Genomic DNA, 144,179 nt, shown 5'->3' on the forward strand with positions numbered 1-144,179 from the left:
GGAAAGGAAAAGGGATACAAATTAAAAGTTAATTATGAAGATGATTAAAATGTAATAATATAAAAAATTCATCTTGCTCCTTCATAATTGACACAAAATTACATAAATTTAGGATATATAATCACAATCAAACTAATTTTATAAACTTAAAAAATAAATTGCTTAAAATTGATGCTTAGGTGCCATTGTGTTGACAGCTATCTGCTAAATCTACAGAGAATGCTAATTTGATAGAAATGACTTGCATTTAAAAGTCAGTTTGGAATTTAGGTTAATTGGCATCCACTTAGCTTGTGAAGTCTACCTTGTTAAATATAAATTTTTTTAAAAAAATTAATGCCAATAGATGTGAGAAAAGCATTTGACATAAGGCAGCTATTAACTATATAAAACCAAAATTAATAAAGTCTAGAAGTTGGTAAAAATGCAAACTCCTTTGCTTGCCCTTGAATTTGCAAATCAATCATTTTTCAAAAGGAATGTGGGCACAGAAACCTGCGAAGCAGCATATGTTACACATCAGAAAATTCAGAGGAAATGGAAGGGCGACAATAACAGAAATAATGAACTAAATGATGAGAAAAGGCCAGATACCTTTTAAAAAGGCATGTCTCTGTTTTTAATTTACAAAAAAACACTTCAATTTATTGTTGTTTAAGATCTTTGAGGATATTTTTATCTGTCATACAACATTCATTTATTAACATTATTCACATTATGTAATACATTCATGGATACATGGATATATATAGAATATACATGGATATATTCTTATCCAAAGATGCTATTAAGGAAAGACTTTACTATTAATGTTTATAATAACACGCTTTATGTATTTATGTTCTTGGTCTTTCATTTGTCATTCAACATACTTATTCAAAGTCTCATGTTTGAAACTCTGTAGCTTTTACTGTGGATGTATCTCTTCTAAATCAAATACCTGCATAACTAGGAATTAGAAGGCTTAAAATGTTCTAGTTAACTTGACACTTTCTCATGAACAAATGAGACCAACTTTAGTAGGTATAAATCAGGAGAGATGACCAGGAAGTAAGGATAGAAAGAACGCTGGGAGGCGGAGTTCAAGTGATAAAGGACAGTAAAATATTGAGTGTAGAGGAAGTGCAGGAGCCCTGCAAGTTTTAAAATTTATTTTGGTGTTACATTAGGGCCACAAGGTTGGGACAGTTTCAAGAATCTGAAAAATGAGCAGATTTGAAATGAGTATGCTGCAGCACTAGCCCCAGTGGTGCTCTCAATGTAGTAGCAGACATGTGCTCACCCCTGTCTTATTACAGCACTGTCAAGCTTCATTCTATCTAGACATATATCCTGGCTCTGGAGATTGCTCTGTTTGACTTTGGCTACCTTAAGTAAATTGGCCTCAGTTTTCTCACATTGAAAGTGGGGATAATGATGGTACCTATTTTATAGAGGTTTTGTAAGAATGAAATGTAAGCACTTGTCTAAGAATAGCACCTCACATTTGTTAGGAATTACTGTCATATGTGTATGTTATGGCTTGGATATTAGTTTGGATGTTCCCCAAAGGCTCATGTGTTAGAGGCTTGGTTCACAAAGTCTTGTGATAATGGTTAATGGATTAATGTTAATAATTACTGGGATAAGGATGGAAAGAATCGAAGCATGGGGTCTGAAGGTGGTGCCTTTGGAATGTGATGAAATAGCATTATGTTGTTAGGGTGCTGCTTTCATGACCAAATTATGGTGGCTTTATGAGGAGAGACCGTGAATAGGCATAGATGATGACTGTGCATCCTGGCTCTCTGCTCCCTGATTCACCATGTTATACTTCCTTTGGCTAGGCTCTGCCTGCCTCACCAGTCAGACCAGCAGGGTTTGCCTGCACTTGGACTGTGAACCTGAAAAACTGTAAACCATAGTAGCTTGTCTTAGGTATTTAGCTGTAGTAAAGAAAAGCTGACTAATACAATACCTATTTACCTCCCAAGTCGAGTCTCAGTTCATTCAGTAAAAGAAACGAATGACATCATCTATATCAAAAGAAGAGCATTTGTCCACTTTTATAAGATTTATTATCCATTTGTTCACAACACATTCATTCAATAAATGTTCTTTTTTTAAACTTTTATTTAATAAATATGAATTTCCAATGTACAACTTTTGGATTATAGTGGCTTTTTCCCCCATAACCACCCTCCCACCTGCAACCATCCCATTTCCCACTCCCTCTACCATCCCATTCTTCATTAAGATTCATTTTAAATTATCTTTATATACAGAAGATCAATTTAGTATATACTAAGTAAAGATTTCAATAGTTTGCACCCACACAGAAACACAAAGGATGAAGTACTATGTGAGTACTAGTTATACCGTTAATTCACATAGTACAACACATTAAGGACAGAGATCCTACATGGGGAGTAAGTGCACAGTGACTCCTGTTGTTGATTTAACAATTGACACTTTTACTTATGATGTCAATAATCACCTGAGGCTCTTGTCATGAGCTGCCAAGGCTATGGAAGCCTCTTGAGTTCGCCAACTCTGATCTTATTTAGACAAGGTCATAGTCAAAGTGGAAGTTCTCTCCTCCCTTCAGAGAAAGGTACCTCCTTCTTTGATGGCCTGTTCTTTCTACTGGGATCTCACACAGAGATCTTTCATTTAGTGTGGTTTTTTTTTTTTTTTTTTTTTTTTTTTTTTTTTTTTTTTTTTTTTTTTTGCCAGAGTGTCTTGGCTTTCCATGCCTGAAATACTTTCATGGGCTTTTTAGCCAGATGCAAATGCCTTAAGGGCTGATTCTGAAGCCAGAGTGCTGTTTAGGACATCTGCCATTCTATGAATCTGCTGTGTATCCTGCTTCCCAGGTTGGATCGTTCTCTCCTTTATAATTCTATCAGTTAGTATTAGCAGACACTAGTGTTGTTTATGTGATCCCTTTGACTCTTAGACCTATCAGTATGATCAATTGTGAACTGAAACTGATCACTTGATCTAGTGAGATGGCATTGGTACATGACCCCTTGCTGGGATTGAATTGGAGTCCCCTGGCACGTTTCTAACTCTACTGTTTGGGGAAAGTCCGATTGAGCATGTTCCGAACTGCACATCTCCTCCCTCTTTTTTATTCCCACTCTTATATTTAACAGGGATCACTTTTCAGTTAAAATTTCAACACCTAAGAAAATTGTGTGTTAATTAAAGAGTTCAACCAATGGTATTAAGTAGAACAAAAAAAAATACTAAAGGGAATAAAGTATTAAGTTGTTCCTTGACAGTCTGGACAAGGGCTGATCAAGTCATTGTATCTTATAGTGTCCATTTCACTTCAACAGGTTTCCTTTTAGGTGCACAGTTAATTGTCGCCGATCAGGGAGAACATATGATATTTGTCCCTTTGAGACTGGCTTATTTCACTCAGCATGATGTTTTACAGATTCCTCCAAATAAGTGTTCTTTTGATCTCAGTATTTTTCAGGAATGGTGCTTGAGGTTCAAAGGCAAAGATAAGCCAGCCAGACAGGGCAGCTTCCCTGATGGTATCCTTAGAAGGACAGACCAGTCCATCAGCAGTCGTCGATTATGAGCAGATGAAGTCCTAAGACAGAAGTTGAGGAGAAACCCAAATTAAGCCCAAGTTATCTGGGATATTGCTTTGTTCTATGTGTATCTCTGTATGTGACCTTCACAATAACTGTGAAGGAGATACCATTATTATTCTTATTTTACATATGAGAAACTGAGGCTGAATACCTTGTTTAGATAACTTTCCCAGAGTCACATACTTTGCAAATGGTGGCTCCAGGGTCCAAATTCAGATGGAGTAACTCCAGAGCACATTTTCTTAACCACTTCTGATAAATAAAGCAATTGAAGAGGAGAATCACCTGGAGTCGTTGATGGGTCAGATCCGAGGCATGACAAATACAAGGAGCTGCAGGTCATGGAGGCAGAGAAGAGAGCGTAGCACAGTGATGAAGAAGTGAGACTTTGTCCCTTTTTAGCTCTGCACTGGGTAAATTACTTAATTTCTTTGGTGGGGGTGGTAGAGTCTCAGTATCTCATGTGTGAAATGGAGATAATAATAGGAATGTTGGGAGGATTACATGGGTAGTTCAAAAATTTTGTAAAAAAAATGGAATAAAAGTTATCTTTGCTTTTGTGCAAATAATTTTTGGCAATCATGTATAGTTTGCTTTTTCATAGTATGTATTTTCCCATCAGCTTCGTAAAGTGCTATCGTAAATTAGAGAATGCTGCTAAGATTCTAGCATCACAGAGTAACTACGTTTTCAATGAATCTTGGTATTGTGCTTACATTATTATCATTTTGAATGGGTCATTGAAATGTGAGTTTTCAGTTCAGGGGAAAGATCTTCCCGGGGCATTATCTTGGTCTGTGTAGGCTGCTAACAGAATGCTATAGACTACATAGTATGTAAGCAACAGACATTTATTCCTCAGTTTTGGAATCTGGGGACTCAGAGACCAAGCTGCTGGCTGATTGGTATCTGAAAAGGAGTCCATCCTGGTGCAGTTTTTCCATATCTCTTTCTGTAGGCTCACATGAGAGAAGTGGTAAGAGGTCTCTCTAGGGTCTATTCTAGAGGGTATTATTTCAATCACCAACCAAAGCCTCATTTCCTAAAGTCATCATCTTGGGAGTTAAGATTTCAATATATGAATTTGGTGGTGGGGGATCATGCACAGTTCATTGCAGGTAGAGATAACATTTGAGGTCATGGGAGCAAAGACAGTCATCTGGGCTGATCAAGGGAAAATGAGAACAGAATTCTGAGTCTGATTTCAGTTTGAAAGCGTTCACACACAGACACACACACACATTAAATAGGAATTTTGAAATATAAATTAGGCACAGAGAAATGTAATCAGAATTCAGAATATGTCAGAAAGCTTCCAAGATTTAAAAAGAAAAAAATATACACCTACAATGGATTGTGCATAACATTGGAATGAGAGGTTTCACATCATTAACTTGGCAAGGTGAGGTGAAGGTGTCAACTTAAGGTACTGTGGGAAAATCAATCAAAGTTATAATTCTATAATCATCAAAATGTTAGTCAAATGTGATAAAGGAATTATTAAATGTGCAGTGAACCTCCATGTAACTTTTCATAGGGTGAAAATTACATTGAGGAGCTTCTTTATAAAAGGATAGAAATCAACAAATAGAGATGTATGGGGAAAGAAATGCAACAGGAGATGCGAAGGCCCAACATAATTCAATCAATCAAAACATGTCTGTAGGAGAAGAAAGATGGGAAAAATTTACAAGAAAGGAAATACAGGTGCAATGGTGGACATTTCTATTTATTTGTTTATATGTATTTTATTTTATTAAGAAGGAAATTTTATTGAAGAAGGAAAAGTAGGGATGGGAATTTGGCACCACAGTTAAGATGTCACTTGGAATGCCTGCATCCCATACAGAGTGCTTGGGTTTGAGATCCTGCTCCACTTCTGATTCAAGCTTCCTGCTAATGCACACACCCTGGGAAGCAGAAGGTGATGGCCCAAGTACTTGGGTTCTTGCTTTGCCACAAGGCAGAGTGGGATTGAATTCCAGGCTCTTGGCTTCAGCCTGGCCTAGCACTGGTTGTTGTGGGAATTTGGGGAGTGAATCAGCAAGACTGAATATTTCTATGTGTGTGCATCTCTCTCTGTCCCTCTGCCTTTCAAATAATTGTTTCAAAAAAAGAAAACATACAAGTGGATGAACAAATGCAGAATAAACTTTTAATAAAATTTCACACTCATTTTTTGCTAAAAATTTAATTTATGAAACAAGTCTCATCACATTGGAGGTTGGAGCTTTAACAAGAATTTTGGAACTTACAGTCAGCACAACATTTCCTAGTCACAATGTGATAAAATAAAATGAACAGCAAAATGCTAAGCAATTTAACTATCCATGGAAGTAAAAAACATTTTCCTTTAAGCAGTTCTTAAATGAAAGGGAAAAATTCAAGCTGAATATATGGTCACTGAGAAAAAAATCAGGATGCATGGGGCCTGCGCCATGGCGCACTGGGCTGATCCTCCGCCTGAGGCACTGGCATCCCATATGGGTGCCAGTTCCGGTTCCAGCTGCTCCTCTTCCGGTCCGGTTCTCTGCTGATGGTGTGGGAAAGCAGTGGAGGATGGCCTGGGTTCTTGGGCCCATGCACCGGCATGGGAGACCAGGAAGAGGCACCTGGTTCCTGGCTTTGGATCTGCGTACTCTGGCCGTTGCGGCCATCTGGGGAGTGAACCAGCGAAGGGAAGACTTTTCTCTGTCTTTCTCATTTACTGTAACCCTACCTATAAGATAAAGAATAAAATAAAAAAAAATCACAATGCACTCAGTGCCTGTAACAACCTAAGGCACATAGCCAAAGGACAAACTCATTGAAACATATATACCATAAATAGATCAATTAAGAACATAAACTGATAAGGGCCAACGTTATTGTATAGTGGGTTAAGATGCCTCATGGGATACCTACATCCCAAATAAGAGTGCCAATGGAAGTCCCAGCTACACTGCACTTCTGATCCAGCTTCCTGCTGATGCACTGGGAGCCAGAGGATAATGGACCAAGTAGTTGGATTCCTGCCACTACTTGGGAGATCTTGATGGAGTTCCATGCTTCCAGCCCTGCTGTTGTGGGCAATTAGTGGGTAAACAAGCAGATGGAAGTAGAAGAACTCAGTCACTCTCACTCTACCTACCTACCTACCTACCTATCATCTATCTGTCTGTCTCTTTGTCACTCTGCCTTTCAAATAAATAAATAAATAAATAAATCTTTAGAAAACATAAGTTAATAAAGACCTGAGTCAAAAAATTAGAAAAAAATAAATGATTCAAATGCAAGAATAAAGGAAGAGAAAGTAAGGCATAAATAGATAAATCAGATATAAGTAAATCAGAAAACAGAAAGCTGGTAGAACAAAAAGTTAAACTATTTTTGAAAAAAATATGCAACATCCACTAACCTAATTAAGGAATAAACAGATGGAGGTGGGGTAGGGGTGGGGAGTAAGTAGAAAAAGTGCTAGTCAACCAAATTGCATTTTTTATGTAGAAATAACCATCAAATCATCACATCTTCAGACTTTTCGGAAAACACTCATTTACAAATATGTGAAAACCTTATTAAAATGGATACATGTCTCAGGAATTATAAACAGAATATCGCCATAGTCAATTTCGCTACAAAATAACAAAACTTGTTGCCATGATGTGAATATCCCATCTAAAACTCCTGTTAAGATTTATTTGCCATTGCGATGGAGTTAAGGATTGGGGTCTTTGTAGGGGATTGGGTCAGGAGGGCTCAAGGAGCATGAATGGGAGAATGCAGTTATTGTAGGAGTGGGTGTGTCATCTCAGAAGGGGGTGAGTTTGGCTTGATTTTTTCTGTCACAAGCTCCTTTGACTTTCCAAAAGCATGTATCACATTGATTGACTTCTCCAGAACCAGGAACCAAATCAGTTACCCAGTCTGTGGTTCTCTGTCATAGTAGTAGAAAATGGACTAAGACATTGTCCAGAGGTTGAATGGTTTCACTTCTAATTCTACCAAAACTTTTAAGGACGGATAATTCCAGTGTTACTTGTGGCCCAGAAAATAAGACAAGAAGTTAAAGCTTCCAAAACTTAAAAGACCATCCTATTAATTCATCTAAGAAAAAATATGAGTATCTCTCTGTATATGTTCAAAAAGAATTTGACAAATTTCAACAATTATTGATTTCAAAAACAGTCAAGCTTTTCTTAATATGATGAATGATATGTCCACCTTATTATTAAAATCCAGCCTGACGTTGGGTGGGAAACTTCATACAAATTAACTCTAAAATCAAGAAACGCCAACTACTAGCATCAGTATGAATACTCAATTTTTACTGGTGTATTAACTCTGGGCTGTTTGAAACTACTATTAGAATAAAGCTGTATGATTAGGCTTAGTAAGTTACAAGAATTATGTATTAGAATAAATCAGTAGTTCATATATGTATAATTTGCATTTAATTAAATGTTATAATAAAAAGTAGACCTATCTATAATTGTCAGCAAAATATAAAATTATTAGGAATATAGTAAATAAATTCCTAGGGCACTCACAAGAGACTTTGAAAACGAGAAGATAATCTAAATGACTTTCCTTGGTAATTGCAATATTGTAAACATATATTAGATCTCCACAAGTTTGTGAAGTTAATGTGATTCCAGTAAAGTATTGTAAAGCCTCTTTTGAAGCTATGAAGTTGATTCAAAGTTTTAGAATTTCAAGGGATCACAGAAAAGGAAAGAAATAGTGGAAGGCAGAGGTGATTCTTGCAGGTATTAAAACATAACCCAAGTACTAATAATGAAAACAAGCCGCAGCTCACTAGGCTAATCCTCCACCTTGCGGTGCTGGCACACCGGGTTCTAGTCCCGGTCGGGGCGCTGGATTCTGTCCCGGTTGCCCCTCTTCCAGGCCAGCTCTCTGCTGTGGCCCGGGAGCGCCGTGGAGTATTGGCCCAAGTGCTTGGGCCCTGCACCCCATGGGAGACCAGGAGAAGCACCTGGCTCCTGCCTGCCGCGGCGGCCATTGGAGGGTGAACCAACGGCAAAGGAAGACCTTTCTCTCTGTCTCTCTCTCTCTCACTGTCCACTCTGTCAAAAAAAGATAATAATGAAAACAGTGTGGTAATGATACCTGGATAGATATATTAATAAAACAGAAAGCCCAGAAACAATCCTGGCACATCTGGATCAATTACGTATAAAATACAGAGAGTATCTCAAATCACTATGGCTGAGAACTTGACTATTAAGATTAAAAAAAAATTCTAGGTTTAAATAAAAAACAACCAAAAAGCCTACCAGTGAAACAAGGCAACAAAGACAAACTAAAAAAATATTGCAGCTCATATCCAGACAAAATTCAGCAGTTCTCCCTACTACGTCATAAGCTCCTTGAAATTGAGAAAGGGCCGGCACCGCAGCTCACTAGGCTAATCCTCCGCCTGCGGCGCTGGCACCCAGGGTTCTAGTCCCGGTTAGGGTGCCGGTTCTGTCCCGGTTGCTCCTCTTCCAGTCCAGCTCTCTTCTGTGATCCGGGAAGGCAGTGGAGGATGGCCAATGTGCTTGGGCCCTGCACCCGCATGGGAGACCAGGAGGAAGCACCTGGCTCCTGACTTCGGATTAGCACAGCGCACTGGCTGTAGCAGCCATTTAGGGGTTGAACCAATGGAAGGAAGACCTTTCTTTCTGTCTCGCTATCTCACTGTCTAACTCTGCCTATCAATAACAACAAAGAAAAGAAATTGTGAAAGAAAAGATGAAAAATCCAATAGAAAATGGGATATAGTATATGGAGAGATAGTTTAAGGAAAAAAAATGTCAGCTACTTAGCATGATTCATAACAAGGGGAATGTGAATAAATAAGATATTCCTATTTTCAAATATAAAATTGGCAAAAGTGAAAAAGGTAAATAGTGTGTTTTGCTGGGAAGGCCATAGGATCAGATATGCCATATGTTTCTGATAGGAGTACAAGTTCTTCCAAGCCCAGTGGAGGGCAACTTGGCAATTTTCATCAGTAGTAAAACAAAATACATTTCACATATGTGAAATTACACATGTAAAGCAATGTTTGCAGATAGCAAAAGATTGGAAATGACCTAACAGTCATGCATAGTGAGAAGGTAAAATAAATTACATTTTATTCTGTATAGCAGAATACAATTGCAAATAATAATATGTGCGTTTTCTATAGACTGCTCCGGAACTGTGGATATGATGTGAAGGGCCAGGGAACAGAATAATATATGTGATATTCTGTGTTCCGATGAGTGGCAGGGAAGGAGGAAAAAATAATAGTATATTTGAATTCTCTCATTGATCTGAAAGAAATGCTGAAAGGACCCCCCCCCCAAAAAAAAAAAAAAACAATTAAAATTACAGTCTGAGAGCAGGGACAGCAAGGTAGGTTCTACTCGGATATTAAATAGGGTTAGAAGGAGACAGCCACTTAAATGTGTTAAAGATGTATTACTCATTCCAAAATGATAAAAGAAAGCAAATATTGTAATGTATGTGTGATTCATTTTCCAATCATGATAGCGAGTGCCTGAGACAAGGTGATGAGGGACATTCAGTGATTCTGAGTGGTAGGGAAACACTCAGAGACAAAATCTTTCCAGCCAATTACATGGGCTTAGAGTGGACTTAAAATTTCTTAGGAAAAATCTACCAGGAAAAGAGCATGGCACGCGTAAGCCTGCACTTCAGTCCTTTAGAAGGAATCAAAGGTACATGGAGACTTTCCAGGGCTCGGAGACCGGATGGTTTCCCAGTCTGTCTGCCTGTGCACCCGGGGGATTACAGACCCGTCAGTCTCTCTGAGATGAACCAAGTAGAAAGTCCACCTGGCTTTGGAGATGGCAGTCTTTTGAGTGCACTGTTGGCTCTTGTGGGATGAATATCAGAAGTTAGCTTCTTATTTATATCCCAGCTATTATAGTGGGGCATAAGTGTACCAGATTATGTCTGCAAAATTCATAAAATGAATCCCTCTTTGCTGGGAAATATGCTACATTCATTTCCCAGGGGTATTATAGATTTAAGGCTGAACAAACTTTTTTTTAAAGGATTTATGTACTATTTTTTTTGAAAAGTAAAGAGACATAGAGGGACACACACACACACACACACACAATTTTCCATCTTCTGATTCACTCCCCGTAAGTCTTCAGTAGCTAAGGCTAGGCCAGGTCAAAGGCAGGAGCCAGGAACTCCACCAGGAACCCAAGAACTTGGGCTATCATTTCAGGCACATTAGCAGGAAGCTGGATTGGAAGTGCGCAGTATCCAGACCTGAACCGGGCACTCTGATATGGAATGTCAGTGCCCCACTGCCAGCTTAACCCATTCCCTCACAGCACCTGCCACAAGCTGAACAGTTTGGATTTCCCCACCAGATCCCCTTAGTGATGACTGGCGAGAATTTGACACATGATAGAGTCAGCCTCTTCCCCTTCTTTGATTCCATACCTGGTGTCTCCCCAAATCCTTCCCACCCCAGCTGCTTTCTGAAAGCTTTCTCTCCCTCTTCTCACCTTTGCGCAGGCCTGCTGTCACCACCCTACTTCAGAGCTGCCATCGGTCCCCTCCAGACCCTCGGCTACCTTTGTTCATCTAGATTCATTACTTCATGGTGCACGGCTTTTTTCAGGTTGACTCATCCTCCAGTCTGAGGACACTGTCACGGGCAACCTAAGGGAGAATGACAAAGTCACCAGACTTCAGATTTTTCCAGACATCCAGTGACCTACTGAGGCTCTTTCTGAATTCTCCTCCAGGACACAATTTTCCTCCCTGATTTGACTGCTAAATAGTGCAAATAATACCTCATAAATTAGGAGTCCATTACTCCAAAATGGGTTATAATCCAGGTAGGGAATTCAAGTTGAGCTACAATTCCCTTTGTACTCTCATATAGAATTTTTTACTAAACAAATTAGCAGTGTTATCAAGAATGCCTGGGTAATTTCCAGGCTATTTAAGAGTACAAATTGTTTTCAAGCATTGGTAGGCAGTGTAGAAGAATCTATTTACATTCAAATTATTTGCTAATTACAAATCATTATTAGCTATTAACTAAGAAAAACCACTTAAAGGCAACAACCAGGCAACATTTTGTTAGACTGGTTCTAATTATGGGGACTGGAAAATAATAAAACTGAGGTTAAAAATAGTTCATAGTCCATATTTTATTTCATCAATTCACATACACCTCTCCTCATTTCCACTAAGCCAAACGCTTGTGGTTTTATTGGATCTGCAAAATATCTCAGTCCAAAATGAGGCATATAAGAGGAAGCTGATAATTGTTGGAGTTGAAGAAATCAGATCTCTCAAGGTTATTCCCCCACCAGTCTCTCTTGCTGGAGTTTTTTAAAGCCTATAATCAAGGAGGGGGAACAACACAATCTCAGAAAAGACAGCTGCAGGGGAAGCAGGGATAAGCATTTGTTTTCACTTTGAAAGCATAAACCCACTGCCAACAGGTTTTGGGCTCCTGGACAAATCTTTCCAGAATTACACAATGATTTCAGAACAAGAAGAGAAATGATGGCCAAAATCAGCTTTGATTTAGCACATGGTTCTTCAAGTCTGGACAGACAAAAGACAAAAGTCAAAATAGATATCCCATCATCTACAATAGAGGCCAATTTAATGAAGGAAGGAAAAGAGCTTTGGACGAGTCCTATGATTTTATAAGGGAGAAGGATTAGCCCAACTGATTTCAGTGGAGTATAGCAGAATCTCAAGATCTATGTTATAAAAAACGGGCAGGAACAAGAGTAAAATTTTAGTTTTGACACACAATTTCCCATGTGACATTGATCATGATTATCTCAGATAATTGCTGAAAAATTATGGGAGCCAAGGCTTTACATAAGTGGTTCACTTAGGTGAGATTATTACTAGTGGATGTTACTTAACACACAGACCAGGCATTTCAAGCTCATTGGTAGTACAGTCTGTTTAAATGGTGTCAGAAACAATGACAAGATGCATCATCTAAAAAGAACACAATATGGGCTCAATAAACTCATATTGCATAAAAACTGTGAGCCCAAAGACAGCATTTGCACTTATGTAATTATTTAAACTTGGGTAGAATAAGTAGGATGGATGAAAGAAGGCCACACAAGCAGATATGTTAATAGTTTCCAGTGTTTCCTTTTTCATGTAGAGTATTGAGTCCATGGGTCTTTAACATACTAAAACAAAGAAGCCACCAAATAGCACCATATATGGAGTAAGCAAAAACCTATCATAAGTGAAGAACTGTGGTCCATCTAATTGTGTTTATGTTTGAATCTCTAAAATATGTTAAGGAGAGCATTGTTACTCTTATCAACCAGTTCTCAACTGAGCTCAGTAAAGTCATTGGTGGCTGTGGGCTGTCCAGAGCAGTTGAATTTCTTGAGCTCTTGAATTCGTCTCTGGTAGATCCCAAGCTTCACTGTGTTCTCCACGTAGACTGGAAGGTGAAACAAGTGCACAAATGCATGGCTTTCACAGCAGTGTAATGGACAGGATCCCACCTAAGAACTGTGCTATTTTGCATCTGACAGCATCACATCTTGCTTGTTCTTCACTCTGACAATAAAACACCTTGTGACTTTAGTTAATTTAGTCAAGAAAAGCACCTAAATGAAGTAATGCATTAAAGAACTTGTTCATTTTAGCAAAATTAACACTTATGATCAAATAAAAAAAAAACTATTTCAGGGGCTGGTGCTGTGGTGTAGCGGGTTAAGCTGTCACCTGCCGTGACTACATCTCACATGGGCTCAAGTTTGAGTCCTAGCTGCTCTGCTTCCAATCCAGCTCCCTGTTAATGCACCTGAGAAAGCAGCAGAAGATGACCCAAGTACTTGGGTCCCTTAACCTACATGGGAGATCAAGATGAAGCTCTTGGCTTCTAGCTTTGGCCTGGCTGGGCCCTGACCATTGTGGTCATTTGGAGAGTGAACCAGCAGATGGATGATCTCTCTCTCTCTGTGCCTCTCTCTCTCAGATGAGATCGGGCGCGTTCAGGGTGGTATGGCTGTAGACAGCCTCTCTCTCTATATATATATATATTACTCTACCTTTCAAATACCTAAATAAATCTTTGTAAAAAAAAATAGACAAATTTCAGAGGGTTGAGTTGACAGAATAGGTAGGTGTTGTGTTATTTAGCCTATTAGTGATTGTTGACCAAATACTAACAACATGCATTCATGTGCTTCTATTACACATTTCATTTTTTAAAGGATAAGAAGAAAGAGAAGGGTGTTCTCTATTACCTAACAGGATTTCCACAACTAGGTGAATGAATTCCCGGGCTTTTTGCTGCCAGGTTCAGGCACGATAATCAAAGGTTGCAGGTACTTCTTTTTCTCTCCTTTTGATGCAGATGGCTGGCATAAAAAACATGCCCCTCCAAATAATTGGGAATCTTGCCCAGACCAAGAAGTGAAATTATTTTTATCAAGCATTTATGAAATATTCTTGTGCACATTCAAAAACATTCCTTTACATTAACCTTCATAATATCATTCAATTTGTGAATATAATGCTAATCTCATTTCAGTAGGTGCCTGGGATGATGAGGGAAAATTCTTAGCACATTTCTATACTGCAATTTTGTGAAACAGGCACTACTGAAAGCTAGGAAAAATATCAAATGAAAAACAGCCACACATACCCATCCTGGTTTCTGTGCCATCACCAAGTAGAGGAGACACACTGTATGACCCTTGACCCACACTTGAGCTGGAATTGAGAGTTGGTTCTGCCAAGTGTAGCACCTGGTTGGCTGAAGATTTAGCAATGTTTTGCCAAAGGTTTTCACAAGGAAGAAGGAAGACTGCTGATGCTATTTCGTTCTTGGATCTCTGTAACGCACAAGTTCCTGAAAGGCTCTGAGAAACCCTACATAAAGAAACCTGGGTTTTGTTTAACCCAGAATGCTTCTAATCACATTTGAAATGGAATTCTAATTTTGAGCAATGCCTATCCAGTTCCCCTGGAGCTACTTTTCATTGGAATGACTCCTGGAAAATGCTTACTTACGCATAGATGAGTTATATGCCTTAATAATGACACTAAGAAAATGTTAGAGGAAATACCCAATATGGCAGCGAAGAGAGGGGTAAACGACCTCTCAGATACCAAGGGTTTCCGGTACTAATGATGAAAGAACCAGCTAGTAAAATCAGTCTAGAAACAACACACACAATTGTTTCAAAACTTCAGAATTGGCATTTGTATACATTTGGATGATAATGCTATAAAACTATAGGAAATGCAAAACCTATGGACGTATTTGTAGCAGACTTTTACAAATATGAAATACTGTTGTTTCTTTTTTCAAAGTTTGCCCAAGAATACCTTTGGAGAGTGATTCAGAGAGAGACACCTGCCTTCTTTCTTAAAACCTTTCCATACACATCATGCATAAGTAGTGGCATTGCTGTTGTGTACTCCACCCTGACCACACACTGTGCCAAGGGCCACCTGGCCCACTGCTCCTGAACCCAAGCCCATATATGTGTCTTGAAGTCAGGTGCTGGACACCATCAGGTATTAGTCTCCCATGGTCTTCCAGCCTCCCTCTTTTCACCCAAAGTTTTCTTGCCCTGCTATTAGGATTTCAAATCACTGCTTACTAAAATTGGGTCACTGAGGGCCCGGTGCTGTGGCACAGCGGGTTAACGCCCTGGCCTGAGGTGCTGGCATCCCATATGGGCACCAGTTCTAGTCCTGGCTGCTCCACTTGCGATCCAGCTCTCTGCTGTGGCCTGGGAAGGCAGTGGAAGATGGCCCAAGCCCTTGGGTTCCTGCACCCGCGTGGGAGACCCAGAGGAAGCTCCTGGCTCCTGGCTCCTGGCTTCAGATGGGCATAGCTCCAGCAATTGCAGCCATCTGGGGAGTGAACATCGGATGGAAGACCTCTCTCTCTCTCTCTCTCTGCCTCTCCTCTCTCTGTGTAACTCCGACTTTCAAATAAAATAAATAAATCTTTAAAAACAAATTGGGTCACTGAATTGAGGGAATGGTGCAGCCAGCCCTACATGGTCCCCGATCACCAGACTCATGAAGTGAATTGTTTCCTCTGTTGATTACATCTTGGTGTTCAGTCTTGCCTTGGGGGGTTTCATTTTCAAGAACATCAGGCCTGCAGCAAATCTAAGCACCAGCTGCATGGAGCCCTCAGAATGGCTGACTTTTCCATCATCATATTTCTCTAAAGATCATGGCATCTTGGACCAACAAAAGGAAGGCCATGTGCACTGCCCACCAACTGGGCACTTGGGCACACCCTGAACATGCACCTGTCAACTCCAACTTCAATCCATAAGAACCTTCACTCGCAGGCCCTCAGAAAGCCAGGGAATTAAGCCACAGCTACCTGATTCCCAGTTCTGCACTTAGTGAGAAACACTTCCTTTTTCTACCTCCCAGGATCAGTTTTGGGGGTGTTCTATATCACTCTTATCTTGCTGACATTACAGTCTTCTGGCCCCAAGAGCCCTCAGTAAGAGAATATCAGGGGACTGTTGTTCGGAAGGTTAGAATTTGTCTCCGAATGCCAGAAGCACCAAGGAGAATGTCAAGACCTTACTTTCCCACTGTCTCTGTAGATCTGCATATTTGTATAAGCCACTGAGCAGAACGCAAACAATGTGTAAATGGTTAGCATATTTCTGAAGTAGCTATTTCTCTCTAAAACAAAGACTCAATGTCAAGGCTCCTCTTGGAATTCAGAGAGAAAAAGAAAACCAAACTGATGGAAAATGTGTCTTGTTATATAAATAAATATTTATCATGATGAATGCATGTTTATGAATCACAAAGCAATATGCCCAATAACAATTGCTTATTTAATCTTTTGTCAAAGATTTATTTTCCTAAAGTATGGTATGCAGGAAGGGGAGAAAGAGAGTGCCAAAGAGCATTTGCCTTTTAATACTTTACAGTAATCACTTTCCGTGAGAAAAGCATTCAAATTCTGAGTCACAGAGGAAGAACTGAGAAGATTGCCCTTCCTGGAAGCAAAGCTTTGATGTGTTTAATAACAAAGGGTCTGTGTCTGCCATGGAACTGAAAATGATATGAGTGTCTACTGCAAAGAATTGCAATGTCTATTACAAGGAGTAACTTCTCCACAAGCTTTCTGACATTGGAACTTCTTTATCGTGAATCACATAAATATACTATTTTTATGTATAATGAAATATGTCTGTGCTTTCACAAAATATAACTTAATCATAAAAATAGCTATAACCTAACATCTTAAAAAACTTAGAATGGGCAACAGTAACACTGAATGAAAATCAGGTGAGCATATGTAAACAGACTCACAAATGAATGTAGTTTACCCCTCAACTCCTGCAGTTCTCATAACTTTACAAAGCAAGCATTCAACATTCAATTCAATTTCCAGTTGTCAAAGGCTATTTCATTCGCTTAACTGTTTGAGTATACTCATCAAAAATTGCATTGGGAAGCTTTCTTCCTTGCAACATGTTGATTTGATGAGATAATAGAGTGAGTTGGCTACATTGCATCAGCATGTCAGTGGTCAACCAAGCATTTATTCTGAGTTCTGATATTTTTCCTCTGTCCACTGAGGTCCAAAGGTGGCAATGATATCTTGGAGTCCCTTATGACTCCGGTGGTCCTTCAAACATGATGATGTTTACAACAGCAGGAAACCAAAAGCTATGGATAGCATCAGTCTGAGTAAATGGTAATAGAAGTACCCAGTCAACTGTGTCCTTTCTGAGATATCTGGTCTACTTCAGGTTGCAGCTAACCTCACAAGGATATCTGGACACGTTCCCTGATATATTCTTCATCCATACAATATCTGGGAACGTTACTCTCAAAGCCTAGATCAGAAATGGGGGTAGTTACTAACTGTGCTTGTACCTTCCTTCTATCACCATAATGGGGATGTTGTCTTGCTGCTGAAACATGAAATTCTTGCAAAGTAGCTACTCATTGTTTAGTGGTTAAGAGTACACCTTCCTGAATACTGAAGTTCAAGTGCATGACTTTTTTGCATAAATCATGTTTGAACTCTGGAAAAGTAATTTTTCCTCCATAAGCCTATGTGTATTTGCATGAAACATGGACAAAAGTATTGTCCATGTCAGCATGGTGGTGGAGCAGGTTAGGCCACTTAGTGCCACTTAGTGCCACACCAGCATTCCATAGGAGTACAGGTTTGAGTCCCAGCTGATCACTTCTGATCTAGCTCCTTGCTGAAACACCTGGGAAAAATGCAGAAGATGGTGCAAGTACTTGGGCTCCTGCTACCCATGTGAGAGAACTGGATGGGCTTACAAGCTCCTGGATTAGGGCTTGCAGCCCCAACTCTTGCAGCCATATGGGAAGTGAAACAACAGAAAGAGTATTACTTGAGCTCTCTGTCTCTGCCTGTCTCTTTGTAACTCTGCCTTTCGAATAAATAAATAAATCTTCAAAAATGTGTTATGATATACTTTATATATGTATGTTATAATACATTAAAACATATTATCCAACTTATGAGCACTGAAAATAGAATGCATTCTGAGTATTGAACACATGCTGGCATGTAGGTGATAATTTGAAAAAAATAATTATACCCATGATCTGAACTGAATTCTGAAGAAATGTGGCAATTATTGCATCAGCTGAAATGGACTGATGCTATATCCTCACGGTGAGCTGGGTCTTTTTGTATACCACTAATAAAACCATAAGATTTTAAAACAAAGGAGGCTACCCAAAAAATTTGAAACAGTTGTCTATCCAAGGATCATAAATATTTCATCAATCTTATTTATAGGCAGTAATAGGAATTATTGACTATTTATTAATTACATGCATAAATCAGACATTACATAATTTTCATGTGTTGATCTTTAGATGGTCATATAAATGCCATTTTTATTCTTAAAATTTTCACTGATCCTGACAAAAATAAAATGAAAATTAGGAATTAAGACCAAGATTTGTGCTTTAATCACATGGAAATACAAAACCATAAACACCTCTCCAAGAAACAAAGCCATTCTTTTCGTGTGGCTTTCTTTGATTTCACATGGACACAAATGGCACATAAGTTATATATATTTTTCATCACTTATCATTTTGCTCATGACAATTATCCATAATTTACTCTTTAATGTTTAAATGGAAATTTAAAAGAAATATTCATTTCAGTTTTTATTCATCTTGACCTTGGTTGATTTATGTTGCATAACTGCTAGCTAGCAAAGAAATCACTAGTTTATGACAATATACATGAGTCAACAAAAATAATTAAAACCACAGTGAAAGCTTAATTCCTTCTGATTCTGTGAACATGTCAGCAGTAGAAGTCTTGGTTTCCTTTTGTTGGCTCTGTAGCTGAGTTTCGACTGCACAGTGGGGTCATCTCCAATGACTGCGATGCCAAGAAGTTGCAGGACTCTGCTCTCAGAAAGCCAGGATATTTTCCACGGAATTTTGTCTAGTTCTAGAAATCAAACCTTGCACATGAGTTCTGACTCCCATGGAATTGCATGACTTCTTAACTGAGCCCTCTATTTCCCCTTTGGAAGCCTGAAGAATACTTCATAATGAAGAGAAGAGACAGCTTGAAAAATCTTCTCTTTCACTTTGGTCTTCCATGCATGTGCCCATCGTCTGTGCCTCTGGCTCATGGCCTGCTTTCTGGATACTGGACAGAGAGGACGCCAGGACTGTAGAGAATGGACCCAAGACACTATGGATACACAAACCGTGTCTAAAGCAAGTTTGAGGAGATCCTTAGAGAACTGTGAGACCCTCTAAGGTTCTTACCAGGGAAAGGCACCCCAACCCTTAACTCCCTAATTCTTTCTTGCTCAATCCATGGAAAAAAGATTCAATCAGACAAGTTGCTGAGTTTAAGGTCAAATTGAAATTCTTTTCCCACCTCTTTTCATTTTTTCCTGAGCCAAGCATTTCATTGGCTCTAATGCAAAAGCATAGAAGTTTATCCTTATTTGCCCTAGGAATGCTGTTATTTTCATCTTAAATAACCATTTTCTGTGCTTGCAGATTTTAACCCACTAAGTGAGATTTCCCTGGGTTTTCTCTCTTCTGATTAGTCTCAATTTGTACCATTTTAATTTATTTTTAAATTTTTTAATATAAAAAGAACAGATTTTATGCTTCCCATAGGTAGTTTCAAGTTGATAACCATACTTTCCTTATTCCTCTGCTCCCCCACCCCCTCCCTCCCTCCACTCTTTTCATCAGTTTTTGCAAAGGCATACTTTTAATCCACTCTGTATTCACAAACATAATTTTGTACAAATCATAATATTCAATAAGTAAAAAGTAGGAAGACCACAGTTTCATAGGAGGATAAACAAGGGCTAAAAACAGTAATCAAATCATAAGATGTCTGTTTCACTCCTACACGTTTATTTCTATTCTGTATTAACTACCACATATCTGAGAAAACATACAATATTTTTCTTTTGGAAACCGATGTATTTCACTAAGCATAATGGTTTCCAGTTGCACATATTTTGTTGCAAAAGACAGAAGTTCATTCTTTTATGGCTGAGGAATATTCCATAATGTATACATACCACATTTTCTTTATCCAGTCTTCAGCTTATGGACAGCTGGGTTGATTCCATATCTTAGCTATTTTGAATTGAGCTGTAGTAAACATGGGGGTACAGATAACTCTTCAATATGATGATTTTATTTTGTATGGATAAATTCCAAAGAGTAGGGTGGCTGGGTCATATAGTAGATCTATTTTTAGATTACTGAAGAATCCCATACTGTATTCCATAATGGTTGTACTAATTCACATTCTCATCAAGAGTGAATTAGATACCTTTTACCCCACATCCTCATCAACATTTATTGTTTTTTGATTTGTGGATTATAGCAAGTCTAACTGGGGTGAGGTGAAACCCCATTTTTTTTTTATTTCTCTGATAGTTAGTGATCCTGAGCATATTTTCATACGTCTGATGGCCATTTGAATTTCATCCTTTAAAAAATACCTGTTCATGTTATTTGCCCATTTGTTAGCACTCTTGTTTTGTTGTGGAGTTTCTTGATAGTGCTTGATCCTGGATATTAATTCTGCATCAGTTGCATAGTTTGCAAATATTTTCTCCCATTCTGTTGGCTGCCTTGTCATCTTGTTCAGTGTTTCCTCTGCAGTGCAGAAGCTTTGTAGAATGCTATAATCTCATTTGCCTATTTTTGCTTTGATTGCCTGTGCTTCTATGGTCTTTTTCAAGAAGTCTTTGGCTATGCTAATGTCTTGCAGAGTTTCCCTGATGATTTTCTTTAGTAATTTGATGGTATCTAGTTGAAGATTTAAATTCTTGATCCACTTTTAGTTGATTTTGGTATTAGGTGTAAGGTAGGTGTATGTCTGTGTGAATAGATCCATTTCCCCAGCTCCATTTTTTGAAGAGACTCCTTTCCCCAGGGATTAATTTTAGCTTCTTTATCAATGATTAGTTGATTATAATGCATGGATGAATTTCTGGGGTTTCCATCTGTTCCATTTGTCCACATGTCTATTTTAGTGCCAATGCTAGGCTCTTTTAATTAGAACTGTTGTGTAGTATGCCTTGAAATCTGGTATTGTGATGCCTCCAGATTTATTTTTGTTGTTCAAGATTGCTTTAGCTATTTGAGGTCTCTTGTGTTTCCATACAAATTTTAGCATCACTTTTTTCTAGACCTGAGAAGAATGTCATTGGTAATTTGTTTGGGATTGCATTGAATCTATAAGTTCTTTTCAGAGGCATAAACATTTTGATGTTAATCTATCTTCTAATCTATGAGCATAGATAACTTCTCCAGTTTTTGTGTCTTCTTCTATTTCTTTCTTTTAATGCTTGCAGTTTTCATTGTAGAGATCTTCCACATCCTTGGTTAAATTTATTCTAAGGTATTAAATTCTTTTTGTAGCTATTGTGAATGAGACTTATCTTACAAATTCTACTGTAGCCAAGACTTTGTCTGTGTATACAATGGCTATTAATTTTTGTGTGTTGATTTTATGTCCTACAAATATACTAAACTCTCTTTTGAATTCCAATGGGCTCTATAGTGGAGTCTTTTGGTTCCCCTACATACAGAATAATGTCAGCTGCAAACAGGGATAATTTGACTTCCTTCTTTTTTATTATATTTTATATTTTATAAATAAAATATAAATATATTTATGATATTTTGCTATATTTTAATTATTTATACACTCCTGCAATTTTGGATTTGGTTTGTTTTTGTTTTTCTAGGATCTTGAGATGCATTTATAGATCATTATTTGCTGCCTTTCAAATTTCTTGATAGAGGCACTAATTATCATAAACTTCCCTCTTAATACTGCTTTTGCAGTATCCCATAAGTTTTGATATGTTGTGTTGTCATATTCATTTGCTTCCTGGAATTTTTTGATTTCCCGTTTGATTTTTTTCTATGACTCACTGTTCATTCTGGAGCATTGTTGTTCAATCTCTACGTGTTTGCATATTTTCCAGACTTCCTTAAGTTGTTATTTTCCAGTTTCATTCTACTGTGGTCAGAAAAGATACATGGTATAGTTTCAATTTTTTGAGTTTGCTGAGACTTGCTTTATGGCCTAACATTTGGTCTACCCTAGAGAATATTTCATGCTCTGATCAAATGAATGTGAATTATGCAACCGTAGTATGAAATGTTCTCTAGATACCAATTAGGTTCATTTGGTACCTAGTATAGATTCATTATGTTTTTTTGTTGATTTTCTGTTTAGTTGATCTGTGCATTGATGAAAATCGGGTGTTGAAGTCCTCCATAATTATTGTTGTATTGGAGTCCATATCTCCCTTTAGATCCATTAACATTTGTTTTAAATAGCCAGTCCCCATGTCATTGCATATTTAAAATAATCACATCTTCCTGTTGAATTGATCATTAATCATTACATAAAGCCCTTTTTTGTCTCTTTTAACAATTCTTGTATTAAAGTCTATCTTGTCTGATATTAGAATGGCTATACCTGCTCCTTTTTGATTAATGTTAGCTTGGAATATCTTTTTCCATCCTTTCACTTTCAGTCTGTATGTATCTTTGCCAATGAGGTGTGTTTCTTGTAGGTACGAAATAGATGGATTTTGTTTTTTTAATCAATTCAGCCACCCTGTATCTTTTAACTGGAGAATTTAGACCATTTACAATCCAAGTTATTATTGATAAGTAATGGCTTAATCCTACAATTTTTCCATAAATATCCCTATTTTTTGCTTTGGATTTTCTTTGTAATTTTACTAGGATATTTTCTGTCTTCACATTCTTTATTAAGACTATCAGTCTCTGTTTCTGTGTGTAGCATATCAGTAGGAATCATTTGTAAGGCTGGACAAATGGTGACAACTTCTTTCAATTTAGGTTTGTTTTGAAAGGTCTTTAATTCACCGTCTTTGTAAAAGAGAGCTTTGCTGAGTACATTATTCTGGGTTGATTTTTTTTCTTTTAGGACTTGGACTATGTCTATCCATTCGCTCTTAGACTGTAGATTTTCTAATGAGACAGCATCTGTTAGTCTAATTGACAGTCCTCTAAAGGCAATCTGACATTTCTTTCGTGTACATTTCATAACCTTTTCTTTATGTTTTACTGCTGAAAGTTCGACTATAATGTGTCATGGTGAAGGTCTTTCTGATCATACCTATTATGATCATGTGCTTCCTGTACTAGGATGTCCCTTTTTTCTCCAAATTAGGGAGGTTTTCTGCTATTATTTCACTGAAAAGGCCTTCTACTTCAATCTCTGTTTCCATGGCTTCAGGAACTCCTAATTCACATATGTTTTGTCATTGATAGTATCCCATAAATCTCAAAGATTATTTCAGTTTTTCTGATTTTTTCTTCTTTTTTTGCCCAACAAATATTTCCAAGGATTTGTCTTCTAGATCAGACAGTCTCCCGTTTTCCTCACCAAGTCTGTTGTTGAGGCTTTCCACTGTATTTTCTATTTGACATATACTTAATTCTTCATTTCTAATATTTCAGTTTGATTTCTCTTCAGTATCTCTATCTCTCAGCAAAATTTTTCATTCACATCATGTATGCATTTGTTATCTCATTAATTTGTTTCTCTGAGGTTCTGAGTAATCTTATGAACATTCTTTTGAATTGACTTTTAGGCATTTCATCATTTCATCAATCTATTCATCTTCACATTCTTTTTTTTTTTTTTTTTTTTTTTTTTTTTTTTTTTTTTTTTTTTTTTTTTTTGGCAGACAGTAAGAGAGAGAGACAGAGAGAAAGGTCTTCCTTTTCTGTTGGTTCACCCCCCAAATGGCCACGACAGCCAGTACGCTGTGCTAATCTGAAGTCAGGAGCCAGGTGCTTCCTCCTGGTCTCCCATGCAGGTGTAGGGCCCAAGCACTTGGGCCATCCTCCACTGCCTTCCCCGGCCACAGCATAGAGCTGGACTGGAAGAGGAGCAACTGGGACAGAATCCGGCGCCCCAACCAGGACTAGAACCCAGGGTGCCGACGCCGCAGGTGGAGGATTAGACTAGTGAGCCGCAGCGCCAGCCCATCTTCATATTCTAATATCACAGTGTTGTTGTATTCCTTTGGGGGAGTCATATTGTATTCCTTGTTCTTGTTTCTTGTATTACTGCATTTTTTTTTGGCATTTGTGAAAATGCTCGCTGTTTTTCTCCTCTGATGAGTTTTATCTTTGAATGATGCCTCTGTAGCTTATTGGAGTATCTGCTCCTTCAGCAGATAGCCAGACATGTGCTCTTGGTTGGGCCAGGGAGCTCTAGTTAGTGCTCAAGGGTGGAGTGAGAGTTCAGTATGGCACCCAATTTGGGCATGTAGATATCCTCTATTGTCAGCGGGAAGAAGGTATAACCATGTCTGTGGCATAATAACAACCTTATCTCCTCTCTTCCTAGCTGATGAATGCCTGGGGTTATCCCCCAGTGTCTCTGCTTCCCCACACAAATGCATGAACTGCACAAATATCTCTGCAGTCCTCAGTGTGAGCACAGAGCCCTTTGCAATGACCCACCCCAGGCAATCAGGGATCTCTGAACCTCTGAGGCCAGACACAGTGATTGCGTAGAGACCCAGCTATACCCTACACCCTATCTTGCAGTCACAGAATTCCCACATTCATAGTGTGCAAGGCTTTCACAGTCCCAGAGTGCAGGGGATCCACTCTTAGACCCATGGGACTGCCCCATCGATGGAGACAGCAGAGGTGTTCCCAGAGCCAGTTGCCTGTGAGCGCTCTACCTTGGCAATTTGAGTACCCAAGTTTGTGACAGGATGAGGGAGATGGCAGTACTTCACAATCCTAAGTGGGTGTGCAGCCCCTGCCATCCTTCCCTCCAGGCTGGACTCAAAATCAGTAGGGAACATGGATTTATTCCTCTAAGAACGTCCACTTGCTGTGCAGCCTCTACTGTCATGGAGATTACACTTTCTCCCTACTGGTCACCAGGTGCCCTTGTAGGGGGATGCAGACAAAAAATGTGCTTTTCTTTATGGGATTAGGTGGGTACCCTGCCCCCTGCTAATGTTCCAGGCCGAACTCAAGGTCAGTGTGGTCTGCAAAAATTCTCCTTGAGGCAATATCACCAGCGGCATGGGTGCTGCAGTCTGCTCTCACCTTGCTCTCAGAATCTGGTGTCAACTCTGACCCTCAGCTGTGGGAGTCATGGGTGCCACTCCTGCTAGCTGCTGCATGGTTGTGCTGTTGATGCAGCTTCATGGTGTCTCTCTCCTTTGTGTAGAATTTCCATTCAAACTTCTCTCTACCCCTCCTGTGGGAATGCATACCCTCTGCTTTTCTTCCACTATCTTCCCTTGGTCAGAATCAGCACATCTTTTGTCTAATCAGCCATCTTGGAATCACCATTTTAAACAAGAAATACAAACCAGTGTATTCAATTTTGCTTTACCCCCACACAGCTAATTATCATACTCTTCTTGTAAAGTTTCTTTCCAATATTGCCCCAGTTTTCTCTTTTTAGCCTAAGTCCTATCAACCTTGTAAAGACAGTCCCAATTTTTTAACCTTTTGTTTCCTTTGAATCTTTGTTCCTACAAATTAACTAACACTGAAAAAATGTCACCAATGACTTCCATCTTAACAATACTCAACAGTAATAGGTTTAAAATCTAAAACGATGTTGTGGGAGGTGTTGTGGTGCAGTGGGTTAAGTTGCTGCTTGGGATGCCTGCATCCCATATCAGAGTGCTTGGGTTTGAGTCCCTGCTCTACCACCAATTCCAGCTTCCTGCTAATGTGACCCTGGGAGGCAGTAGGTGATGCTTCAAGTACTTAAGTTCCTACCAAACATGTGGGAGATCTGTGCTCTGGGCTTCAGCCTGGTCCGATCTTGACTTTGGGGGTATCTGGGGCGTAAACCAGTAGATGGATGATCAATTATCTTCTTCTGTCTCTCTGTCTCTGTCTGTCTGCCTGCATTTCTATCTCATTATCTCTCTGTCTTTTCAAATAAGAACAAATAAATAAATTTAAAAATTAAAAGAAGCTGAGAAATAGTTTGAGCAGATACTCCACCAAGAAAATAATATGGATGGCAGAAGCAGGACTCACACATATCAGATCACTGTGCTGTCCCCTCAAAAATTCTTGTTGACCTTCCTATCACTCTCTCAATAAAATCCCAAGTGTGTCTCAGGCCACGACTCCACCTGCTCTGGCCTACAATTTCCTGAATCTGCTGCCATTCACCCCTTCTTTCACTTGCTCCAGCCACCCTGACATCCTTTCCTTTTCAAACCAATCAGTGCCTTCCTACCCCAGGTCCTTTGCACTTCCTAACCCGGTAGTGTACAACTCAGTTACTTTCCTTCTTGGCAAGATTTCTCTGTCTCCTTCTTCAGATTCATGTTCAAAAGGAAGTCTTCTCCGGCCTTCTGTGTAGAATACACACCCAGTCTCTTCGTATTCCCTTTCATGGAATGATTTGCTTTTCATAGCATCCACTTGACGTTATCTTGTACACGATTTGTCTTCTCCATCTTCCTTAAGAGCATGTAACTTCAAAGGTGACAGAGGCTTTACATTTTTCCTTGCTGCATCGCTGTTATGTTAGACAGTGTCCCACAGATATCAGACCCTCAGTAAACTCACACGTATCCATGTCTCCTTTTATTTACCAGTTGCTATAAAAATTATCCCTTGCTTCAGTCATCAGTAAGTAAATTAATAGAATAAACCACATGAAATTCTGAATTTGTCAATATTTGATTATTTTGGAACTACAAAATAGAAACTGCTTACGGTGCCAATGAACATAACCATAAACACATGTGAACTTGCCAGTGAAACATTGATTAGGATAACAAAAGCATTGATAGGAGAGGCCAAACATCCTGATCAGGGTATTATTACACACAAGTAAAATGTGGTGCTGCCACTCTAACACTTCCGACTTTCCATGACCGTGTGTGAGCCAGTGAAGAGTGACAGGATGCCTGCTTCCTGAATGATAAGAAGAAATGAACGGATTTCACACTGATGGCCTGGTAATCCAGTACTGGCAACCACAACACTGAAGACGAATCCTTGTTTTTCAGAAATTCATGTTCTCTCTTGTAGTCTTATTTGAGTATTATCTGTGCAATCTGTAAGTGAAGTCAAACCAGAGACATGCATGCAAATCGTGGGGGCATTCACTGACAGATATTAGCCTTTCTCTGCTAAGCCAGGAAAATGATTTTTTTTTCTTCTTTCATCCCAGTGCAACAGCTATTATTAAATTTAAGAAGCATCAAAAACTAATACTACTTCTTTCTATTTCTAACCACTAAAACATAATCCCATGACTTTTGCACATTACACTTAATTGCAAATAGTTATCAACAGCATAAGTCTTACATTAGTATGCTAGCTTCAATGAGATCTATTTGCATTTGCAACCTTTAATACTGCAGAAGGTTTAATACTGAATAAGATTTACATTTCAATATTTTCATCTACTTCTATCTTTTTAAGATTTTTTTATCCAGGGTTTTCTCAACAACTTTGTAAATATAACAAATCTCCTTGTGCCCAAAGCCCATCTGATTTGAGACTTGCTGGAGCTGGTATCTATGTTGTAGGGGCACCAACCGAGTGTGAACTAGAGATTTTTTTACTTATGGTTGCCCACTGACTTCAGTAACTTTTAAGCATATACATTCTTTTTTAGTTCACTTTATATCTTAATATTTATGGTTTTGAAAAAATAAGGCACTGATTAGATGTACCATTATGATAATTCAGTTTACACACATTGTCATCAAATGTTGCTGTGTCAGTTGACAGAACACATATCCCTCCTATAGGAGGTCATACAAACCTCCTGATTACTATTTAGATACTGGATGAATAAAAACTTATTAACAGGTGGGTGGGTATTTCTTGCAGTACTTAAAATGCTGTTTGCGCCAACTGTAACTCACAGCAGAGTTCTTGGTTCAGTTCTCCTCCTGAATATAGCTTCCTACTTAATGTGCAACTGATTCTGACTCAACTTTTTCCACCATCCCAACTGCTTCTTGTAAAAAGCCAAAAATGAAGAAACTCAGCTCACAGCTTCTTACAAGATCCTAAGTGTGGTGATTCTTCCACTTTCCAGAAGGACCACGACATTGATAAGTCACATAGAAGGGGAATCAGAGAAGACAGGAATAATAGCATATCCACGGGTGTGCCACACAATTCTGCAGATATGGGGAAAATAAAACACTGATTACACACATTTGTCAGATCAAAAATTAAACCCCTTGCTTTAAATTTGGAAGGATTTCAGCTTAAAAGTTGTCCAAATATTAAGGAAAACCTATTAGAATACTAATTAGCAATAAAACATGTTGTTTTGAAATAAGGTTATCCTATGCTTCTTCACTTTTGGAATGAAGATATATATATATGTGTGTGTGTGTGCGTGTGTGTGTGTGTCTATATATATATACACACACAGCACAGACATCTTCTATATAGAGGCAATCTTTATAAATAGGTAAGGAAACTAGAATAGTGAAAACAGATCAAGGGGACTTCCTCTCCAGGTCTCCTGGGGCTGAACCTACCACCTTCAGAGAGTCAAGTGATACCGTAGGTGAGGAAAACAGCATGATGTAACTGCTGTATTTTCAGGTTAGGCAAACAAAAGTGGGATCCAGCCCATGGTGTGAGCCTGAGCCAGACACCTTTGCCTTACTACGTGACAATGTTAGGGAATTTCCATGACTGTCCTGGAATGTGCCCTGTGACTATGTGGCTTCCTAATTAGACACGTTACCTCGCGTGACCCACTCTTCCTTCTAATCATGTAATTCTAATAGGACCATAAAAAGAAGACAAAGAAAAGAAAGAAAGGTGAGTGATTAGTGGCTTTGGCAGTGTTTTGCCATTCTCTTTTGCCGTGTTGGGAGGCAAAGACTGGCAGCTGCCTGAAGGATTTCAGGAGCTGTATCACTCTTGTGCTCTAGAACGTCCATAATTAGCACAGTGTATTTGTGGAAAGGCCTGTGACGAATAATAAACAGGGTGATTGACACCTCACACTGACACTTAAGTCTGTTAATTCCTTTAGGCATTGGCTACCCCATGTCTGAAGTTTTTTATTACCTCAGTTTCCCTGTGTGATTTGACATTGAAGGGATAAATATAAAAACCGAGAGATGCCCCAGGGGCTTGTTGTTGTACTTGTTTATGTTGCTGATATGTGCTTGTTTCACGTTAAGGTTTGTCTTAAAGCAGGGATTTCCTAGATAGGGCAGTCAAAGAAGGCTCAGAAAACTCACAAACTCTGGGGCTGGTGCTGTCGCAAAGCAGGTGCAGCCACTGCCTGCAGTACCAGCCTCCTTTATGGGCACCAGTTCCAGTCCCATCTGCTCCAATTCTGATCCTACTAATGTGTCTGGGAAGGCAGCAGAAGATGGTCCAAGTCCTTGGGTCCCTGCCACACATATGGGAGACACAGAAGAAGCTCCTGGCTCCTGGCATTGGCCTGGCCCAGCCTCGTTTGTTATGACCATCTGAGAACAGAACCAGCAGGCAGAAGATCTCTTTATCTTTCTCTCCCTCTCTCTCCCCGCCCCCCTTTCTCTCTCCCTCCCTGTGTGTGTGTAACTGCCTTTCAGATACATAAAAAAATCTTTTAAAAATCACAAAATGGCTGTGATTTTACAGTGTTCCTGTGTCTTATAGGCAGTGATATGCACTCACATGGAGTTTCACTTATGGTTGGAATCCCAGGAATTTATTCAAGATTTTGTTTTAAAATTTTTATCTTTTTTTTTTTCAATGTAGTCCAGTAGATGAAATTCTAGAAAACATTATTTTAAGTTAATTATTGATTCTTAAATAATATTATGCATTTTTAACTATTTTATCAAATATAGACTGAAATTTCATACAGAGAAATTAACAAAACTTTTTAAAATAAGAGTTCACAAGACTTCCTATTTGAACTCCTTATTTGAAACATTCTATCAAATTTTCAGAACAGAGCCAAGTTGTACTAAATCATTAAAAAAATTCTTCTGTAAAGCCCCAGGTAATTTTATCTAATCAATTTGCCTCAAGGATGCACTGATAATGAAAAACCTGCTATCTGAGATTGATTTTATATAAAAGAACATTATAATAGAAGAGCTTTAGCATAATAATAAAGTTTTCAATCATTTAAACAAATATAATTTATTACCAAAGCTCTGCTGTATATTTTAGACAAAGTTTAGGATTTACCTTGCTGTATTTTGGCATACTTCAGTTACTAGGGTATACATCCTCATATTAGATAAAGGCCAAATGGTGGTGAGCCACTTGAAAACCTGGTGATTGTACTATGCTTTGGAGTTAGGAAATCTGCCTTCACTCATGTAGATCATTGTTTCCCAAATTACTTCACATAACATTAGTCTAAAGCACGCTTTCTCCATTGTGTAGCACTACGGACATCTTGGGCTTACGGTGCTTTGCTATAGGGACCTGTCTCATGTCAGGGGAAGACAATCACACCTATTCATTGTCAATGAGCAAAATGTCTCCAATCATTGCCAAATATCTCTAAGGGGCAAGGTTTGTTCCCAGGAGAGAATCTAATTTCCAATATTCATTCACCTGAGTGACTTTATGATTAAATTAATGTGATAAGAATACAATGATTAACTCCATTTAATATTTATTTATTTACTTGAAAGTCATAGTTACAGACACACACACACATACAGAGAGAGGGAGAACAGAGACACAGTGAAAGGTCTTTCATCTGTTGGTTCACACCTCAAATGGCTGCAACACCCAAAGCTGGGCCTACCCAAAGCCCGGAAACAGAAGCTCCTGGGTCTCCCACATGGGTGCAAGGGCACAAGTACTATAGTCATCTTCCACTACTTTCTCAGGTGCATTTGCAGGGAGCTGGATGGGAAGTAGAGTAGCTGGGACTTGAACTGTTGCCCATATGTGATGCCAGTGTCACAGACAGTGGCTTTACCTGCTATACCACAATGCTGGCCCCCTTTGCTCACTTCCGAACAGGATTTTTTGTTGTTGTTGAATTACTTGAGCTACTTAGATGTTCTGGATATTAATCCTTTATCAGACACACAAGTTGTGAATATTCTCTCCCATTCTGTCAGCTGTCTTCACATTTTATATTAATTTTTGCTGAGCAGAAGCCTGTTAATTTTATATAATCCCATTTGCCTATTTTTGCTTTTATAAACTGTGCTTCTGCAATCTTAAAAGTCTAAACGTTCCTTTCCCATGCCAGTGTCTTCAAGGGATTCCCCTGTTTTCCTCTAGTAGTTTCACTGATGCAGGTCTTGCATTTATGAGTTGATTTTGTATAGGGTGTGAGGTAGGGGGTCTGGTTTCAAACTTCTACGTGTGGAAACCCAATTTTCCTAAAACCTGTCACAGTGCTCACTGTGGGAGTAGCCAGCTCAGGATACTGCCAGCCCTGAACACTGGGCATCAACCATGCTATCAAGATGGGATCCCCCATTCCCTGTTCCATTCACAGGAGAGATCGGCTTCATCTGTCCAGCTTAAACTCATCCCATATTCTCAATGACCAGCTAAATTGCTCAGGGCATCCTTTTGGCTCACCCATCTGAGTGTACACACTTGATTTGTGTCCACTCAGTTAGAGGCCTAGCACTTCAGTGCTATAGATGAGAGAAGAAAATCTTTGGGTTAGGACAAGCCAAAGAACAGGTGAGCAGATGTGAAGCCCATGACTACCTCATGATTTTTGTTATGATATAAAAAAGCACCTGTGTAGAGACTCAACAAATAGAAGATGACGGAACCTGAGAATTCCAGAATAAGAGGTGCAGAGTGCCAACACAACGACTTAAAGCCAGATGTACCAGTTGACATTTTTAGTTATGCAATCATATTTTTACTGTTTCTCCCATTTTATGCTTTAGTTTCTGTCAACTGCAATAGAAATTCTTAGTAATAGACCTGAAATGGAAATAGTAATATGTGTCATATCATGCGATAAGTCAGCCATCACAGAAGAAACAAGACATTTGATTTAAAATCGTTTTGTAAGACTTAAATCACTATGGATTAATAATACAGCTTCTAACTGATATCTTTCTTAGCTAGGGCATTTTGAAACACAAATTCTGAAGTAGAATAAAAAATGTGTGGTGATATGATTAGATGTGATCAGTATGGTAACTCAAAAGGAATGCTACAGTTGATGAACTCACCGCCAGATGTGAAGAAGTACCTGGAGACCATGGCATGGATGTAGCTGCACTCTATCCACCTCCCCCGCCAAAAAAATAATAGTTAAGATGAACAAAAGACATAGTATGTAACACACTATAATGGTATTTAAGAAAATCACCCAAAATACCAAGAAAAATGAGTTGAATTATTTTTACAAAACAGATGAATGATTCTGTTATTTATTATATAGAAATTGAAATCAAGGAAATTATAAAAGTCAGTTCATAGATTTTTGCAGTTTCCCCATAAATAGAATTTTATTAGAATTGTTTCTCTTTTGATTCCAGAACTGAGATCTATTTAATGCTAGAGACACACTTCTTTATTATTCCTGCAGCTGATCATTATTCTAATTGGGAGAGCTTTCATTCTTCGAAGTCCAGATAAGTTCACAGTGTTGGACAACAAAGGCTACTTCTTCAAAGCTGTCACTTTCTAAAAGCTGCCTGTGGTATCACTGGTGGGATCCCAGAGTAAGATACTAACTCTTTCCTTAGAGGAGCTATAAAATAATAGCTGATTCTGAAAGATTTCAATTGTATATTTATAGTCTTAAAGAGTAGATTTTGCTCATAAGGGAAAAAGAAATGGGATGAGGACCTAGTGATAGAACCACTTTCTGATGGAGCTTGAAGACAAAGATGGTTCTAGATGGACAGTATTCTCAGAGACGTCAACAGCAACAACCTGCTGGCTCTGTAGTCCATCCTGCTGTGGAAAAGGTATGTCTCAACTACTTTTCACACATATGCTTTTAATGTCCCTTGTAAAAGCTTTTCCATACCTTTTCCTTTATTTTTTTTTCTCAACCTAACTTCCCTGCTTTCTCATAGCTTCTTTTACCTCATAACTTTGGCAAAGCCCTTCACCATCATTCCAGGCTGACTTCTACAACATTTAGTTTAGCTCCTGCTACTAAATGACTCATCCCTTTGAGTTTCTCAGTTGTGGTTCTCAAGAGAATCTCACTTGTTCAGCTCACTTTGTTGAGCCGGGCCATATCATAGTTCCTTATCTTTTTCTGGATTGGATTCCGTTGAGTCCGGTGTCCCATTTCTTGGCCCAGGTTTGGATGGATAAGAACATGAACATCTGTGCAGTTAAGATTTTTGTGCTGAGTTGGTCTGGTAAGGAATGTATCCACAGTGAACAAGGCAGGTGACAAGTCTGATACACTTAACGTTTGCTAATCAGTAGAGCAAACTGCCTACATACCATCCATGGGTTTTCAAAGCTGACACTTTCATCTATTGCATGCTTTGTAAATATACTGACGCCTACAAATAGAATGTTAACTCCCATCCATTGCCTCCAGAGAGAATGTCAAAAGCTCACATCAAACACTGCTTGGTGGTTTTGGATCAAGACCTTTGGTCCGAAGCTCAGTTGCCTGGCTATGAAAGTTGGCTTTAATATTTAACATCTGGACAAACATCTTAATCTCTTTATTTCTCAAGCGCCTTATCTATAAAGCAGGTATGTTCCTTATCTACTTTATAAAATTTTGGGGGAGAATTAGCTGAATCTCTAAAGTACTTAGAAGTTGGCTATTAATTTGAATAGTAGTGGTAAAATATACTCAATTTTTAAAAAACCCTTTCAGCAGTCTATAAATTACACAACTGAAAACCAGCAAACAACTGACACATAGTTGTAGGGAACACCTAGGTCTGTAACAACAGCAAGTTTTCATTAAGGGGAAAAATTGGAAGAAACCTCACTTCTCCATATCTGAAGTTATGTATTAGTGTTAGTCATCTGTCATGGTCCTGGACATATGTTTCAATTTCTAGAATAACCTTGACATATGTGGTTATCATGGTTGATCCCATAGGCCATTTGTTTTTGAGTGGTAAGATGTTTAACAAGATAAGGTATTACTACTCTAGTGAAGAGATTCCTGGTAATTGCTAACCTCCAGGAGACACATGCTATGACTTTATTAGCTGCAATGTATAACAGGAAATACCAGTATTTCATTTTGGATCAAAGCCACTGAGAGAACCTAAGTAATTTTAATTACTCCAGAATTTATACGTGCTTAAACTCTATTCTTCATAAAATTCATAGTTTATTTAAAGTCATTCTGTTTACTTAAATGTTCACCTCAAGTCTTCTTAAAGTTATAAAGACTGTCACCTAAGTGACCTCAACAAAAAGAAAGCTTGTTTTGAAAATGCATGTGGTCCAAATCTGGAACAAGAATGTTGGCAGGAATTGAAGCAGCTGCAAGAGCCAGCTGTTGTATGTGTGTTTCTCAGAGTAAATGAGACTCTGTTTTAATGTCTTCTTTTTTTCTGACCTTTGAGTTATTAGCCTCAGTTTGCCATATTCTCTAACTTAAAGCCTCATCATTGCCTTATGACCTCTCTCTCTATGCCTCTATTTAAGAGACACATCAATGACTTGGTTTTCTCTGTATTTATCAATTAAAATACCAGAGACATTTAACTATATTGTCCTAGCTTACCACAAGGCAGTTTCTGTTCGGCCAATAGGTAGACCACCCTCGGTCAATACCCGGTGCTACCTAGTCATTTGCAGAGGGAGAGGACTAGATTACAGTGTGTTATTCCAGAGTGTTTCTTCCTCAGGGGCTGTGGGCAGAGACATTTCACTTATGAGGTTACCTGTATAAAAAAGTGTTTTGAATAACCTGTTATTCATGCTGCATAATATCCTTAGAGGAAAGCAAACCTTAATCCTCAGGCTATGGTACTAACTAGCAGATTTGAAGAGCAAAAATGAAAAGTTCATATTCAGGAGTTTCAACTTGATAGCTTGAAATTATCAGGTGGGAGAATTCCTCCAAGGCAAATCAACAAACACTAAAAACCAGGATTTCCCACTTTTGCATTCCTCATCCACCCTGAACTCTACAGCTGTTTTGTCAACACATACGTTCTTCTTATCCAGTGCTCAGGTTATCCAGGCCTGAGTCCCTGGAGGGAGAGCATTTGTCACTTCCATTAGAACCTCAACAACTAGTAGTGGCTTCAAGCTGAGATTGAGATTATTGAAGAGAGTCATGAAAGATGACCAACCCAACATGACAAGGCAAGACTTTTGGAGAATCTGAGACATGCTTTCATCCAAAAGGCAAAATGGCACAGAGCAAGTAATTAGTCTCGAAAGATTACAGAATATAAGGGGCTGTGCTGATGTTGCTACTTACATTTTGTTACCTAAAACAGTATTCTTTACTAAGTTAACTCATTCTTTACAGCTTTTCCTTTATAGCTACCTTGTAGGTAAGGGTATATAAGAATATACAAACTCATTTCCTTCTCTAAATATTAATTTTCCAAAATAAAAATGACACTGTTTATATTTTTAATTCAGCTATTAATTATAAATTAATTAATTAATTATAAATAGGCAACTAAATCTTAAAATTACTCACACATTGCTCATTGCCTCAAATATTCCAAACTTAGATTGTGTGTGTGTGTGTATAAGGGTAGTGTTGTCCCACTAAACAGGAAACATAACGTTGCTCAATAATTATAGCTTATTCATGTCTGTACATTTTCCCTGTTTCTTTGCCCCAAATGATGTGATTATCCATAACTGCTGTTCATGTTATGGTTTAAATAATAGAGAAGTAATCCTGCTTATAAATGTTCTACTGATATGAATACAATCATCAGAGGGCCCACCTGACCATGGAAATTATGCCTACTATGCAAATGATACAGCACTTTGGCATCTTTTATGTGTCCCAATTGATACTAAATATTGCTAAGATTCATAGAAGTACTAAAGGCTTACATGTGATACAACCATTTGATTTCACCTACCTTACATTTTCATGAAGCAATGGAAGTACACATAAAAAACAGTTGGGGTTGTCATATGTTAGCCCACTTTCTCTGAATGAATCAGCAGATGAAAGATCTCTCTCTGTAATTCTGCCTTTCAAATAAATAAAATTAAAAACTTAAAAAACATTATTTCTTTAGGTTTCAGTATTGTCAGATGAAAACAAAGATACAGAAAATGTAATTCTGTTCTGCAGATTTGGCCTCAAATGTACCCAAGCAAGACTTGGGTTTCTTTGCTCCACTGTATGTCTCAGTGAATCCAAGCAGAGAAACAAAGACATTTCCAGTGAATTAACGACATTATGTAATTATCCAATACCAACCCTACCCTGTTGATTATCAAAGCTCTTCTGGGGCCAGCATCGTGGCATAGCAGTTTAAGCTGCCAACTGCAATGCTAGCATCCCATAAGGGTGCTGTTTGGAGTTCTAGCTGCTCCACTTCTGATTTAATGGTCTGCTAATGTGTCTTGGAAAGCAGCAGAAGAGGGTCAAGTGCTTGGGCCTCTGCACTCACATGGGGGACCTGGATGAAGCTCCTGGCTCCTGGCTCTGGTTTGAACATTCCCCAGCCACTGCAGCCATTTTGGAGTGAAGCAGTGAATTGAAGATCAAAATATCTCTCTCTCTCTCTCTCTCTCTCTCTGTGTGTGTGTGTGTGTGTGTGTGTGCGCGTAAAACAAATCTTTAAAAAAACTGTTTTATAGAGAAATTGATGAAGATATATTCCATGCTTGTGGATAAAAATTCAGTCACATTAAATAGTTTAAGGAGCAGAAAATTAAAACTGACCTACTCAATTCATATTGAAAATATAGTCAAGGTGACCTTTTCACTCGGTGCTGAATTAACTTCAATATGACTCTTTTCATGCCCATCTAGGAGTGAGGAGCCACCTCCTGCAGAGGTTGAGACTTACATGAGGTCTCCCTCCCTTGCTAAGATCCTTGCTCAAGAGAAAGGTCATGAAAGCTGCATACTGATCACATTCGGAACCTTTTCGCCCAAGCCCCAGTGGAAGCCTGGATTAATGAGACTGATAAATGCTGATTTACCCTTTAGGACAGTTAGAGAAAAACTCCCCATGGTGATCATTCAAGGCCAATAGGACAGGTCATCACGAAGCAGCAGCTCTCTTAACTGACTATTGTTCCAAATACCTTTGAATCACAATGGGTAACCTCACTGTGCAAACCTTCCTTTCTTTCCATTTCTTGGGTGAGAATGGGATACAAACAGAGGTCAAGATTTCTGGAATGAGGTGATACTACAATATTATCTTTATCAAAATTACTACTAATAAAGTATTTTTTCCATACCCTGTGATGATTTTATATTCAAATGATGCATGTATGTTACACTAATACCTCTGATGTTTTATTTTAATTTTCAACTTACAGTGAAAATGGCAATTGGCTATAAAATGTTCAAAACATCTGGAGAAAACATTCCTTTTTGACAGAAATCCAGACAGTTGGTAGATGTATGTTGTTTGTTCATAATGAGAAAGATAATATTTAACATATATTCATTGGATTAAGGAATCTAAAATGTCTTAATGATATTTTCATTATTTATATGAATTATCATAGTGACATAAAAGGATATGTTTGAGCTTTGATGAACCTGCATTTTCTACTCACATACATTTTCTTGCAACCACAGCATAATTTTCTACATGTGTTTCTGTTTTGTGCTTTGGGGCCTTGGTCATCTGTGATACAGCCTGTGGTAGGTTGAATAATGATTCCCAAAGATGTCTACATCCTAATCCCCAGAATCTGTTACTGTGTTGCCTTACATGGAAAAAGGGATCTTTGAATTTGTGATTAAATGAAGGATTTTAAAAGGGAAAGATTACTGTGGATTATCTGGATGGGCCCAGTATAATCACAAAATATATTGTTAAGTTAGAAAGGGGAGCAGAGGGCTCACTTGGTTAATCCTCTGCCTGTGGTGCGGGAATCCCATATGGGCGCTGGGTTGCAGTCCCGGTTGCTCCTCTTCTAGTCCAGCTTCTGCTGTGGCCTGGGAGGGCAGTGGAGGATGGCCCAAGTGCTTGGGCCCCTGCACCTGCATGGGAGACCGGAAGGAGGCAACTGGCTCCTGGCTTCAGATCGGCATAGCTCTAGCCGTAGCGGCCATTTGGGAGATAATCTAATGGAAGGAAGACCTTTCTCTCTGTCTCTCTCTCTCACTGTCTAACTCTGCCTGTCAAATAAATTAAAAAAAAAAAAAAGAAAGAAAGAAAGGGAAGCAGAAGAATCAGGAAGACAGAAGAGATGTGACAACAGATGAAGTTAGAGTGATGTAAATACTGGTTTTCAAGGTGATGTCCAGGAATGTGGGCAGCTTTTGGGAGCTGGAAAAGGCAAGGCTTTGCAGAGCCCTCAAAGGGAAGGCAGCCCTGTCCATACCTTGACTTTATACACATTTTAGATGTAGGAATTTCAGAACTGTGAGTTTGCTTTGTTCTAATTCACTAAATTGGTAGTAATTGGTTACAAAGACAATAGGTAATTAACACATGCTCTAATAATTTTATTATTATGCCACTGTAAGGAATCTTGTGAAAAATAAACACCCACTACCTAATTCGCTGACCATTTTTAAATGATTATTGTTAGAAAAAGAGTGCAGATTGGTGCCTCCTAACACAGGGCACCAAAATATAAGGAAGAAGAACACAGAAAAGAGAAAGGAGACAGAACACAAATGCATAGCCAGACCAAATTTATTCAGAGAAAATAAACTCACAGAGGTTGATCAATTGCAGCCATGCTAACAGACCAAACATGTGGCAGAAGCCCAGACCCCAGCCTGCTGGGCCCTTTTATGTCTTAAGTGGGCTAGGGATGAGGATGGGGGGCAGTAGGCTGAGATGAACTTCTTCATACTGGTTCTTCAGGTTTGGCTCAATGGCTTCCAAACCTGGGGAAGAATGAGGGGAGGGGTGGAGGAAGGGAAACAGTACAGGATGTGAGATTCAACTGATCTCTTGAAAGAAGGCAGGGATGGCCGGTGCCGCGGCTCGTTAGGCTAAACCTCCGCCTGCAGCACTGGCACCCCAGGTTCTAGTCCCAGTTGGGGCCTTGGATTCTGTCCTGGTTGCTCCTCTTCCAGTCCAACTCTCTGCTGTGGCCTGGGAGTACAGTGGAGGATGGCCCAAGTCCTTGGGCCCTGAACCTGCATGGGAGACCAGGAGGAAGCACTGGCCTTCTGGCTTTGGATCGGCACAGCGCACCAGCCATAGCAGCCATTTGGGGGGTGAACCAACAGAAAAGGAAGACCTTTCTCTCTCTCTCTCTCTCTCACTATCTAACTCTGCCTGTCCAAAAAAGAAAAAAAAAAAAAAAACAGAAGAAAAAAAGAAAGAAGGCAGGGGTAGCAAGAACCTAAAATGACTGAGGCTTATGTCCTTGTTCCATCAATTATCAAGGAATATTAGTTGGCCCACTGGTCACTTTCCAAAGAATTCAACCACCCTTGCATTTATTTGATGTAGAATACTCCCAAAGCTAGTTGGGGAAGTTGCTATAGAACCCCAAACCTGGGTCCACCCACCTGATGTTCAGAAAGCCACTTGCTGACACTGGGATGATAGGAGAAAGGAGGTATTTATTTCAAAGCACAGAGCAAAGATATGGGAAGCTGACACTTAATTCTGAGGCTCCCGAAGGAGTTCGGGGTGAAGGTTCTTAACAATTGATATTGGGAGTGAGAGGTGTGTAATCCTCACATATCCTGGTCCCCGCTTGGTCAGTGATGCTCATGATCTTCCTTTGATTAGTTCCTCAGGGAAGTGGCCTCATAAATCTTTAGATGAGGACCGTGTAAGGCTGATGATGAGGGACCATGTAGGGCCAGCTGCACCACTCCCTCAACTCAGTGAGTTCATTGTAGTCAATGGTTGACTTGCAATCACAAAAACAGGACAAAGGCACTTTGAGCTGAGGGAGGGAGGGTGGGAGATGATAGGAGGCTAGTATTGCGAGAATGTATGTGGCCAGGGGGAGGAGCTGAGCTTTAACAGCTCCAGCTGCACTTCTGATTGACAAGTACCGTTATACAGCTCCCTGCAAACCATGCATAGCAAGGGTCACTGATTGACATCTCCGGGCAATGGGAGTTTGACTGTCAGTGCATACCTGCCATGGGACAGTGGTGGCTGGCCCATAAGACAGCCTTGTCCATAAGACATCCTGACCCATAGGACAACCTGGCCCAGCCCACGTGACAAGCCCTCTTTTGCGTACCAAATAAGCTCCTCCCTTTCCTGTGTACAACCGAAGTCTCCCTTTCTGTAGACCATCGCCTAAACACCAACAAGCCTTGACCCTTTATGAGTAGCAGAAACCACAAGTTCCACAATCTTATGAACATGGAACCCGTGCTAGCTGGAAATATCCAACATGGCTGCTGGATGTGCCCCCCATTTCTACCTCTCCATAACTTTTAGAATGAAATTACCATGTGGGAGCACTCGCCACAATGATATGGCTGATACCATGACACATCTGGTATTTCCTAAAAATAATTTTTTTTTTCACAGATAAACTCAAGAACCTGCAATTAGCCTGACCAGGAGCCCCGCAGCAGCCTACAGTGCTAGGACCAGATAAGATGCATTTAAGACACTCCATTTCACACTTACGGAGGAACCGTGACTGAAATATCAAATTATTGATACATTATTGGGGTTCAAAAATTAGCACTTCTACACACTGAGAGGTCTTCAACCCTGCCTCAGAATCCAGGTTCCTCTGATCTTGTTTCTGCTCAAGTGCAGGCGGGAATCCTTCTGGAATTCCTTTCTCCGACTGAAGACAACTTCTTCCAAAAGGAAAACAATTGTCTTAGGAATCTCATCAGACAGACAGGAAAGATGAACCACCAGAGAAAGGGGCGGGGGGGAGGGGGCTAAACGTCTCCATGCCCAGGACAGCCTCCTAGGACAAATGTTCCATCTATTTTAAAAGCAGTTCTGAAAGTGCACCTAAGAGATGTTGTCTACTATAAGACATCTTCGTTTCACCCCTTCCGTGGCATGCTATCACCATGCTCTTGGATATTCGAATCTCTTCTCTGTCCAAGTCTCTATTTCTCTCTGTAGCTCAAAAAGTTATTTAAGCTTTCATCATCTGTCCCTCTGGAGAGACTCATACACTCCACATGACTTCATGCTGTGATTTTCTCCTATGCACACTAATATAGTTTATACCTTTTCTCCTATTAATCTATCTATTGTTAATTAATTTAAATGCACCTTCCGGAAGCAAAGGCATGCCTTTCCTTTCATTGCCTAAATCTATTTACACTCTCAATCTATTGCATGTTAACTGTCTTAAAGACATTTCTAAATTTTTTTTTTTTTTTTTTTTTTTTTGGACAGGCAGAATTAGACTGAGAGAGAGAGACAGAGAGAAAGGTCTTCCTTCTGTTAGTTCACCCCCCTTAAATGGCCACTATGGCCAGCGCTGGGCTGATCTGAAGCCAGGAGCCAGGTAGTTTCCTCCTGGTCTCCCATGGGGTGCAGGGCCCAAGCACTTGGGCCATCCTCTACTGCCTTCCCGGGCCACAGCAGAGAGCTGGACTGGAAGAGGGGCAACCGGGACAGAATCCGGCGCCCCGACCAGGACTAGAACCCCGTGTGCCTGTGCTGCCTGTGCTGCAGGCGGAGGATTAGCCTAGTGAGCCGCAATGCCGGCCGACATTTCTAAGATGTTAAAATGTACTGATATCTAACGCTCTCAGCAAGGATCCAGCAAGCAGGGGCCATGTTGACCACAGTGCTGCTGAGCTGCGCCCTGCTGCGGGCACTGCCCTCTGCGCGGGGGGCCCAGGTGGGCCTGCCCCCGCTGGAGGGCATCAGAAGGCCTGACCAGGCCCTGTTCTCCCAGCTCCCAGGCCCTGCTGAAGACGACGAATGCAGAACCGGCAGAAGAGGCTCTGTTGCAGGAGGCCGAGGCACTGGCATTGATGGGATTGAATTGGAATCCCCTGGCTAGACCGCGAGCTTCGCTCCCCGCGCCGCTGCGTGAGGCTGCAGGAGTCCTGTCTGGGCCAGCAGGTTCCGTGCTGCGACCGGTGTGCCACGTGCTACTGCCGCTTCTTCTGCACCTTCTGCTACTAATGTAAACTGGGCTCTACCGCGAACCCCTGCATCCGCACCCAGCTGGCCGGCAAGGACATGGGGCTGGGCTGGGGGTAGGTAAGGCCAATAAAGAACGGGACCAACCACAAAAAAAAAATGTACTGATATCTTAGATTCAGTTAAGTGTGGTACCCAGATAAATTATTGACAATTCATAAAACAGCATTCAAATGAGAAAAGCTGTTGAAATGTTTTATTTTGAGATAGCCTACAAAGATCTTCTAACCCTTGTGTATTTTAGGAAGTAGAGCAAGTAAATTTACATTTAAAAAGAGGTGACTCTTTAAGTCCACAAAATTGAGTAACATTTATAATCTGTAATGGGGGCAAACAAAATTATCTATCAAAAAAAAGATGGTTGCATTTTTTTAACTTTTACTTAATAAATATAAATTTCCAAAGTACAGCTTTTGGATTACAGTGGCTCCACCCCCCCATAGCTTCCCTCCCACCTGCAACCATCCCATGTCCCGCTCCCTCTCCAATCCCATTCACATCAAGATTCATTTTCAATTATCTTTATATACAGAAGATCAACTTAGTGTATACTAAGTAAAGATTTCAACAGTTTGCACAAACACAGAAACACAAAGTGTAAAGTACTGTTTGAGTACTAGTTATACCATTAATTCACATTGTACAACACATTAAGGGCAGAGATCCTACATGGGGGGTAAGTGCACAGTGACTCCTGTTGTTGAATTAACAAATTGACCCTCTTGTTTATAGCCTCAGTAATCTCCCTAAGCTCTTGTCATGTTATTAAGCTTAGAACACTTCAAATACCAATTTTAAGCATCAGTTATAAGCACTCAGAAATGTTGCCACTCTTATTATTCCTTAATATAAAAAAGAAGTTTTGGTGTTTTTTTATCAGGAGACATAACACTAAGTCCTTGAATTTATTTAGGAAAAATCCTAATCTCAGACTATACCTGTGCATTGAGAAGTTAATAAGAATAGTATCAAAGACAAAAGCAAATATAAATCACTCAAGATGAACCTTGAAGCTAAGTTTAATCTTTTGATGAGGATTGGGGTAGGCATAAAGCATGTTTTCTAGTGGTATTAGATTTTCATCACTATAACAAACAGAGAAACTACTTAAGAAAAATCAGACTTTATTTTGACTCATAGTTTGGGTGTTCACAGTACTAGATGGAGTGGATCCACTGGTCTGGCATTTGATGAGGGCAGTGAGTAGCAGAAAACATGCTGAGAAAGGATCGAGTGTTGATGCACGGAACAGAGACAGAGAGCAGCTGGGACCCACCCAGCTTGTGAAACTAACCCTCTCATGAGAACTACTTCTGAGGGCATACCTCCAATGACCTAACGGCCTCTCTCACTGGGCCTGTCTCCTAGACATCACAGTTGGATCATGACTCCATCCTTAAGCCATTAACCATTAACATTATACTTTGGGGACCAAGCCTTCAACACATGGTGCTTTGGGGGATACCCAAACAAACATCCAAACTATAGAATTTCTATACCATAAAATCTTTCATTAAGGAAGTAAATTCCTGCTAAAACTTGGAATCACTACTTGGAAAAATTTAGTATGAGAAACTTCTAGAAAGAAAACTGGTTTATAGTCACAGAGTGCTTGATTTCATTCCATTTCTTCCCTCAGGGTGACCTGATCAAATTCACACTTTGACAATTTTACAATCCCTACCTTCAGAACCACAACTAGAGTCCTAATTACCTATACAGTTTAAACAATTATGATGCCTATTTGTATTTTAAAAAATCAAGATATATATATATATATAGATAGATAGATAAAAAACTGGTTAGTTAGGAAATTTGTATTCATATGTTCTCAGATTAAAAGAGAATATATGGAACAGGTCCAAAGATGGCGGAATAGGAAGGGAGCACACTGATAGTCTGGGGAGAGATAGTTTAATAAAAGTGGAGATACTGCAGGTTCAAGGAAGAGTAGGGGAGGAAACAGCAGAAGAAACTCTTCCGGAACGCGTGACTCACAGCGGACCTGCGTGGACAGCGTGGGAGCCCACAGTTTGGGACATCAGCGGCAGACTCAACACACCAGCGCTGGAACGCGAGGTGAGCCGAACCTCAATAGCCCGAGACACCGGCAGGCAAGTGGAGAGAGGAGACTAGAGGGAACGACCCCCCCGGGGGGGGGAAGTTCACAAGGCTAACTGGAAGAGAGAGAGAGAGAGACAAAAAAAAAAAAAAAAAAAGGGTGACTAGTACGGACACGGGTTTCTCTCTCTCCGCTCACCTCTCAAGGGCGAGCAAGACAAAGAGCAGGCGCCATCTTGGACATACGTCATAAGCAGAGCGACCTCAGGTCTGCACCGGCCCTGAGCCTAGCAGAAAAACCTGACTCTGGGCGGGGCGAATTAACAGGAGATTAGGAGCTAGTAAATTTGTGGTGCTACTGAACTGAGACTGTGAAAAAAGAGACGGTGGGGGAGAGAACTCACGGAATTCACGTGAGCACTCTCCAGAGACGCTACAATTCCGTAACTTTGGCAACCCAGTGGGAGGCTGAAGGAGAATTTGAGCCCACTCTGAGGGCCGAACAGATTCCCTGTGGGGATCTTGGGAAAGAGCTTCCAATCTCTGGCTCCTGCGGGTATATCATTTGCCTGCTAACTACCTCCAACTTCATTCAGCTGTGCGGAATTACTTCCCTTTTGAATCAAAAAAAAAAAAAAAAAAAAAGAGAGAGAGAGAGATTTACCACCCCTAACCTGGGAGTGTCACCTTTGGCACACCAAACAGAGCTCTCAAGCCACACCCATCTCAAGCCCTAAGGCTCCATCAAAAACAGATAGTCCACTTAATCTAGAGTCATAGTATAACAAGAAAAAGCACCACAGTGAAGAAACCAAATATCTCCAATATGCCAAATAACAAACGCAAAAACCGAGGTAATAAAAACAAGGAAGTCACCATGACGCCCTCAAATGAAAAAGACACCCCAATTCAAGATTATGAAGATGATGACATAGAAGAAATGCAAGAAGCAGATCTCAAAAAATTGATAAGAACATTAAGAAGTTCTCAAAAACAAATTCTGGAACTACACAAATCCTTAATGGACAAGATAGAAAATCTCTCTCGTGAAAATGAAATATTAAGGAGGAATCAAAATGAAACGAAACAACTAGTACAACAGGAAACTGTGATAGTGACTGAAGTGAAGAATTCAATAGATCAAATGAAAAACACAATAGAGAGCCTTACAAACAGAATGGGTGAAGCAGAAGAGAGAATATCGGACTTAGAAGACAGAGAACAGGAAAGGATACAGTCAGACCAAAGAAAAGAAGAGGAAATTAGAAATCTGAAACATATTGTCGGGAATCTTCAGGATACTATTAAAAAACCCAACATTCGGGTTCTAGGAGTTCCTGAAGGCATGGAGAGGGAGAAAGGATTAGAAGGCCTTTTTAGTGAGATATTAGCAGAAAATTTCCCAGGTTTGGAGAAGGACAGAGAAATCCTAGTACAGGAAGCCCACAGAACCCCTAATAAACACGACCAAAAGAGATCCTCACCACGACACGTTGTAATTAAACTCTCCACAGTGAAACATAAAGAAAAGATCCTAAAATGTGCAAGAGAGAAACGTCAGATTACTCTCAGAGGATCTCCAATCAGACTCACAGCTGACTTCTCATCAGAAACTCTAAAAGCTAGGAGGGAATGGCGAGATATAGCCCAGGTACTAAGAGAGAACAACTGCCAGCCCAGAATATTATATCCTGCAAAGCTATCATTTGTGAATGAAGGTGAAATAAAGACTTTTCATTGCAAACAGAAATTGAAAGAATTTGTTGCCACTCGTCCAGCCCTGCAAAAGATGCTTAAAGATGTGTTACACACAGAAACACAGAAACACGGTCATCAATATGAAAGAAGGTAAAGGAAGGAAACCAAGGAAGGAAACCTCACAGCAAAAGATCACAGGGAATTCAAAGCATATATTAGAACTTATCTTTGGCAAATGGCAGGGCAAAGTTACCACTTATCATTAGTCACTTTGAACGTGAATGGCCTGAACTGTCCAGTTAAAAGACACCAATTGGCTGATTGGGTTAAGGAACAAAACCCATCTATATGCTGCTTACAAGAAACACATCTTTCCAACAAAGATCCATACAGACTGAAAGTGAAAGGCTGGAAAAAGATATACCATGCCAACAGAAATGAAAAAAGAGCGGGTGTAGCCATCTTAATATCGGACAACATAAACTTTACCACAAAAACTGTTAAGAGAGACAAAGAGGGACACTATATCATGATTAAGGGATCAATTCAACAGGAAGATATAACAATTATCAATGTATATGCACCTAACTACAGGGCACCAGTTTATCTAAAAGATTTATTAACGGACTTAAAGGGAGACTTAGACCCCAATACAGTAGTACTGGGGGACTTCAATACTCCACTCTCAGAAATAGACAGATCATCCGGTCAGAAGATCAACAAGGATACAGTAGATTTAAACGACACCATAGCCCAAATGGATCTAACAGATATATACAGAACTTTCAATCCTACAGCTAAAGATTTTACATTCTTCTCAGCAGTACATGGAAGCTTCTCTAGGATTGACCACATACTAGGCCATAAAGCAAGTCTGAGCAAATTCAAAAGAATTAGAATCATACCATGCAGCTTCTCAGACCATAAAGGAATGAAGTTGGAAATTAGTAACTCAGGAATCCCTAGAGCATACGCAAACACATGGAGATTGAACAACATGCTCCTGAATGAACAATGGGTCATAGAAGAAATCAAAAGAGAAATCAAAAACTTTCTGGAAGTAAATGAGGATAACAGCACAACATACCAAAACTTATGGGACACAGCAAAAGCAGTGTTAAGAGGAAAGTTTATATCAATAGGTGCCTACATCAAGAAATTGGAAAGACACCAAATAGATGAGCTTTCAATTCACCTCAAGGATCTAGAAAACCTACAGCAAATCAGACCCAAATCTAGTAGGAGAAGAGAAATCATTAAAATCAGAGAAGAAATCAACAGGATTGAATCAAGAAAAACATTACAAAAAATCAGCCAAACGAAGAGCTGGTTTTTTGAAAAAATAAACAAAATTGACACCCCATTGGCCCAACTAACTAAAAAAAGAAGAGAAAAGACCCAAATCAATAAAATCAGAGATGAAAAAGGAAATGTAACAACAGACACCACAGAAATAAAAAGAATCATCAGAAATTACTACAAGGACTTGTATGCCAGCAAACAGGGAAACCTATCAGAAATGGATAGATTCCTGGACACATGCAACCTGCCTAAATTGAACCAGGAAGACATAGAAAACCTAAACAGAGCCATAACTGAGACAGAAATTGAAACAGTAATAAAGGCCCTCCCAACAAAGAAAAGCCCAGGACCAGATGGATTCACTGCTGAATTCTACCAGACGTTTAAAGAAGAACTAACTCCAATTCTTCTCAAACTATTCAGAACAATCGAAGAAGAGGGAGTCCTCCCAAATTCTTTCTATGAAGCCAGCATCACCTTAATTCCTAAGCCAGAGAAAGATGCAGCACTGAAAGAGAATTACAGACCAATATCCCTGATGAACATAGATGCAAAAATCCTCAATAAAATTCTGGCCAATAGAATGCAACAACACATCAGAAAGATCATCCACCCAGACCAAGTGGGATTTATCCCTGGTATGCAGGGATGGTTTAATGTGCGCAAGACAATCAATGTGATACACCACATTAACAGACTGCAGAAGAAAAACCATATGATTATCTCAATAGATGCCGAGAAAGCATTTGATAAAATACAACACCCGTTCATGATGAAAACTCTAAGCAAACTGGGTTTGGAAGGAACATTCCTCAATACAATCAAAGCAATCTATGAAAAACCCACAGCCAACATCCTATTGAATGGGGAAAAGTTGGAAGCATTTCCACTGAAATCTGGAACCAGACAGGGATGCCCACTCTCACCACTGCTATTCAATATAGTTCTGGAAGTTCTAGCCAGAGCTATTAGGCAAGAAAAAGTAATTAAAGGGATACAAATTGGGAAGGAAGAACTCAAACTATCCCTCTTTGCAGATGACATGATTCTGTATTTAGGGGACCCAAAGAACTCTACTAAGAGACTATTGGAACTCATAGAAGAGTTTGGCAAAGTAGCAGGGTATAAAATCAATGCACAAAAATCAACAGCCTTTGTATACACAGACAATGCCATGGCTGAGGAAGAACTTCTAAGATCAATCCCATTCACAATAGCTACAAAAACAATCAAATACCTTGGAATAAACTTAACCAAAGACGTTAAAGATCTCTACGATGAAAATTACAAAACCTTAAAGAAAGAAATAGAAGAGGATACCAAGAAATGGAAAAATCTTCCATGCTCATGGATTGGAAGAATCAATATCATCAAAATGTCCATTCTCCCAAAAGCAATTTACAGATTCAATGCAATACCAATCAAGATACCGAAGACCTTCTTCTCAGATCTGGAAAAAATGGTGCTGAAATTTATATGGAGGCACAAGAGACCTCGAATAGCTAAAGCAATCTTGTACAACAAAAACAAAGCCGGAGGCATCACAATACCAGATTTCAGGACATACTACAGGGCAGTTGTAATTAAAACAGCATGGTACTGGTACAGAAACAGATGGATAGACCAATGGAACAGAATTGAAACACCAGAAATCAACCCAAACATCTACAGCCAACTTATATTTGATCAAGGATCTAAAACTAATTCCTGGAGCAAGGACAGTCTATTCAATAAATGGTGCTGGGAAAATTGGATTTCTACGTGCAGAAGCATGAAGCAAGACCCCTACCTTACACCTTACACAAAAATCCACTCAACATGGATTAAAGACCTAAATCTACGACCTGACACCATCAAGTTACTAGAGAACATTGGAGAAACCCTTCAAGATATTGGCACAGGCAAAGAATTTCTGGAAAAGACCCGGGAGGCACAGGCAGTCAAAGCCAAAATCAACTATTGGGATTGCATCAAATTGAGAAGTTTCTGTGCTGCAAAAGAAACAGTCAGGAGAGTGAAGAGACAACCGACAGAATGGGAAAAAATATTTGCAAACTATGCAACAGATAAAGGGTTAATAACCAGAATCTACAAAGAGATCAAGAAACTCCACAAAAACAAAACCAACAACCCACTTAAGAGATGGGCCAAGGACCTCAATAGACATGTTTCAAAAGAGGAAATCCAAATGGCCAACAGGCACATGAAAAAATGTTCAAGGTCATTAGCAATCAGGGAAATGCAAATCAAAACCACAATGAGGTTTCACCTCACCCCGGTTAGAATGGCTCACATGCAGAAATCTACCAACAACAGATGCTGGCGAGGATGTGGGGAAAAAGGGACACTAACCCACTGTTGGTGGGAATGCAAGCTGGTCAAGCCACTATGGAAGTCAGTCTGGAGATTCCTCAGAAACCTGAAGATAACCCTACCGTTCGACCCAGCCATCCCACTCCTTGGAATTTACCCAAAGGAATTTAAATTGGCAAACAAAAAAGCGGTCTGCACCCTAATGTTTATTGCAGCTCAATTCACAATAGCTAAGACCTGGAACCAACCTAAATGCCCATCAACGATAGACTGGATAAAGAAATTATGGGATATGTACTCTTTAGAATACTATACCGCAGTAAGAAACAACGAAACCCAGTCATTTGCAACAAAATGGAGGAATCTGGAACACATCATGCTGAGTGAAATAAGCCAGTCCCAAAGGGACAAATACCATATGTTCTCCCTGATCGGTGACGACTGACTGAACACCAAGAGGGAAACCTGTTGGAGTGAGGTGGACACTATGGGAAATGGTGGCTTGATCAGCATAGCCCTGACTGTTAATGAACAACTTAATACATTATCCCTCTTAGTAGTTTTTTTTATCTGTTCTACTTAATATGACTGGTTTAGATCTGTAATTGATGCACAGTTATTCTTAAGTGTTGAAAATTAACTGAAATGTGATCCCTGTTGAACATGGTGGTGGGAATGGGAGAGGGAAGAGATGTATAATTTGGGACATGCTCAGGCTGACTTGCCCCAAGTGGTGGAGTTGGAAGCATACCAGGGGATTCCAATTCAATCCCATCGAGGTGGCATGTACCAATGCCATCTCACTGTTCCAGGTGATCAGTTTCAGTTCACAGTTGGTCATGGTGAAGGGACTGGGAGTCAAAGGGAGCACATAGACAAGTCTAGTACCTGCTAACGCTAACCGATGGAGTAAATAAAGGGGAGAGTGATCCAACATGGGAAGTGAGATACTCAGCAGACTCATAGAATGGCAGATGTCCTAAATAGCACTCTGGCCTCAGAATCAGCCCTAAAGGCATTCGGAGCTGGCTGAAAAGCTCATGAGAGTATTTCAGGCATGGAAAGCCAAGACACTCTGGCAAAAGATCTCTGCGAGTGAGATCCCAGTGGAAAGAACAGGTCATCAAAGAAGGAGGTACCTTTCTCTGAAGGGAGGAGAGAACCTCCACTTTGACTATGACCTTGTCTAAACAAGATAAGAGTCGGAGAACTCAGAGGGCTTCCATAGCCTTGGAAACTCATGACTGGAGCATAGGGAGATTACTGATGCCATAGACAGGAGTGTCAATTGGTAAAGTCAACAACAGGAGTCACTGTGCACTTACTCCTCATGTAGGATCTCTATCCTTAATGTGCTGTACATTGAGATTTAATGCTATAACGAGTACTCAAACAATATATTTCACTTTGTGTTTCTATGGGGGTGCAAACTGTTGAAATCCTTACTTAATGCATACTAAACTGATCCTCTGTAAAAAAAAAAAAAAAAAAAAAAGAAATTATCAATTCCCAACTTGACTCTCACTGGGATTAAACTTGACAATAGGTCTGCTCTGATTTCATCATCATTTAAAAAAATCATCTATTATTTTTCACTTTATGTTTCTGTGTGGGAGCAAACTGTTGAAATCCATACTTAATGTATACTAAGCTGATCTTCTGTATATTAAGATAATCGAAAATGAATCATGATGTGAATGGAAGGGGAGAGGGAGTGGGAAAGGGGAGGGTTGTGGGTGGGAGGGACGGTATGGGGGGGAAGCCATTGTAATCCATAAGTCGTACTTTGGAAAATTATATGCATTAAATAAAAGTTTAAAAAAAAAAAAAAAAAAAAAAAAAAAAAGAGAATATATGATATATAGAGATAGACATTTAATCTGATGATTAAAATGCCTGCATCCCACATTGAAAAGCTGGATTGGATTCCTATTCCCAGATCCTAAATCCACTTTCCTGTTAATGCAGATCCCATAAGACAGCAGTCATGCTCAAGTAACTGGGTTCCTGCCACCAATGTGGGAGACCTGAACTGAGTTTCCAGCTGCTGGCTTTGGCCTGGTCCATACTCAACCGTTGCAGGCATTTGTGAGTGAACCAGTGAATGGGGGCTCTCTCTGTTATGTAACTGTCTCTAACTCTCAAATTAAAGATAATATATATATATAATATATAAAAGTAGAAATAAGATGAAGAAGGTCATACAATTTGACAGTTTGCCTTTTCCAGCTGATCCATACATCAATTATCTAATGATATTGATTTATTCCTGAAAATCTTACTATATTGTCAAAATCTATTCCATGCAAAAATATGATGCATTTAATTCCAATCCAGTTTTACAGACGGAAAAAAACACATCACTTTCAGTAGTATATATAAAAACAACAATTTCAAAGAAACTGAATATATTTTGTATTTAAATTATGACGCAATGAAAGCTGAATTTTCTCACCAGAAGAGGAAGAGAAGGAAGGGGAGTTCTTGTGGTAACTGTTGGTTGCTAAGGGAGGGTGTGAAGGTGTTACTATCAAAAATGTTACATCTCTACATCATTTTCTTCACTAGGTTTTCAACCCTTGGATTCAAATGCCATCTTTCACTCTAACTATTCTTAGAAATAAAGTTATTGCATGGAGAATCATTTTGAAGGCAAGTAAAGTTTGCAAATGAGAGCACTTCAAAACATGAGTTAGTGGCCCAGCTACACAAGAACCAGATAGGCAATGGTTGTCTCTTGATTCAGCCTTTTGAGCAAAGCAACACTAACTAAACATTACAGTTGGAGTTTGTATTAACATACAGCATATTTCAAGTTCATTTCATAAAATATTATCCGTCCAGAACCTGTTGTGCCAAGTGAATTTTGTCTGGGAAGCATTTTTTATTACACTATTTTATTAAAGATTGTATGTATTAAAGGTGTTTCATTAAAATTTTTTTTATTTGAAAATCAGAAGAAAGGTGGGAGGGAGAGACAGAGAGAGGTATCTCATCCACTGCTTCACTGCACAAATGTTAGCAACAGCTGCAGCTGGGCCGGGTTGAAACCAGGAGCTGAGAACTCAATCCAAGTCTCCTACATGGGTGGCAGGGTCCAAGCTCTTGAATTACCTCCTGCTTCTTGGGGCAGGCATCATCAGAAAGCTGAAATTGGGAACAACGCTGACACAAGTGAGGCACTCTAATGTGGGGTGCATACTTCCCAACTGGAGTCTTGACCTCTCATCCAAACACCCTTCCTGCATACATGATAGCTTGCCATATGCAATGAAATCATTGCTGCCATCAGGCTAATTAACATATCCATTTTCTCACACAGTTACCATTTTTTGTGATTGTGCTAAGATGACCAGAAATCTATTCTATGACTTAGAAAATTTCCAGTATATAGCTGAGTGTTATTAATGATAATTTTTATGCTTTGCATTAGATTCCTAGATTTCTTTAGCCTGCATAACTGAAGGTTTGTGTGCTTTGTTAAACATCTTCCATGTCTGATACTTTTATATTGAAATGTTCCTTCTTATGGTATATTTATTTTATAATGATTTTGGATAAATTCCTTATTAGTAAAGAAAAGGAGACAGAATTGTCTGAAAAGTGGTATAGCTATTCAAACGCTTTTAGGAATAAAATTTAAGTTAGTCTTTGTTTGAGCTAAGCATATAGGGAATCTTTGCTACAGATATTCTGAAGTACATATCATGGTCTTCTCCCACAACAGTAATCCAGTTTAGACTCAGGTGGGAATTGTATATTGAAGTAGTACAGGCTTAAAATGAGGAGATATTGATATTGATTGGTGGTAGCAAAGGAGAGTGTTTCTGAAGAATTTCAAAGAAAAAATTTAACAAATTAATCAGTTAAGTTAGTCAAATCCTCAAAACAGTAGTTGTAAGACTTTATTAATTTGTTTAAAATTATTTATGTATCCATTTATTTTATTTGACAAGCAAAGACACATACACCGAGAGAGAGAAATGGAGAGAGACAGAGAGAGACAGAAGTCTCTTCTATTGGTTTAATCCTGCAAAGCCTGTGCAGTAGCTAGGTCTAGGTCAGGCTGAAGCTAGGAGCCACAAACCCAATCCATGTCACCCACGTGAGTGTGAGGGACCCAACTACTGGAGACTCGGGGGAGATATTAGCAGAAAGCTGAAATAAGAGGCAGCCATTTAATGTGTGATGCAGGCATCTCAGTTTGCTTCTTCACTGTTACACCAAGCTCCCATCCCATAGGACATTCATTTTTAGAGGTGGAGCTGGATAAATCAAATCTCAGTTTCATTATTTAAATAGTTCTTAAATCTCTGAACTTGCTAAGTGTCTTGAAGTCTAGGACTAAGTATTATTCCATTGTTATGTTCTCTGAAGTAGCTGTATAGCACCTCACTCGCTCAAGCTATTTGCATTTCCTGTTTGGGAATTCCATCACTGACAGAACCTGATGGATAGCATTGTTCATGTGAACATAATAGACAGGTCCTGACGCTGACCAAGCATTTGGCTTAGTATAAGGTGGTGTCGCTCAGGGTTGGTATGTGGGTGATAAGAAGTACATTTCATTTTACCACATTGTGTTTTATGAAAGTCAGTAGATGTGGGATTAATTAAGTATTTGCAAAACAGTTAGACCTACCTGTAGATATATACATAATGTTTTAAATTTAAATATTTAGAATTACATAGTTATGGAATTAAATGACCCACAAATGTATAACAGTTTTTTTGGTTTAACATGTTAATATATATTAAAATGAATTTAGCACATTAATGGATGATTTCAAATGGTTAATGAGTAGATTTTTAAAAGAAGAACCTACTGAATTGTATATGAAGATTTCACAACTCAAAGAAGCTCTTCACTCCAGGGCACCCAGAGGCAAAATTGTAAAAGAGGGAAGGTTTGCATTTAGCATTTCTATCTTTATTACCTTTTACTTTTAGGAATAAATCCATTACCTAAGCAACAAGGTAACCCTGATGCACATACCCAGCCTTTTCTTCTTACTCTTTCTGTGTCTTCCATGTGATCCAGTACTTTCCTGTCCCGACAGTCCAGATTTCAAGTAATTGCTCTGTCTTTCTGAGTTCTCACCACTCTTTTCTGTTTGAAGGGGGCTGTCCATGGACAAGTATTGAGTGACTTTCCCTCTCTACCAGCCATTCAAAGAGCTGGTGCAAAAGGTTGTACCACTTCTGTTTGTCCTAGAGGTTCAGAAGTCACCTGCAATACATATACCATCTTAGCTTCACAGACAAGATTTGAATGCAAAAATGAAAAATTTTCATCTTGTGGTTGTAGCAGAATAGCTTGATGCATTTCTACACAAGTGGAGTGGAGACTACAACCAAAATGCCATAGGAAGTGACACTATTCTAAGTAATTCGCCTGTTGCTATTGTGTCCTATAAAACTGAGATCCCACTGCCCAAGATTTCCTCCAGTTCTCCACCATCCTTGCTTTTATTGTAGTTCTACTGCAGTCAAAGCAGAGCTGTCCCAAGGGATCAGCGTGTCATCCTGTGCTTGCTGAATCACATTTTTAAACACGTTTTGGCTTTTCCATTTTTTTGTGTGGTTTTGTTCATTTATTTTTAGAATTAGTGTGTTTTAGACAAACATAAGGGCATCTGAGGCTATTGTTAAAGAGCTAACACAATTGTCTTAAAATAATTTCAAAAGAGGAAGTAGGGATGGAAGGAGAGAGGATAAAGGTTGCATGGAAGTACTGTTTTGTTGCATCATCTTTGTCACTAGCTCAACTGCTGAGAGTTTTATGCAGGATTGGTTTTGTAGCTGCATGTATCTTTGTCCCTCTCCACCTGAATTTGCCATTTGTCTCGCCTTGTAAATCAAATCTTACCAATGGAACAAGGATATTGGTGGCTGGTAAGAGACCTACCTAGAAAAAAAAAATAACATGGGAACCAAATTTATGACTTTGGCATAAGATGTCCCTGTGGAAATCTCAAGGTCATGTTAGAATATAATGGAATAAAGGGGCACTGAGCACGAGGTAGGAAAATTGCTTGCAGACTCACTCTAGAACAATTCCTCACAGTCATGTAAGTTCTGACAGTGTGTTAACACTGAAGACAAAAATCAACAAAGAACCCAAATAACCAGTCTGAACTAAATCAACCCCAACTTCCTAAAAACACTCAAAGATGTATTATTGATAATAAAATGAAAAGTGTAGCTTCTTTTTTCCTGCAAATTGTTATTCTCTTTGTCATTAGCTAAAAGTATAGATCATTGTGTCCCCGACTCTCAAGATGTATTAGTGCAGCTGAAGACGCTGACTTGAGGGATTTGCACAATGTCATCTAGAAACTTGATGAATAAGGAAAGAAAGAGCAAATTACAGCTCTGCCTTCAAATGTGTGGCAGAACTCAAAGCAACCATATACCCCAATATACGGAGTATGCCTATATGCATTTTTATGAACTAACGTAGATGTTTAAAAATGAAAGCTATTAGTTTAGTTACATGCAAATTATTCAACTTTAAATTTTATTTATTTTGTATACATTTATTTTATTTGAAAGGCAGAGTCACAGAGAGAGAAGGTACAGAGAAACTGAGAGGTCTGCCATCCACTGGTTCACTCCTCAGATGGCTGCAATGGCCAGTGCTGAGCCAGGCTGAAGCCAGGTGCCTGGAACTCTGTCTGGGTCTCCTGTATGGGTGCAAGAGCCCGAGTACTTGGGCCATGTTCTGCTCCTTTCCCAGGTGCATTAGCAAGCAACTGGATCGTAAGTGGAGCAGCAGGGACTTGAACCAGCATCCATATAGAATGTTGGCTTTTCAGGAAGCAATTTAATCTGCTGTGCTACAATGACAGCCCCTAAATTTTTTATTTTAAAATGACTATAGACTTATATGTACATTTTACATTTTTTTCAAGATTTCTTGGAATTCAGTATTTCAAAACTAAAGTTCATTTATTTCATTTTATTATTTTAGATTATTTGTTTTTATTGACACACAATATTTGTACATATTTATGGGGTACAACGTAATATTTTGATACATGCATTCATTTTAATGATCAAATTAGGATAATTAACATCCATCACTTCATATATTCAAAATTTCTTCATAGTGTGAACTGTCATCATTCTTATTGTTTGAATGAAAGAATATTTTTCTCCCAAATCCTGTCTGATGACATGTTCTTTTTTTAAAAGATTACTTATTTAACCAAAAGTCAGAGTCACAGAAATGGGGAGAGGGAGAAGGAGAGGGAGATATAGATGGAAAGGAAGAGGAAGAGGGCGAGGGTAAGAGAAAGGGAGAGGGAGAGAGAGAGAAGAGATCTTTTATCTGCTGGTTCACTCTCCAAATGCCCTCAGTGGCCAAGATTGGGCCAGGCTGAATCAAGAGCCCAGAACTCCATCCATCTGGGTTTCCCACATGGTAGATAGGGGTCCAAGTACTTGGGCCATCATGTGGTGACTCCCAGGCCCATTAGCAGGAAGCTGGATCAGAAGTGTGGAGTAGTCAGGATTCAAATTTGCACTCCAATATGGGATGTGGGGATACCAAGTGATGGCTAAACCCACTGCATCACAATGCCTACTCCTTAGTAACATAATCTTCTTAGAAAGAATAATAACTATATTTACCTAATAAAATACAATCCCAACACACATATCAATTCCACCATTATTAAGGAATTAAAATTCTACACCTCATAAGTCATGCTTGGAACTAAAGTTATAATAAAATAATAAACATAGACATGCACCCAAAGTACTTATGTCTACTTGGTGAAATGACATTTATTTATACCATTAAAAGCTTGAGTGCCTAATCACACAGAAACTTCTAGCACTCACATTTTTTTCTATTGTCTAAAGCTTATCTGCAGAACAGCACACTACCAGCTGGCAGAAGTTAAGGGTCTAAAATAAGTGATATAGAAAATAAAAGCAAAAAAGAAAGTTAAAATAAATCCACTATACATTTTTAACAAAATGCATCAATAACCACACAATATTTTAAAGTCTAAAGTGGTGAACATCCTTTGTAAGATAATGAAGGCAGAGTTTGGATCCTGGCTCTGGGACAGCATGTATGATTCCTTGGAAGCATCTAACCATAGCCATTGTTTTCCAATGGGATTGATAGTGACATTCAGGGTGGGATAATTCTTCTTTGTTTGTTCTGTCAGGAAATTTGCAGTATGGTTACTGTCCCTCAATTTCAATATCAAAGGTCAGTACCTCCTTTCATTTATCACAACATCAGTTCCCTCCCTAAACCCTCATGTTTGTCAGCAAACTGAGTAGAAGTTTGGGATGAGGAAAAAAGGAGGATGATATTGTGCTGGTTGAGAATCTCTATTTTTTAAACCATTCTTTACCTGTGTTTCCTTCATCAGTAGAGGCTTTTGTTCATAAATCAATTTACTATCCTTTTTTTTTTATTTTCTGTAATTCCCTGCCACTTACAATATAAAGTAAAATCAAAAAGATATTGCTTTGATAGTGTTCGGGACTGCTGCTGACATTTTATATTTCCATTTTTCTCCTACAGATATGACCATTATGCAACAGGTGAGTTTTGGTAGGCATTGGAAAGGAGGTGGTAAACAGCTCGAAGAAGAGCACACAATTGGATAGGACAACAATATATCCTTCTCCGCCACTATCATTTATCAAAGTATTCCTAACTTTCAAAGCCAAATACAAAAGTTAAGTCCAGGGCAGCTGGACAGTTAACATAATGGTTGGATGCCCCACTGCTATGTCGAATTGCCTGGAATCAACGGCTGGCTCCAGTTCCTAACTCCAGCTTCCTGTAAATGCAGACTCTGAGAGGCAACAAGGATGATTCAAGTTGTTGGATGACTGTCACGCATGTAGGAAACCTGAATTCAGCCTGGTCCAGCCTCTGCTATGGTTGGGTATTTGGAGAGTGAACTAATGGATGGGAGCCCTCTCGCTCACTATCTCTTTCCTTTCCTCCATCTCTCAAACAAATAGATAATTTTAAATTAAGAAAAATTCAAATTTGAAATATTTCATTTTCTCCTCTCCCTGCCCTCACATTTCTTAGTGAACATGAACTGTGTGTATGCTGTATAATGAGGAGAAACAGAAATTCACTGCACTTCAGAGCAATTAGTGTCAACAAAACAAGGCTAATTTTACTAAGAATCGATGCTAAATCTTATCACATGTGTTGGAAAAGTAACTGCTCAAGTGCAGAATCTTGTAGTTCTCAGCAGCATATATTAAAGAGACTGTAGAAGATCATCCGGACTTCTATGAGCTATGGTCATTATGGCAAAACTAATCACAGTTTTATATGTGTCATAAACACAGAGGAGTGTCACTGACTTCAAGACAACAAGATCTTCTCTCCATAATCAGAAGACCTTTCAATGACACTTTTTAAATCATTCATAGCACGCAACTTTTGCCCTATGTTTTTTTTCTGTCTCAAGTTCTCCACATACCTAGAAAAGGAGAAAGACGGGGACTGTTAAGAACAAAATTATGAGTAAGCTAAAGTTGATTTGGGTAGCTACCTTTGATACCTGTCTGTTTCTTGGTGGGTTTTTTGATTTTGCATCTATTTCCTTTTGTGAAATCTAATTTAATTGTATTCTGAGACATTCTCATTTATTTTGTGATGGAGCTCCAACTTTTTATATGAAAAGGGGTTTGCATTGAAGATATAAAAGGTGACCTTTACCCACTGATGAAATTGTAAGCAAGATTTATGATCTTGAAAGGATTCATGTCTACATAGATGGCAAACCCAGCGTCTCTAGCCTTCTCCACTGCCTAATTTCCTTCTGCCACCTTGCTTTGCTGCAGTGTTCAGTCATTGTCTTCTTCGCTATGTTTGAATTGACAAACACGTTTTCAAATGAAATCTTTACTAAAGGTGAAGTGAAACGATTTTCTCCTTCAAGGTCTGAATTTAGGAACCTGTCTTTCCTCATAACAGCTGATGACATCTTTGGTGTCTAGGAACAGAAGGGAGAATCCATCTGTTGGCAGGAAGAGGAAAAAAAGGATATACACAAAGTACTGTACATTTGCAATTTATTCCAAACACTACAGACAGGAAGTGTTTGCATCAAAGTGGCAATGCTAAATGTCTATGTGCATACTTTTCATTATTTCATGCAAAAGTTACATTTAGAATGAACTTAAGAAATCACACATTGAGTAGTCACTTTTCTTTACCCCAAACTCAGTTTTTAAAAACGTATAATCTATAATACTAAAGCTAATGAGACATTGAAAAATTAAACTGGCTGCATAGTATACTCTAAAATTATTACCTCCATTTAGTTAGCTTCCACAATCATTTTTGATTCCCTGATGCAAAGAGAAATACACATTAACATTTGTCCTTTATCTTGGAACCTTAACATTTTTCTCTTTATCGTTTTGAGATTTGAAAATCATTAATTTCTTCTTAGGAGAAAACTACGTGTATTGCAGGCCCATGAAACTGAATCAACAGAATATTTTGTTTAGCACAAGTTCATTGTTTCCTAAAAGAAGTGGCTTTTGTGAGCTGTGTATGTGTTGGATTTTTTAATGATGTGTTACAAAATATATCTGGGCTGCTATAAACAATCTTCCCTTTGTTTAACAGAAATAAAAGGAGAGAGAACAAGAGTAAGTAAAAAGCTTGCTGTTGCAATGTGATCACTCTTGAAAACAGTCCATATACTTTTCACAAATCTTAGTCCAGTCAGAAGCAACAAGACCTATGACAGGGTGTGTACAAGTGTATGCAATTAAGTGGATGTCCTCAAAATAATTCTTGAACTCATCTGCTATATTTCATTATGTCTGAAATATTATGATTATTCAAACTTGTTTAATATATTTTAATGTAAAAAACACAAATGCCCTGAAAATAAAAACGAAGAATGGAGGAAAGGTTTGCCTTGTCAGAGTTGATGTACTCAAAAAGGCACTGGAGTGCTGGTTCCTTAATTTACTAGTTACCTTTGGGAAGATTGTCCAATATGCATAAATAACACGTTTCACATATGTTTGGTCAGATTCATGGTAATAGAATGTGCATCTGCCATGTGGCAGGTACTTTGCAATATGAGTTGTTTGAATCTCACCTGAATTTAATCTATTAAAAATAATAGTTGAAGATTTTTCTCTTCTATGTACTCAAAACCAAAGAAAAGTTAGAAAATAGAGATGCACACATATAGATACATATATAACTTTTTAAAAGACACCAAATCTGGCTGGTACCATGGCTCACTTGGCTAATCCTCTGCCTGCGGTGCCGGCACCCTGGGTTCTAATCCTGGTTGGGGCGCTGGATTCTGTCCTGGTTGTTACTCTTCCAGTCCAGCTGGAGGATGGCCCAAGTGCTTGGGCCCTGCACCCACGTGGGAGACCAGGAGGAAGCACCTGGCTCCTGGCTTTGCATCAGCTCAGTGCGCCGGCCGTAGTGGCCATTTGGGGGGTGAACCAACAGAAGGAAGACCTTTCTCTCTGTCTCTCTCTCTCACTGTCTAACTGTGCCTATCAAAGAAAAACAAAAAGACACCAAATCAAAGAATTTAACTTAATTTTTTTAAAAAAAATTTAATTGGGAAGCAAGGAGAGAAATACACACAGAGAAAAAGGCTGGGACTGGGCCTGGGCCTGCTAGAAGATAATCCATGTCTCCTACACAGAAGGCAGCAATCCAGTTACTTGAACCAACAGTGCTTGCTGCCTTCCAGGATTTGCATTGGCTGGAAGCGAGAGTTAGGAGCACAGCTCAAAACTGAACCCATGTAACCTGATATGGGACATGGGCATCTTAGCTGCTGGACTATACACCTGCACCAAGAGCTCAACTTTAATTCAAGGAAGAAAGACATTCAAAACATGAATCAATGCATTGGGACATGACAATATATATCTACTTTCCTAATATGCTCTAGCACTGGGTGTGCTGGGTTTCTCCTGCTTAAAGCTCTTCCTTGAGTAAAGTTCATTAGTAGACTGAGGCTAGAGCTTTCCTGTTTCTCTCCTCACCATCCAACTTATTATAACAATGAAGGCAGAGTCATGGGAGTTTAGTTAACAGAGAAAAGCACATGGCACGATTTGCTTAGATTTGAACTTCAATTACACTGGGGGTGAGCACAGCTTCTAACTGATAAAGAAGAACCCAAATGAAATTTTATTATGAGCAGTTCTTCATTCACCAGTGTTAGTGTACATATGAGAAAAGAGCACAGGTTGGTTTTCTTTGCATTCCCTGAAATTTCTGTTGGATCCATACTCTCTAAGCATCATTTTTATGCAGGGTCAAACTTATACTTAAAAAACAAAGTCACTAACTCTGTGTCTCTCTCTTTTGTTAATGAGATGACTTGAAGATCAAAATATCAGGACATGAACGAGAAATTCCGAGATCCCATCTCTTCTGTTACAAAGCCAGGCAGTAAGCAGAGAGAACTAATAGGGATGAGATTTACTCAAGTGCTTTCTAGGGGATTCTCCTCCTCGTCCCTCTGTGAGTGAACCATGACCATTTCTGAGGAACGTCATCCATGAAATCCTTTCCCGACATCAGGTGAGTCTGTTGAAGTAAATGAAGGGAGGCTGAAGTTGCGGTGGAAGTGCATAGTGCACACAGAAGACATTTGGGGAATCAAATCTCACTACCTTACCGCACCTGATACATCTAAGGGTCTTCTTAAGGCTATACCCTTAGCCAGGAAGTTACACAGTGGTTTTAAAAGCACCCACCCTGGAGATCCTCCTAGGGACACAAATTCTGGGGAGGAAGTAGTAGGGACCGTACACACGCTCTACCATCCTTTTGCATCCTCCTGCCTGCTTCTACCACTCACAAAAATGGCAGAGGTTCTCAGACAGCTGAGCAACTATGTCCATAAGGCCACTTGTTTCCATTGGCTTTCAGGATCCCAAGGACCTAGTATGTGCTCGGCTCTGACTCATTCTATGCAACAAACAGAGATCTAGACCGACAGTGAATCTTTGGCTTCCAGCAATTGCTTTCAGAGAAGTACTTCTCAAATTTTATCATGTTAGGAATTACCTGAGGATGTTGTTAAAAAACATTTTTATGCATTAAGTCTGGGGTAAAGTCTGAGGCTCTGCAACCCTAATAAACTCCTAGTTGAAGCAGATGCGCCAACCTCAGATCACAGTTTATGACTGTTGGAAGAAGTCAACTCCACATCTGAAGCTAAACTAAGTAGCTCTTAGGATTTTTTCACCAGAGATTATCAGTTTCATTCCAGAAAGTGTGTCTACATAACACCAAATTTAGTTCCAGGATTTGCTGTGCTTAGAAGCAGAGAGGGCAAATGTTCCCTGAGTCTTCACTGTTCAGAGTAAATTCTCATGTTACCCAAGGGTGCTTTGACTAATGTAGTATTGTGTCCCCTGAGTACTCCTGTAGTGTCCAAAGCAAGAGAATTTGTTCATTCTGCCACTTAGATAGGTAAGTTTCATGGTGATACCAGGACAGGTGACTCCAGGAACAACTTTGATCCCCCCCACACTCTTTGCTGAGAAATGTTTTTATATCATGACTGTTTACTTATAAGCCACAGAATACAGTATCCATAATCAAAGTTGGCAGACCTAGAACTCTGATATCTTCTTTCAAAACAATTGTTGATGCACACTCAATGGAGAATAGGAGAGCCGTCCTCCTTTGATATTATCCCTCCTTTAGTAATTGTCATCTACTATTTCCAGGTCTTTCTTCCATGTGTATTGTAGTCCTTGGATCTAAGCTTGTGGTTTTGTTTGCCATATGTATTGATAATACCCATCATATATGTCTTCACTCGTCCCACCTATTAACCTCTGTCTTTGGCTCTTATTACCATTTTCCACAGCAATTTTCCAAATAAAGAGCCATTGCTCCCTTTGAGGCCCATATGTTTAAGTTTTGGATGACATTAACAAAAATCTTGGGGCTGGCGCAGTGGCTCACATGGCTAATCCTCCACCAGTGGCTCCGACATCCCATATGGGCACTGGGTTCTAGTCCCGGTTGGTCCTCTTCCAGTCCAGCTCTCTGCTGTGGCCCAGGAAGGCAGTGGAGGATGGCCCAAGTACTTGGGCCCCTGCACCCGCATGGGAGACCAGGAAGAAGCACCTGGCTCCTGGCTTCGGATCAGCGCAGCATGCTGGCCGTAGCGGCCATTTGGGGAGTGAGCCAACAGAAGGAAGACCTTTCTCTCTGTCTCTCTCTCTCACTGTCTGTAACTCTACCTGTCTAATAAATTTAAAAAAAATCTTGAGCTCCTATTTCACAGAGAATATCATATTTGTCAATTTGGTACACACCATCCTCCTCCTCCTCCTCAATATCATCATCATATTACATCTGTTCTTCCAGTCCTTATGTATTGAGACTTTTCTCTTCCATTCAGAGATGAAGAGGTTTACTTGAACTTCAGCACCCACCTCTGTGACTCATCACTTATTTGTTTCTCATATAAAATAACAGCTTCTCTCTCCTCTGAATTATTTCTTTTAGTATATAAACATATTAAAGATTTATTTACTTGAAAGGCAGAGTTATGGGGAGGGGGAAGAAAGAGAGAGCGGGAGGGAGGGAAGGAGAGGGGGAGGGGAGAGATTTTCTATCTGCTGGTTCATCACCCAGATGGCCACAATGGCTGGGGAAGGGCATCTTCTTTTTTTCTCACCTGGCTAAGCCCGCCTGGTGATCTTCCCACTCCTATATATGGACATTGCTATTCATATCTCAATCTCAGCCATGTTCCAGACTTGTATATGCAATTGCCTCTTCCCTAAAACAACAACTTGTTGATTCCTCAGGAAATTGAGATTCATCAGAAATCATAAACTGAATTCATTATCTTTTTTTTTCCTTAATGGGTCTTGAAGTTAAACTTTGTCCTGTTGGGAGATGACCCCGTCCCTAACCAGTTATTCAAGCTAGACTAATGATCATGCATTCTGCTGTTTTATTTCTCTCCATCACACCTATTGGTCATGCCCAGTTCTTTTCTTAAGAACCTCCCACATCTAGTACGATACAAATCCTAGTGGGTCAGTCGCTAGCTTAAAGATTCATCACAGTTCTCTGCTGTCATTAGGAGTGGACCTGGCAGTACAGGAGGCTCTTCCTGGTTTCACCTCCGGCAGTTTCAGCTTATTTCTCATTACGCCCCTTCCCTCCTTGCCCACATCCACTCCCTAAGGTCTAGCCATACTCAGCTCCTCTAAATTTGTGGTGTAGTGTGTTCTCTCATTATAACTTTTGTATTTTGCAAATTATTTTTCATCTGACTAATTTGTCTCTACTTTTCATGACTTACCTAAGATTGTTCTTCCAATCTTACGTCTCTTTTACATATTGCCTATGGCCTTCTAGTACCTTGAACTTCACTAGACCAAAGTACTTGTCATTTTATTTTGTAATTGTCCACTTTACTTAATAGTAAATTGTTATTCAGTTAGATAAACACATGACTTGTTTTAGATAAATATTTGTTTAATAAATAACTGCTTAAAAATTACCTCTTTCATGAAGTGAACTAGTCACTAAATTCAAATTTTAGAAAACAAATAATTAATCACATCACATAAGAATATTTGCTTAGAATTTTATTAAGCAAGACACAGAATTTCTTTGAAATTGAATAAAAATATGAATATACTCAACATTTCTTATTCAAATATATTTTCTATAGAAACAATGTGGAAACTGTCCATAGATAAAATATTAATGATCTTGCAGATTACTCTTTTTGTCTTCTTTCTCTCCTCAAAACTATTAACCCGTCCTTTAGCTATCCTGGAGCCTTTTAGTCCCTTAAGAATGCTATAACCCCTCATTAAATTCTACTCACAAGAATGAATCTAATGATATAAGCATTCCAAGTTGTAAATGACAAATAAATTTAAAATGTTTGCCATTCTCAGGGAGGTTTACCATCAATAAATGGTTCTTTAGATATCTTCACTGCATGTGAGTGTACTTAGGGAGCTATTATTGAGAGACTTATCAGTGAACTCAGTAATACCCTAGGCAGAAGTATACCCATTCCACATACTTCTTATGTAGAGTTGATCTTGAGTTCACTTCCATATGTAGCAGCAAGTGAAATTCAATGTGGAAGTGGCACCTTACTGGCCTGGAAGATTTTATTTGGATCTCAGTTCTCCAAGTCTCAGACCTGGAGGAGAATCCAGTTCAGTGGAATCTATATACTGTAAGTGATCTATGAGAGTTTAGAGAAAGATTTTCTTCAGTACCCAATTTCTTCATATTTTCTTTCTTTCAATACACACACACATACACACACACTTGCAAATTTTGCTGGGCAGATGGTTCTATTTCTGATAGACAGAAATAAGATCTACAATAACAAAGTATATTTTCTTAAAATATAAAAGATAATTTCAAGGAGAGTACTAATTTTTTGTTTTTAAGTTTCTTCTCCCTTCATCTCTCTCTCCCAATTTTGACAGCCTATCATGCCTGGAAAAAAGAAATCCTACTTCTTAATCAGTTTCCAAAGCTAATTCCAGAATATGTGTTCAATGGACTCTGAGGTCCTCTCCTGCCACATTCCATGTATTCCAAGAGGAGGAAATGAAGTAAGGAAACACTCATATGGGAATATTTTGGTGATAGCTTTATTGCTCATTTGGAAAGGGTGAGTCATTTTTCTCTTCATTGGCTTATCAAAAGCAGGCTATCCACTCCTGTTTGGTCACCTGGAGGTATAAGGCATAATTTATTTCATATTGATACACAGAGCACAGTCCTTTCTAGCTAATTTGCAGGCAAATTTCAACTTCAGGAATTAGCAACCATTAAAGGAGGCCGTGCACAACAAGCACTTGCTCTTTGCTGACTGATACAGATTGCTATCTTATTTTTGGAAAATAGCCTAAAGCTAATAGGGCTCTGAGTTTTTGACAGACTTCATGTATTTCTATTTCAGAAGAAAATTTAGATTTAAAAATCAAGTAGCCTGAGGCTTTGGAATCATACTTAAATTTTTAATAAGTTGTCAAAAATACTTTTCACTATTCCATTGTAACTGGTGTAACCTATTTGCAAATTAATATGTAAATTGCTCAATTCTGTTAACAATTTGTTGTGCAAAAATAAAGGACCAGATAGCAAGTCTATTCTGTTTGTGCTAGACAGAGATGTCATATTCTGAATATATTTTTGCCTAGAACTAAACTGAGATAGGCCTTTCTTTGCCTGTTTTCTATTTGACCATGCAAATGAAGTTCTTAGGATAGATCTTGCAATAAAGATTATTATTACCTATAATTCACTGAGAAAATTACCTAGAACCCAGATAGGGAAAGAGAGACAATGAGGAAAAGAGAGACAGGGACAAGGGGAAAGAGAGAGGAAGAAAGAGAAAGAGAGGAGCTGATACTGTGGCACAGCAGGTTAAAGCCCCAGCCTGCAGTGCTGGCATCCCATAAGGGCATCTTTTTGAGCCTCAGCTGTTCCATTGCTGATCCAGCTCCCTGCTAAAGCACCTGGAAAGCGATGGAAGATGGCCCAAGTGATTGGGACCTGCACCCATGTGGAGACCTGGAAGAAGCTCCTGGCTCCTGGCTTTGGATCGGCTCAGCTCTGGTTATTGTGGCCATTTGGGAAGTTGAACCAGTAGATGGAAGATCTCTCTCTCTCTCTCTCTCTCTCTCTCTTTCCTCTCTCCCTCTCTCTCTCTCCTCTCTTTCTCTCTCTACCTCTCTCTGTAACTGTTTTTCAAATAAATAAAATAAATCTCTAAAAATAAAAAAAAGAGAAAACGGCTACCAAATCCTTTGGTTGAGGTTGAGGTGATGATAGCCATTAGTGACTTAGATCTACAAGTGTTGTCATGGAATCTTGGTAGATTCATTGTATTACAGTGAAACAGGTGAGACAGTTTAATCAGAGAGGGCTTGTTTGAAAGTCTGAATTTTCTCTTTTAAGCTTTGAAATTTTATCTAAGAATTTTGTTCTCTTTGAGAGTCAGCTTCCCCAGGTAAAATTTCCAACAGCAACTGAGTGATAAGAATAATGATAACAAAATAGTCTATGCCTGATTGCATTGCTATGGGGATTTGACTACAAACACACACACACACACACACACACACCCCACACCAGACACAACTTCTACAATTGATTCTTCAAGGAATAATCATTTTTTATCCTATTTACTCATGATTAGGACCCAGGGACAGCAGAGTAGCTCCAGGAAATTCTAGAACTTGTTCAGGTTATGAAGGCTGAGCAACACATGGGGCAATATCCAGGGGATGGTATTTGACAAATGTATTCTAGAACTAGACAGTGTAAAGCTTGACAGAAAATAAGAAGGCGGCGGCCAGCTCTGCCGCTCACTAGGCTAATCCTCCGCCTTGCGGTGCAGGTACTCCGGGTTCTAGTCCTGGTTGGGGCGCCACTTCTGTCCCGGTTGCTCCTCTTCCAGTCCAGCTCTATGCTGTGGCCCGGGAAGGCAGTGGAGGATGGCCCAAGTGCTTGGGCCCTGCACCCGCATGGGAGACCAGGAGGAAGCACCTGGCTCCTGGCTTCAGATTGGTGCAGCACATCGTCCGTAGCGACCATTTGGGGGAGTGAACCAATGGAAGGAAGACCTTTTCTCTCTGTCTCTCACTCTCTCACTGTCTAACTCTGCCTGTCAAAAAAAAAAAAAAAAAAAAAAAAAAAAAAGAAGGCATGAAAGTCAACGGCTTTCTGATGGACTGGAATACATTTCTGGAATGTATGTTCCAAAGTATTTCAAACTTCATATACAGTTTTGAAACAATCTTGTACAACTGTACCATCAGAACACCAAATGAAACTCATGAAACATGTGAGTATCTGAGAAGTCCACAGACATCAGACCAATTATAGTTCATCTAAGATATTCTGGAGAGACAGAAGGCTTTCAGCTGTATGTAAGGGGCAGTTGAATTTAAAGAGGTGAAATACAGAAGAATCATAGTCTGAGAGTCATGGATAATCTTAGTCCTAAACACTTGAACATTTCAGAGTGATTTTCACCATAAGCCAAGTTGTTTAGATTATAACGTTCTAGAGTGCTTCATGAGATGATAATGAAAAGATTATTTGTAAGTGGTTTTTGAACAAACCTCAGTGCCAAGGAAGCTATGTATCTGCAGAGTACTTTCCTCAGGAATATTATAAAGAGAATGGTTCCTTCAGAAGTCCAGCGATGTTACATAGATGGGAAGGGAGGGCGGAGAAACCCAGAGAGAGACACAGGCTGAAGAGGTAATGTGCATGACAAAGAGTATGTATGATTTCCTTTACAATAACACACGACTAAATATTTAAAACACTGAGTAGATAAAAAAATAAAACTGGTACAATTTTTTTAAATTGGATGCCAACAATATGAGTGTTTCTTTTAGCCCTACTCTGATGTATGTTTAAAATTTTTCTGAAAAAAATGTGTCCTTTCCTAACTTTTTTTTATTCTTGAACCACTAGAATAGCCAATGAAGGCAATTGATTTGATGTCCAGAAGTGTGCATGCATTCAAAATCCACGTATATATTTGCAGATATTCATGACTCATCCTTCTCCTACCCCCATTCCATGCCAAGTCCATTCTTATATTTCTTAGATTCAACAGATTCCTTATTTATATGTAGAAAGCATTTGCAAATCAAGACTCCTGGAGACTCTAGACTGGGACTTTGAATCTTCCAATGTAATTCTTGGTTCCCGTTCCTCAAAGCTTGGCCTTACTTCAGGTTCCTTTTGCTTTCAGCTCTTCCCTAGCAGCTTCTGCTCTGAGCCCCACAGAATGTTCTCAAGGTTGACAATGCTTCTCTCATCTATGCTCTGTTTCTGAGAGCAGGAAGCCAAGGCCAAATCACAGAAGCGAAGTGGTTTATTATACTATGCTATATAGTCAGAGTTGTTTCAGGCAGCAGAGTCATTTTCCGAACTCCAATGGAAAGAACTCAGTAGATCGTTTGATAGTTGCATGATACTACCAATATCCGAACTGATTATCCTCCCATGAAATGGAAACTAAATTGGCATAAAAAAGGAACAGAAAATACTTTATTGGTTAAATGTTGGATTTTTGGAGTTATGAAGATCAAAACTCAAAACTCAATTCCCTGAGACCTCAAGAAGATGAATTACTTCCGTGAGCGTCTGTATTTTCTTTTCTATAAACTATGTGATGATTAATTCTGAGTTGTTGGGCCGGCGCTGTAGCGTAGCAGGTAAAGCCACCGCCTGCAGTGCCAGCATCCCATATGGGCACTGGTTCAAGTCCCAGCTGCTCCATTTCTGATCCAGCTCTCTGCTATGACCTGGGAGAGCAGTAGATGGCCCAAGTCCTTGAGCCCCTGCACCCATGTGGGAGACACCCAAGCTCCTGGCTCCTAGCTTCGGATTAGCATAGCTCTGGCTGTTGTTGCTACTTGGGGAGTGAAACAATGGATGGAAGACCTCTCTCTCTGTCTTTTCCTCTCTCTGCCTCTCTGTAATTCTGCCTTTCAAATAAATAATTAAATCTTAAAAAAAATTCATTATTGCTGAGGAGACTAAAGTGAGGCACTGTGCGTTCTCCTCCCAATTAAATGGGACATTGAGTTAGGATTCCAGACATGGCTGGACTAGATTTGTGCATGGTACTCAAGACGTCGTTGCTTACCCTCAAACATATTAACAAGGAGGCATTGGATCACTGCTGTGTTATGTGACACTCTTACCTTAGAAACTGGTTCTCTTCAGAGCTCTTCTTTTCTGTGTTGGTTTTGCTGATTTTTCACCTCTCTGAACACAGCCCCCGATGATGTTCTAGGCTAACTCCAATCCTTCTTGGTCTACACATGAATTCCCTAGATCTGGTCTAATTGCATGCATTAATCTCTACATGGTCACTGGCTGTTTTTTCTTTCTTTTAAAATCTTCATCCCTTTTTTATCCCCATGCCTCAGATTTTGAATGTGAACAACAGAAAGTCATTATGTCCAAACTGAGCCTCTATTCCGTCTCTACCCTTCTCTTTGCTCTATTACCACTATTGAATTTTCCATCTCAGTTAAGGTTAGCACTGACCAATTGGGAATTCAAGTAGGTCACCATTCAAATTCGAACAACTTTTTGTTGAATCTTCATGCTAAAATATGATTATTATTATTATTACCAAAAGCTTGGCATATAACGGTGACCACAATTCAATTGCACTGGCCCCCATCATCTGCTTCTCCTTGACTCCTATTTGTTTGCATTTGTTTGGCAAAACAAAACAAAGCAAAACAAAACAAAATGTATGCGTCTCTCTCACCCAAGGAGACTTTATCTCCTTGCTTTTGATGTTGGTAACTTGAATGTGTCAAAAATTTCCTTTCACATTTTTTTTTAAAGTAACTCACCCGTATTCCATGAGATTAATTCTTCTCTAACTCTTTTGCTAAAATTCCCTTGAGTGGCTAGAAGAGTTGCTTCCATTTGCACAGTATACCTGTATCATTATTCTGGGATGATTTTTGCCTTTTTAGTCGGTTACCAGTATTTGAATACTAACTTTGGAAAAATTGGAAGGGAAGATTGAACTCTACAAAAGGACTTCAACAAGTTCATGAAAATGTATATTGTGAAAAATCTGAATTTATTTGAGAAATTTTTGACTAAAACAAACATCATTTAATTCCATTTTTCATGAACTTTTTGAAGAATTCTTGTATGATATTTAAGGTGTACATGTTAAACTATTTTAATGGTCTGTTGTTCAGTGGACAGTGGTCTGAATATATCTTATATAGGCATACACACAGTGGTCTGAATATATCTTATATAGGCACAAACACTGATAGCCTATACATTAGAGGTAGAATCAAACTTGAAAAATGTTGTTTCTGGGGCCGGCACCATGGCTCACTTGGTTAATCCTCCGCCTGTGGCACTGCCATCCCATATGGGTGCCAGGTTCTAGTCCTGGTTGCTCCTCTTCCAGTCCAGCTCTCTGCTGTGGCCCGGGAAGGCAGTGGAGGATGGCCCAAGTGCTTAGGCTCTGCGCCCGCGTGGGAGACCACGAAGAAGCACCTGGCTCCTGGCTTCAGATAGGTGCAGCGCTGGCTGTAGCAGCCATTTGGGGGATGAACCAATGGAAGAAAGACCTTTCTCTCTGTCTCTCTGTCTATAACTCTACCTGTCAAATAAAAAAAAAAAATACAAAAAGAAAAATGCTGTTGCTAAGGAATCCATAGGTAAAAGCTGGGTGACAAAGGTGATGCCTTCAAGGAATGCATCCAGGATATGAAGTTTTCTGGTATGGGTTCTAGTCCCTACTCAATCTGAGGGCTGAGAGCTTGACAGATATATTTAAACTCAGTCTTTTTCATTATTCAATTTAGTTCAATTGAATAGAAATGTTTAATTATGTATAATTTGGACTAAACTTGGTGACTCATGAAGATACTATTAAATAAAATAGTTTTTTTTGAAGATTTTATCTATTTATTTGAGAGCTAGAGTTACAGATAGAGAGAGGGAGAGGCAGAAATAAAAGTCTTCCATCTGCTTGTTCACTCCCCAAATGGCTTCAATGGCCTGAGCAGGGCCGAACTGAAGCCAGAAGACAGGAGCTTCTTCTGGATTCCCCATGTGGCTGCAGGGGCCTAAACACTTGGGCCATCTTCTACTGCTTTCCCTGGCCATGGCAGAGAGCTGGATTGGGAGAGGAACAGCCAGGACTCAAACCAGCACCCATAGGGGATGCTGACACTGCAGGCAGCAGCTTAGCCTACTACATCACAGTGTTGACTCCAGTAAAATAGTTTAAATCTGGCCTAATGATTTACATTGGAAGAAACCTTCACCCTTCACCTAACACTTTACATTTTTCACTTTTCCTGTCTGGCACATCTGATATACATAGGTATTCTTCTCATTTTTCACTGAGCACATGCCAGAATATATTTAGTATAATGCTTTTAATGCATAGCTGAAGAACAGTTTTTTTTTTTTCTTCCTATACTACAAATGCTAGTTTGGAGAACTTCAAAAACTTCATGAGAAAATGGAATTAAAAGATGTATTCATTTTGGTGCAAAAATTGTTGAAATCCGTGCATAGTATTTTTATAGTATGTATTTTTCTAAGAGCTTTTTGAAAACCCCAAATTGGGTGGATTTCTATATTTTTATCAAAACTTCAGCAAGAACTTCAATAATAACTCATTTGATTCTATAAGATTATTAACGCATTTTTCAACAGATACTATTAATGATATGAAATCTCCCCGAACCTCATTAGATGTTATTAGGAAACCTAGTAGCCTTGTTTACAGTTTTAAATCTAGGTTTAAAATGTTTTTATTTGTACAGAAAAGGAGAAATAAAATTTTACCTCCTGTAATTTCCCTGCTCTTCCAAAAATAGCATTGGGTCAAAAAACTGAAGATTCTGCCCATTTAAATGCTGCCATAGTAAAAATTTCACTGAATCTTGTAACATTTAGAGGTCAATTTTTAATGGGTTGTGATGAAACTTTACTAGGCTAATAAGCCTGGTTATCTTATTACTCACAAAAGCAGGAAAACACATGTTATTCTATTTATGTAATCTTAGCTGCGTTTCTTTTTCATGGTTCTAAGCTGCAGGACCAGGATAGTCCCCATGATGCTGAACTGAGATAACACTGGGGCTATAGTCTAAAAGCTATTTTGTTTTTTTTTTTTTTTTCTTACCATGGTTTTAGTTCGATTCAAGAGCCTGGTTCTTCTGTTGTCCCCCCATGAAAGCTCTCAGAGATTCTAAAACCTTCCTGGATGCTTTAGTAACAAAATGAAACTTCATTTCAGAAATCTACCATCAGAGCTGCAAACTTGGTTTGGTGAGGCAAGTGTCTCCCTTAGCTCGGCTCAAGCCTTGGCAGCCTGGGGAACTCTGCTGTGGAGAGACCGGAGTGTGGCCCCTTCCTTCCTCCTGTGGGACTGCCGCCCTGCACTGGGTTTCTGCGGGATCCGGATCTCTGGGATTGGGACACAAGGAGAGCTGGGAGGGAAAGGTGGCAGGAAAAGGGATTTAAGTGAAACAAGCAAAAATGCTTCCCTGAGCTTGGGAGCAGGAGTTTAAACCTTGGTAGGAGTTAAAAACTTATTTATTGTAAGGTCTGTGAACTCTTTAGCAACCTTTATGTGTCACCTTCCTACTTGACTCCTACTACTGAGGGCGTTTGAGCTCTCACTCCCTGGAGCATCATCTTGGCTTCCGTTAGTCCTCTTGGACTCCTGGCCCTTTTTGGGGAAAGGTTTGTATTTCCTTTGCTTTAGTGATCTGTAAGAGTGTTGGTCCTTCTCAGGGTAGCCAAGAAAATATTAGATGCGGCAAAGTGAAGACTCAACAAGGGTGAATTGATCTTACTGCAAAATGCTAATGTTTATCTTTGGAAGAAACTCACTCGATGTACAAGTGTAAAGTATCTCCTTTGTTTTTATCTACGTGTTTAAGATAGATGTAACTTAGATCCACAACCATTTACTAAGATAATAAGCGCTATAGTCATGGTTTGTAAGATGTCATTGGAACTTTACTGCAATTTCTTTATTCAAAAATTATTTATTCGTTGCCTTATAAAATTGACATCTTTTGTTGCAAAATAGCAGGAAAGGGTGAGATAAAACTTGGAGATGATGAAAAAATATATCCTGTTTGCCTGTTTTCTGTACAAAACAAAAGGTTAGAGCTGTTTTTTTTTTTTCAAAATAAAGCAAATAACTGGTCATCTGTAATAGCGCAGAGCTATTTTGAACAGTTTGATGTCATTTCTGCATCCCTCAAGCAAACAAAGGGGAAAGTCAGAGGAAAGGGGAAGGCAGCTTTGATAAGTTCCACCAGTCACTGGTCCCGGGGAGTGAAGCATCCTGTTTTTATCATGTGGCTGAGCAACAGTAGGAAAATAATTCCCTCTGATCAATGGGATCCATTTTTTGTTGTTATTCCACAGTTACCTGCCGTAAGTCCCCAAATAATCAAATGAAATGAAGGCCTTTCTAGTGACAACTGTGAAACAATGGTCAGTCTGGGTAAAGGTCATTGGAAAATTACAGTTTGAGGTGGAGAAAGACTGATGACCAGCCAGGGAGGTCTCGTGGTGCGCATAACATTCGGAGTCATGAATGTCAAAGTCACGGCACTTCCACCCGCGCCATCGATTCACACTCTGAGTGGTTGTGAAAGCCGGGGGGTTACATTGCTCACAAAGAGTAACAAAAAATTTAGTGCTCATAAAAATGAGTCATTTTGTCCAAACGTAAATGGATTTTAAATGGACTTTTTGTGGGTCCTAGGATTGCTGTATCCATTTATCATTCAATCATTTCAAAGGACTTCTGGCAATATGACCTAAGGGATTGCTACCATTTGGAACACATATCCATTCAGTGGTCTTATCTCTGGGCTTCCAGGTGCATTCCTATGGCATTTATCAACATAGCATCTATAGGATGTCACTTCAGCACAAGTACAAGTGCAGCAATTACAGGAAGAAAAGCACTTCTTTATCTGTCTTGATATCAGAGAATCTTCTACAGCCCCCATGCTGGGGAAGAAAGAAGAGAGCAGCATCTCCACATTTTAGTATCTTTAGGAATCTTATTTGAGGCACAGTTCTATCTTCTTTATGAATGTGCCTCTTTGGTTAATCTAAGATTATTTAAGGTGGAGCTATCAAGTAGCTAACTTGCTTGCTTTCCTGAAGGCTTTGTTAGAACTTGGCTAAAATACTTTTTAAAATCCAATCCATCGCCAGCGCCGCAGCTCACTAGGTTAATCCTCCGCCTTGCGGCGCCGGCACACCGGGTTCTAGTCCCGGTCGGGGCGCCGGATTCTGTCCCGGTTGCCCCTCTTCCAGGCCAGCTCTCTGCTGTGGCCAGGGAGTGCAGTGGAGGATGGCCCAAGTGCTTGGGCCCTGCACCCCATGGGAAACCAGGAGAAGTACCTGGCTCCTGCCATCGGATCAGCGCGATGCGCCAGCCGTGGCGGCCATTGGAGGGTGAACCAACGGCAAAGGAAGACCTTTCTCTCTGTCTCTCTCTCTCACTATCCACTCTGCCTGTCAAAAAAAAAAAAAAAATCCAATCCATCACCTGGATGCTTATTTTACTTGTCTGCAAAAATTTGGATATCTATATCTATTGAGACATGATACTCCTCAATGATTTTATTTGAATATTATTCATATAGTCTCTGATTGGAGGCAAGATCAGTTAAGATAATTTCACATAGCTTTTCTTTTTTTTAATTATTTATTTGAGAGGTAGAATTACTGACAGAGAAAAGGAAAGACAGAGAGATGTGTCTTCCATCTGCTGCCGGTTGGCTCTCCAAATGGCCACAAACGGCTGTAGATGGACTGATCCGAAGCCAGGAACCAGGAGCTTCTTCTGGGTCTCCCATGAAGGTGCAGGGGCCCAGGCATTTGGGCCATTTTCCACTGCTTTCCCAGGCCATACCAGAGAGCTGGATGGGAAGTGGAGCAGCCGGGTCTCGAACCGGCGCCCATGCAGGATGCCGGTGCTGCATGCGGAAGCTTCTTAGCCCACCACGCCATAGCACCAGTCCTTTCACATAGCTTTTTAAATAAATACACTCTTATAAAAGGAGAATTTGATTTAAACTTTTGTCACTTAGAACATCATTGCGATTTATATAGAATAGGCATACAATTTTATAATTTCTCTATGTATTTATCTATTAAGGCTTCAAGCCTTTGAGGGAATTGAAAAGATTCAAGAGAATCTTTGAGAATGAGGAGCAAGTCTCTCTGCCTCCCTCTTTTCCTGTTTTTCAGTCACAGGGCGTTCTACAAGATTGTGAGACAACACAGAAGCAGAGTCAAGAAAACCATTTTACTCAAGAGATCTGGCAGCTGAACTCTCCCCAAATGCCATATATATATATATATATATATATATACACACACACACACACACACACACACATATACATATACATATACATACATATATGCGCCAGTTTTAAACAGACTCAAAGATTTGCTGAGCTCCTGTTCACCTTACAATGTTGCTGTAACCATAAACTTGCTCCAAGTGAGATAACAGATTCAGAATAGTTGATGCTTAAAGCCTCTTGAGTTTTCTAACAAGGGATCTGGAACGTTTAAAAGCATATGAAGTTTCTCAGAGATTATTAACTCTGGACCACATTTTGAAGTATATCAAATGCTGTCTGCATTTGTCTGCACAGAAGGACATGTGCTAGCAGGCTAAGAAGGCAGAGTCAAGATGAGTAGTAATAAATCAAATTAGCAAATATTTATCGAACATCTTTGTGTCTCCAGCATTGAACTGTTAGGTGTGTGATGTATATAAAATATAAACGAAAAGACCTATGGGCCAAAACCCTTAAATTAATTTGAAAAGATAAGACAACTGCATAGAAAGTAGATGATACTGCAAAATTCAAGCAGCAATTCAAAATGAATATTTCAAGAAATGCCAAAAATACGAACATGGACCCCCACAGGAATATGAAAGGGAGTATCATTTACATTTTCAAGTTAAAAAAAGATAGCTTCATGTACTTTTGCTGTAGGGAATAATGTTTGACCTCAGGATGTAAATATTTATTTATTCTTCTTCAGAGACAGTAGGTTTGAGTTGTACAGTTGTCCTCAGTTAGAACCTGCATTTCATTGTGGGGCAAACAGTCCAGATGTCACAGGAGTGGTGTCCCTGGGATGGAGTTATAAATAAATTATAAAATAAAAATACACTGGTCAAGTCACCGAATTGTAGTGTAGGCTACAATGGCTCATTGCTCTCGAAAACATCACAATATGAAACAGCACTTAAGTTTTTATTTAAGTTGCTTGAGTTACTTGAATTATAAACGAAGTACATCCGTTCCTCCAAAGCCGCCTTCTCTTGAGGTCAAGTGTAGAGTATTATTTACTTTCTTACTTTGCCAATAAGACTTATTGGGAAGTCAAAACCAAAAATCTATCTCAGATAAATTACATGATTCCCTACTGTCTTTGACCCAAATTCCCCTAGTAAATCTTGATGTAAAATATTTAGTTCCATTTGGCATTAACTTTATTCGTACATCATGAGATACTACCAAAAGTTTAAAGAACAGTACAATAAATAGCTTTGGAACCCAATAAAAAGTTAATAAACAACTACAATGTTTTTCAATGAAGAAAAGACTTTAAAATCCAAGATTAAATTAACTAAAATATAGAGAGTAGAGAAAAATGAAAAAAGTCAAATTTCTTACCTTGACACAGGATGATCAAAACTTATTTCATTGCAGATGTTGATGGCATCTCATAGTTCTAAGAATGGTGTAGGACATTGGCACCAATCTCAGTAGAAGCAAAAAAAAAAAAAAAAAAAGGAATTTTACCTGGCAAGTTCATGCTGAAAACAAAACTGAAGGACACTGAAAGCAAAGCATATAACAAGATAACAACAAACCAAACTGTGGATCAATGAGGGGGAACTGGAAGAGACAGTGAAGTTGTATAATTCAGGAACAGAGCTATTTAAAATGTTTATGTAGGTTTAGGGACATCGCCAAGACAAACTCAGTTTCCTGAGATTTTCTCACTTGCAAATCCATGGGTAAAAGGAAGAAATGCGGGGCTGGCGCTGTGGCGCAGTGGGTAGAGGCCCTGGCTTGTAACACCAGCATCCCATATGGGCGCCAGTTCCAGTCCCCACTGCTCCACTTTCAACCCAGCTCCCTGCTGACATACCTGAGAGGGCAGCGGAAGATGACCCAAGTCCCTGCATCCACATGGGAGACCCAGAAGAAGCTCCCGGCTCCTGGCTTCAGATCAGCTCAGCTCTGGCCATTGAGGCCATTTGGAGAGTGAACAATTGGATGGAAGATCTCTCTGTCTCTCCCTCTTTCTGTCTCTACCTCTCTCTGTAACTCTGTCTTTCAAATAGCTGAAAATAAGTCTTTCAAATAACTAAAAATAAATCTTAAAGTAAGGAAGAAGGAAGAAACTGATCAGAATCCCCAGAGTGTCTGGAGAGAGAGCCTTTTGGCAGGGTTGGAGCATTTGGGGAACAGACAGAAATTATTGAGCCCAGCAGCAAGGAACCAGGATTGTAAGCCCTTAGCCTCATTCTCAGCCTTCTCTGCCATTCTGCTATTAAGCCCCCCATTGAAGAAATTTGTAGAGCCGGTGCCGCGGCTCACTAGGCTAATCCTCCGCCTTGCGGCGCTGGCACGCCGGGTTCTAGTCCCGGTCGGGGCGCCGGATTCTGTCCCGGTTGCCCCTCTTCCAGGCCAGCTCTCTGCTGTGGCCCGGGAGGGCAGTGGAGGATGGCCCAAGTGCTTGGGCCCTGCCCCCATGGGAGACCAGGATAAGTACCTGGCTCCTGCCTTCGGATCAGCGCGGTGCGCCGGCCGCGGCGGCCATTGGAGGGTGAAACAAGGGCAAAAGGAAGACCTTTCTCTCTGTCTCTCTCTCACTGTCCACTCTGCCTGTAAAAAAAAAAAAAAAAAAAAAAAAAAAAAAAAAAAAAAAAAAAAATTGTAGAAAGCAAACAAGTCCTTCACTGATGGATGTCGCTCCCCTTCTTCGTGGAGGAACGACACAGGACCCTGCGCTGTTCTTTTGTCTGCTCGGCCCTTCCCGGGTTTGCTGCTGGTCCTTCCCGGGTTGGCTACCTACCCTTCCATCTCCATGGAAGGGCGGTTCCCCCTGCCACTTTCCCCACTTCCGCGGGGGAGCGGCACACCGCCGGCCGGCTCTCTCGGGGGCTGCACAGGTGTTCCTTCAGATAGATGTATTGGTATGTTTGGTTGTATTTCAAAGATCTCCGAATTTCTGTTTGTTTTTCTTCATTGTTTTTTTTCCCCATATTGAGACATCTCAACTGACTCACCTCATTTTTTTTGATGATTTTTCCTGCCATTTCAAATTTGCTGTTGAGACCTTGTAGAGAATTTTTCATTTTAGATTTTCTATTTTTATAGTTCACATATCTTTATTGATATTATTTATTCTGAGAAACATTATTCTTATACATTCCCTTAAATCTTTAAACATAGTTTCTTCTTCAATCATTTGAACTATTTTGTAATAGCTGATTTAAGCTCTTCATCTAATAAATCTGATGGATGATTCTTTCAAGGACAATTTCTACTGACGGCTTCCTTTCCTGATATAGGGTCTATGCTCTTCTGTCTTTTTGTAAGCCTTGTAATGCTTTTATTGAAGCTTGGACATTTTAGTAAAATGAATGTGTTAATTGGAAATCAACACCACTTGATTAGCAAACAGACTAAAAGCAAAATAGAAGCAATAAATTGTCAGTTACAACTATTTCTAAAGGAAATAGAAATTATAGCAATTATCTGACATAGAAAACCTGGGATGATCCAACACAAAATTAATCAATGAGACAATATTTTGTTATGTGAACTTGATCAATATATAATAGTTCCAAAGCTTTGTGCAATAAATAACTTACCATCAGTTCTTAGTTGACTGCAGAAACAGGAAAAGCTAAACTCTATTGGGTGACAACAATGGCAATTAAGAAAGGAATATCGAAGTTTTGAAAAACATAATTTAAATTGTTATTATAAACATTTTAGACCTAAAATTAGAGAATGTGTACCTCCTTTTCATGCAGCCATTGAACAGGACACTATGCTGCTACAACTTCAATAAATTTACTCACAGCAAGGATTTATTTGTACTATCTGTGGTACAACTCAGAAATTTTAGAAATTAACCTAAAATGATTGTTTTCAAAACTCAAACTGTAAGTTAAAAATACTACTCTCAGGGCCGGCGCTGTGGCACAGTGGGTTAACGCCCTGGCCTGAAGTGCCAGCATCCCATATGGGTGCCAGTTCGAGACCTGGCTGTGCCACTTCTGATCCAGCTCTCTCCTGTGGCCTGGGAAAGCAGTAGAAGATGGCCCAAGTCCTTGGGCCCCTGCACCCACATGGGAGACCCAGAAGAAGCTCCTGACTTCCAACTTCATATTGGCACAGCTCCAGCCGTTGTGGCCAATTGGGGAGGCAACCAGCAGATGGAAGACCTCTCTCTCTCTCTCTTCCTCTCCTCTCTCTGTGTAACTCTGACTTTCAAATAAATAAATAAATCTTTTTTTAAAAATTACTCTTATTGTATAATTATTGGGAAAAAGAAGAAACAAGTTACCATAACTTAGCATTTAGGGAAAAAATTCAGATCATTATATGGAATTCATTTTAATATGTCAAATAAATTTAATGCGCTGTATTTTTCAGTGTGTGCCATTGTGCTAATTCTCTACATAGATTATTTTCTCCATTTTAAGGAGATGAATCCTGAGGATCAGAAAGTGAGTGCCTCTGAAGAGTCACCTGTGGAGGGGGTAAATTCACTACCTTAAATCCTATTCATTATTTAAGAGGAATCATGACAATAAATAAACTAAACCACATAAGTTTATATAATCTAATTTAAGAGGTTAGAAAAAGAGAAAACCAGCTTAATGTATGCATGAGAAAGGAAACTGAAAATTTTTTAAGTATATTTTTGGTCAAAATAGTATTTTGTATTTATACTTGATTACCCTGGTAGCAACCAACCAAAATGCACAAAAAGCCCCAAAGAACTAAAAATATGAAACAACATAGAAACACCAAACTCTTCTTATCCCCCCAAAACATAGTAGCAAGTAAAACATAATTCTAGAATTCATTTTAAGAGATAACTAAAGCCAAAATAAGCTTGGATTTTTTTAATTTATATTTTAAAGATTTATTTATTTTGCTTGAGGTCAGAGTTACACAGAGAGAGGAGAGGCAGAGAGAGAGAGAGAGAGAGAGAGAGAGAAAGAGAGAGGTCTTCCATTTGCTGGTTCACTTCCCAGATGGCCACAATGGCTGGAGCTGCGCCAATCCAAAGCCGGGATCCAGGAGCTTCTTCTGGGTCTCCCATGTGGGTACAGGAGCCCAAGGACTTGGGACATCTTCTACTGCTTTCCCAGGCCATAGCAGAGAGCTGGTTAGGAAGAGGAGCAGCCAGGTCTTGACTGGCGCCTATATAGGATGTTGGCACCGCAGGCAGTGGCTTTACCTGCTACACCACAGCGCCGGCCCCGGAAATTTTTTATTATCTTAAGATTCTGTCACTTTCTTTTCATAGTTCATTGGTCAGAACTTCTAAAACAATATTAAATAAAAGAAGCACAGTAGAATCAATATTATTTTCTATGGCAAATGTTTCTAACATTTCACCATTAATTGCATGGCTTGTGACATATTTTTTAAAAAGACTTTATTTATTTCACAGTTAGAGTTACAGACTGTGAGAGGGAGAGACAGAGAGAAAAGTCTTCCTTCCTCTGGTTCACTCCCCAAATGGCAGCAACAGCCGGAGCTGTGTCGATCTGAAGCCAGGAGCCAGGAGCTTCTTCCGGGTCTCCCACACGGGTGCAGGGAGTGCATCTTCTACTGCTTTCCCAGGCCATAGCAGAGAGCTGGATAGGAAGAGGAGCATGCAGGACTAGAAGCAGCATCCATATGGGATGCTAGTGGATTAACCTACAGAGCCACAGTGCCGTCCCCATGACACATTCTTAATCAATGCCCTTATCAGGTTAAAAATGTTTTCTTAGGCCGGTGCCGCGGCTCACTAGGCTAATCCTCCGCCTTGTGGAGCCGGCACACCGGATTTGAGTCCCGGTCAGGGTGCCAGATTCTGTCCCGGTTGCCCCTCTTCCAGGCCGCTCTCTGCTGTGGCCAGGGAGTGCAGTGGAGGATGGCCCAGGTGCTTGGGCCCTGCACCCCATGGGAGACCAGGAAAAGCACCTGGCTCCTGGCTCCTGCCATCGGATCAGCGTGGTGCGCCAGCCGCAGCGTGCCAGCCGCGGCAGCCATTGGAGGGTGAACCAATGGCAAAGGAAGACCTTTCTCTCTGTCTCTCTCTCTCACTGTCCACTCTGCCTGTCAAAACAACAACAACAACAACAACAACAACAAAACAAAAACAAACAAACAAAAAAAATGTTTTCTTATACAAGTCTTTCCCCATTTTGTTATCTCGTTCCTTTAATGTACTAAACACCTCCCATATCAAGGTTTTCATATGTGCTATACAATTAGAATCTTTAGCCTTCATTTTTAATAGCATGTTTCCCCAAGATTGCATCTTTTAACTGCATAAATTTCTGTGTTACGTGGTCCCATGGTATTCTTCCTTTCCTCTCAGAATATTAATCCCATTTGAATTATGCTAAGCTATTTGTTTATTGCCTCTTGTCCTTGTAAGCCCCAAGCATGGATGCAGTATTCTGTCCAGCTGGCTGTAGTTCTAACAATTAGCCATCATATCATTCTCTTGCCTCATGGTGTTTGCTTGATACATGTTGAGTGAAAAAATGAAATAATAGCTTTAATAAGCTAATAACTCACAATTGGCTATCTTCAAAATATAATTCTTAGGTTTTTTTCTTCCAATCCGTAACCTTTGTAATATTCTCTGATTCCTTTCTGAAGCTCAACTATTTTTTTTTATGTTTTGTTAAGTCTTCTTCAATCAAGGTCTTGGAAATCACACTTCCTTTACTCTCTAATTATCATTTCTGATTTTGCTTTGTTTTTCTTCTTTTCAACCAAGTGACACTACATATTTATTTTTCTGTCTGTTATCCAGAAATAGAATGTAAGGGACTTACTCCATTTGCTTCTTTGTGTCATCCCCAACATCTACGACAACACTTTGTAGGTTCTCAGCAGATAAATATATATATATATATATATATATACACACACACAAAGCATTAAAATCAAAATAAATTCTTAGTTTTTAGTAATTATGTAATAAAATTTTAAAATGCTAATATATGATTATTCACCAATAATTTGGTCTTGAGGTCTCTATCTTGAGAGTGAACATAAGCTTTTACCCTGCCTTTACTTCTGCCCTGAGCAGAAGTTCAAGTGATTTGGTCATGGAGGTTGACCTACCTTTCATGGAATGCTTTTTTCATGCTGGCAGACAGTTTAGTGTATCAGAGTTTGGATATGTGACCAGGTATGTCTCTGATAGGAATTTTGTTTGTATTGGCAGAAACTCTGTGACTCATGTCTGAATTGTGTCCAGTTTGTCCTTACCAAGACAGTGGCCCCCTTGGAAAGACCTCTGACTGGAAAGAAGATGAGGTTCAACTGAGTGTGTATGTGTCAGGTGAGACACAAACAGGAAGTGGCATCAAAATTCATGGAACAGAAGAAATTTGTTACTCATAGGTCACAGAGGTTAGAGGTACCATGGGGAGGCTGGTGGGAAGTCTGGAGTTGGCTGGGGGCTCAACTCCAGTGAGTGAGGAGTTGGACAGGATTGTGGGATGGTGTTGTAAGGTTAGGGGTAGGGATAGGGTTAGGGTTGGGTGTTACCCTTTATACCTCCATTGGGAGTTATGGATTGGTTAGTTTTTTTTTTTCAATACACTTTCATAAGTATAAAGGAGAGAATTTATTTAGGTGATTCTGTGTTGAGTATGAGGTTGCATACAGTCAACAGCTGTGGAGTGTGTCGGGTGGCGGGTCAGTACAACCTGAGGAAGAGCAGCGTTGTGTGACATGACCACGTAGGGAAAGGAGTTGTGACGAGGCCGCAGGTCACAGGGCATAGCTGCACTTTTAACAGCATCAGTTAATCCTAAACTTATGACACGTTCCCTCAACAAACGTATGATACCAGTATTCTCCCTGCCTTGGACTTGCGAATGACATTTGTTGATTGTTTCATGCCCTAATTCTTGTTTGTAGCATTCTTGTTAATGAGATGTGAGAAGAAAAAAATTAAAGTCACAGAGGCCTGGTTGTTGTACATTAGGACAGGCTAAACAGAGATGAAGCAAGAGGGAGGAGGAATTACAGCATCTATTAGTTATGGGCGGGGATTTTTCCACACTGGAATTTACTGTAAGAGAATTTGCATTTGGAAAGACACCTTTTTGAGAGCGAGTGTTGCAAAAGTTGGTACCCTGTGCATTAGCACCACACACACTTACACAAAGATAATTTTCGTCCTTTAGGATTGTCTTGAGATGCTAAATATGGATTTTTTGTATGCACATTGTATTCTCCGGGAGGTGAGGTCCTGAGAAATGGCACTGTGTGAACCTGTAGTCATAAAAGAATAAAAAAATAATGAAGCCCATCCCCTGGGATGGTGAACTTAAAACGAAGTTCTCAGTTCTACCTGTAATTCAATTCAATACACTACACTAGAGCCAAGAGTTTATTTTCTCAGACTTTATGGAAAAATATTCTAAAGAAAAATTGAGAGAGGTTGGTTGACAAAGTATTAGAGGTATGGTAGTCCTCAAAAAATAGACAAAACACATAGATACACATATGGATGCAAATAGGGACATACACATTCTCATGTAAAAAAGAAAAACTATAAAAGAGTTTACACAGAGTTCCAACTTTCTGCACAAGGAAGAATGTCCTGTTTAGGACTCAGTGTTCCAGCAAAAAGATAGATGCTTTGGAGCTGAAGGAAAAAGTCTCAAAATTCTGCTGCTTGCATTTAATCCAACTTCTATAGAGCTCCTTTCTCTAAGGATTTGGAGTCCCTTCTGGAAGAATGGGGAAGATTGATGGTGGTCAAGGTTGGATTAACACAAAGTTTCTGGTTCCACAAGTGAAACTGGATCCCTGGGGACATGGAAGTTTCTGTAGGATTTTTCAAATAAACAGACTTTGGAAGCACCGATAGAGGCTCATTGCTGATGGAAACTTGAGAAATTGGCAGGAAGAATGATACCAATGGCTGGTGAAAAATGTTTGGTTAGAGCAAACTTTTTAATGGCAAAGAATGGGCAGTCTCAAGGGATGGATGTCTTACTGATTAATTTATTCTGCCAAGTCTCCATGAGGCGTCATCAGTCATCTTTATGTCTCCCTCTGTGTTGTGCTTTCTTTTGCTTTAAAGAAGCATTAGAACTGAACACTTGTTGAATTTAAAATGATTCTTCAATAAATAAGAAAATATTATTCATGCTTACATCTGATTATAGCTTCTGCTGAAGAGATTTGCCATGAACCAGTGAAGTGCAGCTCCAAGATTATAACAGAATTGGACAAGATTCATGAAAGAGTGATCTTTGAGACATATACACCATACATTCTTAAATTTTGTAACAAAACCCAAAGGATAATTTGAATATCTATTGTTGGTTGGATTTATCAGGATTTAAGAGCAAAAAGTGATCACTTTACCTGTGTTCTGGAAGGCAGATTTAGTAATGACATTTATATATGAGATGCTAGGACAGATGTGAAAGGTAGAAGTTCAGTAGGCTGGTCTCTGCCTCTTGAAGTTGGACCCTCAGTGAGTGGGGTTCTGTTGGACAGCAATCAGGTCAGCTTGTCTACAGCAATTTAACCATTGTTCAAAGCTTACTCAGACAGACAATGGGAATTATACTCCTTAATTTTCCCCTAGTAAATGAAAATGAATCATGACTAATTTAGGCATGGACATTAGCTACATTTGGAAATTAAATTAATCCAAGTTGGAGGTAGATTACTTGCAGATATTGATGCAGGCGGCCATGAGTGGTGTGATCATGTTCCACACGTGAACAAAGAAAATTTGGGCAAGGCAAACTCAACGGCGAAATTTCTAAGTGACTAGGTTTCAGCAACCATTCAACCCAACAAGTTCTCTTTATCGAATAGCAAATAACTAAGACCTCAGAATCTAAAATAATCCATAGAATTAGCATAAAAAACTAATCTCAGGACACAGATTAACTAAACATGAAGTCCTGGTTAATATGTGCCAGAGATAAAATAAGTAGGATCTTGCCCAAATAATCCAAATACTAAACTAAGGTTGGCAGAATGCATGGAGGGCAAAGAAGAATGGTGGTCTGCTGGAGGAACGTTTGCCCCATTCCCAGTGAGAGGGATTTCTAAGTAAGAGTTCTGTAGAAACTCTATGCAAGATGGCAATTAGGTGATGGTGTATATACTGTGTATATTCTGTGATGGTGTATATACTGTGACTCTCAAGTTAGGTAGTCCTGACTGTGACTCTCAAGTTAGGTAGTCCTGTACTATCAATTGGTTTGTTATAGATATGGTAATATACAGTAAACAAGATCATTCATATAGAGTAGCTTTTTTAAGATTTATTTTATTTATTTGAAAGACAGAGTTACAGAGAGAGGTAGACACAGAGAGAGGTCTTCCATCTGTTGGTTCACTCCCCAGATGGCCGCAATGATCGGAGCTGCGCCAATCCAAAGCCAGGAGCTAGGAGCTTCTTCCTGGTCTCTCACGTGGGTTCAGGGGCCAAAGGACTTGGCCTATCTTCTACTGCTTTCCCAGGCCATAGCAGAGAGCTGGATTGGAAGAGGAGCAGATGGGACTAGAACGAGCGACCATATGGTGTGCTGGTGCTTCAGGCCAGGGTTTTAACCCACTGTGCCGCAGCACTGGTCCCATAAGAGTAGTTTAACTTATTAAATTCTGACAGTCCATTTCATTTTCCTTGTGCAGATACCACAAAGTCAAACAAGGGAAAGCAACTATTGGAGCTAACAATCAAAATTTGTGTATGGGGCAAGCACTTTGGAGCAGTGAAGTAAACCACTGGTTGGGATGTCTGCATTCTATACCAGAGTGCATGCTCAACTCAGTTATTTTGATTCTGATACAGCTTCAGGCAAATGCACCATGGGAGGAAGCAGATGATGTTTCAAGTGTTTGACCTCTGCCAGCCATGTGGGAAACTCAGATGTAATTTTGGGTTATTGGCTTCAGCTTTTCCCAGTTCTGATCGTTGTGGGCATTTAGGGAGTGCACTACCAGGTGGGAGATTTTTTTTTTCTCCCTCTCTTTCTCACCGTTTCTCTATATTGCTCTACCTTTCAGGTAGATTAAAAATATAATAAATAATTAAACATTAAAAAACTTGTTACTACCATCTGCCCCAAAGAGGACAACCAGTGATTAGAAGGAATATGAACATGACAGCCAGGAATAAAGTCAATAGTGCATTACTGGTGGAACTTCTAGGACTGCCTCGATGGACCTATTTGCACTTTGTTTTATCTCTCACCTCCTCTCTAAACTTTCTCTCCTTTCCAGAAAGAAATGTCTCACTCAGATATTAAAGCCATTTGCTCAGAGCAATTCTGAAGACCTCTGGCAATAGAATATGTATTTTTTTTCTATTTACTCTTTTAATTATGTACCATGTAACCAATATAAATGTAGGAAATAAACCACACAGTATTCCTGGATTGGATTTCTTCTGGCAGTCAGTTTAGTCTAAATCTTCATAAAGCAATGTATTTGTGGTCGTCAGTACACAGAGGTTATATTTACTCCAAGGAACATAAAAAAGAAAAGCAAAGCAACTCTTCTAAAATCAGAATACATAAAGTCAGAATTAGATATGAAACCTTCTGTTTCCTGGTTTAACATTTTGGCACTCTTCTTCCTTTAGCTCCTTTTATATGTCTGCAGCATTTGGTATGATCTGGATTACTTGGAAGAAAATGAGTCCAAAAGTGACTGTCTTCTTTTAAGGTCTATGGTTCCATGTGGATAGTAAAAACCGCAAAATGAAGTACTCTTTTAAGGTGGGGTTGGGTTTTGCTATATAGGGAGAGATTTAATAAAAACTGGTCTCAGTACTGAAAAATCAGTAGTGCATATAATGTTTCATGCTTTTAATACATGCATCTTGAGCAGTTTAATGTGATTTACAGAAAACTGTTACTCTCAGTAAAAGGTAGAAAATGACAAATGGATTTTTATAGTATGAAATAATATTTCAAAAATAAGGCTGTCAATATACTTTTGTTTCTCTGTCTGGTGTAGTATAATTCCTGCTCATACACAAAACTTGATGCACTATGGGATTACGAATGGAGACTCAAAGGGGATTTTAATGATGATTAATGCTAATTCTCTCTCTCTATATATATATATTCTTGATGAATGCAAAAATCTATTTAATAAGATGATTTAAGATGTTCAAAAAAAGTTTGTGCAAACTTACAGCAAGCTTTATTTTAAAAATTGAATTTTTTGTTTTAAAAGGACATCATCCAAGATGTGTTTTTAATCAATTACCTTTGCAGATAATTCAGAGGGAAACATGTATGGAAAAACAATGGCATGATTAACTGGGCGTTGACCTCGTATCATGGCACTGGTCCAGAGAGAGCTTATTAGTTTTAGCTAGCAGTAAATATAAAACCAAGGGCATCATAAATCACAATAGTAGGATTAATCTGAATATGAATCAGATACATGGATAAAACTGAGACAGTTAGTCCAAAAACAACTACATGAGGCCAATGATGAGAAAAATAATTTTCATACATGAGTCTATGAACAATACTTTTTTATTCCATCTACAGTCTTCCAACTAAAGAAAATGATCTTTACACATAAATGAGAATTTTCCTTAATTGGAAAACTTAGAAATGAGAGCATGTTAATTAGTTTGTGATCCTAGTTGGGATAAAATCCTTGCAAAGGATGAAGTGTATTTGCTTCTTGAAGCATTTCATCTAGTATTACCATTGGAAAATCAGCCTACTTAAGGCCATAGTTTTAGCAACACACGCTCACTTTGTTTAGAGTTTCTGACTCAGCATACAAATTTTCATCCTTACAAAACACCAAACCTGTGCTGCTACATGCTAGTCAACTGACTGGTGCGTATTATGTACAGATAAAAAAATTGATTTGACAGAGTTTTAAGTCCTGTTTTTAATTCACCTCTAATATACACACATGGACTTAATTAAGATTTCCCAAAGTCTGTATGATGTTTCCAAATTAAGGCATATCCCAAGAATTCACTACATTGGAGTTAGCAAGTAGATTCATTTTCCACCTGTCATAAATGTGTTAATCTTAGTTTTTGTTGTATTCAATAATTCATCAAAATCAACATGGTTGCATTTTCATTGCCTTATCCTTTCCAGACTTAAGTTTGTGGTAATTTGATCATCAGAGGGAGATGGAAGAGAGGAAATGCCATCACAGTCACTACTTGATATTATTGTAAAAAAGGGATGATAGAATTGTTTTAGTAAATGCTTTTAATTTTAATATAAAATTCAATAATTACAGGTGGTGTGGAAAGGCCTCTGAATCAGCATCCTGAAGCAGTAATATTGCATATCAACAACAAACGTGAGCTTCACACTCCTTTGGGATTTCCAAATGGATGTTCTATCATTTATATGTATTTACTTTCAGACTGTAAAGCATGTATATATAAAACATATATTTCCCTACTGTCATCCACCTATTGCAGCTGCTCTGGTACTTCCCACTAAGACCTATCTGTTCTTTCCTAGAGCACTGGCAGTGTGGTGTAAGCCATACTGATGGCCTGTTTCTGTCGGAGGATGGATCAATGTGGGATGTTTCATTCTGGAAGTTTCTAGGGAATCAGAGAAGGAGGTTTGTATCTGCCTTTTCCTCATTTGGTCTCTTCTAGAAATGAGTGTACAAAAATCGTCAGTTTTTGTAATCTTGGCTGAGGCCTCTTTAACACTTTAACTCTCTTGGAGATTGACAGTGAACGTGAAGCTTGGACAGAGTGGCTGACATAAAATTGTATTGCACATGTGATTACAGTCCTCAGACAATGATACACACTTCCTTTGACCTGTGTGGGACACAGTTAAATTAACACAGGAAATTAAAAGATTACATCAAAGGAAGTTAAAAGAGAAAGGGAAAAAAATCTATTTTTATGATTGAAGAAAATACAAAATTATGTAGAGAAGGTGAAATTTTTATGTCATTCAATTTCATTAGGATATAGTAAGCCAATTAAATAAAATTAGATTTCAAGCATGATTGATTTTTAAATATTCATTTTAAGCACTGCATTTGGTGTTTATTATATTATACAGGAAATATCAAAGAATGTCTGCTGAATCCAGGAATTAAATTAAACCTATACTGTCAATAGCTAAGCTGAGGCTTTTGATAAAGTATTATGGCTTTTCTATATAAACACCACCATAAAATGCTAAACATACACAGACCTATAACTTTAAGAAAGCACATCTTGGAAGCTAGAAGTGTTTTGGCATTTATAGCTGGTCAGCACGGGCAGATAATGAGGAGTTTGATACCTTGCAAATCATAAACTGTAAAATATATAACAATAGTTTCTCATCACGATGGGTCATATATCATGGAATATTGGTGGATAATTCAAGTCAGCAATGCAATCTGCTTTTCATTTCAAGTGAGGGCCAATGTACACCATAATTTATCCAGGTAGTACTCATGTGGGAAATAATGACAAATTGAGAGCAACTCATGACAAAAAAATCCACATAGGAAAAACATGAAAGATTTTATGTCCCCTTAAATCTCATTTTTTTCTATCATTCATTTCCTTTTCCACAAGGCTAAAATCTTTTGTGTTAATATGGGTTCATGTTGAAATATAAGTATTTCTTTAAATATACAAATGGACACACATGACTATCAGGCAATATCTACCAAGCCACTGATTGAGAGGAAGTGGGATACATTCTTTACATGATGGTTTACTGTGAGTATCTTAGGCTCTGGGAAAATCTGAACTGTAAACATTGTCTTCTCAAATCAAATCTCATGTTAAGATACAATGACTCTTTTCTGGAAAGCCTTGTATGTGAGAACCAGCTGTAAAAGGTGAGTTGTGGAGAAGCTGAAGAAAGAGGGGAACTGTGGGGAGCAACCCGGACTAGACTGAGTTACTGGAATTAAGACTTATTCTATGCATCTGCTCTCCCACAATATGGCGCTGGGAGAGAAGTAAACAGCTTCCGCACAGCTGCCTCCAGTTCAACCAATTAACTGTAGGACTTGCTCCTGATTGGAGAGCAGCGTATTCGGCGTGTGGGCAGCCGAGTTGGGATTGGCGGAGGAGGACTATAAAGGAGGAGAGACGGCATGCACCAGGAACATCTATGGGGAACATCTAAGGGAACCCGTGCAGCCCCCGAGAAAGCCGGCCGGCGGTGTGCCGCTCCCCTGCGGAAGTGGGGAATGTGGCCAGGGGGAACCGCCCTTCCACGGAGGTGGAAGGGATAGTAGCCAACCCGGGAAGAACCAGCAGCAAACCCGGGGAGGGCCGAGCAGACGAAAGAACAGCGCAGGGTTCAGTGTTGCTCCTCCACGAAGAGGGGGAGCGACATAATGGTGCCGTGACTCGGATAGGAAACCCAGGACGGATAGCAAACTTAGGAGGGAAGAAACGGGAAGAAGCAGGAAAATATCGGAGAGAGAAACTAGCAAACAGCCTAGGGAAAATATCGGAGAGAGAGACTAGCAAACAGCCTAGGGAAAAGCCGGACGAAAAGGGTGCTGGAAGAAGCTGTTGAAAGCCTAGGCATAGACTCAGATACGGACTACGGACTACGGGGGGAAGCTGGGAGAAATCTCTAAGGTCGAAAGCGAAAGTGAAAGTTAGAACAAACAGACTCGGATGCAGACTGTGGGGAGAGGCCAGGTGAAATGAGGGAGGAGTATTGTTGGAGGAAAGCTTGGGGAAACATACCGGGTAGAGAAAAATGTTAGGGAAATTGAAGCCGCGGGGGGCAGGCCGAGGCGGATACGAAAGCCACTTTGGGATTCTCAAGTTAGCCCGGGAATAGGGGGCGAAAAGTTGAAACCAGAAGCTGAAACGTAAGCCAGATTGGGATCCGTCTGATTAGCCCGGGGAGCAAAGGACGGGAAGCCAAACCGTGGGGCGGAGACGTATGCTGGGTTGAATTCGCCAGGCTAGCCCGGGGAACTTAGATTGAATGCTAGTGGCGGACACGTAAGCTACGCTGTGTTACTCGCGGAAGCCGCCGCGTGCAGAGAGAGCACGGGGCGTGAATAGATAGGGAACGGGGCTGGCGCGAGGCCGTGGTGCAGACGCGAAGGGCGTGGAGACCACGGAGCGCGCGAAGCCAAGCCGCGCAAAGCCGGGAAGCTGCGCAGATGAGAGAGGCGCGGGCTGAAGCGGCTCAGCCGGGAAGCCGCCGAGAAGTAGCCTCGGGGCGGGCACCGGGAAGCTGCAGGGATAAGAGAAATAGAAGTTTAGAAGCAAAGTGAGAGAAATAGGAATGCTGGAAGATAGAAGTAAAATGGAAGAAATAGGAATGCCCGGAGATAGAGAAATAGAGAAATAGAAAGGCCTCCCTACAACACTGCAATGTGAGAGCTTGGATTCGGTCTGCCTGATTAAGTGAGGCGATGAGCACGATGAGCACCTGGGCGGCTAGCAGCTTATGCGCCGCAGGTCACCGAAGACAGGCACGAATTAACATCAGTAAGGCCTCCCCACAAAAAGGCAATGAGAAGGCTTGGATTCGGTTTGCCTGATAGAGCTTGTAAGCCCCTGCAGGCAGAGCAGAGCATGCGCTGCGGGGCACCGAACACAGGCACGCATCAGCGCCTAAAAACCTCCTCATAACATGGCGAAGAGAGGACCCGGATTCGGTTTGCCTGATAGGACTTGTAAGAACCTGTGGCAACTCTAGCAAGTAGAGCAGAGTGTGTGCCGCGGGACACCGAAGACAGGCACGTATCAACGCCAAAAATAAAAAGAAAGGGGGATCTGTGGGGAGCAACCCGGACTAGACTGAGTTACTGGAATTAAGACTTATTCTATGCATCTGCTCTCCCACAATATGGCGCTGGGAGAGAAGTAAACAGCTTCCGCACAGCTGCCTCCAGTTCAACCAATTAACTGTAGGACTTGCTCCTGATTGGAGAGCAGCGTATTCGGCGTGTGGGCAGCCGAGTTGGGATTGGCGGAGGAGGACTATAAAGGAGGAGAGAGACGGCATGCACCAGGAACATCTATGGGGAACATCTAAGGGAACCCGTGCAGCCCCCGAGAAAGCCGGCCGGCGGTGTGCCGCTCCCCTGCGGAAGTGGGGAATGTGGCCAGGGGGAACCGCCCTTCCACGGAGGTGGAAGGGATAGTAGCCAACCCGGGAAGAACCAGCAGCAAACCCGGGGAGGGCCGAGCAGACGAAAGAACAGCGCAGGGTTCAGTGTTGCTCCTCCACGAAGAGGGGGAGCGACAGGAACTATTCCAGGATTACAGGAAGTATAACAAATTGGAGAACTCAAGAACACAACCTGGTCACAAGTGGCCGTAAGAGATGAATCTCTGTGCCACAAGGCTTGACCATGGCTATAATAATTGACCTGGATTTCTTGAAGAATATCAACACTCTGAGTACTAGATAAGGGATATTCTGGATTCTGGCCAAGCATACAAGGTCAGCTTCATGATGCTGTTTACCCCTCAGAAGGTACGATGACCTCCAAGGTCACCTAAACATCAAGATACTACTGATGCTCAAGATGGCTGAGGTCATGCCAAGCTGAATCCCTACAACTGTCCCCTGCTTCATATCACATACAAGTGGAGTTATGGGGGCATAGGACCAGGACTTTTGGCTTTTGAAAGAGTTGGTGATTGATACTCTCTTTTGACTTTTGATTTCAGTATTTAAAAAATATTGAGACACAGCAGGGAGACAGAATTGTGAAAAATAGAACAGATCTCTGTTATCTGTCAAAACAGTGGGAACACTTGGGCCCCCGGCATTTCTATCATCTTTGCATGCTTTGGCCAATGGCCCCTTGGATTTTTCATCTCGTGACACCAGATGGAAATGTGCCAAGTTAAAAAAATTCAGAGGGAGTTAGGCATAGTAGGCCTGAGCTTTAGCTCCACATCTAGCTTTGTTTACTTTTTCCTGAAATCTAGAATTATTTCTTCACCCAGAAGTTCATCATGAAGCATGATGAACTTCTATATAGGAGGCAAAGTCGTGACCTTTAGAGAGAAAGGGGAGACTGCATCCTTTCTCCACAGCTGATGGGCTGTATGGTTCGCAGTAAATCACTCCATTTATGTGGGCCTCAGTATCTCCATAAGTAAAATTAGGCTCATGATAGTTACTCTTGGTGTTGCTTTGAGCATTAAAGTGAACACATTACTTTTGGAAAGTAAATAACAGAATGAGTGGTTTTTCTTATTTTATATTTGAAAAATATTAGAAAAAGATGTGATCCCATTAAATAGATATTTCTATTTTAAAAAATGTATTTATTTATTTGAAAGTCAGAGCTACACAAAGAGAGGAGGAGAGGCAGAAAAAGAAAGACAGAGAGAAAGAGAGAGAGAGAGAGAGAGAGATCTTCATCCACTGGTTCACTCCCCAAAGGGCCACAATAGCCAGGGCTAGACAAGGCCAAATCCAGGAGCCCGGAACTTCATCTAGGTCTCCCACATGGGTGCAGGGACCCAAGCACTTGGCCATCTTCCACTGCTTTCTCAGGCACATTAACAAGAAGCTGGATCAGAGGCAAAGCAGCCAGGACTTGAATTGGCACCCATGTGCAATACTGGTATTGTAGACAGCAGCTTAACACATTATGCCACAACACAGACTCTCTCAAATATATATTTTTTCTTAAAATTTGTTTATTTGAAAGTCAGCGTTACAGAGAGAGAGGGGACACACACACACCCACATACACAGAAGGAGAGAGAGAGAGAGAGAGAGAGAGAGAGAGAGAGAGAAAGGTCTTCTATCCCCTGACCTGATCCCCAAATGGTTGCAACAGCTGGGGCTGGGCCAGGCAAAGCCAGGAGAGCTTCCTCCAGGTCTCCTATGTGGGTAGCAGGGGTCCACACAATTAGACCATCCTCCGCTGCTTTTCCCAGGCCATTAGCAGGAACCTGGATGGGAACCGGAGCAAGCAGGACACAAACCAGCACCTATATGGGACTCCAGCATTGCAGGTGGCAGCTTTACCCACTATGCCACAATGCTGGCTCCTCAAATACATTTTTCTAAGTGATTCTTTTAAGAAGGGAATCTGAATTAAAGAACAGTTTCTGGTATGCTATGACCATTGAGTGAGGACATTTATGCATTCTTTAATAACAGTGAACCTTATGAATACTTCCCACAGTTTTTTCCACTCTGCATGTAAATATTTGTGAAGTGTCCTGCAGAAACTATGACTTCTTAATTGATTACGTGGCACATCACAATCATCACTAAGTCCAATAAGGTGTATTTGAAAGTGTTCCAAATTGTCCCTATCAAGTCTCATAAACATCCTGTGACCTTCTTCTAGAATAAGATTTATTAATTAAAATCTTAAGTAGAACACTAAAATATTTTATTCACTTTATGATAGCTAGTTCACATACAAATAACAGAATTTCCTAGCAGTCACCTTAATGTTAGTCACAATTTTATAAGATAAAATTTAAAAATGAAAGTAAACCAAGAAGAAGAAAGAAGATCAAACTAAGAGGGGAAATGCAGGAATAATATTTCCCCAGCATAAAGATTTTATGTTTAATTATTTTAAAATTTGAAGCTATTGAAATAAGATCTATGCAACATGAAATCAACCATTTCAAAGTACACAACTTGGTGGCATTTATTACATTGCGACGTTGCACTACCACCCCTCTCCAGGTCCAATGCTTGTTCATCTCCCTAAAACTCATACACACTTAGCAGTCAAGTCCTGTGACCTCCCTCCCCCTTTTTCCTACTCCAGGCAGCTGTACACTGGCAACAGATTTGCCTATTCTGGACATTTAGTGTAAGTGGAATTATAGAATACATGGCCTTTTGCACCTGACTCTTTTCCCTTAGAATAATGCTTCTGAGGTTCACTGTAGCAAGCATTGGTATTTTAATCTTATGTATGATTGAATAATATTCTCTTGAATGTACGGATTACAGTTTTTAATCTACTCATCTATTAATGAATACGTTGTATCTTTACATATCCTGGGACATTAGTAAGCCACAATTGTAACAGAATCTTCAAAGTTCACTGGTTCATTGTCTTAACCTGTAAGCTAGAACTCAGTCCCTCATATTTCCCTGCACTGGTGGCTGAGAGGACCCAGGAGTGTCTTAAACAGGCTTAGAAACTTCGCTCTTGGATTCTCCTGCTGTAGATTCCTGCAGGGGCAGCAGGATCACCTGTGAAGTTGCCTCACCTTTGCGGAGAATCCACGCCCAAGTCACTGTAGGTGCCCCCAGACCCACTCCCATGCCAGCTCAGGCATTTTAATTCCCTACAAAAGCTGTTAACCCAAGGACAAACTCCCTCTTGCATGTGAACTTGGGTAGAGACTTAGTGAAAGTGCCAGGATCATCAGCTGGATACACCCACTGTGGCAAGTGTAAGGTTGATGTAGATCCAGGAACAAAATGATAACACAGATAGATTATCAGAACATTAATTTCAGTAATAAATAAATGAGAAAAATAAACGTTTGTACAAAATGATCTTCTTGGTAAAACAAAGGGAAATACGCTTATATGAATTTTAAATGAATATTTTAGCATTAGCTATGATTTGTGCCTAAAAATTGGTTCAAAGCATGTTTTATATGATTCTAGTCTCTTAAATATTTATGTGTGATCAGATTGCTGGTGGAGGAGATGATGACAGAGCCCACATCTCAGGAGTGACATGAGGGGAATACTTAGACTGTCTATTTTAGCACAAAAACAATAGTGCAGACAAAAAGCTTGAGGTTCATATTTAATCTTTTAAATTTTTACTTTTTAAAAACTTGAGCTAGAGTTCACTTTCCCATATTAGTCTTCTTAAGTACCAGAGCAAAATCAGTCTGAACTGGTACTCAACAGGCAGGTCTATCTTTTTTATATCTAAAAGTTCTGAAAGTAGTATTTAAGCATATCATCCTCCCAATATTCATGCCAGAGTATTAAGTCTAATCTCTGTTAAATTTTCTTTTCTTTTTAAGATTTATTAATTTATTTGAAAGGCAGAGTTACAGAGACGGGGGAGAGATGGTTCATCCACAGGCGTGCTCCCCAAATGGCCTCAAAAGCAAGGGTTGGACCAAGCAGAAGCCTGGAACCTGGCACTCCATCTAGGTCTCCCACGGGGGTGACAGAGGCTCAAGTACTTGGACCATCTTCCATGCTTTTCTAGACATGTGAACAAGGAGCAGGATTTAAAGTGGAGCAACAGGGATTCCAGCCAGTGCTCAAATCGGATGCTAGCACTTTAGGCAGTGGTTTATCTTGTTGTGCCACAGTTTTGGTGCCTCTATTTTTTATTAGGTATTGTTTTTTTTTATTGATTTACCTATTTATATATCATTTTTTTCCTTTTGTTTATTTGAAAGACAGAGTTACAGAGAGAGATAGAGAGGGAGAGATAGAGAAAGAGAAAGATCTTCATCTGCTGATTCACTCCCCAAATGGCTACAACAGCCCAGTATAGGCCATTTGGAAGTCAGTAGCCAGGAGCTTCTTCCAGATCACCCATGTGGATAAAGGGGCCCAAGCACTTGCGCCATCGTCTGCTTCCTGCACAGGCACATTAGCAGGGACTTGCATCGGAAGTGGACTTGAACCAGTGCCCATATGGGATGCTGGCATCGCAGGCAGCAGCTTTACCATTATGCGAGAATACCATCCTTATGTATTGTTTTCTAAAGCAATAGAAAACAGATGCACACATTCTGATAACAGACATCTTCAACACTGCCATTAGTTTTCCATTACAATCATTCCCCCTTTAAAGCTGTGTAATCTTAATTTCTTTTGCATGTTTTTATGTCTTCTTTGCTAGTTATGTAGTAATTAACATGTTTTACTTGAGTTTTTTACATGTATTCAAAATCACCCTTTGTGTTTTATTCACTTTTTTAAAAAATTTGAACAAAATAAAACTTGCATGATATAAAAATAATACACAGGGCTGGCACTGTGGAACAGGGGGTTAAAGCCACACCTGCTGTGTCAGCATTCAAGTCCTGGCTACTCTATTTCCCATCCACCTCCTGCTGTGGCCTGGTAAAAGAGTAGAAGATGGCCCAAGTCTTTGGGCCCCTGCACCACATGGGAGACCCAGAAAAAGCTCCTGGCTCCTGGCTTCAGATCAGCGCAGCTCCAGCCATTGTGGCCATTTGGGCAGGGAACCAGTGAATGAAAGACCTTTCTCTCTGTCTCTCCCTCTCTCTGTCTGTAACTCTGCCTCTCAAATAAATAAATAAAATCTTTAAAAAAAAAGTTCAATAGCAAAACTTAATGTAGATTCTCTTATGTACTTATAAACACCCAGAACTATTTCACAAAGGAATTGTGAGAGCTCACCAAATAAACATTAAAAAAATAAATAGATTAAGTAAAAGGGAATATAAGCTCATAATAACTATGATAATAATAAGGTTTTTAATATATTAAATACAAACACATGTTTGTACAAAATGTAGTTAGTGATCATAGGTCACATATTTGGCACTAAAGTTTTTAGCAGTTAAAGCAAAGAAACCAACTAGGATCATTTATAAGAGTTAGTACTCTGGGGCTGGCTTTGTGGCACAGCAGGTTAAGCTGCTGCTAACTGCAGTGCCAGCATCCAACATGGGTACTGGTTCAGGTCCTCACTGTACCACTTCTGATCCAGCTCCCTGTTAATGTGCCTGGGAAAAAAGCAGCAGAAGGTGGCTCAAGTGTTGGGCACCTGCTGAAGAACCTTAAAAATCAAACCAAGATGGAGTGACTTAAGCCAACACTATTAAAAACAAGAAGTCACCTTTGTCCCAAATAAAAAATTAAAGTTTAAAATTACAGCCCTAAAGTTTTTTCCCCCAAAGCTAAAATTAGGTGCAGCTATAAAAATAAGGGACCCTATGCTTAGCTAGCTGCGACACTTATGCCTGGTTGTGCCAAGACCTAACCCAGTTTGTATGCCTCCTAATACTCAAATAACGGTGTGGAAAGTGGGACGCCGCTCTCCCACAAGGGGAACAGAGGGAACGAGACGTCGCCCCCCCCCCCACCAGGGTGAACAAGATGGCACTGGCAGGGAAAGGAACTGCTAAAGAAGTAAACAACAAAATGGCAACAAGGTGCATGCCTCCCATGTGATTCCATAGCTGACTGGATAGAAGACGCATGCCCTTCACATGAACAAATCACAGATTGGACTGCTGTGTGCATGGACTCTATAGTGCTTTTGATTGGTCACTGCGGGTATATAAACCATGTGGCTTGTACTGGGGGTGCTATCCGGCCTCTCAGGAGGCCTGTCTGCGCAGACCGAATAAATCCTCTTGCTTTTGCCATCAGCTGGTCTGGAGTCTGAGTCTCTGGGGTGTGCCTCTCGACGTGTTAGCATCCTCACTCCGAGGATCTAACACTGCCACCCACATGGGAGACTGGGATGGAGTTCCAGCCTCCTGGCTTTGTCATGACCCAGCTCTGGCTGTTGTGGCCATTTGGGGAGTGAATCAGTGAACTGAACATTCTCTCTTTCTCTCTCTCTTTCATTCTGTCTCTACCCCTATCTTTTTCTCCAACTCTGCCTTTCAAATAGATTTTTAAAAAAAGGAGAATCAGTATCCCTAAGCCTTCAAAATAAAAACAAAATAGAAAGTTGTAACTTTGGAAAAAAAAAGTCAAAACTAAAAATCGGAGAGATCTCTCTCACAACTGTGTATAAAAAGGTATTGGATGATATAATTGAAATGTCCCTTAAAGGTATCATGACACAGTTTGTTGGACTGTTTCTTAAGGCACTTCTCCATATAGATACCTGGCAGAAAGTTATTGTGCAATTAGTAAGCATCCACCAAAAGGCTGCCAAACATGTTGGTTCAATGCCCAGCTCTTTTATGCTTTGGTTTGATCCGCAGATGCAATGAACCATATAAAGGAATACATTTTTAGTATGCGCATTGGGCCTCCCTCCACAACCAGTTCCCCACAGCTCACTTTTTGATAAGAATTACATAACAGAAACCTAAAGACATTTTTATCTGCCTGAAAGAACCTGGAGTGCAGCTATTTGGTGCTGTTGTTTAAGGGCTGCATCTTATCCCTCAACACTCAATTAAACAATTTTTTGTTTCCCTTCCTTGTCTGATTCATGATAGGACCTAATCTTAAAAAAAAAAAAAAAAAAGATTAGAATAAGAAATAATGTGTCAGTCCAAAGGGGTAGCTGAAATTGCTCTTTCGGGGGAGGCATTCCTAGCCTTAAGAACACACAGTTCTGAGGTTCTTTGGAGGGACTGGTATGGATGGAGAAGCCACAGACTTCTTTGTGAGATAAACTCTAGTCAGTGGAATTAGTGCTACTCATGTTCCCAAAGGTGGACATGGACCCAGCATCTATGGTAAGATGCCTTTCATTAGAAAGGTTGATTTTTCATTTATTTGAGGTCTGAACACCAATCCCATTTAGTAACCATGACGATGATTTGACATGCAAACAAGGGGCTAAAGGTAGTTTTCCTTTGGCTTTCCCCCAAATTAAAAACAAGATGCTACTCCTACTCATTCACCAAACACATCGGCTGTTTGCTCAGCTTCATTTTGAGGGAATCTGGAATGCTTTTCTGTTGCTTTAAAAGCTACATTTTTCGAGGAAAGAAGAGACTTGCTTCCCACTCCACGGCAGAGAGAGAAATGCTGGAGAAGAGAATTTCCCTGGAAAAAATATCCCAAGTTTGCAGTTTTTGATTTGTTCCGCAGCTCTCTTCTGCAGCCACAGAGCAGTCTTGCTCCGTTAGTCCTCCCCCCTACTTCCCTCCTGTAACCTCTCATCCTCACGGTACTAAAAGAGTTTAAACAAAAATGACTTTGTTTGGTTCTGCAGAATTAACACGACACTCCAGCTTATTGCTAATTGAACGCAGATGTTTTCCAAGCAGAGAAAAGCTTCAGACTTGTGTGCATAATTCTGACACTGCCCTAATGGAGAGAAGTGAGTCCAAAATTAGCAACTTTTTAAAGCCAAATCTGGTTGTGTGCCAAATAGATTTTTTTTTCCAAGGGTGAACAGATAAATCTTTGATAATCTATGCTGGAACAGTTGCCATTTTTCTAAGAAAAAAATTAAGCGAAAGAAAGCAAGCCAAGTGACTCAGTACAGCAATGTGTCTCTGGCTTGCCTTTACCCTCTGTCCTCAGAAGGAGCACTTAGCAAACTCCTCAGAAACTCTGACCTCTGGGTGCCACAGCAGCAACCTTCAGAGGAGTGAGGTCAAGTCCAGGGCTCTGTTTTGACTGTCTGGAGAATGAACTGCTGACATGGACAAATGTGCTAACACCAGATGCAGAAGGGATCTCTCTCTCTCTCTCTCTCTCTCTCTCTCTCTCTCTCTCTCTCTCTGCTTCTGGCTTCAACAGTTCTGCATGAAGATTTAATGACCACACTATTCCCTCCAGAAAAATGGCTATGTGTTTCCATACCTAGAAGAGCAGCTTTTGGGTTGATTAACTGTGTCTTCCTAAAACTCACTTTGATTATCAGGAACCACATACTCAGGCAGTTTCTGTACAATATCTGTGCTCCTGTGTCCTGGTTACAGGGTTAAAGAAAGAACACAGGCCACAGAACTTCTTGATTTACTGAGTGGATGTCCGTGTCTCATTCTGTGCCTTGCACATTGGTGAAAGTGTTCAGAGCAATTAAGCAATCATTCCAATGAGTGACTACATCTAAGGCTAAAAGAAGTCATTCCCTGAAATTCCACATTCATCAACTGACAACAAAGATATGTGACTGGTGGGGTGGTAGAATAATTCTAATTATTAGGGAAAGGCCCACCCTTGTCTTAGCTATGTGACCCTTATGTAATATGATTTAAACCCTATTCATCAGGCCAAGCTGGTGCTCAGGAAAGGTACAAAAGATGTGTTTTCCTGCTTTCTTTTGCCACATTGAAGAAAACTTTTATTGACAAAATACATATTATATCATGAAATATTCAAAGTGCAGAGATCTTTAAAGTTGCCTAATTATAAAATATTCCTGAGAGTTTTGGGAAGTTTTCATGGGTTCAGCCTATCGGTAGATCTATAAGACAATTTAGGGGCTTTAATGATAAATAAATTAGTGTGCTATCTGGGAGTCAAAATTAGAACATGAATGTGTAGGGGAAGAGTTGTTGAAGAGGTCCAGTGTTGTGGTGCAGTGGATTAAGCTGCCACTTGTAGTGCCAGCATTCCATATTGGTTGGTGTTAGCAATCCATATTGGTTCAAGTCCCAGCTCCCTGCTAAGGTGCCTGGGAAAGCCGCAGAAGATGGCCAAGTACTTGGGTCCCTGTGATTCAAGTGAAAGACCCACATGGAATTCTGGGTACCTGGCTTCAGCCTGGCCTAGCCCCGGCCATTGTGGCCATTTGAATGAGCCAGTAGGTGGAAGATCTTTGTCTCTCCTCTCTCTCCCTATCATTCTGCCTTTCAAAATAAATCTTACTAAAACACAAAGAATTGTTGGAAACTTGACAAATATAGTTGAGAAATTGTTGAGAAACTTGGGAAACAATTTGGCTTGTCTTTGAAACAAGGATACATTTAACATTTCTCAAGAGTCAAAGAAGTTAAACGCCTGCACTCAGGTATCACCCTTCTCAAGATATCATTTTATCTAAAATTTCCAAAATGTGTTGAATGTAGACACTAAAATTTTTTGACGTGTAGAAAATATTAAAAGGAAAAAAATCTTACTGATATACTAGAAACCCAACTGACACCTGCTTTGTCAACACCTGAATGAAAAGTGAGTTTTTTTGAAAGCATTTTCACAAAGTGTAGTAGAAAAAGATTTCATTATCATCAAGGAAAAACATTTAAGTTAATTTCAAGCAAAAAAAAAAATGGCTCAGAATATCGGTCTGGTGAATACTTTTGTTTTCCATCCACGCAGTACCAAAGAACACACAGGGATGTGGGTGGGGAGATTCATAGGACAAAAGTCTTCCAGCTACACCTTAGAAGCTCAGTACTGAACAGTTTTGAATGGACTTACTTATCTGCTCCTTTTCCTTTGGATTTCGGTTTCCGTTTGTAACCTGCTGTGGTTAGTCACCTCTGCAACTCATAAGAAATACCTGTTAGCTGACTAATTTCTGCTTTTAAGGGAATTCACAATGTGACAGTCTCCGGTTTTCTTGTGATTGATTGTTTTTAATGGATGGGTCTTTCTGTTTAACGAAGGCTTTCTGACCTTTAAGACTGTTAGTATTTCTTGGTGCTATTTACTCTGTTGATCTCTTGCTTTCCTTGTTTCTTTGTGTGTAGTTTCTGGGTTGAAGCTAGTGATTTCAAGCATTTTAAAGAACTAAACACTTAATCTCATTGCTGTGTGTAGTTTCTGCTCCTTGCCTAAGGAAGCACAGTCCCAAGCCATTAGACAGATGTTCAAATCTTGGTTTCAGATAAATCTTTGTACTTCTTGTTGTCGGGTAAGAAGAGACAGTTAGTGTGCCTTGAGAACTTTGGTTTATTTTCATTTGATTTTTGGTTTATTGTATCTAATTACAGAAAGCAATGACATTCTAGACATTAACTGAGAAAAAAGGAAAAGAATAAAAAATTGCTCCAAGATCTTTATGTTATAGATTATTTTCTTCTTCCCAGGAATGAGGAAGGATAAAATAATGCACTTAATGCTATTTAATCTTCAAGGATGATATCAAGTTGAAATTATCTGCCAGGAATTTTGAGGTCAGGGCTTCTTATTTGGGATCAGATGATGGGGAGTGAGGTGAATGCACACGTTTTATCATTGAAATAAAGTTGTAAAATACTGAATGATGTTCTGAAGGAGAAAAATCAAACACCCAAAGAGGTTTGTGAAAGTAGAAAGGGTCAATGGAATCCTGCTCATCTCAATGATTTGCTCTGTGTAAAGAACTCCAGAGCCCACGTTCCAGGTTGAACTTCCGGTTTAAGGTAGCTGGAGTCAGCAGGCTCCCTGGTGCTCTCAGGCAATCCTCCTGAATCTGTGAGAGAGCCTTGCAAAGAGAGCCAATGATGGCCGGCGCCGCGGCTCACTAGGCTAATCCTCCGCCTTGTGGCACCTGCGTTCTAGTCCTGGTCGGGGCGCCGGATTCTGTCCCGGTTGCCCCTCTTCCAGGCCAGCTCTCTGCTGTGGCCAGGGAGTGCAGTGGAGGATGGCCCAAGTACTTGGGCCCTGCACCCCATGGGAGACCAGGAGAAGCACCTGGCTCCTGCCATCGGATCAGCGCAGTGCGCTGGCCGCAGCGCGCCAGCCGAGGCGGCCATTGGAGGGTGAACCAACGGCAAAAGGAAGACCTTTCTCTGTCTCTCTTTCTCACTGTCCACTCTGCCTGTCAAAGAAAGAAAGAAAGAAAGAAAGAAAGAAAGAAAGAAAGAAAGAAAGAAAGAAAGAAAGAAAGAAAAAAGAAAAAGAGCCAATGATGTCTCTGACTCACTGCACCCTAACATGACATCATCCAGTCTCTGAAGATCATCCCTGGTTAGCCAAGCAATCCCATGTGGAGAACATGGAAACCTCTCGAGGCTCTTCTAGGAATAAAAAGCAGTAATCAAAAGCGAGGTGCTTAAGCAGTCTCAGCAAGCAGGAAAACGCAACAAACACCATTCCATTTACTGACTTTCAAAAATTGAAAAAAAGAGAGTTAGCACCAAAGTGAGTCTGAGAAAGAAAAATCAAGACAGTGTAGCAGAAACTGCAGGAGGAGGGCATGCATTGAGCAAAAATTCCCCGTGAGCCCAGAGAAAGCAATAAGAGTTCTCATTTAACCTCGGAAAATGACTTGAGAATCACTTGTACTTTGAAACGATTCTAAATTGCAAACTAATTTCCCAGTGGGATATGTTGATGGCCTGCTGTACACAGCATAAGTAATGAGTTTGCAACCAGGGCCCCAAATAAACTAGTGCATGTCCCTGGAATTTATGAACAAGCTCCCCCTCCATCATCTGACATTGCAATGTTAATGCTCCCGGTTAGGAGTTTCCCGTGTCAGCAGATGAATTCCCTGGCAGTAAGTCAAGCTTTAATGGAGCATGCTGGGAACAATTTTGCCAGTGCAGTGTTCAACTCTGATGTCAGTATGAGGCTTCTGGACTACCCTTCCCCAGGCATGGCCCGCTCCTCATCTCTGCTGCACGTGTTCTTGGCTGTTTGACTTTTGCTCCTGTACTTCAACTTGACCATGGCAAAGTAGAATTTTTTTTTTACAGGCAGAGTTAGACAGTGAGAGAGAGAGAGACATAGAGAAAGGTCTTCCTTCTGTTGGTTCACTCCCCCAAATGGCCGCTACAGCCAGCGTGCTGTGTCGATCTGAAGCCAGGAGCCAGGTGCTTCCTCCTGGTCTCCCATGCGGGTGCAGGGCCCAAGCACATTGGCCATCCTCCACTGCCTTCCCGGGCCACAGCAGATAGCTGTACAAGAAAAGGAGCAACTGGGACAGAATCTGGCACCCTAACCGGGACTAGAACCCGGGGTGCCAGCGCCGCAGGCAGAGGATTAGCCTAGTGAGCCATGGCGCTGGACAGTAGAATTTCTATCTCATAACGGATGATAGAGCTGGAGGATAGGATGAGATCTAGTGAAACGTTTTTTATGCAAGGAAGAAGTCTGAAGCCGGAGGGATTACATGACTGACAGATGACACACATGACAAAGTGGTAGAACCATGAGTCTCACCTAACACTCTCCTATCTCTATAGAGTTCTTGCCTCTCTCAGGGGTGCTGCCTTTTGCTGAAAATTGAAAGATGAATGCAAAACATTTGTCAATGTCTAATAAAAGGACGAAATACAAATCTGAAGTATAACTTCATAATAGAAAGCATATGCCACCTGGTATATCTGAAGAGCCTGACTTCTCCGACTGATCCACGGGTAGTAAGACAAGTGATTATGATATTTTTATAAGGTTTTGCCCTTCAGATTTAAACACGTTACTAGGTGGTGTGTCATTGAGGAGTAAACACCATCCTGGTGAAGAACTCTCTGGGGATGAGATTTGGTGGTCCTTTGCTGACCTCCAACAGTGGAGAAATCCCTCTAAGTCAGGGAAAGTGGCTATTTCCCAAGAACGATGTGTGTGTGTGTGTGTTATGGCTTAGGCAGGTACATCCCGAGTATGCACAGCCACAGCACCCTGAGACACTCAGGGGAGTCTTCATTGTAGGGACCATTTAGCCCCCTCCCCAAGAGCAGTGCCCCGATTCTCACATCTCCAATTAACTGTCACTCAGCAAACTTCTAGCATGCTGCATTTGTAGTTTTCTGCCTCTACCTCCACACTTCTTCACCTTTACGGTGAATATGCACCTCTGCCCACCCCACCCTGATACTTCTTCACCAAAATTGCCAGTGACTTTCTGGATACTAATAACAAAGAACACATTAAATTCTTCACCATATTCACCCTCCCTGCTAACTTTGCTGCCACTTCCCTTCTTGTGAACTCCCCTTCCTTTGGCATCCATGACATCCTTTATCCTAATGCCCCTGTAGCTGTTCTTAACAATTCTCCGTAGGCTCCCATCTCCTTCTGTCAAATACTGGTCTCCCCCAGGTTTCCATCACTAACTTTGTCTTTGTGTCCCCTTGTATACTTTTCTTTAGGTGGAAATGTGGCTGTCATGGTCCACACTGTCATTTCTAATTCATAGTTCTCTTCTGTGCAACAGAAAAGTATGTTCTACTGTCAATTAAACTTTTTTTTGCAGACAATTACATATGAATTTAAGTAGATAAAAATCTGAAGACAGCCTCTTCTTACCTACCAGATCTGCATGAATGACATATCTATCTACCCTAGTAGGTTAAATTAGATAACCCAAGCATTATCCTTTATTTCTCTATTACCCTTAACTTTTCAGTCTGATTGGTGACAACAATTCATTTTTTTATCTTATTGTTTCTTGGATTTTCTGCTTTTTTTAAATCCCAATCTCATTGCCTTAGTCAGTTTATCAGTTGTCTCTTCAATTATAAACAACACAGCAAACGAAGTGACTGGTTTCTCTGCCTTTGCTCATTTTGTACTCTTTTCCATTCCCCAAAAGGAGACAGTGAGATGAAGATTACTTAGGTGAAACCCTAAAATATTTAACATATTATGGAAGGCCTTTCCCATTTTTGTATCTTGCCCTGCAGTCTAGAACACGTGCTAATTAGTCTGGAAAGTCTCTTTCTTTAATGTCGCCACATATTGCACTTTCTATCTCCTACTCCTTTGACTTGGTGAGCTCCTATTCATTAATTGAAGCTCAACTTGGGGGCCGTCTTGTGGTGTAGTGGGTTAGGCTGCCACCTGCAACACCAGCATTGCCTGTTTGAGTCCAGTTGCTTCAATTCTAATCCATCTCCCTGCTAATTGCCTAGGAAGACAGTGGAGAATGGCCAGAGTGCTTGGGTTCCTGCACCTGTGTGGGAGACCCAGAGGAAGTTCTTGGTTCCTGGCTTCAGCCTGGCATAGCCTTGATGGTTGTGGTTATTTGGGGACTGAACCAGTAGATGGAGGATCTTTCTCTTTCTCTGTAGCTCTGTCTTTCGAATAGAAAACCTCAACTTGGCCTTGACCTCCTCTGGGATGCTAACAGTGACTTCCTGTTCCCCATACAGACTGGGTTATGGACTCATGCACTAAGCTCTCACAGCCCCATGAGCTCAGCTCTATCAGAGCATTTAGGCACAGTGTTGTCTTGGAGTTGATCCCCTTCCTTCTCCATAAGCTACTTTGTAGGATGGGTCCTGAATTTTAATACCTAACAATATATCCAATATACCCCTAAGTGAATAGATGATAAGTATCAGGAGTAAATCACTGTAATTGTGATTCTATATTCCTTTTCATATGATTATATATTTTTAAACTTTTTATTTAATTCTATGCATTTACAAAATGTCAAATATAGCATTGTATTTCTTTTCCATGTCTCACCTTGCTCTTAATGCTAATAAGAAATATATTAATTGAAGATGATATGTCCTTCAAGTACATTTTTATTATTTTATATTTATTTACTTGTCTAATTTCTCTCACAACTACATAAGCAGTTAGTATTATTAGCTCTAATTTACATCTGAGAAAACTGATGTGCAGAGAGAAGCAGAGTGGCTGTTGGAAACCAGCTGATGGGGGCTCCGAGCCCTGTCTTAATTGCTACCACATCCTGTTAACTTTCAGTGTTTATACTGTCGTGGGGCTACACTGCATCCTGGTTTCTCTTCCATCTTTTCTCTCTCTCTGTCTCTGTATACTTCTTGCTTTTTGCAGTTTTAAGCATCAGTGACAACAAACTCCCAACTTGAAGATGATGACTCTTTCCAGGACTAGTGCACTCTTGTCTCTAGCATTACCTAATGTGTGCAGCGGATGGAGAATTGTTTCAATATAAGTGTAAAGTCATGGGCTGAGAAGGGTCAAAGTAACTCCTAGGATGTAAAACTGCTTGTCAATCCCTTCAAAACCCAGAAGCAGTAAAACATTACTCAATGTGTATTCAGAGCATCCAGTAGGGTATCTATACAAAGAGTTCTGCAAAAGATACCCAATGGTGAGGAAGAGTCCATTTCCACCTCATTTCTTTTTCTTTATTGACAGAATTGTGAGTGAAAATATGTCCCAGACAGCGCCCCTGCTCTGACCACCTCTGGATATGTTCCTAAGCTTCCAGAGTCGCATGATTCCAAAACCTCCGATTAGTATAAAAATGTTGCAAATCAAGTTTAATATTCCTGTTCTAAAATCCACTTCCCAAAATGCTAAGTGCTTTTGGAGTATTATGACTTCTGTCAGGGTCTTGGTGACAGAAGGAATTAATCTGTTCATTTGTTTATGCCCGCCAGTTGAAAACCAAATGAATGTCAGCCAACACAATTCAGTTGACACTATTTTAAAATATCCTCCACCCACACAAAGAAAAATTTCACATTTGCAGAAAATATTTATCCCAAAGAGCAAGCAATATCATGCTGGTTCTTTGTTGCATGCTATTGAATCACTGTGTTTACTAAGTCACTGACGCTAAGCCAGATGTCTTTCACTGCAAGGTAAGAAAGAAGAATGTGGGTGGAAGTGGCTGCATCTGATTTAATCAACTAATGATGGATATCAACGTAAGATAACAACACAGTCTGCATGTAACAACTTTTGGCCAAGCAGATGGCTATTTGCATTTTTCAGCAAGTTTCATGGAGTGGTCGGTTTGGACCCATAACAGTGTGATTCTTCAAAAGGTGCTTAGGGAGGTGGACACTTAATTATCTCTTCTTTAAATTTGTTTGAATGTTACACAGATAATAGGAAGATATTTCACTGAATTGTGACTATGCTCTGTACCCTACATGATATTCAAATACAAAATACAACTTTCCTCTTAATTCACATCACATTGTGATTGTTACGTAAAACACATGTCTGCTCTTTCCCTTTTGTTTTTTGTTTGTTTGTTTGTTGTTGTTGTTGTTTTGACAGGCAGAGTGGACAGTGAGAGAGACAGAGAGGAAGGTCTTCCTTTGCCGTTGGTTCACCCTCCAATGGCCGCCACGGCTGGTGCGCTGCGGCCGGTGCACTGCGCTGATCTGAAGGCAGGAGCCAGGATCCAGGTGCTTTTCCTGGTCTCCCATGGGGTGCAGGGCCCAAGTACTTAGGCCATCCTCCACTGCACTCCCTGGCCACAGCAGAGAGCTGGCCTGGAAGAGGGGCAACCGGGACAGAATCCGGGGCCCGACCGGGACTAGAACCCGGTGTGCCGGCACCGCAAGGCGGAGGATTAGCCTAGCGAGCCGCGGCGCCAGCCATCTCTTTCCCTTTTGTAAAAGGCATGAAATAGATAAGCAACTAAAGACAACTAGGATTACTTTACTTCTTTTTTTTTTCATAAAATAATAGTTTAATTAATTAGTTAATTCTTTTAATGCCTATTTATTACTGACACGTAGTATGTAACCATCACTGAGGTAGGCAATCCAAGCACAAATACCAATGGACATCCTTTGCTTTCAAGTGCATTACAATGTCTTGGGGGAGCCACACAAACGTAAGTGATACTGGGATATCAGTGCTTTAGCAGTTATATGAAAAAACAGCTTGGAAATAAAAAAAGAAAATCCATAGATTGTCAGGGTTTGGGTTCAATCCTCTCTGAGAAGAAACCTGTATTGTAGTAAATGACTAGAAGCTCAGCTGAAAAGGGCACAAAAATATCAAGTGCAAAATGATCTGACCTGCTTTTGACTTCTGCTGCTGCTGAGGGTGTGACCATGGTTTTGGGTTGAGTGAAGAATGAGGATACCTGTACTCTGGATCCATGGAAAAAACATAGAGAAATGAACTTGAGTTTTCATCTTTTGCTACTTGGAGAAGTTTATAAATTTCTACCCACCACAGACCTGAAACTGGGGTATATTTGTAAACATGTCAAAGCACTGAATATATTACAGACATTTTTTTTAAAAAAAACACTATTTATTTGAAATGCAGAGTTACAGAGAGAGGGGGGAGACACACTCACAAATACACACATACACACACACACACAGAGAGAGAGAGAGAGATCTTCCATTTGCTAGTTCATTCCCCATATGGTCACAAGATTTGGACTAGGCTTAAGCTAGGAGCCAGTAGTGCTGTCTGGTTCTCCCACATGGGTAGCAGGCGCCCAAGTACTTGGGCCATCTTCCACTGCTTTCCCAGGCACATTATCAGGGAACTGGATTGGAAATGGTGCAGTCAAGACTTGAACCGGTGCCCATATGGGATGCTGGCATCACAAATAGTAGCTTACTTCACTGTACCACAATACCAGCCCTGATTTTATACACTTTGATGATTACAAGCATTACTTAGATTTGGGTATTAGACATTTGGGCTCAGAATTATCATGATGATGCACGAAGAATCATAATCAAGAGCACAGATGTTGCATGGATGGAGTTTGAAGAACTGCTGATGCAGAGGCTGAGACTGCTCCACCATTGGCTCAAGGGATTGCACACAAGCAAATAGTCCTTCAAGGCAGCAAGAGAAGCTAGAGCCATAGAATTGGTCCAGGGTCGCTTACTGACTGGGATGTACTCTGAGCTCTGCATTGTCGTGCAAGGTCATTGTTGTGTGAACATCAAAAACCAAGATGGTGCAGCTTGATGACTAGAAGTGACCTCTCAGTATATCCAATTATAGTGTATGACATTTAGATGCAAAAAAAAAAGTGTGTTATCTCTTAGCAAGAAAGTTAAGTGAGCACATAAGCCAGTAACAGCCATTTATTTAATATCACTATCAAGTATTATGTATTACATACAATTGTATGTGGTATACTTTTATATGACTGGCATCACAGTAAGTGTGATTACATCATCACCACCTCAAACACGCGAGTAATGTGCTGTGCTGCAATGTTGCCATGGCTATGACATCACCAAACTATAGGCAATTTGCAGCTCCATTATGTTAATATGGGATCACCATAGAAACGGTCGGTCTTTGACCAAAATGTCATGCATATATTGGTGAGGAAGATCTGATGAAGAACATAGCCAGGATCCTTTGTCCTCCTGCTTCTAGGTAAGGTTACAAAAGCTGTTATGGTGAGGAGGCAATTTCATATAGCAGGCTGCATTTCTATCTGCCCATTGCTTATCATTTGTTTTATGGATGGATGAAAAGGCTCTTTGTTTCTTTTATTAAAAAAACTTTTATTTAATAAATATAAATTTTGAAAGTACAACTTTTGGATTATAATGGTTCCCCCACCCTATAGCCACCCTCCCACCTGCAAACCATCTCCTACTCCCTCTCCCATCCCATTCTTCATTAAGATTCATTTTAAATTATCTTTATATACAGAAGATCAACTTAGTATATACTAAGTAAAGATTTCAACCATTTGCACCCACAGAGACACACAAAGTATAAAGTACTGTTTGAGTACTAGTTTTACCATTAATTCACACAGTACAACATATTAAGGACAGAGATCCTACATGGGGAATAAGTACACAGTGACTACTGTTGTTGATTTAACAATTGACATTCTTATTTATGACGTCAGTAATCATCCAAGGCTCTTGTCATGAGCTGCCAAGGCTATGGAAGCCTCTTGAGTTCACGAATTCTGACCTTATTTAGACAAGGCCTAGTCAAAGTGGAAGTTCTCTCCTCCCCTCAGAGAAAGGTACCTCTTTCTTTGATGGCCTGTTCTTTCCGCTGGGATCTCACTCACAGAGATCTTTCATTTAGGTCATTTTTTTTTTTTTTTTTTGCCACAGTGTCTTGAACTTCCATGCCTGAAATACTCTCATGGGCATTTTAACCAGATGCAAATGCCTTAAGGGCTGATTCTGAGGCCAGAGTGCTGTTTGGGACATCTGCCATTCTATGCATCTGCTGTGTATCCTGCTTCCCATCTTGGATCATTCTTTCCTTTCTAATTTTATCAGTTATTATTACCAGACACTGGTCTCATTATGTGATCCCTTTGACAATCTTATCTTTATGATCAACTATGAACTTAAACTGATCACTTTAACTAGTAAGATGGCATTGGTACATGCCAACTTAATGGGATTTGGAATCCCATGGCCCATTTCTAGCTCTACCATTAGGGGTAAGTCCAAATAAGTGTGTGCCAAACTGTACATTTCTTCCCTTTTTTGTTCCCCCTCTTATTTTTACATGGATCAATTTTCATTGTTTCTTATACATTTATTTGCATATGGGCAGCTTACCTAAAATATTTATGAAATGGATGAATTCATTTCAAATTGCTTATTTCATAAAGTAGTTTTCTTTCTTCCACATCAATCATGTGTTGTTATTATAAAGTTCAGGTTAAAGGGAATCCTTCATCTGTTGTTGAGTAAAGATCTTAGAGGTGAAGGGCCCTCCTAAACACGTAGAGATTGCTGAGTTATGGAGGCAGAGGACCATGGAGCATGGGCTGCATTAAGTCTTGCTCCACTTTGGGGGAGTGCCGTGTAGGGCTGGTTTGTATATTACTCAACAGTGCACTACATTTCTATAAACATGGTTTAAATTGACAAAAATATAACACTCTGGGTTTGGTAAATTCTCATGATGGATATAAAATAGATGACTTCTGTCATGAGAGCTGTTTACCTAGGAACCAAAAATGTAGCAAGAGCAATAGAAGTATAATGACTCCTATGACAAAAGAGTGCTTTATCTTTATTAATTATTGCAGAGATGTTCAGAGCCTGGATCATGTTAAAGAAGAAAGAAAGAAAGAGTCTGACATGTGACAGCAAAGGGGCAAAAGCTTTCAATGTTTTTCAAATACCATTAGAAGAGAACTAACATTTATAGCACTCCTCCAGAGGCCAGATAACCGAAAGTGAAAGTAATATAAACGTGATTGTCTTATCTACCATTATTTATACATCGATTTCAAATTGGAAATAACATCTGAGTTTTTGCTTAATCACAGATAAAAATTAAATTTACAAAAATTTTATTGGAAATAACATCTGAGTTCTTCCTTAATCACAGATAAAAATTAAATTTACAAAAATTTTATTGGAAACTATATTTGATAATATTCTAATTACTTGAATTTTGGTAAATCATATACATGTTGTTCATTCATTGATTACAAAAGCATTCTACCATTTGAGAGGCAGTACGCTAGAATCTGGATGTGCGAATAAAATAAGGCTTATCATACCCTCAAGGTACTTAACATTCACTACCAGAGTATTTCAAAAAATATGGACATTAAAATGTTTATGAAAAATGTGGTTATGAAAAACTGCACAGATTTCAACTTTTTTGAACTCCCCAAATGCTCACAATGATCAGGGCTGGCCATGCTGAGGCTGGAAGCCAGAAACTCAGTACAAGTCACCCTTGTGGGTGACAGAACGTAATTAGTAAGGCCATCACTGCTGCCTCCCAGGGTCACATTAGCAGGAAGCTGGAGTCAAGAGCCAAAGGTAGGCACCGAACCCATGCACCCTGATATGGAAACGGGCATCTTCTAGGCTAAACGGCTATCCCAGACTTACCTTTCATTCCGTTTTCCAACAAATTTTAAGTACCTTCATATATTAAAACCGAGTCTTTTTTTAATTTATTTTGTCACATCACTGTGTCCCTTTGATTGTCACATTTGGCTAAGATGATGGGTGCACAGCCACTTTACAAAAAAAGGTAGAAAAAGGCACGCTGGGAAGGTAACAAAAGACCTCTATCACTGGTATTGACAACAGCACCTTATTTATTTCTTTAACAAAATAGAGTGTCACTTGTTTCCTATCTAATTGAAAAACTATTAGGAGATTGAGGTCAAAACTTGTTCAAGAAGTAACCGCAGCCCCGTGGTGATGAAGAATTCCAAATTCAAGGCAACCGAAATCATAAATATCTCATTGCTTCACTTAATTGTTCTTCCTCCTCTCAATGCTGCCTGTTAACATTTTGCAATTGGAATGTTTTCCATCTGTGCCTTTGCTTGAATTGTGTGAATATATCTGATGAAAACTATTATCACTCTGTCTTTTAGTCTTTGATCTGCTTTATGTTAACAGAATCACAAGCAGGAAAATGTTAACTCAGTCATACACTTGATGTTATAGATGCTTTCGGTCCCATGTTTGTAAAGCTTCCCATCTGTACTTCAAACTGTTCCTGTCCCTTTCCATCGTGACAGAGAATACCTACATCCACACACGCGGAGACACTATCTAGATAGGATTGGTAATAACTGGGAACCTTGGGCTGTCGTCTTTTAAATGTTCAGGGTAATGGTAAATGTAAAGATTATTGTATCAATAAGTGCAAACAATAGAATGTATGAATTTAGTAAATGTTGTTTATAGATATTCTTCCAATAAACTGTTTTATTCAGGATTTTGTATACGTTCTCTCAAGGCCGCAGTAGTAAGTACTTCTCCAGGGATCACCTTTCACATCATATGTACACAAGGTTTGTGTTTTTGAGGCTGTGCAATGCACAACCTGCTTGGATTTATGTAGGGGGCCCTTAGATTTCTGTAGGGGCTTCATGGCTGTCGTATTTGTCTCAGTCTGACTCACCTTGGAAGTGTGGACTGCCATTGGATGTTAGGATGCTTATTGTTTCCTGCACAGGGAAATGTGTTAATTGTCAGATTGGAGAAGAATGTGAACCTTTGGAATAAATGAGAAAATCACGTGCTCAAACCCACGTGCCTGAAAGGTGAATTTGAGGTCAGGAAGGGAAAACGCATGTTTTGCAGGGAGGTTACTTTGTGTCTTAAACCAGAAAACTGTGTGAGTCATTGGGTTGATTGTGTGGTGACAGGATCTACCTTCTTTGTGGTTTCTTTTTTTCTAAAGATTTATTTATTCATTTGAAAGTCAGAGTTACCCAGAGAGAGGAGAGGCAGAGAGAGAGAGAGAGAGAGAGAGAGAGGTCCTCCACCTGCTGGTTCACTCCCCAATTGGGCACAACGGCCGGAGCTGTGCCAATTCAAAGCCAGGAGTCAGGAGCTTCCTCAAGTTCTCCCACGTGGGTGCAGGGACCCAAGGAACTGGGCCATCCTCCACTGCCTTCCCAGGCCACAGCAGAGAGCTGGATCAGAAGTGGAGCAGCTGGGTCTGGAACCGGCGCTCACATGGGATGCTGGCGCCCCAGGCCAGGTCATTAACCCACTGCCCCACCGCGCCAGCCCCTTTGTTTTCTTTCTAATCTTTGTAGGTTAGAAGAAGTTAGAATTAGGGGGAAAAAATCAATACAGCCTGTTTTATATGTGTATGCTAACAAATATTGGTGCATAGTTTGGACAAAGGCTAGTCCAGGTGATGGCCAATAGATCTGCAAAAGAATTTGTTTTCCTTTGCAGTTTCTGAGGAAGGGTGAAGGACAGGATTTTAACCGTTTTGCCCTCTGTGCCAGACCAGGCCTGTGGCTCTCCCTGGGCTGGTATGAGATCTAATTCTCGCAGCCTAAAGCAGAAGCTCATTTCCTTGTAGGTCTGAGTTCTTCATGTGCTTTCAAATGGCACCCAAAGAAGCATAGTAACTAAAGATAATGCTGAGAGCACCATGTGTTTGAAATCCAGGCTTTTTCTTTGAGTAATTATCTTAAAGAAACATGCAGTGACTCCTGGACAAATGAATTCTTATGGGAATGTTGCTTCTTATGGACAGAATGCGTGTGCATCCTACCCAGAACCGCCACAGTGAATTATGTCAAAGCCCTAAGCACCAGTGTGGTTGTATTTGCAGTGAGAAGGTAATTCACAGTCCATGACTTCATAAAGGTGTAACCCTGATCCAGAAGGAGGGATGCGAGAGGATTTGCTCTTTCTCTCTCGCCGTAGGCCAGCCCACAGACCCAGGAAAGGTTATGTGAAGAGTTAATGAGAAGGTAGCAGCCTGCAAGTGAGGAAGAGAGTCCTCACCAGAAACTGACCCTGTTGGATGTTGATATGGGACTTTTAGCTGAAAATTCACTTTTAGTGAAAAAATAAATTTATTTTAGTTAAGCCACTCAGTCTGTAGAATTATCTTATTGGAGTCCAAGTAGGCAGATGCAATGCTTTTGCAACATGTTTGTAGGTAACTGCTTATGGATGTCCTTTGTCAAAACCTCAGTTCCTAAAATGACTCATTGGAGAACTCTTATGTGCGTTTATCTTAGTGATCCTTAATACAAGCATTGCTCACAACCACTCTCTTATTCCTTGCCTCAGGCACAAAATAAGCTATGGAAAATGCTAAAGCTTAACCACCAAGCCATCCATCACCTATCAGGTCCTTCCACAATCTAGCTCTTGCTTCTGAGTCTCCTGCTCTAAGTATTATTTTTTTAAAGATGATATAACAAAGTATTTATGGTGAACAGGGCAGGTATTTCTAAATAAAATGGGCTCAAATATTAGGTGGCAATATCTAGCCATGTCAGCGGAACATTGGTGCCGTTCAGTCAGTGGAAGATAAGCCATTTCTATGCTTGAGTAGATTTGTGGCTGATTAAATTTGTACCACAGGCGATCTCTTCCTAGGAAATATGCTAATTTTGCATAGCCGTTTTATGATGGTAAGGGAAATGCACACCCACATGTGTGTATGTATTTTCAATACATCCTTCCTATTTTTCCAAGGTTATTCCGAAAAGCATTTTTGGAGGCTTTATTTTTAAGTTTCACATGAACACCTGCAGTTTCCAAGGTGAAAATCTCTCCTCCTGGATTGGTTTTAACAACAAGTGGGCTAGTGCAAAGTGACGGGGATTAAAGGCAGAAAATGTGACCACACACCAATTTCCTACCTTATAGACCTTTTATATCATGTCTCGGAATTTTAATTCCACCTTCTAAGTAATGCAGGTCCCCAGAAAGAGGTCATATATGCAGCCACAGGGCAGAGTCCTCAGCTGCTTTTTCTTTTTATAGTGCCCAGGGATCTCTGTGGGCAAGGGTTATTCGAGTTAATTGTAAATTACTTTGTTTTTTAATAGAATAAATCCTGACTTGATTTATTTTTAAAGTTTTCATTTTATTTGACTGGCAGAAAGTTAGAGAAAGACACAGACAGGCAGAGACATCTTGCATCTGTTGTCTCCAACAGCCACAACTGGGCTAGATTGCAGCCAGGAACCCCAGAACTCAATCCAGGTGACCCACGTGGGGAGCAGGGACCCAGGAGCTTGAATCCAAGTTCCTGCTGTCCTCAGAGTCCTCATTAGCAGGTAGTTGGATTGGAAGTGAAGCAGGTGGGACTCAGAGCATGAACTCTGATACGGGATACAGACATCCAATCCACAGCTTAACCATCATGCAAAACAGTATCTTGAAACCGTGGCTTTTAAAGATTGGTTGTGTTTGGCAGAACAAGGGTAATGCTATGATACTTAGACCCGAATGTCCTTAAGGATTGGTGTCATATTTAGAACGGTCGCTGGTCTTTTCTATCCTACATTTTAGAAAGACTCAAGTTTAGGCATTTAAATAGAACACTTGGATGGGCGAAGACCTTTCCCTAGCAAAGCTCATTGGCAGGCAGCAGAGACAGACTGTGTTAATGTCAATTTCTTTTCCTTTAATAAATGCCACCTGTGTTACCAGCGTGGATTTGAAGGTGATGTAATTTTCTTGCAAATCCATTAGTTTTATAGGTGTTTGGCAAGACCCGCTGCTGTGTTGATTAGATATAGTAACTGTGTCTGTTTAAGTAGGGTTTTAAATGCTTGGCTTGGTTCTGCATTGGCGGGATAACAAGACATACAGTAGATGCTTTAACCGAAGGTGGTGCTAAGCAGTGATTTGACACATAGCTTAGTGTTTAGCCATTTGTGATAATATGCACTGTAATGGGGGAGTTAATTGCAGATGCCTGCAAGACATACCTCTAAGTGAGCCTGACAAATAAGACACAGACTCCCGCCACCCTCCGCCCCAGCCCCGTTCTTGTAATAGTTTCTCAAGACGCAGGCCCAGCACAGCGACATCAGTATTTTCTGGGAACCTGTTCGAAATGCAAATTATTTACTCCACCCAGTTTTACTGAATGAAAGATTCTGAGAATAGGGCCCAGCAGTCTGTGCTGTAACAAGCCTCCTGGGGTTTCTTCTCCAGCCTGTTTGGGACCTGTAGGCACAGGGATGCTGCTATGTCACAGTTCAATGTGAAGCATTTTTGACTCACTCTTAATGGATTAACTTTCTAAGTCCAGATTATCTAGGGCTGGACAATAGTTTAATATTAAAAAACTATCTCAATTTTTTAGTATCTTTACACTGGTAGATGTTGGCTTGCTGTAAATGTATTAGTATTGAGGATTTGGATGAGAGAAAGCAGCTAATCTTATTTTCCTTATCTCTACTTGCCTCCTCTTTTTCATTATCTAAAGAAGCTAACATCTCATGCTCCATTAAACAAGATGCAGCTTTTATTATCTTTTATCTCTTCCTGAACCCTTTCAATAAATGCTACTTGATTACTCTTGCACGTTGAGGTAGACATTTAGCATAATCAAAACATCAAGAAAGTGTGATGCTTGGTTAGTCTAGGGCAAGACAGCTTCCTGGACCCCAATAAATCGGTTGAGAATGATACAAACACAATTTTCGTTAGATGGTCAGAGGTGACGTTTTGCAGGAGGTGCAACTAACAAGGAAAAACAAATCACTGATCGTCGTATTTCCCAACAGAGGAAGTATTGCATTCCCCAAGAGAAGAGAATAGCCCAGATATTTTAGAGACCTGAAATTCACTGCAGCCATATCTTAAAGGTGATGAGTTTAGTTCTTCATTTGCATAGTCATTCATTTATCAGATATTAACTGGGCAGTTTTCTTATATCCTAGTGTCTTGTCTTAGCTAAGTCAGAACTCTTAACTTCAGAATCCCCTTCCCTGCACAGTTCCAGGTCAGATGGGCCACAAGATGACACATTTACATGAGACGCGGGGAGCAGAAGTGAGTGCCATGGAATTATCTCAGGGCCTGTTATTGACGTCTTGCCTTGCCTAACTGGAATAGCACCAGAGTTGGGCTCCAGCTTCCCACATCTGCTGGACCCCTGCTTCAGATTCCCAGATTCCTGGACCATGAATGGGTTTGTCTTCAGTACAAAGTGCAAAAGGCGAGAGCGCCTCCTCCCAGTTCTACAGTTGCCAAAGGCAGATCCTTAGGCGTGATTACAGACCAGTGCGAATGCGGCTCCTCCCTTGTGGAATCCACCTCGTCCCCAGCTCCAGGTCTGTCCTTGCTCGGTCTTCCTCCCCTTCTTCCTATTCACCTTCAATTCAGGACCGTCTGCCTGGCCTAAAACGATCTCATCTCGCCTTCAAACACACTCAGTAATTATCTCTCACAGTCTCATAAATTCAACCCCCACACTGAGTCTGTTCATGTCACTATGAAGAAGTACCACAGACCACGTAACTTTTCCAAGTACTGGAATTTTGCTGTGCATGGTTCTGGAAGTTGGGAAACGGAGGATCAAAGCCCTGGCAGGTTTCCTGTCTGATGAGAGCTGCCCTCTGCTTCCAAGATAGCGCCTTCTTGCTTCGTTCTCTGCAGGGGATGAAAGCTGTGTCCTAATTTCAATAGAATTCCCAAAATAACAAGAGAAAAATAACTTGCTAAGGTGGGAAAACATTTGATCATCATCAGTAAAGGCTAAAAATTATTTGATAAAATTTTGTAATCAATTCTAGTTAGAATTCTAAATAGAGAATAAAAGTAAACTACTTAAGTGCAAAACAGACTACTTATCAGAAAACGGCAAATCATATAAATGATCAGATTTGAAAAACGCTTTTTTGACGACAAGGGACTAGTTTTCCACTAACACTACTACTATTTCTTCAAAATTTAAACATACGTAACAAGAAAAATGAAACAAGCAACACAAGCATTTGATAATTAAAACTATTATTGCTGAGGTTATAGAGAAGATGAAAAACCGTAAGACATCCTCATTTAAATCTTTAATTGTTTTTGTTGTTGAATTTTTAGTTTTTTATATATTCTGGATATTAATCCGTTTCTGATGAGTAGTTTGCAAATCTTTTCTTCAATTTTCTTGGTTGTTTGCTCTCGCTATTGTTTCATTTGCTGTGCGGGAACTTCTTAGTTTGATAGAAATAATCCCATTTGTCTAATTTTTCTTTTATTACTTGTGCTTTTGAGCCTTAACCAAAAACTCATTGCCTATTCAATGTATTGAAGCATTTCCCCTTGTTTCCTTATGGCAGTTATATAGTTGCCTGTCTTACATTGAAGTCTTTAACCCTTTTTGAAATGATTTTTGCATGTGGTGAGAGGGATCGCGTTTCACAGTCTCACATCCGGATATCCAGTTTCACACAACCATTTATTGAAGAGTCTGTCCTTTCTCAAATTAAAAAAAAAAGAAAAAGAAAAATGATCTAAATAGACATTTCTCAAAGGAAGATACATAAATGATCAGAAAATATATGAAAAGCTGAACATCACCATAGTGAGGGAAATGCAAATCAAAATCACAATGGGATATCATCTCATGCCACTTAAAATGACCAACTGGAAAGACAAACGATGACAAATGCTGTTGAATATGCCAAGAAAGAAAGGAGAACACTTATGCACTGTTGGTGAGAATGTAAATTAATATAGCCATCATTGAAAAGTAACCATTGAAAAGGGTATAGCAGTTACTCAAAAAGGGAAAAATAGAACTACTTTATGGTTCAGTTATCCCATTATTGGACATACATCCAAAGGCAATGAAATTATCTATGTTTCTGCACTCCCGTATTTATTACAGTTTTTCACAGTACCCAAAATACAACATCAACCTGAGCACAGATAAAGAAATCATATGTTGATACACACACACACACAGTGGAACATGATTCAGCCTTAACAAAGAATGACATCATTTGTAGCAGCAGAATGGAATAAGAGAATATTATGGTAATGGACAAAAACTAGGCATAGACAAATAACATGTGTTCTCACTCATATGTGGTAGCTTAAAAAGTTGATTTCATAGAAATAGAGAATAGTAGTCACTAGGAGCTAATTAGTAAAGAGTAAGTGGAAAGAGAAGGGAGGAAGATTGAATAAAGCTTACAAAAATATAGTTACAGGCCGGTGCCACGGCTCACTAGGTTAATCCTCCGCCTTGCGGCGCCGGCACACCGGGTTCTAGTCCCGGTCAGGGCGCCGGATTCTGTCCCGGTTGCCCCTCTTCCAGGCCAGCTCTCTGCTGTGGTTAGGGAGTGCAGTGGAGGATGGCCCAAGTGCTTGGGCCCTGCACCCCACAGGAGACCAGGAGAGGCACCTGGCTCCTGGCTTCGGATCTGCGTGGTACGCCGGCCACAGCGCACTGGCTGTGGCGGCCATTGGAGGGTGAACCAACAGCAAAGGAAGACCTTTCTCTCTGTCTCTCTCTCTCTCACTGTCCACTCTGCCTGTCAAAAAAAAATATATATATATATAGTTACATAGGAAAAGCAAATTATAATGTGACATGGTACAGTAGGGTGACTATAGTTCATGACACTTTCTCACAAATTTATTTTCTGTTTTGAGAGGCAGATAGACAGAGAATTCTTATGCACTGGTTCATTCTCCAAATGTTCACAATGGTTCCTGGCGGGTGCTGACGCCAGAGACGGGAAACTTCATCTAGATCTCCTGCATGGGTGACAGGAACCAAAATAATTCAGACATCGCCACTTTTTTGCAGGCTCTGTATTAGCAGGAAGCTAGAATCAGAAACCAGAAACAGGTATCAAACCCAGGTATTCTAATATGAGAAGTGGTGGTTTCATACCTAGGCCAAATGCCTGTCCCTAGTTCGTGACAATTTATTATACGTCTTATAAAGAAATAGAACAGGAGTTCAAAGCTTCCCAGCACAAAGAACCAAATAATGTTTAAATAGAGAAAGATGCTAATTACCCTGATTTGACTATTGCATATTGTTTAGCATAGTATCCTCAGTAAATATGCACAATTATTACATGTCACTAAAGTGTATAATTAGTATGACTGTGCAGGCACTTGAATCACTGGCTTTTTTCCAAACCAAGAAGATGCAAATGGTAAAAAAATAAATTAATTTATAACAGCATCAAAAACACAAAAATGCTGAGGAATGAAATTTAACTAGAATGTATTGTTATCTAGGGGAAGAAAATGACAAATCCTATAAAAATCACTTAATATTTAAACATATCATATATTTGGATATGGAAAGATTTAAGGTTGTAATAATATGAATACTTTTAAGTATATAGATATATGAATATAGTCCAGTTACAGTCACAGACTTTTGAGTGGCTCTGAGTGTTGGCCACTAAAAAGAAAATCAGTGAGCGAAACGAGCTTTAAGAGATTTCAGAAATAAATAGGAATTGAATGAAGATCCCAGTTTGTAGGTTTTTAATAAAAGACAGGCAATGGTTAATTCAAAGAGGAAAAGACAGATTTCTGAACAAATCACATGGGCACAACTGACCAGGTGAAATTGGCAAGGAGGTAACTAGCAAGGGGGAGCTGAGGTCAACAGTCCCTCCTATGACCCCACCTGCTCTGCCCACACTACCCGCTGCTCACCGCCTATCCCCTGTGCTGAGGACAACCACAGTTGCTGGGAAACCACCTCCCAGAAACCAGTAACCAACATGCCTGCTGATTGAATCCCTGTGATGACTATAGCCAGTTTTACTATCACTATGAGAAAGTTACCATGTACCCAACACCGTGACACTGCTGAGATTTCCAGAAAAAGCGAGGAAATGCGCAGAGCTGAAACCCTGCCCCAAATGCCACCCCCTGTGAATATGCAATGAGTACCCCCTGGTGAGGGACTCATTCTCCAGCATGCCTGCACACCCTCTCAGGTGTGTACTTCCGCCTAGCTAATGAGAAGTCCTGTTTCTCTGAAGATCTTTGCCTGTATCTCATCCTTGAATTGTTTCATACATCAGAGGCAAGAACCTGGACCCAGACATCTCATGACACAAGCATTTGAAAGATAGTAAAAATCAAACCCTGTTTTTGTCATGTACAAAACTATATTCCATATGGACTAAAAGCCTTAAATTAAAAACAAATGAACAACAACAAAAAGCTATGAAAATCTCATTAAAAATTTAGAAGAACATATGTGGCAAGAAATCAGTCTTTGACCAATATATTATTTATTTATTTATTTGTTTGTTTGTTTGTTTTTGACAGGCAGAGTGGACAGTGAGAGAGAGAGATAGAGAGAAAGGTCTTCCTTTTCCGTTGGTTCACCCCTCAGTGTCCGCTGCGGCTGGCTTGCTGTGGCCAGTGAATTGCAGCCAGCGCACTGTGCTGATCTGAAGCCAGGAGCCAGGTGCTTCCTCCCGGTCTCCCACATGGGTGCAGGGCCCAAGGACGTGGGCCATCCTCCACTGCTTTCCTGGGCCACAGCAGAGAGCTGGACTGGAAGAGGAGCAACCAGGACAGGATCTGGCGCCCCAGCTGGACTAGAACCCTGGGTGCCGGCGCTGCAGGCAGAGGATTAGCCTATTGAGCCACAGCGTAGGCAACTCTGACAATCTGGAAGATGGTACAAGTAAATATAATTTATTACAGAGAAATACATATTTTATATGGGAAAAATAATAAAGTTAATAGACAATGATTAACCTGTAGAACTGTTTATAATCTGAAGACATATAAAGTGTTCATAAAGAATGAGTTCTTTTAAATAGGAAAACAAATAATTCAATGGAAAATGAAGACAGAATTAACAAAAATGAAACCTTATGGAAAATAAACATGCAAAAAGACATCAAATTCCCTACTAGTGTGAAAAGTAAAGACACACAAAGTAAAGTGATTCCCTTGTGTCTAACAATTCAAAGGAAAACACTTATCTATCAAGGAAGTAGACAAAAGCTCATGCTTGCTCATTGATGGAAGAAATGTAAACACTACAGTCCTTCGAAAGCAATTTGGCACTTATTAAGATGAAAAAGACCAACAATTTCTTTAATGGAACAATCTCACAGTGCATTGGCAATATGGCAGAAGGAAGTGACTAAGTATGAGGGTGTCTAGGGCAGCGTTACTTACAACAGCCGAAACTGGAAACATAAATGTCTGACAATAGAGATATGAAGCCTCTGAGGGTCAGTCTTCTGCTATATTTTTACATTTTTGTTTGTTTAATGCCGTCATATGCTGAAGTCCTTTTCTCCAACTATAGAAATATACCGTTTTTATGCACATCTGGAACGTTTCCTTGTTAGACTTCAAAGTTAATTTGGAATTTCAAAGGTGTGAGGCAGATATATTCATAATCCTGTGGCCAAAATGTAATACAATTGAAAGTCAACAATCAAAAGATAATCAAATGACAAGGACAACAGTGATAACCATGGTAAATCGTAAATTGTTCCTGGATTTAAGATAAAATAATAATTAAGTTGTAAAAATCTGTAATTTAAAAACATTGAAAGTACTCAACCTTCCCTCTCCTTTCTGTGTTCTGATGCTTTTAATATTTCATAATAATTTGGTATAATATAACATTACAGTAAAATATTATTTACGTGGCAACAACATTAAAATCAACCAAAGAGCCAAAACAACATCACCTAAGTAATTCATGAATTAAACATGAAAATAATAAAAGTCATCTAATATTTGGAAATGAAAAACAATGAAAGCCTGTAATCTCTCATCTCTTCACCTTATTTTATGAGCTAATCCTGTATGTGATACTTAAGTGTCAATGTTTATAGCGTTTTAGAAACTTTGCGTTCTCTTATGAATCACCATTCCTGGGTCTTGTTCTTAGTTCTATATTTAATAAACCAGAGAGATGCCACAGGTTATTTTACTACAGCTTCTCCATTCATTTAATGGTTGATTAAATGGAAAAATCAAGAATTCTCCTCTGACCTGCCCGTTAACCAGAATTCAGGTCCCTAATTTCTCTGAAATTTTATATTTGAAAGCATCTTTCTGTGTCTTACATAGCAACAGCCAGTTGGCTGTGTATGAAACATCTTGGTTCTCATATTCTTTCCCTAAGGACACGGTGTCTATTGATTGTTTCACTCTCTTTTATCATTTAATATTCCTATGGAGAAGGCCAAGGACAACCTTATTGATTCTCCTTGTGGATACCTTGTTTTTTTTATGTCTGGATAACCAAGAAAATATTTCTTGCCTTAAAATGTAGTTACTTTAAGGACATGACTTAGCATTAATTGCTCTGTAACAATTTTTCCCTAGTATAATATTCCAATTTTCAAATTCAGGCATTACTTATTTTTGCCAAGTTTACTGCTTCTATTATGATAGGGATTATAATTCAATTTCATTTTTTCAGGTCTTATTCCAAAAGAAGAATTATATATGTGCTAGATAACTTTTACAGCTATCATTTTTCACTTAAAAATTCATTTTGCCCATGCTGTCTTTTATAACACCGATATTGTTTTCTGTCACATCTTTTGAATTTCTGTTGCTTCCAATATAGCTTTCATTTTTCTCTTTCTGCTGTTCCTTTGTTTATTCCCTTGAGGAAGGATAGTCCATTAAAAGTATATTTTTTGTGAAGTATTTAGCAAGGACTACCAACTCATGATATTAAAAGTTTTTCCGTGAATCAAATAAATTAGGGCCAATGAGAACAACAGTCCAGTGGGGAGCTTACTGTATGATCTTGGGGGGAAGAGATTGGGCTTAGAATTCAAATTTCAGCTGCAGTTTACAGGTCTGGATATACTGAGACAAAATTTGGGGTAAAACACCCAGAATTTAGCACTGTGCTGGATGTAATGGGTGACATCTGGGGGTTGACTCTAACTGCTATAGATTCAGTCATCTTATCTCTAATTACACCGCGAGGATCATGCTAAAAGCCAGCACCCATTACACGTTTGCTCTCAAGATTATTTAAGTAATCAATGAGGAAACAAATCAGTTGCAAAAATTAACACTATTTTTTAAATAATCTGGCCCTCAGTAAAGCTCTATAGAAAACAGTGCCCCTTTGCATTTTAATATGGCTTATATAATAATCAAAGATCATGACATTTTAAAATTTATTTTGAAAAGAATGAGACTTCAAGAACCAGTTATATATTAGCTTTGAAGTAGAAAACATCTACTCAAAGTAGCAAAAAATGCTGGCAATAAACATTTAATGCATCCTCCTAAAAGTGTTCATGAGGTGATAATTTTTTTCTTGAGATTTATTTATTTGAAAGGCAGAGTTAACACCAAGAGAGGGAGACACAGCTACAGAAAATGATGTCGCATCCATTGGTTCACTCCCCAGACAGTAGCAGTACTGTTGGGGCTAGGGCTAGGCCGAGTGCCTAGGGCTCCATCTAGTCTCCCACATGGATGGCAGGGGTCCAAGCACCTGGGCCAACCTCTGCTGCCCACCAGACACAGCACGAGGTGGTCATTGAATATAAATGCTCAGGTGAAGAAGTGAAGGAATGCAGGAAGCAAAGAGGTAAGCAGATCACAGCAAATGGTTTTTTCCCGTGAAGCCTGGTGTACTTGCGCATTGGTTTTAGGGCCCCAGAAGTCTGGAAGGACATGAAACAAAGTGGAGTGCCTGCTAATAGGATCTTCTTTTCCTATGTCTAGGATGCTAAAAACCTATGTCTTCAAAAGGTATAAAAATGAAATAAATCAGTCTCCACATATCCACTATGAATGGAATGCAAGGGAAATTTGTTCATTTTATTCTTGGTACTGAGCTGGGAATTGGGATAATCCCTGAGAATACTTTCCCAAAGCAAACTTTTATTCTGATTTGTGGGATGAATTCACAACTCTATTTTCTGCAGAATTGAAAATAATGACTTAGTGTAAAATAACCATGAATTTAAAAAAAAATTAGGCAGGCCTAGAAGAAGCAAGTACAGAACCTCCCAAGAGGACTTTATTGCCCCTTAGACATCACATAAGCAACAAAAGCAAAATTATACATAAAACTAGTACAATGTATTACTTTCAGAAGAAAATAAGACGCCGTGAAGGAGAACAATCTGCAGAAACAGGTCTGCCAAAATCTTAGTCACAGAAATGATATAAATCCAATGAAATTATTGGGAGAGATCCCCCTTTTTTGGATATTCTGGAAAATTCATGTGATATTTGAATTATTTTTCCTTACCTGTGTTGTAGAACGCATTCACAGATATCCTTTGTGAGAATTTGTTCTTTTATTTGACTATTCAAATTTATTTAGTAGAAGTTTTAAAAATAATAGTTACCTTTTAAAGCACATGAGTATTTACCAAACATGAAAATGTGGGTATGTTGAAGAGGATAAGAATCTGTAAAGGATGATCAGGCGTATCTGAAACAGAATCTGGTAGCACTGTCAGAGATGACAAGTAAGATGAGAGAATTTTTTAATCAGTCAAGTGTAACTGAAGATAAGATAGACCTAAAAGAAGAATCAGTCATCCAAAAGGTATAATAAGACAATTGCCTCCATTATAACAGGTAGATAGCTGATAGACAGATAGAGATATCCCCAGAAGGAAAGGAGAGAGAAGATGGGACAATGTCATGATTTAAAGACATAACAACTGCAAGTCTTTTTTAGATGAAAGGTTAAACTCTGGATTTGGGAATGCAAATACACAGCTGCAGTACAGGGAAGGGCCCACACCAGATGGGCGCTGTCTTCACTGAAAGGTAAGATCTAGAGTGAGAAGTCTGACTGATCATGGCTCGGGCGGAAGCAGTCGGAGATGACAGCCAGGAACATCAAACTCTACCAGTTCCAAGAACTTTCCAAGAACCAGAGGTAGCCACAGGGACTCTTGCTGAGAGGGCACAGCAGCAGCAAGTCAGCACAGGAGATCACAGGCAACTGAAAACCACCGGAGGCTCCCGTGGCTTTGGCAGTGAGAGCAACGCTCTGCTTAGTAGTTGGTCAACATCTACCGCCAGTGTCGGAAAAGGTGGCCAGGTGCAAATAATACAATAACGTGATATCTAATAATATCCTCACTTGCTGTCGCTGCTCCTTCGGCTCTCTCAGTACTGGTGTAATGAATTATGCATTAAAGAAACCCTTTGTAATTTGGTTTCTGTTTCAATGGACTAGGCAATAACTGATTAGAGGAATAATAGTTTTAACCCAAATAATATAGTAATTGAAAATATGTTCTTCCTTCCTAGCAACAGTGGACATGTATAAAAATTTACAAGATTCTGGGATATACAATATGTTTAATGAAAATTAAAGAGAATTTTCTAATTTCAATTATATTCTTAGATCCCACAAAAATGAAGGGAGAAGTCATTTAAAAATGTGAAAAGATTCCATGTATGTAGAAGTAAGGAAATACTGTCTACAAAGCACTCATAAAGTGAAGATAAAATAGGCTGACATTTGGAAAAAAATTTAAACTCTATATTGCAGTTTGGGGGTTATAGGTAAACTAGTAGTGAGAAGAAAATGTATAATTTTACACAGTTTTAGAAAAGGGAAATTTTTAAAAATGAATAGCTAAACATTGTTCCTGAAAATGAGAACAATAGAAAAAGAACTACCAGAGAATTGACAGAAAGAGAGCCAAAAAATTATACCATAAAATTGGCCAAGAAAATCTAGATACTGTTTGTTTTATTAAGAAAAGCAGCAAAAATGCATGCACTGAAAGATCAGATATAAACAGTGTCACTATAGGCAGTGCAAACACTTAAAAAGTAAGTTGTGATTTTAAAACATTTGTGCAAATAAATTTGAATTTTTAAATTAATGAACAAATTCCTAAAAAGTATATATTTTGCGAATTGACTGAAGAGGACTTGGAATTCCAAATGATTTCATGGCTTTTTTTTTTTAAAGGTACAATCACTTATGCAACATCTTTCTGTGAAGAAAACTAGGACAGTTATTGCTGTGAATATATTCCACAAAGAAAACTTATTCCACAAGGAAAAATTATTATAATATTACACAAACTTTCCAGAATACTGAAAAAGCTGTAATATTTCCTAACTCATTTTAATATAATTTTGACTATAAAATCTGACAAGGAACAATTAGAAAATGAAATTTTGGAGTACTATTCCTTATGGAGAGATAGGCAAAACTATTGTTAATTTATTTTTTAAATTTTTATTTATTTGAGAGGCAAAGAGACAGAGAAAGATAGACAAAGACTGATCTCTCATCTGCTGATTCACTCTCCAAATGCCTGCAACAACTGGGGCTGGGTCAGGCAATCATGACCTAGGAACTCAATGTGCTACCCACTGGGCAACAGAAAGTCAACCAGCTGAGCCACAAGCCCTATCCACCTTGGTCCACTTTGGTAGGAAGCTGGAATTGGGAGTAACACTGGGACTCAATTCCAGCACTTCAATATGGAATGTGTTACCCAAAGCTGAGTCTTAACTGCTATGCCAACTGCCCACCCTCAGAGATACATAAATTTCAGCCAAAATTGTATGTATTTGAATATTCCTACCCTATAGTCCTACACTACGAATAAGGCTAATTTAGTCTATGAACCTAAAACTGGTTTAATAGTTTAAAAATAACATTAACTGTTTTGAAAGATGAGGGGGAAAACTCACATGAAAATATTAGCTAGTGCAATGTACTTAATAAAATTATTCTATTCATGTAAAAATTTCAGAAATTGGAATTAGGGAATTTGCTTAATCCGGTGATTGATATCTGTTAAATACACATAGCATTTACACTTAGTGGTAAACAGTAAAAGGTCTCGATTTAATTATGGAAAAAGACATCCTCCCTATCACATTTTGTCTAATATAGGGCAGCAGGCTGCTATGGTCTGAATATAAATTTGGTTATTCAAGGGCTGGCGCTGTGGCATAGTAGGTTAAAGCCTTGGCCTGAAGCGCCAACATCCCATATGGGCGCCAGTTCTAGTCCTAGTTGCTCTTCTTCCAATCTAGCTCTTTGCTATGGGCTGGGGTAGCAGTAGAAGATGGCCCAAGTCCTTGGGCCCCTGAACCCACGTGGGAGAACTGGAAGAAGCTCTTGGCTCCTGGCTTCAGATCGGCACAGCTCTGACCATGACGGCCATCTGGGGAGTGAACCAGAGGATAGAAGACCTCTTTCTCTGTCTCTACCTCTCTCTGTAACTTGTAAGTCTCTCTTTCAAATAAATAAAATAAATCTTTAAAAAAATAAATAAAAAAGTTTGGGTATTTTCCAAGAATCCATGCGTTAAAGACTTGGTCCCCATGATGGGGCTGGTAGAAGGTAGTGGAAGTGGGGCCTAGTTGGAAATCCTTGGGTCACTGGAGGTCATTCTCACAAGATGGTTTATAAAAGCTTCAATTTGGGTCACCTAGAAGTGACCTTCTGTCAACCATGGGACTCTTGCCAGAGCTAAAGCTTGGTTCATGCCAGCTGGACATTTAGCTTTCAAACTGTGGGTTAAATATGTGTTTAATCTGTATAAGCTAGGTGCTTTATCTATTTTGTTATATTGATGAAAAACTGATACAGTGTTCTTAAAATGGAATAGACAGGAAAAACAAATGAAAGTATTTGGAGTGAAAAAGAAAACCCTTATTCAAGAGTGCTGTGCCTGTTTATGAAAAAATACAAAAGAATTCCAAGATCAATGATAAAATTATTAAATGGAAAGCATTAATGTGTTCGATACTAACATATACAAGTAATTTCATTTCAATAAGTAATAGTTGGAAAATCTTAACAGTAAAATTTACACAAGCAATGAACGTTGAAAGCTACTCAGAAGAAATATTTTTAAAGATTTATTTATTTATTTGAAAGTTAGAGTTAAAGAGAAAGAGAGAGACAGAGAGAGAGAGAAAGATCTTCCATCTGCTGGTTCCATCCTCAAATGTCCAAAATGGCCGGGGCTAAGCCAGACCGAAGCCAGGAGCAAGAGCTTCTTCTGAGTCTCCCATATGGGTGGCAGGGGCTCAAACACTACAGCTATCATCCCCTGATTTTCCAGGTGTATTAGCAGGAAGCTTGGTTGGAAGTGGAGCAGCCAGGGCCCAAACCAGCACCCATAAGGGATGCTGATATCACTTTTTTGTACAGTCTATACTCTTTCTGTTGTTCAGATTATGTAAATTCTAGGGGACTGTCTCCAAGTTCATGATTCTATACTCTAATCCCCTCTATTCTACTGTTGAACTCTTTTAGTGAGTTTTGTTTCTGCTATTGTATCTTTCAGCTTTGCAATTTCAATTAAGCATTTTATAAGATCTATTTCCTTGCTGAATTTGTATAGTTCTGCATTTTTTCAAGGAAATTTAACTGATTGTAGAAGTATTTTCACAATGAGTGCTTTAAACTTTTTTGCAGATAATTGTAACATCTGAGTTGGCATCTATTGATTATATTTATCTTTTAACTTGTCATCTTTTTTTAACTCTTCATAAAATGGGTCATTTTCTATTATATTCTTGACCTTTTGTCTGTTCTATTAGGAGACTCTGGGGGCTATTTAAATCCTATATTTTAGCAGTCATCATTCTGTTTAGGTTTATAGTGATACTGGATTCATTTTGTGGGTTTTCTTTCCAACATCGTTTTAATTTTCAGAAGCCTTATGGTGCTCTCTTGGTCTGTTCGGTTTATCTCATGCTCTTGGGTCATTCAGTGTCTCAGAGCTACGCAGCGTGTGTTTTGAGACTAAGGGCAAAAGCCAGGCCATTGAGTGTCTCTTAATGATAGAAGTATGTGGCAAGGTCTTCCCCTGACCCAAGCTGTCCCAACATATCTCCTAGGTGAGGAACAGCTCCAATGAAATCAACAAAGATTTCAAGGATGTGCACCCTCTTGTTCATTCTATTCCCTTGCACTCATGTCTCTGTGGGGAAGGAACGTCTTGATCTCACACTGACAGACTTTTCTGCACAGAAGCTACTTTCTGTACTTGGGTCTCTTGCAGCAGGTCTGCACTTCCTTGGCACCTCCTGGTGAGAAAGATGAATTTGAGGTCTAGTGGGGAAGGAGAGCGCTCCCCTAGCTGCTAACGTATCCTCTTGCTGGTTTTATTGGATGCTCCTGATGACATCAAAGGGATACCCAACAATCTGGAGAAAGCTTACCTGACTTGACTTCTTGAGCAGGATCAGTACTTGGACTAGGTTGGATCTGGGTGGCCTTCCTCGAGGTGGTGTTCCAAATCACTTCCCTTCTGCTTATTACCCTCCCTGGTTTTTCTTTGGTTGACTCTTGTGATATTTCAGGGTTTATAATCATGCTTAGTGGGAAGAAGCAAGGAAAATTATTCTATGTTATCTTCTTCAGGGTGGATCACTGTTTATAGGAAATGTAAAAAGCATTCTCACATGAATAAAAATGGATAGAAAGAGGATTGTCAACAAGCTGTGACTATTCATCATCTAAACTCTGTTAGAGCATCATTTATATTAGTATATATCCATTCTCTTGAATTTATTACATTATGACTCATAATTTGATGGGAAATATGAGTTTGATACAATACAACAAAGTGTAAGATAGATGATAGATTATTCTTGATCAACAGATTATATCTTTGTATCTCTATTTATCAATATATAGCAATGTTTGCTTTCATAGTACCATTTTCCATATTATATAAATGAGAAAACTGATGCAACATCATATGCCTGTGAACACATAGCTGTAAAAAATTGGCCATATTAGGATTAGAGCTCATATCTCCTTCCAAATTTCATGTTCTTTTGACTAAACTGCATCCTTTGTGAAAAATGACAATATAAAAAAAACTCATGTATGAAAGATAAATTGTGATGAGTTTATCTAATATTCTCCCTCTCTTCTGTTTTTCCCACAGTTTCAAAACTAGAATTTCTGCTTTCTTAGTGAAACAAACACCTGTAATATGAGATACTCCCAGAAAGTTAAAAAAAATTGAAAATGGAAAACCCTGCAGAAACCAGGATTTAAGACAGGTTTTTCCTCCTTTCCTTGCTTTGTTTCATTTTAAGATTCTATTAGAGCCAGAAACACTTACTCAAAAATTAATGCTGACATCTAAATGAGGAAAATATGTATTGCATTTGATTTAAAGCATCTTCTACATATCCACTAACAATAGAGATAAGTGGGTAATTGGAATGGACTACATAGTTTAGATTGAGTTCTATTACTCTGACCTTGCTATAAATAGTTTTGGGAAAATATGATTAATTGCATTCCTGGAAATATTATATATGAGAGTGTTTTGTCCGCAGATTCATATAATCTACTTGTTTCAATTTCATTCTGAGATGGGACACTGAAGACTATTTTTGTATTCTTTGAAGTTGTGAATCTGTGTAAGTAGAACGGACCCTATTTTGTCATCTCACAAACTGCCTTCTATTTAATTCTGATATTTTCTTGATTAAACTCTCCACACACAATTTATTGAAACATGCAAACAGCTAAATAAAACTGAATACACATTTCACTTGGAGGACAAAGATTAAAAACCAACTAAAGTTTTTCAGTCTTTATATCTGTAAATGCCATCATTTCAGTCAAAGAAAGAGTTCATGAAAAGTTTGTAATGAAAAGCATACCTGATTTTTTCTTATCATATGCATCCTTTTCAAAATGGAGGTTACAGCTTTCAACATCTATATGTTGTGGGCAGTGGGATCCGTGCCTAGGCTTATTCCAAGTTATTCCCTCCACACATGAAAGAATTTGAAGTGGAGGGATAAAATGATGTGCAAGAAAGAAGAATTTATTTAGAGCAAAACAAAACTGCACTCTCAGGAAATAAGTCAGGCCAGCCTGAGAGAGAGAGACAGAAAGAACAGTCAAAACACAATAAGACCCCAACAAACCTAAAGGCGAAAAAATCCAAAACAAAGAAAAGCCCCTCTCAACAAGATTAGCCCTTCCTTTTACCATCTGGAAACATAGAACTTGTTGTCTGGGGTGGAGCTTAATTGAATATTCAGAAGAGTTTGGGAGGGATCTGAGGATCACCCATTTCTGTGCCCCTTTTTGAGATACAGGATGCATCAAAGCATCAGGTGTAGAAATGCTCCACGTGGTACTTTTATTATAATGACATCAAGTTGACCTGAAGGAAAGTTTGCAACACTTTGGACCTTGTGGTTTCTGCTACACAGAACGTGGGGAGCTGGGTGATGGGAGGAAGGCAGGCCTGGTGATGCACAGAGAGGGGAGAGAGTTTGGGTGGTGCACGGGGGAGTTGTCCTGTGAGTAGGTGGGGGCTGTTATTGAAGGGCCTGCTGCAGCTGTCCTGTGGCAGGTTGACCATGGCTGTCAAATCCCAAATTGCCAGGGACAGTCAGTCTGTGACCAACACTGATTCGGGGCTGTCCATCAGGAGTTCAGACCTCAGCTCTCCCTCTATACCTACCTTACCACAACAAAGATACTCAACTAAATAAGTGTTGGCTAGATATTTTATATCTCTTTGGGTTGAAGGTATTCAGACAGATATCATACGGTATTTACTTTTTTTTTTCTGAAAATCTTTAGATAGCATTGTTTCCCTACTAAATATTTCCCTAACCAATTTAAAATTACTATTTTTTTTCCAATTTAGGATTAAGCTATAGGTTATGATTTTTTTTTTTTGACAGGCAGAATGGACAGTGAGAGAGAGAGACAGAGAGAAAGGTCTTCCTTTGCCATTGGTTCACCCCCCAGTGCCCTCTACAGCCGGTGCACCGCGCTGATCCAAAGCCAGGAGCCAGGTGCTTCTCCTGGTCTTCCATGCGGGTGCAGGGCCCAAGCACTTGGGCCATCCTCCACTGCACTCCCAGGCCACAGCAGAGAGCTGGACTGGAAGAGGAGCAACCGGGACTAGAACCCGGGGTGCTGGTGCCGCAGGCGGAAGATTAGCCTATTGAGCCACAGCGCCAGCCAGGTTATGATTTTTATGCCTTTTTATCTCTGATGTTTTCCTCACTTCTCTTCCTAGAATTTACTGTAGAATTCAGCCACAGGACTGAAGTGCACAGTACTTACTTCCTGGGTGTAAATTAACCTTACTCAAGGGAAGGGCACAATCTGTTACTGAGTGGTGAATTGTAATCTGAAGTCAAATATTGTCATTGATTGGAATGTGACGCTGGAAGCAAAAGACCTTGATTTACCTCTGGAGCCTGGCAACTAGGGTCTTTATCTGAGAAAAACAAAAACAAAAACGAACTAAAACGAAATTAAACAAAATCACCGGCTGATTTTCAGCTCCTCTGGATCATGCTCCTTGAGAGACTTCCGAAGCAATCTCTGAACGGAAAAAGGCTCTGGTTTTGTTGAATTCACGCACTTCTGGGTCTCCTATACCCAAACAGCATTTACAGATGCCTGATGGAGAAGGGAGCGACTTAATAAAGTTGAGAGAAACGTGATACATTTCATTTTCTCACTACAGACCATTCAAAAAGATGGAAATAGGGTTGTGTTGTGAACCTAGCGCCCTGTGTTGTTTTTCATACTTGTTGTGATTCAAGATTGAAGTCTTTGTGGCCAGAAGGAGCACTCCTACGTGTGGCTTGTTGCTCTGCTTGAAAACCAAGTTTTTCTCTGGCTCTTTCTGAAAACCACTTAGGCCTGGCTGACGTCTTCAGTTTATAATAAATCTAGCATTCTCTTCCTACCCATTTTCATCTCAACCCAACAGACATTCATTAAGAATCCAAAGTGTGCCAGGTACCTGGTGTCAGATTTCTCTCTGATCTCATCCAACCTCAAACAATCAAACACAATACAAAAGCCAGAGTTTGAGCTGAAAAGAATAAACCCAGCTCTGCTCCTGTCTAAACAGTATTCCTCTCTTCCTCCTTCTGTACCTGACACATATCCAAGTAGTGTATCCATCAAGTAGTTCACATAAACACAATGTTTACTATGTTTTCTTGAGTCACACCTGGTCTTTTTGTTTGTTTTGGAATCAAAAAAAAAAAACAACAGAAAATAATTTCTAGATCTTTTTCAATATTTGTCATAATGGGTAAAAGCTAAACATTTTCCAGTAGTAGTTGTGGATCAATAACAACTAATAATGGATACCATATATAAACCTGGTATTTGTTTTCTGCTGAATGATATGAATATATGCATCTATTATCCCTGTGAGTTTTTTTCAGTTGTGTAATTTATTATAGTTAAAATGATGTATAGGAGGCCGGTGCTGCGGCTCACTAGGCTAATCCTCCGCCTGCGGCACCAGCACCCCGGGTTCTAGTCCCGGTTGGGGCGCCAGATTCTGTCCCGGTTGCCCCTCTTCCAGGCCAGCTCTCTGCTGTGGCCCAGGAGTGCAGTGGAGGATGGTCCAAGTGCTTGGGTCCTGCACCCACATGGGAGACCAGGAGGAAGCGCCTGGCTCCTAGCTTCGGATCGGCGCAGCACCGGCTGTGGCGGCCATTTTGGGGGTGAACCAATGGCAAAGGAAGACCTTTTTCTCTGTCTCTCTCTCTCACTGTCTAACTCTGCCTGTCAAAAAAAAAAAAAAAGATGTATAGGAAAGATGCCCACTGTAACACACATCACAATATTATCCTGTAAGGTTTGCCTCGTTAAACAAATTCTGCTGACATGTGTATGTATGCGCTAATTAAAAGCTATCATTGGTGGGTTATAACTCGCTGAAAAAATGTCTCGAATAAATTGTAGAAGTTTGGTTTTATTTTAATCAACAGACATACTTTCCATATTATTTTTCCATGTAATTAAGGAGATGTCGCTCTCATTTCTTCTCCAGGGCACTGATATTTTAGCTACTGATGTTTTAAATGAACTTGTTCATCTGTTGCACAGAAACTATGATTTTTATGTGGCTGGTAGGACATTTTCATAATTTAAGTATCTAGTGCTTAATCTTCAGTTGAGGTCACATAATTTTTATGGAGATAATAGAAACCATGAATTGTTCTCCTCTCTGCCCCTAGGGTCTAGGTCAGTGTCTTTCACACAGTTAGCACCCTATAAATGACTGCTGGATTAGTGAGTGATGATGGCAGCCATAAAGAGTATCAGTCAGTCTCTATCTTTTGGTTCTGCATCCTGCTTCCCATTACTTTGCCAGAAATGTGCATCTCTTCTTTGCTTGGAAATGTAACTTTGTTATCACAGATGGCGGCACTCAAGCAGATAAATCTACAGCTTATTCATTCCTTAAATCCATTTTTAATTAACAATGGCGAACGCTTAATTTTCAAGGGAAGCTCAGCAAAACTCAGAGCACCCCATGTTATTTCGAAACTCAAATAGTGCTGAGATTACCACACTCATCTGGCTGGAAATCAGCGCATTCGCGAGCGGAGCTATTTAAATGAACAAAATACACGGCCCCGTATTGAATAGTATCAGCTATAGAATCGATGGTAATTTATTTTCCCAAATTTGTTCTTCTCATGAAATGCTGTGGTTCACACAGAGGAAGTCATGGGAAGCCGTGCGCATACAGACAGGCCCCATTATCCCGGCAGCAGGGGTTCTCCAACCAAGTAACCTCATCTGTTTTGAAGATCTGCAAAGCCAGGGTACAGTACATTTAAAAGAGCCCATCTGTGTCGTGTTTCGGTCCTCAGCCACTGGGCTCTCCATCACCAGTGATAACTAAATCTCCATGATGTGCTGCATGGCACGGGCTGGACTCTTTGTATTACAGATAATCTTCAGCTGACCCCACAGGTGGCCGGAGCATGGTCAGCAAGTGGTATATTGATTCTTCAAGCATTTTAGTCAGTTAATGCGAACCATGACTTAAAACATCGCGATGTTTCAGTGTTTCAACCCTAGCTGATAGGGTTGTGCTTGGTGGTGGTAATTGTTATGCTTTAAGCTTTATTTCTTTATTTTTTTTTTCATGATCCTCTTCCTCTGTTCTCTCTGAATGTCTCTATTTTCCTGTAAAGCAAGCACATCATGTTCTGGTAGAAGCAAGTAATTCCATCACCAAATTGAGGAGAATTACAACTAAAATACGACATGATTATTACAATCTTTACTCCCTTCTCCCATTTCAGACTCCTAAAAATTATCAGCAAAGATATTTTGTTCTCATTATCACCTGTTATTACGGAGTTGGGAGGAGTCTGATTTTAAAGAGTATGAAATTTCAGTTAGAAGAAATTTACTTGCCAGAATTATGTTTCTATCTGCAAAGAGTGTAGAAAAAAAGCACTCAGTATTATGGTGCAAAATCCTAGAATATGTCGCACAGAAAGTTCTTACTTATGCCGAATTTGAAGTAATTTAATTTTTAAGTCCGTGTTTTGAGGCTTAATTTGCATACAACAAAATTCACTTTTTTATGGTATACCATTTTATGAATTTTGACAGATGCATAGTCAGGCCACCATCATTAGAATAAAAGCATAGATCCTTTGTATCATACCAAAAAGTCCCCTCATATACTTATTTTATATAAGTATATGAGAATATATTTTTATATATGTATATACAACGTATATACAAAATATATGAGTATATATATTTTATTTAAGTCCCCTAATATACTAAGATTTATTTATTTATTTGAAAGGAACAGTTATAGAGAGAGAAGGAAACACACACACACACACACACAGGCAGAGAGAGAGAGAGAGAGACAGAGAAAGAGAGAGAATGAATTTTCCTTCAGCTGATTCACTCCCCAAACGTCCACAATAGCCTGGGCTGGGCCAAACTGAAGGTAGGACATGGCTCTCCACCCAGACCTCTCAGAAAGATGGCTGTTGTTGCCACCTGGGGAGTGAACCAGCAGATAGAAGACCTCTTTTTGACTCTGTCAAAAACACACAAGGGGCAAATTTGTCACTGGGTGACATCTTAAAAAAATCTTTAAAAAAAAAAAAAAAAACCTGCTACGATTTATTTTCTTCTTCTTTTTTTTTTTTTTTTTTTTTTTTGACAGGCAGAGTTAGACAGTGAGAGAGAGAAACAGAGAGAAAGGTCTTCCTTCCACTTCCTTCCATTGGTTCACCCCCCAAATGGCCACTATGGCCAGTGTGCTGCGGCGATCTGAAGCCAGGAGTCAGGTACTTCCTCCTGGTCTCCCATGCAGGTGCAGGACCCAAGCACATGGGCCATCCTCTACTGCACTCCCTGGCCACAGCAGAGAGCTGGCCTGGAAGAGGAGCAACCGGGACAGAATCCGGCACCCCAACCGGGACTAGAACCCAGAGTGCTGGCGCCACAGGTGGAGGATTAGCCAAGTGAGCCGTGGTGCTGGCCTCTTCTTTTTTTTAAGATTTGTTTATTTATTTGAAAGGCAGACTTACAGAGAGAGAGGGAAACAGACAAAGAAATCTTCCATCCACTGGTTTACTCCACAGATGGCCACCATGGACAGGGCTGTGGTAGGCCAAAGCAAGGAGCCAGGAGCTTCTTCCATGTCTCCCATGTGGGTGGCAGGAGCCCAGGCAGAGCGACGTGTGATTCAGTAGCGATCAGCCACAAAGAGGTAGAGAATTGGCAGATGGGGGCGGGGTATGTGGTGAAATATCATTGTAGTCATTCTGCTTTATTGATGGTTTCTCTTTCTGCAGTTTCAGCTGTCTGAGGTCAGAGAGTTCTGAAAATACTAAATGGAAAATTCCAGAAGTAAACAATTCCCGAGTTTTAAGTTGTGCAGTGCTCCGCACAGTTATGTAGTCTCATGCCTATTCACCCTGCCCTGCTGTAGACAAGAGCCATTCCTTTGTGTAGTGTACCCGTGAAGCATACATGTGTGCTTGTGTGTCACCTGTTGGCATTGTCAGTTCTCAGACAGACTGTCAGGTACTGCCGTACTTGTGTTCAGTTAACCTTTTACTTATAACGGCCTCAAAGTGCAAGCGTAGTGATGCTGGCAGTTCTATTGTGGTATATTGTTATGTTTGTTCTCTTTTATTATTAGTCATCATTGGTATGTTGTTAATCTCTTACGGTGCCTAATTTATATATGAGGCTGTATCATAGGTATGTGTGTATAGGAAAAAACAGTCTATCTAGAGTTCAATAGTCCCTACAGTTTCAGGCATCGTGGAAGTCTTGGAATGTACCCCTTGCAGATAAGGAACCTGTGTAGCCAGCAAATTTGCCCCTTGTGTCAGGAAAGGAGATAAGCATGCTGTAGCACAGCGGATATCCCTTTCTGAAAGAGGGAATCTAGAACACTGTTCTTGGCTCTCACTGCTCGGAAAACAAGTCTAGGAATGCTGTTGTACAATCTGAAAGACTGTGATTTATTCTTTTTTAAAGTTTTTTTTTTTTAAATTTTTTTTCTGTACTTGAAAGGCAGAGTGACAGGAAGAGTGTGAGGGGAGAGAGAGAGACTGTCCATCTGCTAGTTCAGTCCCTAAATGGCTACAATGGCCAGGCTGAAGGCCAGAGCCTGGAACTCCATGAGGGTCTCTCACATAGGTAGCAAGAACCCTCCCAGGCACATCAGCAGGAGGCTGGATGGGATGCATAGGCGGAGTGGATCCCAGATGTCTGATAAGGGATACAGGCAAACCAAGCTGGGCTTAGCCAGCTGTTCCAAACACCTGCCACTGTGATTTATTCTTGATCACAAGGTGACAGATGTCGGAGTGCTGTTTCTCAGTGTGATTATAATGCTTTAGAACCACCTGAGTATTTGGGGAGTGTGCAGTACACTGGGCTCCTTCTGAGGCTTGATGGACCAGCCTTGTTTGGTAGGTGGCAAAATCAGAAACTGCACTCTTTATGAGCTTTCCAGGAGATGGATACAAGTTTCCAACGATCTGAAGTATGACAGTATTCAATACTGAAGAAGTGGGATTCAGGGAACATAGAACAGGAGGCAGTTGTGTGCTTGTATACAGATCCCGCCTTTGGATGGACTGATTGAGGAACTGGGGTTGTGTCTGATTCTGGGAGTAAAGAAAATTAAAAAAAAAATTTCTGTATAAGCAGATAATGAGAAGGGAGTAGTAGTATTTTGAACATATATCTTCTGGCAATATATTATAAAATACACACCATATATATGGAGATAGAAAAATAGATGAATATGGGCAAATTTCACCTACAGAATATTTACTAAATATGAAGATAATATAATAAAAACTATATTTAATTAAAGTGTCTTGAGCTTTATTCTGAAAAAAAAAAATGCTTTAACTTCATCAATTGAAGTGGCAGCATCATCACCAAAAACTTAGGAACTATTTGTGCTATATAAGATATTCAATTGCAGCAACATAAAAATAATAAAGAAATCCTTGTAACTCAAATCTGTTATATCAATTCTGAGTGAAAAGTTACAAAGGCTGTTTCTTGATTTTTCTCTCTTACTTTGGGTATAATATAATGCTCACTTATTAAACTTATTTCCAATTTCCTGATTTTACATATTGAAATAAATCTCATACTATGTGAGTAAAAGTTTATCTGTAATCATGAGTAAAAGTGAGATTAAAAATACACTATGTAAAATATAATGGCAAGTTATTTTTAATCTGAATATAGGTCTCACCTAAAAATATCAATTAGAGGTCATTACTGTTTGAACAAATCTAGAAAGAACCACATCCAATTTTCCTTGAAGAACAAACGCATGAACATAGCAAGACTCTGATGTGGGGTTGGTTTGTGGATTTCATAAGCGAAACAAGACCTCTGCCCTTGTGGACTGCTTTGTTTCTACGTTCTACCCCAGTGACTTGCCCCAAATGAAAAACAGACTTTGGCTCCCATGATAGCATTATTTAGAGCCATATTACTGCATACAAAAAAGTGACTTTGGCTTTCTTTTGTTTTTGTTGCAGCATAAATTAACAAGGTGTCAAATGAACATCATGACCCCATTTTTTTCTCCAGCAGACTAAATTCATAACCAAGAACAGGGCCTCCTTCTGTGGATCAGCAAAACAGTGTGGGCAGAATTTCACAAGCTCAGCTGGTTCTTGGGGACGGCCACACTGACTCCTGCCTGTCCTCTGGTACGAGCATTTCCACACCGTGACTCACGCTGGCCTGATCTCACGTGCTTTGCCTGCTCGCTCATCACGTCTGCATGCTCTGCCTCCTCCAGCGTGGGCACAGAATCGACCCCCAGAAAGCTCCCTTTTAGCAGTAGAGTTCCTCCACCCAGCACTATCCTGATTTTGGAAAGAGCTCCGCTGTCTCCCCTGGGCACGTAGAACGGCAGAATGAAAGAGTGAAAACTGCCAACATGCTAATCACGGGAAAAAAATAAATAACAAGATCCAGATGGGACACAATGGGTATATTTCATTTATCCTGGGAACCTCTATAGTATATCATTTGTGATGTGTAATACACCCAGCCTTTGCCCTGTATAAACAAACAAGACAGAGGCATATGCCACAGGATTCTAAACACAGGAGGTCATAAATTTGATGGGGCACAACACTCGGCTTTGCACATGGGACTGCCGTGTGCACGCACGGTGGCTGATCAAGTTCTAATCTCAGCTCAGCCCCGGGAGCAGGGTAATCTAAGGAAATGTGCACCAAAGAACTCCAGCTAACTTTGGCTGGGCCCCATTCCAGGGCCTCGAAGGAGGTTTTTGGTGGCACCGTTTCTAGCAATTTCAGGAAGGCAGAGGTGTTGTTGAGAGAAGCAGACTTCACCAGATTTCCACTTATGGTTCTCAACCTGAGCTCATCTCTACTGAGTCTGAAGATTTGGGTTCATGCTTCAGATCTGCCTTTTGAACCAACACTTCAGGTGGTTCTGAGTGATGGCTCTAGGAAGCACTCAGAGAACCATGGAAAGAGATAAAGGAATTTTTTTCTTGAATATGCAGGAGTCATTCCTTCTGCTTAAATCGGGGAGGAAAATTGTCATTCTAAAGGCTGTAACCAGTCACCTGAGAGAACAGGTGCAGTGACAGGCTGCAAACCTTTCTACGCATTAAAACATACCACTGGGGTTGGCATTTCACACAGTGCTTAACACACTTCTTTGGGCATCTGCATATTTCGGTATCTGGTTTCAAATCCTGGCTCCCCTCCTGATTCTAGCTTCTTCCTACTAATGCATACCCTGGGAGGCAGCAGGTGATGGCTCAAGTACGTGAATCCCTTTTGCTCACCTGGGAGATCTTGGTTGAGTTCTGGGCTCCTGGTTTTGGCATGGCCAGCCTTGATTGGGGCAGTCCTTTGGGGAGTGAACCAGTGGATAGGAGATGTCTGTCTGTCTTTCTCTGTTTTCCTCTGGGTCTCTCTGCCTTTCAAATATTAAAAAAAATAATAATAACTTTAAAAATTTTAAAACACCATGAAACAGATGGATTTTATGAG

The 144,179-nt window shown here is 39.8% G+C and overlaps 1 pseudogene; it reads left to right on the plus strand.

Moving 5' to 3' along the window:
• The first annotated feature begins 41,918 nt into the window (after positions 1-41,918).
• On the plus strand, positions 41,919-120,273 carry LOC100352591 (agouti-related protein pseudogene; annotated as a pseudogene).
• Positions 120,274-144,179: the final 23,906 nt, after the last annotated feature.

This window comes from Oryctolagus cuniculus, chromosome 5, assembly GCF_964237555.1.
Source record: "Oryctolagus cuniculus chromosome 5, mOryCun1.1, whole genome shotgun sequence".
NCBI lineage: Eukaryota > Metazoa > Chordata > Mammalia > Lagomorpha > Leporidae > Oryctolagus > Oryctolagus cuniculus.